Here is a 144,179-nt window from a genome sequence, read left to right on the forward strand (position 1 = left end):
CAGATATGATCGTGTGGGCATGCATTCTATAACTCCTCATTTGAGGTTAAATAGGCTGGTCCCTCTCTGTTCTTTAGAGATAACATTAAATCACAAGCTGGTACAATTTTGAACAAAGATTCCTCACAGGAGAAATTTCACAAAGAAACTTTAAAGTTTTATAGACATGTTCCATTTGTTACAGTGATATGAAGTCTTGCAGCACTAAGATTAGTGATACTATGTGTTTATTGAATAAATGAACAAATTCATGTTCATGATAGCATCTTGAGTGATAACGAAGGATTGGAAACAACCTTACTACAACAATAAAGAAATAATTACATAAATTGTGGTGTAATCTGGATACATATGGCATATCTCATTTGAATGTAAGTTCCTTTTAAATATGTATTTTTTCTTCATTAATTTAGCATAATAATTTACCCATTGTCGATATTCAATAAATACATGTTGAATTAGAATATTGTCTTGACACTTGATAAGGCAGGGAGGTAACCAAAATCTTAAAGCATCCTCCCGTAGTTGGAACTAGCAACCTCAAAGCCACAACCACCTTTTACCCTAAGCCTAAGAGGAATGGGTCACATCAGCAACCACAAATTAGAATATGAAATACAAAAACAAAGTGAAATGGATGTCCTTCTATGCAACATTTCAGTATCCAATTCAACGTGTGGTTTATCAAAGTCTGCCTAAAGTAAGGCACGGGTGAACCTGACTCGCAGCTTTCCTTTGATTTGAATGTGAGCAAGTGTAAGATTCGTCTAGTTCCTAGGGCTTAAGAAAGACTTAATGCCTTTTGGTTTTATTTTATTTTATATATTTTTTGGTACCAAATTACTTTATTTGAAGGAATGGTACAAATGAAAAGATGTAAGTGGATGATTTGGTACAAGTTATAGAAAAGGTAAAGGTAACTCCAACATGCACGTACTGCTTTGGTGACCAGGGAAGTCACCCCCGTGGCTTTGGGAAGCCAGCCTAAGGCTTAGCTCTCGTCACTGTCTCCCAGGGTGTGCTTGTCAAAGAGATACTCTGCCAGGCCAGTTTCAGGGGCCCCCAATCTGTGCAAGTTGGTTATGTGGTCACCAAGTTCTTTGATGGATTTCGCCTGCTCATTCAGGTAGTGAGTTTCAAGGAAGTCACACAAGTGAGGGTCATTTTTGTCAGTGGCCAGTTTGTGTAAATCCAGTAGTGACTGATTCACACTTTTTCCCAAGTGTAATGCACACTCCATCGCGTTCGGCCCACTCTCCCAGGCGTCAGGGTCTGGGTTCCTGATATCCTGGAGGAAGAGTCGGCCACCTCGTTGGTTCTGCAGCTTCACCAGTTTCTCAGCATGTTCCCTCTCTTCATGAGATGGGTGAAGAAAATATCTGGCAAAGTTCTTCAAAGCCACATCATCGCTGTCAGAGTAGTAAGACATGGACAGGTGGACGTAGGAAGCGTAGAGCTCCAGGTTGCTCTGGCGATGGACGGCGGCCTCCGAGTCCTGATGGTAGTTCTGGCGCCTGCGAGGTGGCCGTGGTGGACGTCGTGGTGGGCGGCTAAGGAGAGGCGGCTGCACGGCCTGGAGCAGGGGCCTTGGGGATGTCCAGGCACTGTGAGGAGGTGGCCGAAGGCTGGATCAGGTGCCTGGGGGGGATGGGTCCAGCGCCGGGTTCTGTCCAAGCACTGTTGAAGCAGGAAACCATGGCGACTCTCCGCGAAGACTCGGTTTTACTTTGTTTTTAATTTTTTTTTTCTTTCTTTCCTGTTTAGAGGGACAGGCAGAGGGAGAGAGAGATGGAAACATCGATGAGAGAGAACATCGATTGATCACCTCCTGCATGCCCCCCACTGGGGAGTTGGCCCACATCCTGGGCATGTGCCCTGACCAGGAATCAAACTGGAGACCTCTTGGTGCAGGGGTCGACACTCAACCACTGAGCCACACCAACTGGGCAGTGCCTCTCGGTGTTAAATCAATACAGGGAAGTTGTTTCGTCTTTACTTTTTAGAACAGATTTGTGTATTGGAGAAAAGTGATAACAATCTTTATCAAAGTATGTTTTTTTTTTTCCACTTTTCACAAGTTGCGCTTAATTTTTAAAGCAGAACCATATTTCAAATTCTATGCATTTTTGAAATTTTATTCACTTGTATTGTATCTCCTTCATATGTCACCTATAAGTGTTTCCTAACTTACAGGTCCCCAAAAGAAAATGACACAGAACCAAGCCTAATATTTTCAGTGCTATTAATTTGTTTATGATAGTTTCAGGCCAAAGAGGCATTTGGGGGTGGAACAGATTGGCACACACAGCTGTGGCAAAGTACCAGTGGTGCCACCTCCCACCTGTTCTCTTATTTCCTTCAGCTTACGTAGACCACTGTGCAAATGCAGGTTCAGTCTCCCCACTTCAACGAGACAACCTGCCTCTAGGTCCCTCTTATAAAGAAATTCTAGCACGACGGCTGCGGAAGACTGCTTTAATAATACGTTTCAGTGAGTTAACTGCTTTAGTTGTTTGAGGAACGACTGTGTTCTATAGAACTATACAAGTATATCTAGTTCAAGTCTCATCTATGGGGCCCTCAAGGTAGCAGAATGCTGTTGGTATACCCTTTCATCTCTACTTTTGTGTCCCTTAATTTGCTAGGATAATTTTTATATTTGGCTTAATAGCTTTACTTAAAGAGGTCAGAAAAGCACCTTTTCTGTCCTAGTTTTAGGCAGTTTTGCCCCTACACCAAGGCAAGAGTGGGCCTTGCCCTGGGCCCCCTCACTTTAGAGGGTCCTGCTACGTCTTCCTGCTAGGTGCGCCCTCCCATGCGCTGAAAGTCCATGGGTCAGGGGGACATACCCATCTAAGTTCCCACTCCCCCAACTCCTGGCTCAAACACAGACAGACTAAACTCTGAAACACAAATTCCGAGTACAGATGGCCCCAAACCCACTCCAAGGACCTGTGCAAACTTCTTCCTTGGGTCCATCCTCCCAAAGGCTGACCTTGCTATTCATGTGCATACCCCTGGGCCTGCCGGGTGCCCGAGGAATGACTGTTGGCTAGTGTTTACCTTGTGTTCGCAGAGAAGCAGGTTAGAAATTCCACCTGAAGGGTTTGGGTTTGGAAGACACTCTGAACTTAGAAATGTTTTTAGAAGGACCCAGGTATTTACCTGTAGTTCAGAAAAAGTTACCCTGCCCTTAACCCCGCCCCCAGGTCATCATCCAGTCTCAAATTTCTTACTGGTAAGTAATCTTAAAGTCATAAACTATATATCTGTAGTAATAATGACTTGTTCTGGGTAGTAACCTCAGTTCTCCTGAAACAAAACTTCTGATCACCTTTGATGTTAAAGCTGTGTTATTTAAAGGGCCAGTGACTTTTCAATCAGAGGAAGATTTGTAATTAAATATGAAGATGATAAATTAAATCATACCATTGGTATTAATACTTTCACTTGAGGTTTAGGAATAATCTATTTATGTATGTTATTTGAAGTGTTTGCAATACTTCAAAGACTGGCATTTTAGACTATCTGACAAATTATTTATTTAAAGTGTAATTGACTTATAATTTCAAATTAAAAGAAGTAAGAATGTGCGCAACTGTGTGAGTGGTACTCTAATATTTAAAGGAAATGGATTTCTCAGATTTATAAGTTAAAATTAGATTTACAAGAGCCTTTGAAATGCTTTGGAAGCTTTTTCTTACTAGGAACATAGGCTTGCTTGGTCAGGCATTTGAGGTGCTTAAGATGAAACATATTAAACCCAATAATGCCATTTAAAATATTTAAGGGAGGTTGCTGGATAAAAAATCAATATAAAAATAATTTTTATCTCTATATTCCATTAACAAGAAAATAAAATGGCCCACACACAAATGGACGTTTGAAATGTGACAGAGGCGTACGGCAGGGCAATGGGAGGAAAGACCATCTTTCCAGTAAGGGGGGCAAGGTGTACCCTGTGGAGCGGAATGAAATGGGTTCCCAATTCACTCCACACACAACAGTCAGTTCCAGGTGGATATGAGATCTAGAATGAGACAAATTACAAAGTTACTCAGTGATTAATAGAGGAGAATATCTTTATGACTTTGCCATAGAGGAGGGTTTCTTAAATGAGACAAAATGCACTAACCAAAAAGGAAAGATTCGGAGGGCTGGGAACGGCTTCCCAGCAGGCGACACCTCCAGGGCTGGAGAGGGGGGCTGGCCAGCTAGGTCCAGGGTCATTTTAAGTTCAGAAGAGACTGTTCCTTCAAGTAGGCCCAATATGATGGCATCTACTCTTTTTGCACCAACTGTAGTACCTCAAATATACCTAAAAGGACAAATTCTCCAGGGGGAGAGGAAGTGGTATCTCCAACAAATTGACGGCACCTGAACCCCCCTGGTGGGAAGACCAGTGATGTTTTTGGTCCGCAGTCACTGCCACTTCACCCTTGGGACTTTGGGACATCCAAACAAACCCAAGGTCTTGAAGGAAAAGACCCAAGATCGGACCAGAAAGCTGAGGTGGCTGGAGGAAAGCTGGCCAGGCCCAGGGGCCGAGCCCAATCCCAAGACTACCAGCCTTCTACATTTCACAGCAGAGGGAATGCAGATGACCAGCAAACAATGAACGTGTTCTCAACATCATTAGTAAACAGATACATGATCGTTAAAAAAACGAGATGCCACTGCATGCCTACCTCATCAGCAACTTTTAAACGTTTTATAATGCCACGTACTGGTGAGGAGTTCTCACTTTTGGTGGGCACACACTCTAAACTGAACAGCCATTTTGGAAGACAGTTGGAATTACCTGAATTGAAGACGGCCCTGGTGGCCCGGTGTCCAGGCAGCTCCACTCCTGGATTCAGCCTTTAGAGAAGCGGTTCTCGAAGCAGGTTCCTGGATCAGCATCACCCAAGAACATTTTAAAATGCAACCTTGATGCCCGCTATTGAAATTATACCCAAATTGGTTTGAGTAGTAAAGTGCTATCACCTGGTGTATGCTAGTCTAGGATCCTATCATCTCCATGGTTATTAGGAGCCCTAGTTTGGTAACAGCATTTCATCACCAACTCTGGCCCATAGAGGAGTCACCAGTGAGCTTCTCAATGACCCCAGTGCCCCCCTCCCCCAGTAATTTTCCTATTACTCGATGTATAGAGTCCTCTATGCTCTTTCAGTGACCACAGTTAGCTGGAAAGTTTCTCCATCTCATATACTAGACCCTCTTTAGAATCCCCACTTCTCTTGACCTTTCAATCCCTTCCTCCCTGGTCTGTCTGACAGTTCTGGCATCTCTACCTGATTTCATATGGACTACTGCTTTCCAAATCTTCCAAAGATAATCCCGGTTATGTATTACAACCATCTCTGGGGGCCTATGGAAGGGTATTGAAATCTGTATCATGAGAGAGTGCCTCCATGCTGATAAGTTTCCCCTTAACAAGCTTTATTCTGTCCTGTTGATCTAGCACTGTCTGATTCGCTTCGAAGCATCCTCCACCGGCTCCTAGCCATGCACGTTAATAAGATTCTGCAGTCATGTTGGCGTGTAAGCCCTCTCCCTCCTGGGCAGGCTCTGTACTTTGCAGTGAGATCATGCTGAAATGTGGCCCTAGTTATCCGTTTGGTGAACAGGAAGGTGGATGGGCACACATTGGCTTGTAAGGAACCTCTCTTACTTGAGTCATTTGCAAAATCTTCAAGAGAAGACCTCTATCTTCCAACAAAGTACAGTTGCCCACTTCTAGGGATCCAGAGCATTCAAGAGAATTTGGGGGCTCAAGACACTGAAGGGCATCCACCCAGAAATCTCCACCCCAAGTCTTAGGATACTACTCCTTTCCTATGAGGACCCTGCGTCGAGAGCAGACTTGACCAGGCTAGGAATTCAGCCTTCTCTGAACTTTTGTTCTTCTCACAGTTAAGTTCTATGCTCTACCTCCTCCTGGCTGCAGGAGATGAAGCTCTCTTTAAATTCTGCCAAGGAGGTCTTCTGACTTTCACACTTTGCTCTAAATTGCTGATTAATATATTAGACCCTGTTATTTTCTCTCTTCAGTGTATCAGTGTCACTTAGCAATAGGCTCCCAATTCTAGAGTTTAAGTTACTGTTTCTGTTTCCCCCAGGATTCTCAAAGCACAGAGACAGTGCACTAGCTGTTGTATCTTTCCATTTATAGGCAAATTTACCAGAGGTCAAAGTCTTAGCAATGTCATCTCCACCACATGCCAGGAGCTACCAGTACCCCACCTACAACTGGGGATGGGTTCTTGCTGCTATCTGACCTACAAGTGAATCAACTCCAGAACCTCATTCTAGAATCTGTTTAGGATTAATTCCAGGACCAATTGTCTTAGGTTGAGACTCCTAGTACCAGAGCTGGAGACCAGAACTCTCATGCAAGTGGTGTGTTGAAAAAGTGCTCTCAGCAGAAAGGGAGTGAGGAAGGACAGACAGCACCGGCAGGGGAAGAGGCAAAGCAAGGATGTGGTCTCAGCTGGAGCGCACTGCACCCTGGTTGCTGGGAACTCTGCAGCGTTAATTGCACCTGAATGATTCCATGAGTCACTGCCCAAATGACTTGTCTTTTCTTTTGTTTTCCCCTGCCCTAGAAAGTTAGCTGACTTTCCTTGTATTAAAAAATGACTCAGCACTAGATATAGAGTTGGAACTAAAAATATTAGCCTTATAATTTATTTTCAATTCACCCTTATACTTCCCTAAGCCTTTTTTTAGCTGATGTCATGTGTGGTCCTGAGCTCTGATCGGTGTCCTAATTCCTCCCTTACAACCAGGGTTAATACGAAGAGCATGAAATAGTTTTAATCGGGTCAGAAACAAGAACTATGGACCCCAAAAGAGGTTGGAGAGGTCACAAAGGGACAAATAACATAAAAGTACAAAAAGGCTAATATGAAAACTTATTTTTTAGGAAGAGGTGTCCATTTAAGTCCAATGCGGGGTTGATCTTTAAAACAATTTATTAATCCTAATTGCAAATTTATTGTTTACTTTCAATCCTATAGCCATCCTTTCCCTGTCTGAACCTAATAAGGAGCCAATGAAATGGGTGAACAAGGACAAAAGATTAATGTGAAATAGATCTTGTCATATTTCTACACACAGACAATTCAATATTGAAACTGTTTTCATTTTTACCTTCAGTCACAAAAAAATTAACAAGATTTTCTTTTATTATTTCTGAATAAGCCTGAGAGTTAACGGAAGTAAAGTAACGTAAGTGACACACAACATGAGCTACCAAGTGTTCAACTGAGATAAGTTATAATACTTCTGCTAACAATTCCCAAACTGTCCCTTCCTTGTTGGAACTGAAAATAGCTCTTACAAGCTGTTCTTCCTGACACAACTCCATATTAAGCTTCTGTACGAGTGCATATAGGCTTAGAGAGAATCGTATGATGAATAATTCCAGTTGTGGATACAGCATTTACTCCAATTTAAATGAGAAATTTATCCCAAGAGAGTTGACTTGAGATTTTTCTCTTTCCTTTGATAAATTCAGTGCTTACATACCAATCCCTGTTAACAAATATGTGTTATGCAGCTTTTAGGTAAAAATTCAGAGACTTGGGGCTCCCAAGACTATAAAGGTGAATAACATATAGTGAGTACTATGTAATTGGCAATATAATGGTTATAAATAAGAAAAAAACTTACAATTTACTGTAATGTAAGGCAATATAAAAAAGTGACCAGTCAAAGAATGGATAGGTTATTTTAACAGAAATGATGAAAAATGAGTTGATCAAAGTAATCTCATTGGGGATAGGTTTGGAAGTCTGTGCTGTGATTCAAAAGTTGGTGATGGGCTTTTAGGTAGAACATCCTGCTGGAGGGTCTGGGATGAGAGAATCCAGGGAGAACCGAGAGCCCGTGATTATTCAGGGAATGGCTAGCTGGGAGGAATGAAGAAGGGTAGGAAAGGAGAGGGTATTAAGGAGGAAATTCCTATCATGGTAAGTAAAAGGGTTTGAACTTAATCTGCAAGTAATAGGGACTCACTGGCCATTATGGGACAAGAGAACAATTTAATTAAACCTGTGCTTTGAATCGATAACTAATGACAGTGACCTAGCAGATTTGAAAGTGGAGACAGATAGACTAGTTGGGCTGTGATGGTGATCTAAGGGGAGAAGAGGTCAGAATTTGGAGGGCCTTGTGGTGATAGGCATCATGACAAGGGCAGCTTGTTGTCTCCCAGAGTGCATTTGTCTTTCTTCCTTTAAGTAAAGACCAATCCCTGCCTTTCTTGCAGTTAGGTGGGGCCATGTGTTCAAGGTTTGACCAACAGATGTAGGTGGACACAGCCTGTACAATTCTGTGAATGGTGATAAAGGAAGAGGTTTCTCCTTTCTATGGGTAGAATATGGTGCTGTAGACTGAATGTTTGTCCCCCCAAAATTCACATATTAAATCCCAATTCTCCTTTTTGGTGAAATATTTGCTCATGTCTTTTTCTCGTTTTGTAACTGGATTGTTTCCAATTGAGCTTTTTTTTTTTTTTAAATTAATTAATTAATTTTAGTTACTTATGTTTCTCCTTTTGAGCTTTGAGAGTTCTTTATATATTTGAGATATAAAGCCTTTGTCAGGCACGTGGCTTGCAAAGCCCGAGTTTCCTTTGCAAGGCTTTTCACAGGAAAAATGTGTTTAATTTTGGTAAATTATTCATTTACTTTTTATAAATCACGACTTTGGTGTCATATCTAAGAACTGCTTGCCTAGCCCCATCCCACAGCACACACACACACACACACACACACACACGAAGAAGAAGAAGAAGACAGCACATCATAATTAATCTATTGAAAGTTAGTGATAGAAAAATCTTAAAAGGAGCTTAGAAAAAAGGTATATTAAATACGCCCAAGTGTATTTCATATATTTTTTTCTTAGCTCCTTTTTTTTTTTTAATCCTTACCCGAGGACATTTTTCGATATTTTGTTCAGATAGAGTGGGAGGGAGAGAGAGAGAAACATTGCCATGAAAAGGACACATCGAGTGGCTGCCACCCACACGACCCAACCAAGGCTGGGAACAAACTGCAACCGAGGTACGTGCCCTTAGCAGGAACCGAACCCGGGTCTCTCCAGACCACAGGCTGACTCTCTAACTGCTGAGCCAAACCAGCCAGAGCTCTTAGCTTCTTTTGAGATTTTTCTTTCTATCACTAACAAGTGTCCATCAATAGATGAGTACATAAAATAAGCTGTGGTACATGTACACAATGGAATACTACTATGCAGCTGTAAGAAAGATCTCTTATCCTTTGAGGCAACATGGAGGGACCTTGAGAGTATTATGCTTAGCAAAATAAGTCAGTCCAAGAAAGAGAAATACCACATGATCTCACTTATTTGTGGAATATAAGGAACAAGGTGGGCTAATGAATGAAATAGACCCAGAGACATAGAAAGGAGTATGGTTCAGACTGACAAACCTCAGAGGAGGGGGTGGGGGAGTAGATGAGATGAGCCAAAGAACTTATATGCATGTGTGCATAACCAATGGACATGGACAACAATGCTGGGGGAGGGGGGGGTGGCGGGATGGGGAGGAGGGTGTCTAGAGGGGAAAAAGGAGAAACATCTGTAACAAAAATAAATTAATAAAAATTGGAAATAAGAAAAAAAGTATATTAAATGCAGACTTTGAAGTTCTGAAAGGGAAGTGAAAACGCATGAACAATACTTTAATTTCCATGTATCTACCTACACATACACACGGAGTTGACCTTACACACCTGGATTGCTGGTTAAGCAAACTCTGTAGGGCTGAGTCAGAGGACAGGCAGACGGGAAGAGGACAGGAAGATGGATGTAAAGTAGGAGAGAACAAGAACAAGTTGGAACACCTGTCAGTTTCCGCGGCCTCAGATCCTGGTGGGATGAGTGTCCTACCGAAGCTGAGGCCCCTCGTGGTCCTTCAAAGGGAAGATCCTGGGGCCGGTGGAGCGTTTGTAGGCCTGGAGGCGCCTCACACCGAGGAGGTCATCGCCCACGTCAACACCACCATGTGTGAGCTATGAAAATTTTCTCAAATCTCACGCAGACTACCTCCCGTGGAAACTCCCTAATTAGAAACGTATGGGAGGAGGAGCTCTGGGGAATGGAACTGAGCCTCGCCGCCGCATGTGACACTCAGTTTATTTTAGCAAAAGTTTAATGAGGTGGACACGGTGATGCCGATGTCTGAAAATCACCTGGGAACAGCAGCACACATATTGGTAGGGTGCGATCTAATTTATTGTGGGGTCCACAGCCCAGAAGAGTTTCACAAACATAGCTTAATGTAGAACCTATCTGAGTAGGCCCCAGCAGAAAACACGGCCCTTTGTGATGAGAACCTAAAATAACACAGCGGAGGCAGGGTGAAGAGAAGCAAGAGGGAAAACGGGGGCCTGCAGCACAGGCAGCGGTGGGGAGCCTTTCCTTCCCACACCCACGGGAGCCGTGGTGGTCACGGAGCCGCTGCTGCCAGAACCTTGGCGTCACCTGCAAGGAGTCGAGAAGAAATACCCTGACCCAGTCTCGTCCTGCCAAAGCCTCTGGAGCTCAGAGCAGCAGACAGAATGGCTGAAACGGAGCTGGGGGGACCCACGACGAATAACTAATGCCATCTAATTCAGCCAGACTTCCTAACATTCTACCAAAGAGCCTGAAATAGTTGCAATGATAAATAATCTGGTGCGGGGTTCACATTTTTTGTGAAGCTTGCTGTTTTCCACGGGTGTTGACAAATGCCATTAATTTTCATTTTTCTTCCAATGGGACACTGCTTTGATAGCAAAGAGTGACTCAACTCTCAACAAAAGTGATTTATGGAAATCTGCCACGTTCTCACTCCGATACTCATATCACGTCTGCATGCAGCCACTTCCTGAAGGTTCTGAGTCACAGTAAGTCAGGGTCAGGCAATTCAACTGTTCTCAAGGTGAAAGTGTATCATGGGTTAATATGCCAGTCAAGTAATAACAGAAGAAAGCCAGCAGCTCAACAACATCAATGTACTTCGTTAAAAAAGCTGGTGGGTTTAAACTCATAAAGTCAATGCCACAGAGACCTACCTCTCAGGTGAACTCTCACCCTAAGTATAAGTTTAAAAAGCTGACCATAAATCTATGGCTATTTCTTCGGACTATATTTGAGGCTCACGCTTTCCTCCTCCTTCCCTTTCTCCCTCCCTTCATTCCTCCCTTCTCTATTTTCAAGCACTTTCACGTACACTGTCTTATCCCGAAGGTAGATACTCTCCCCATAATGCAGAGAATAAAACTGGGGCCCGTTAGTGCAGAGGATGAAAATGAGAAACTTTAAATGACTTGCCCACTCGCTCCAGCTAGAAAAGGTACAACCCACAAATTAAAAGCAGAGACCCTGCTTTCAAACATTTCCTACTTTAATAAAATATTTTGTAATATTAAAAAAATCGTTTGCGCCTGCTTGCGGACTCTGTAACCTGTACTTTCTGTGACCTGTCGCTCTAGAAGTCAGTCTTCCGACTTCATGCCTACGGGTGCCCTGCCTTGCTAGAGGACTGTGATGTTTCATATAGTCTTGTAGAATAGCCTTTTTTACTTTTGAAACGTCTTTATAAGCTTATCAGCTCCATAGTGATTTTAAAAAATGCAGATGGGAGTAGTGACCTTTTAAAGCCACTCTTTGTGTCAAAAGATAATAAATTGGTTATAGGGACAGAAGTCACCCAAAGCACCAGAAACACATAACCAGCTCCTAGGTCAGCTCAGAAAGGAACCCTGCCAAGAGCCTGCCGGTCTGTTTGATCTTCAACAAGCACTGCAGCATGCAGTTAGAGTGGGTTTTCTCAGACACGTATTTTCAAGAAAGTCTGCTCTCACGTGACACTTCCCCTCCATTCACAAGGACAATGATCATAGAGTTTATTCAGTTCTTTACATAATAAACCCACCTAATCCTCCTACAGACCCTATGAAGTAGGTGCAGATAACAATTACATGTTTTACAGACGAGGAAGCGGGCAAAGGGAGGTGAGGGGACCTGGCCCAGTTCACCCAGCCAGGACCAGCAGAGCCAGGCTCTGAGCCCAGCGGTCTGACTCAACCTGTGCACTTACTGCCCTCGGGCCAGGGCCTTCATCATTTCCACTTAGATGTCCTCCCGTTCACAGCCACCTTCCTCCAGACCGGAGCTGTCAGGACCAGTAGAATGCCCAGTACAGAACGTTTGTTGAATGACTGATAGAATGAATAAAGGAAGGAAGGGTGAGGAAAATAACAAATATACAAAGAGGTATTCTGAGAGGTCAGAAAAAGAAGCCATTCTTTTAGACTAGGTGGGGGAGGAAGGAAAGGTTAACTAGTACGGAACCTTGAGTAATTGCAGAATTTCAATAAGCGGAGATAAAGAAAAGGAGCTTCGGGTGGGAAAAAAAAACCACTATATAAATAAAGTCAGAAATTGGAAAGCTACGGGCTGTGTCCATGAGACTCACAAGACTATAGAAAACAAAGAAAGAGTTCTTTTTTTTTTTATCCTCACCTGAGGACATTTTTCCTTTTTTGTTCTGGTAGAGTGGGAGGGAGAGACAGGAACAGAGAGAGAGAGAGAGAGAAACATCGATGTGAAAGGGACCGTGAAAGGGACCGGGGACAAACTGCAACCGAGGTACATGCCCTTAGCGGGAACCGAACCCGGGCCTCTCGGGACCGCAGGTCGACGCTCTAACCGCTGAGCCAAACCGGCCAGGGCCAAAGAAAGAGTTCTTACGGGCTAGCAAGGACTCATCCTGGGCTGCCTGCCCAGGGCTCAGCACAGAGGTGACAGTCAAAAATACCCACTTCCCAGGTTTCCCTGAGAGAGGTCTGTTTACATATCTTAAAAGCTGCTGTTGAGGTTCAGGCTTCTAATTTAACACACAGCAAAGGGCTGACTGTGATCCTGCTAGGAGACCAGGATGGTCTGAGGGTGCTGTCTCTACATTCTCTTTCTGGCCAGCTCCAGATTGCTGGTGTCTCTCAGGAAAGTGCTTGTGCAAATGTCTTGTTGCCGGTGGCAATGGCGTCTTGGTCGTGTAGCAAGAAAAGCATTTCAGGGACCTGCATGGGAGGATTGAGGTTCAGTGGTAAGATTTATTATGGTGGAAATAGAAGGCTGCCCCTGGCTTCCCAGTGTCTCATCTCCTCTGTCTTGCCATGAAAGAAGTCCAGCTTGTCTTCATCGGGCCCAGAAACAGGGCCAGTGTTTAGACATCTTGCGTCATTGGTCCAGGCCTCTGTCTTCATTCGGCTAGCTTAGTCTGCGTTCCTGGATGCACACCGGCTGGCACTGTGCCCAGGCCCTCACTTCCAGCCTGCGCCCGGGCCTGTGGCAAACGGCGCGGTCCCCAGGCAGCTGCTAGGGCCACATGCTGCTATGGAGAGTAAATGAATGGGTAAGTGCATGTCACTGGGAGAGAGCGAGAGCTTTGTTAGTTTGGATTATATTATCTCGGGCTTGGAAAGGACCAGGCACCCTTTCAAAATAACCAATCACTTTCCCAATCTTTCATGGGCTTCTGATGGATTTTCCCCCTATCCTATCCATTCCCTAGATCTTCCTGGGTTTTGTGTTCCTTATTCAATCTGATCCTGTTCCTAGTCTAGGCTCTGCCCCTTTAGTCACCATTTTGGCTTCTACTAGACAGGAGCCCAGCAGAGAAATTTCTCCTGCTGTTTTTATTCCTTCCTGGGTAATGACCCATAATGGTGCTTCCTGCCCACTTCAGTGAATTAGGTCTCAATGCAGCAGCCTCCTGGGGAGCCTACAAATCCTGCAACTTCCTAGTGAGTAGGCTTGGTGTCCGATTCAGCTCCCTATTGATTATGCTTAATAATGTCTGATTCCCTTTGCTCCCTTCCTTTATTAACATCTAGCTACCTGTGGTAACAGGCTGATGCCCTGGCTGTTGTGGCTGCTGCCCAGAGAATGTACCCCTCAATCACCTGGCTCCTGTAGCTAGGGGGATTTCAGTTCTGGGTCCCACAGGACTATAAAAACCAAAGAAACACTTTTTTCTAAAAAAATTTTTTTATGTGTTTTTTAAAAATTGATTTTAAAGAGAGAGGAAGAGATAGAAAGATCAATGAGAGAGAAGTATGAACATTGATTGGCTGCCTCCTGCACACTGCCTACTGAGGATCAAGCCTGCAACAGGGCATGTGCCCTGATCAGGAATTGAACCAGCAACCTCTTGGTACATGGGTTGATACTCAATCACTGAGCCACACCAGCCAGGCAAAGGAACACTACTTAACCAACTACCCCTCAAGGGCACAATAAAGATGAAGCAGACAGACAGGCCCATCTCCAAGTCTTTCCCTGAAAGAGGCCTATTTGTTTATCTTAAAAGCTGCTGCCTAAGCATCAAGCTTCCAATCAGCCTGCATTGAGGTGTTAATTGAGATCCTCTGCTTTGGGACACTAACAGATCTTGCTAGACCCTCAACTACTGGGAGCCAGTAAGAACAAAAAAGGTAGCTTAAACAATCACAAAGGTTTGAGAGACAACCAAGAACTAGGACTGGGCTGAATCCAAAGAGAAACAGATGAAGACACTTTATAATTAAATTGTCAAAAGTTAAAAACAGAGAGAATCTTAAAAGCAGCAAGAGAAAAACAATAGATTACATACAAGAGAAGCGCAATAATATAATAAGTATTTTATTTTTTCAGCAGTAACTTTGCAGGCCAGAGGGAGTGGCATGATATATTTAAAGTGCTGGAAGATCCCAGCCAGTGTGGCTCAGTGGATTGAGCATCATCCCATGGACTGAGAGGTCCCAATTTGATTCCTGGTCAGGGCACATGCCTAGGTTGTGGGCTCGATCCCCAGTCGGGGGCATGCAGGAGGCAGCCAATTGATGTTTTTCTCTCACATTGATGTTTCTATCTCCCTCTCCCTTCCTCTCTCTCTAAAAAAAACCCCAATAAAAACATATGTTAAAAAAGTATTTAAAAAATAATAATGAAGTGCTGGAAGAAAAAACTTACCAACCAAGAATATTCTATCCAGCAGTTTTCCTTCAGACTCTTGTTTTCCAGACAAGCAAAAGCTAAAGGAGTTAATCACCATTAAATTGTCCTTACAAGAAATGTTAAAGGGACTTCTTCAAGCTAAAATAAAAGGACACTAATTAGTAACAGAAAAACAAACAAAAGTATGTCTTACTGGGAAAGGTAAACACACAGTTAAATTGAGACCATTAATGTGGTAATGGTGGTGGATAAATCATTTATAAATCTAATTTGAAGGTTAAAAGACAAAAGTAGTAAAAATAACAGTCATTTATTAATGGATACATAAGGTAAAAATGTAAATTATAGAAATAAAAACATAAAATGTGGGAGAGGGAAGAGTAAAAATATAGAGCTTTAGTATGTATTGGAACTTAAGTTGTAATAACCTTAAAATAGAATGTTATAAATACAAGATGTTTTATGTAAGCCTCATAGCAATCATACAGCAAAAACCTAAAATAGATACACTAAAGATAAAGGAAAAGTATCTAAGCATATACTACTATAGAAAGTCATCAAATCATAAAGTGATGAAGAGTCAAAGAAGAATGGTATAAAGGAATAACAAAACAGCCAGCAAACAGTTAAGAAAATGGCAATAGTAAGTCATACCTATGAAGATTTCCTTTAAATGTAAATGGACTAAATTCTTCAAAAGACATAAAGTGGCTAAATGGATTTTAAAACCAACACAGTACCCAACCATATGCTGCCTACAAGAAACTCAATTTAGTTTTAAGGACATTGTTCTGTGTTCTATCAAAAGTGGTGCTATCAGCTAAGGATACCTGGGGCACTCATCTGGGCTACTTGTGGCAGCCCCCATAAACATTTGTCTTACTAGAGTAATGTTGTGGTTGGATTGGTCTTGTGGTTCTTATGATTTCAAGACACACATCAGCAATAACCATCTGGGAATTTTTAAAAAACAAGTTTTATTATTCACAGGTCCTGTGGTGTACATGGCACAAATAGGGCCATACAGCAGTGAGGTCATAAGTTGAAAGAGAGAGAGAGAGAGAGAGAGAGAGAGAGAGAGAGAGAGAGAGAAACATCGACATGAAAGGAACACATCAAATGGCTGCCACCCACACAACCCAACCAGGGCCAGGGAGAAACTGCAATTGAGGTACGCGCCCCCAGCGGGAACTGAACCCGGGTCTCTCTGGACCACAGGCCAATGTTCTAACCGCTGAGCCAAACTGGCCAGGGCCACAGGTTCACTTTTTATTGGTGTATTTAAAACATAAGAATGAGAATTAAAGAATGGAATGGGAAAAGCAGGATACCACAAATGGTCAGTTATCTTAGTCACCCAGGGCTTCCTAAAAGGGGAAGTTATTGGGTTGGGCAGCCTGGCTCCTTGTCTAACAGTGTTTAGTTGAGATGAATGTCTGTGAAATAAATGACTCAACAATCAAAAGCTTAATGTCAGGCAATCACATTACAACCCCCCCCCCCCCCAAGCTATTTATCAGGTACTTACACTACACACACACAGACTGAAAGTCAAAAGATGAAAAAAGATATTCCATGTAAATGAAAACCAAAAGAAAGCAAGGAATCTATACTAATATCAGACAGATTAGCCTTTAAACCAGAGACTAATAAGAGAAAAAGAAGGTCATTTTATAATACCAAAGGGGTCAATCCAACAAGAGGATATTACGTTTGTAAATATTTATGCACCAAACATAGGAGCACCTAAATATATAAAGCAACCATTAACAGGCCTGAAGAAAGAAAGAAATAGTAATACAATATTAGTAGGAGACTTCAATGCCATATTTTTAACAATGGATATATCATCCAGATAGAAAACTGATAAGGAAACATTGGATACAAGCTACATGTTAGAGCAGATGCATTTAACAGACATTTATAGTACATGAAATCCAACAGCAACAAAATACACATTCTCCTGAAGCACATATGAAACATTCTCTAGGCTAAATAATATGTTATGCCACAAAAAATGTCTTAATACATTTAATAAGTTTGAAATCATATCACGTGTCTTCTCTCATTACAATGATATGAAACTAGAAATTAATTCCAAGAAAAAAAATGAAAAAATTTACAAATATGTGCAAATCAAACAACATGCTATTGAACAACTAATGGGGCAAAATTAAATCAAAAGAAAAGTAAAAAATATCTTGAAACAAAGGAAAATGAAAACACAGCATACCAAAATTTATGAGAGACAGCAAAAGAAATTCAAGAGGGTAGTTCACAGCAATGAACATCTACATTAAGAAAAAATAGAGGCCACATAAACAACCTAACTTTATACCTCAAATGACTAGAAGAAGAACAAACTAAGCCCAAAGTTTATAGAAAAAAAGGAAATAACAGAGATCACAGTGGAAATAAATAAATAAAATAAAGACTAAAAAGACAATAGAAAAGATCAATGAAACTAAGAGCTGGTTATTTGGAAAACAAACAAACAAACAAAAAAACAAATTGACAAACCTTTAGTTAGATTCAACCAAAAAAAAAAAGAGACTCAAATAAATGAAATAAGGAGATATTAGAACAGATACTAAACAAATACAAAAGATTATAAGGGACTACTATGAACAGTTATGACAAAAATTAAACAACCTAGAAAAAAATGGATAAATTCCTAGAAACATAACATACCAGACTTAACAATGAAGAATAGAAAATATCACACGGCGATGACTACTAAAAAGATTGAACCAGTAAAGAAAACCTCCTAACAAACCAGAGTCCGGGACCATATGGTTTCATTGGTGAGTTCTACTAAACATTTAAAACAGAATGAATGCCTATCCTTTCCAATCTCTTTCAAGAAATACAAGCGTGAACACTTCTAAACTCATTTTATGAGGCCAACATGATTCAGATATGAAAACCAGAAAAAGACACTACAAGAAAAGAAAATTACAGGACAGTATCCTTGATAAACATAGATGTAAAAATCTTCAACAAAATGTTAGCAAACCAAATTCAACAATACATTAAAAATATCATCAAGTGGAATTGATTCCAGGGATGTAAGGATATTTCAACACCCACAAATCAATCAATGTGACACACTACAGTAACATAATGAAAGATGAAAATCATGTGATCATCTCAATTATGCAGAAAAAGGATTTGACAACATTCGACATCTATTCATGATGAGCACTCTCAACAATCTGAGTATAAAGGGAATAAACCTCGATATAATAAAGACTATGTAAGACAAGCCCATAGCTAACATCATACTCAATGATGAAAACCTTAAAACTTTTTCTCTAAGACCTAGACAAGGATGCCCACTATCATCACTTTTATTTAAGATAGTAGTAGAAATCCAAGCCAGTGCAATTAGGCAAGTCAAAGAAACAAAAGGCATCCAATTTGGAAAGAAACATGTAAAACGGTCACTATTTACAGGTGATATGATATTGTAGATATAAAATCCTAAGGACTCCACAAATTACCAAGCAATCTAAAGATTTAATGCAACTTCTATCCAAATCTCATGACATTTTTCACAGAACTAGAACAAATAATTCCAAGGTTTGCATGGAACCACAAAAGACCCCAAATAGCCAAATCTTGAGATAAAACAAAACTGGAGGCATCACATTTCTGATTTCAAGTAATTTTACAAAGCTTTAGTAATAAAAACATATGGTATTGGCATTAAAACAGACAGATACATTAATGGAACAGGATAGAAAGCGGAGAAATACACACACACATCTATGGTCAATTCATTTAGGACAAATGAGTTAAGCATATACAATGAGGAAATGACCGTCTCTTCAATCAGAATTATTGGGGAAAATGGATAGCCACATGCAAAATAAGGAAACTGAACCTCTACTACACCATGCCCTCAAATCAACTCTAAATGGATCAAAGACTAGAACACAAGTCCTGAAACCATAAAGCTCCTAGAAGAAAATATAGGGGGTAAGCTTCTTGATATTGGTCTTTGCAATAATTTTTTGGATTTGACATCAAAAGCAAAGGCAAAAAAGCAAAAATAAACAAGTTGGACTACATCAAACTAAAAAGCTTTTGCACCTCAAAGGAAACCATACACAAAATGAAAAGGCAACCTACAGAATGGGAGAAAATATTTGTAAATCATATATCTGATAAGGGGCTAATATCCAAAAAATATAAGAAACTCATACAACTCAATAGCAAAAAAAACCACAAACAATTTGATTAAAAAATAGACAGAGGACTTGAACAGATGCTTCCTAAAAAAACAAAACAAATGGCCAACAGGTACATGAAAAGATGCTCAAGATCTATAGAGAAAGGGAACCTTTGTGCACTGTTGGTAGGAATGTAAATTAATGTAGCCACTATGGAAAACAGGATAGAAGTTCCTCAAAAAGTTAAAACTAGAACTACCCCATGATCCAGCGATTCCACTTCTGGATATTTATCTGAAGAAAACAAAAACACTAACTATAAAAGATATATGCTCTCATGTGTTCGTTGAAACATTATCCACAATAGCTAAGATGTGGAAACAATCTAAATGTCCATCAACAACTGAATGAATAAAGATGATGTATGTGTCTGTGTGCGTGTGTGTGGAGAGAGAGAGAGAGAGAAAGAGAGAGAGAGAGAGAGAGAATTCAGTCATAAGAAAGAAGGAAACCCAGCCATCTATAACAACAGAGACCAAACCTGAGGATATTGTGCTAAGTGAAATAAGCCAGACAGAGAAAGACAAATGCTGCATGGTATCATTTATACGTGGACCCTAAAAAAAGAAAAAGAAAACGTTAAATTCATTGAAACAGAGTTGAAAACTGATTGCCGGGGCTGGGGAGGGAAAATAGGAAGAGATTGGTAAAAGAGTACAAATGTTCAGCTATAAGATGAATAAGGCCTGAGGATCTAATATAAATACAGTGACTATAATTAACACTGTGTAATATAATTGAAATGTGCTAAAAGCACAAAACTTAAATGTTCTCATGCTAAAAAATATAAATATGGGAGGTGAAGGATGTGTTAATTAACTGATGGTGGGAATCTTTTCACAATATATACATATACCATTGCACACTTTGAATACTTTAAATGTCTTACAATTTTATTTGTCAATTATACCGCAATAGAGCTGAAAAAATTCATGAATTGATGATTCAAGATGAATGTATAATTTTAAAGGGAAAATCAGCAATGATAATACAGATCATTCAAATTAGTGTCTATTGTCTTAAAAATAAAGAGAATCATATAGATAACAAGTAAAATATAAAATATTCCAATGTACTTTTCTACTTTTAGAACAGACATTTTTGGTTTCATTTCATCAAAACAACATTAAATCAATGTGTATTTATTTATTTATTTATTTCCTCACCTGAGGATATAAAATTTTCCACTTATCTTCAGATACAGTGGGAGGGAGAGAGGGAGGAAGAGAGAGAGAGAAATATCAATGTGAGAGAGACACACTAAGTGGCCAGGCTGGGGACAAACTGCAACCAAGGTACATGCCCCCAGTGGGAACCAAACCTGGGCCTCTCTGATCCACGGGCCAACGCACTAACTGCTGAGCCAAACCGGCCAGGGCAAATCAACGTTTATCTTAATATTATTGCCCTGGCCGGTTTGGCTCAGCGGTTGGAGCATCAGCCTACGATCCAGAGAGTCCCAGGTTTAGTTCCCACTAAGGGTGCGTGCCTCGGTTGCAGTTTGTCCCCAGCCCTGGTTGGTTGTGCTGGTGGCAGCCACTCAATGTGTCACTTTTATGTCAATATTTCTCTCTCTCTTTTCCTCTCTCTCCCTCCCACTCTATCTGAACAAAAAATAGAAAAAAATGTCCTCGGGTGAGGATAAAAAAAAATTATTCTAATATTATTAATTTTATACTTTTAATGTGTAGGTTAGTTAGGATATTATAGTCTATAGGAATTTATACCACATTTATACTATACCATACTGTAGCTACAGTAGTTACAGGAATTTATACCATATTTATGTAAGTAACATTGTATTTATATTATTTATATTCAGAAAACATTAGAGTAGAAACAATTTGTCAACACTGGGTGCCATATATTCCATTTCCTTGAAGAGGGGTCTACTCATTACTTAAGCTGAGATGCTGTGCCAGGACCATGAGAGAAACAAGGCGGCATAGTTTGTCACCCACTAACATTTTCATTGTAATCAATTCCCATTTGCACAGGGGCATTTGTTTTGTAACTGTTTCTTTGTGACTAGGGATGTAGAGTTGTGGCAAAAGTTCCTGTTTCATAAATCACCTTTGCCCATCACCAACCTGTAGAAAATAGGGTTTAAAGAAATGAGCTGGAGTGGCCTGCTTTCAACATCCCAAGCTACTGAGCAAGGCCAGGTCGGCTCCTGCCAACGATCCCGCCTCGCACTTGGGTTGCACTGCAAGGTAGGAGCTGCAGACTGAGAGGAACATCTGTCAGCTTCTCCAAGATCTCCCCGAGTTCATCACCCCGAAGGCGGGTCTTCTTGAGGAGAGACTGCCCATTGAATCTGTGAGTTTACTGCTCAGGTTTCAGTTTTCACTATTACTTTTAGTAAGTTCATCTTTAAAACATATTCATCTTTTGAAACATGTTTGTTTTTGTGGTGCCAATATTGTACTTTTAAATTTTCTTTAGGGTCACGAAGGGATGCTGCCTATGTTCCATTAACTCACAGAAATTATAAGCCATACTGAAGGAAGGAATCAGTCCAGCTGAAGAGCGTGTCAAAGGACAAGGAGACGGATAAAGACGTGGAGCTGCGCCAAGGGAATGACATGGATGAAGAGGAGGGAAAAGAGGAGAAAACCATGTTTCAGCCCCAAAGTAAGGCTTTTTGGTGTAGAAATACACAATTTCTAAACAGATAGCAAATTCATGTCAGTGCACAAAATACGGATATGAAAACCTGTAGCCCATTTGTGAAAATTACGTTTGTCGAGAACTCACTGAATTATTCAAAATCAAAACCAATATTTTAAAGGCTTAGAACTAAATTATTATCTGGAAAAAGGCATGGCTTATTTGTTCTGTTTTGTTGACACTTTTGTTTCACTTTTATCAGTTCCGCAGGACAGGGCCATGGTGCAAAAGGGGTTTTTACCAGAAATGAGTATTGAGTAACAGTCTCATCTTAAAATACTTTTGCAACTTGTTATGCAAAATCATAGTTGCAGAAAAATTGGTTTCTCTTAAGAGCTATTAAGCAGATTAGTTCTCCCATCTCTAGACCAGATTTTTAAAGCCATTCTCTTTCTTAGAAAACATTCTATGTGCATGCATACAGCAGGCAGTATGTGCTAAACTGCAGGCCTTTCACAAGTATGCCCATATATCAGAGGAAACTTTTCACCTAACTGCAATTTGGGTTAAAATAAGAATACAACAGTGCCATTTAAGGAATTATAGGCAGGGAAAACATTTAATTAATATCAAAATAATGCAATTTCCACCACTTGATTTCTACCCCTCCTTGTGTACCAGGCACAGAAAAATAACCTTACAGAACAATAAGAAATTTGCTTTTCTGTGAGAGTTATCTGTTGCATTGCTTTTTAAAAGCCATTTTTTTTAAAGCTTTACTTAGATTTTTTTTTTTTGGTAGGGGTTAATAGATTTATTGAATTTTCAGGAAATCCCAAATGAAAGTGAAATGCTAGAAGAAGAACATCAGTGTTTAGGCTGATGTTTGCTTTGGAACCCTCCCACCCCTAGAGTTTCTTCTCACATAGCCTGTGGGAAGGATTTGAGGATGGTAAAGGGATTGTGAGTAAAAGCCTAGAGGTGACCTGGTGACTCAGTGGGGGCATATATATTCTACCCAAGATTCTTTTCTGTTCTTTCTTCAGTTTAAGAACCTCTGCACCTGGAGGTCAGGTTCCCTGCTTTTCCTCTACACAAATCTTAGCCATCTAACAAGACCCCAGGATGTCTTTCCCCTGCACTTTATTTTCACGCCTGTCATTATGACAATATTGGGTCAATTTCAACTCTGGAGGTTCAGTCATTAATGCAGGTGCACTCTTTTTTTTTACCCTCATCCAAGGACATTTTTTTCCATTTTTTGTTCAGATAGAGTGGGAAGAGAGGGAGAGAGAGAGAGAGAGAGAGAGAGAGAGAGAGAGAGAGAGAGAAACATCGATGTGAAAAGGACACATCGAGTGGTTGCCACCCGCAACTCAACCAGGGCCGGGGACAAAGCGCAACCGAGGTACATGCCCTTAGCGGGAACCGAACCTGGGTCTCTCTGGACCACAGGCCGACGCTCTAACCACTGAGCCAAACCGGCCAGGGCTGCAGGTGTACTCTTAAAATGAGCACTAGTCCAATAATAGCAACCACTCCAAGGTGAGTTATTCATACAATCCCTATTGTGATGCCAGCCTCTATCCTGTTTCCATAGACCATGGTGCACCTGTAATGAGACTATCAGTGGCTACTCAACAGGCATCTGGCCAGACTCCTCCCCGAGTTATTGGTGTGGTTATAAAGAGGCCAGAGGTTAAATCAGAGGCAGTGCAAAAAAGCAGGAACATGATGTGAAAACTTTGCAGCTGGTACAAGAGAAAAACTGGCAGATGGAAATAAGACAGTGACCCACTAATAACCATTAGTTATAGTGCCTATTATGCATGTGAAATGTCACTAGTGAGACTGAGGAACTGCATTTAAAACTTTGTTTAATTTTAATTAATCCAAATTTAAACATAGCCACATGTGGCTGCAGTAATGGACAGTGTAGATGCAGAGCCAGATGTACAAGTTGACAGAGAGAGAGAGAGAGAGAGAGAGAGAGAGAGAGAGAGAGAGAGAGATGATAAGGGATTGGCTCACTCAATTGTGGAGGCTGAGAAGTCCCAAGATCTGCAGTTGGCAAACTGGAGACCCAGGAAAGTTCATGATCTAATTCCAGTCTGAGTCTGAAAGCCTGAGAAGCAGGAGAGCAAATGGTCTAAGTTCCAGTTTGAAGGCAAGTCAAAGGCAGAAGAAAACTGATGTCTCAGATTAAAGACAAGACAAAAGGGAAAAAATTCTGCCTTTTGTTCTATCCAAGCTTTCAATAGACGGATGAGGCCCATCTGCACTGGGGAGGGCCATCTGCTTTACTCAGCCTACCCATCCGCATTTAATCTCATCCAGAAACACCTTTATAGACACCCCAATGATGCTGAATAAACTGCCTGGGAACCCTGTGGCCCAGAGACAAGTTGACACAGGAAATTAACCATCACAGCTTCCTAACTGATTGGCCTGCTTCATCCCTGTCCTCTGCTGATCTATCCTCAACACAATAGTTGACAAAAACAAAAACAAACAACAAAGAACCCCCCAAAACAAACAAACAAACACATGATATGACTCCTCAGCTAAAAATTCTTCAAAATCTTTCCTTCTCAAGCAAAGTAAAATTTAAATACTATCATGACCACCAAGGCCCTACGTGCTTTGTTACCTACCCCTTACCCCACCACCTATTACTCTTTCCCCACTCATTCTGTTCCACCCATACTGATATTACCCCAGGAAGCCAGGCTTGCTCCTGCCTCAGTGCCTTTACTTTTATAGAACCCTCCAGTTTGAAATGGTTTTAACCCAAATATCCACATTGTTTCCTTCCTCAAGTGTTTTTTTTTTTTTTTTTAAATCTTAGAAGACTTTGTAATACTAACCCTCATCCTTTTTATTTTGCTTTATTTTTATTTTTTTGGAATAATTTTAGATTTACATAAATATTGCAAAAGTCCTATAGAAAGTTCCCACAGACCCCATTCCCATTTTCCCCATACGATTACCATCTTACATTAGTACGGCACCTCATTACAACTAAGGAACCAGTCTTGATACATTAGTATTAACAAAAGTCCATACTTTATTCAGATTTCCTTAGTTTTTACCTAGTGTCCTTTTTCTGTCCCAGGACCCCACCCTAGATACCACATTACCTTTCACTGTTTCTCCTTAGGCTCTTCCAGGCTATGGCAGTTCTTCCGACTTCCCTTGTTTTGGATGATGTTGAATGTCTCACTATTGGAATTTGTCTGATGTTTTTCTCAACTAGGGTTATGGGTTTTGGGGAGGAAGACCACATGTGGCATTTTCATCATGCCATATCAAGAGTACATACATGCCCTGGCCAGTTTGGCTCAGCGGTTAGAGCGTAGGCCTGTGGTCCTGAGAGACCCGGGTTCGGTTCCCGCTAAGGGCACGTGCTTCGGTTGCAGTTTGTCCCCAGCCCTGGATGTTTCTCTCTCTCTCTCCCTTCCTCTCTCTCCCTCCCACTCTATCTGTATAAAAAAGGGAAAAGTGTCCTCGGGTGAGGATAAAAAAAAAAAAAAGAGTACATACATACTGTCAATATAACTCATGACTGTTAACGTGGACCTTGATCACCTGGCTGAGGTGGTGTTTTTCAGGTGTCTCCATTGTAAAGTTACTCTTTTACCCCATTCCATAATTTTGGGAAGAAAGTCACTGTCAGCAAAGTATATTCATGGAGAGGGAAGTTCAGCCTCTCCTCGAGGGTGGAGTATCTGCATAAATTACTAGGAACTCTTCTTCAGGGGAGATTTCTCTCTTCTCCACCATTTATTTATGTCATTATGGACTCATAGATTTCTTTATTTACTTTGAGGTGTACTCCAATAGTTACTTTATTTATTTTGTAGCTCACACTGTTTCAGCCTTGGCCATTGGAAGCTCCTGCACTTCCTTGACATTAATGTGGGGCTTTTTCTTTGAGCACTTACTGAAACTTGTAAGCTTCAGCCTTACTTTTCAAGATACTTACCACATAATGTACCTCATATATAATACCTCACAAAACGTACACCTCGTCTGTTTCTTTCCCCGGGAATGCCAGGTGGTTGAGGGCAGCGGCTTGCGGTGTTTTGACCACGGCTGTAACCTCAGTGTTTGAGTGGATGCTCAGGTGGTAGCGAATGAATGAATGGACCTGGCTGACGTTGGCCCACTTCGGAGGGGTGAGGCCGGGTGGGTCCTGGGAAGAGCGTGCTCGGCCGCGCTGTAACCCGCAGCCGGGGGTTGGCCCGAGTTGCGACAGGTGCAGGGCCGGCCACACCCACGCTGAGACCCTGCTGCAAGTGCACGCGCCGCGGGAAGCCCACAGGCGGGCCAACGTCACCGGCGCAGCGGGGATTCCCAGGGAAAGTCCGGGGCCCCCAGGCCACCTCCCCGCGCAGGAGGCGCGGCACAGGGGAGATGAGAAGGGGAGTAAGGTGACAGGGCAGCGCCGAGAGCGTCGGCCCGCAGGGGCGGGGGAGGCAGGGGGGTCCGCCCGCGGCGGGCGCACAGGAGCGCTCCAACCCCAGGGGGCGGGGACGCGGGGTCCCGGCGCGGGCCTCTCGGGGCGGGGCCTGGTCTCCAGCTGCGGACGCGTCCGACGCCGAGGGGCAGGCCCGGCGGCGCCCAGATGCGGCGGCGCGGAGCTCGGGCGGCGCTGGAGGAGCCGCGGGAGGCGGGGAGCGGCGCGCACAGGTTTCCTGGCTCCGACGGCGCCCGGCGGGGAGCGGCGGCCGCACGAGGCAGGGCGTCTGAGCTCGCACGCTCTGGCCGGGTCCTGGTTCGTTTTCCTTTTTCTCTCTGTACCTCCCGGGGGTGGGGCCTGGCTGACTCAGGCTGGCGAGGGATGCCCCTGGGGGCAGGTCGGGTCCAACCCCGGACTCTGGGCATCTCCGAGGCGCGGCGTCGGGTTTCTCCTGTCGGACGGAGTGATTCCCGCCCTCCCAGTGGGCAAGGGACTGCGCGTCTGGGGCCCCTAGAAATTATTTCAGAGGCACCTACCTGTTGATAGGCTTCCCTTAAGCATTCGCCTAGGACGGCTTTTGCTTGAAGTCGAAAGGCTGGAGTTTTTTGGTTTTGTTTTTTAATTAGTGGGGGCATTACTTAGGTTTGATCACCTCTTCACTTCCTATTAGGTCACACTTTCTAAAAAATACCAGAATGGTTACTTCTTGACTTCACAGGATGAACCAGGAGCCAGCCAATGCCTGGAAATTGATACAGCTTTGAAAACTGCTCCTTCTAAGGCCACACGAGACTTTTTCTTTCTTTCTTTTTTTAAGGAGACTGAAGGCAAGAACTAGTGGCAGCACCTATGTGAACCACACTGTCAGAGAGGGAATTAAATTCTATGGTCCACTGCCACCAGCTGAGATCGGTATAACTTCCTGTGGTTCTCACGCACTTTATAAGCCGTTTCTCAGCAAAGGGAGGAGTTGTTATTTCCACAAGTATATCCAAAAATGAGTCACAGGCTGCTCTTTTGTGAGTCTTTGTTAATGAACTTTTGAAAATGAGGTCTGCTCTGGCCGTATTTAAGGTAAGACTCAGATGTAGCATGGGTGCACTGCTGAAATGGGGCCGGCTGTATAGGAAGTAACAGTTCAAGTGTTCAGTATCCTGCCTGATGGTACAGCATACCAGCTCGGGTCACTAGGCTGATGGAAGATACCATTTAAATCATATGCGTTGCCAAGGAGGCCCAGACGTGGTATGACACAGACATGTCATTGTACAGAGTGATTGTGTGTCACTCTCTGAATCGAAATATTTCGGATGGTTTGTCTTTAGTAAATTTCATGTGGCTAGAACCACATGAAAATTTTTGAAGAAGGTGGATACTAATTGGAGCTGAGAAATTAAAATGTTTAAAGTGATAGGCCTTATTGCAGCTAGGTAAGTAGCTCTTAGGAAGGACTGTACAGTACCTCAAAAGATAAGAGAGAAGGGTGCCCTGTGCCAGACTCTTCACTGAGCTCTGTCAACCTGTCAACCATGAATAAGACAGGATCCTGCCCACAAGGGCCCTAAAGACTAGTATGGAAGGTCAGAAATCCACTGGAAAGTTCAAGAGAAGGACATGAGCACTATGACAAATATGTGCCCAGAGCAGTCTCAATATTGACTGACTTTTCTGCAGGTCTGGGATTTTGAATGAATTGGGTTGTCATTGCTGGAAAAACGAGGAAGGCTTTGAGGTTAATCATCTACTTGTCTTTGTAAGCAGCCTGTTGTGCTTATTCAGTAAGCACTTTATGCAATAGTGATGTAAAAATAGATTAATTAGAAAGGCATGCTTTTAATGTTGTTTGGTGTTGTATTGTTTCATAACCATGTAAAAATAAGCCAGGTCTGTTATCAGCCTTAGACAATAGCAAAAACTTATAGTTACGTTCCTTTTTAAAAATAATAACCGGCCCAGGCTGGTGTGGCTCGGGTGGTTGGAGCGTCATCCTATACATCAAAAGGTTTGACCCTTTGTTGGGGTGTGTTTGGGAAGGCAACGGATCTATGTTTCTCCCCCCCCCCCCTTTCTCTCAAATCAGTAAGCAAGTCTTCAGATTAGGATTAACAAAATAGTGACTAATTAATGGCTTATAAATTTAAAACACCATATCGAAGCAACTTTCTGCTCATTGTTTTTATAGTTCAAATCCATCTTTTCTAACACATTATAGCTGTATAAGTCAAAATGAGTAAATCCACTGTGTCAAAGTTTACTATTGGGATTCAAATCTGCTGAAGTACTTTTGGACTTGAATCCAAAATCTATTTAGTTTATCTAATTCTGTAAGATATCCAACAGGTGAGGATAGCAGTGCTAAATTTGAGACTTTATTTTCACACTTCATTTCCCCCTTGAGAACCTCAAAGTCACTTTTACTATGAGAAAGAATTGAGTGTGTTCATCATCATCACACTCCCCAAACTTGGCACAGACTTTACTCCTGATAAATGTTAGGAAGAATGGGTTGATTGAATAATGAACCCTAATGTAAGAGGAGGGGCTGTCAGGAGGGGAGGGATAGGCCAGTCAGCCGCAGGATCAGCATCATCCAGTCAGGGACTCCAGCCTGTTTGGTTTGGACACAGGGTGGGGGTGGGGGGTGGGGAAAGGGCTGGAGAGACAGGTGGGGCCAGATTACAAAGGCCTGTGTGCCAGGCTGGAGCTGTGAGTTTATCCTAGAGAGGACTTTAAGCAAGTGAATTGTCAGAAATACGTTTTCAAAAGAGAATTTAGAACCAGGATGGAGAATAGATTGGATGAGGGTGACCCTAGCCTTAGGCAGACACAGAGTCCTGTGTCACTGTAATGTCTGAGAAGAAGGTTTAAGTCAGGCAGTGATAGCGAAGAATAGAAAAGAGGGAAGGAGCTGACAGATGTTTAATAGGTGGAACCTGGCCCTCCTTAGAAGTGGGCAGCAGTGAGGGAGAGGGGGGAGTTTAGGATGACTCCCACATTCCTAGTTAGTGACTAAAATAGCTTGAAGAGTAAGATAATGAACCGAAGGAAAATGAGAACCTCAAACAGTGCTTGACACATAATTACTATTCATTAAACTTTTTGATTGAATGAATGAATGAATGAAGAATAGCTAGAATTTATGGAGTGCCTGGTGCCAGGCACTATTCTAGGCCCATAATGTGAATTCAGTCTTTTCCTGCTCACTGCAGTCCTGTGAAGTAGGCACTGTAACTGACTGCTTCTGACAGGGCTGACGCGAAAGGGCAGTGTTAGTAACAGACAAGGCCAGAAACTGACCCCAAGCACCTGGCTCCAGAGCTTGCGATCTGAACCTACTGCTATGATGTGCCGTCTCCGTGAATGAGTGAATGAAGTCTCACACACTGTGGTAAACTTAAATTCGAGTCGGTGTCCTGATCCCCCAAATTCTCCCTCCTCCAGGAATAGCCAGTACATCAGATGGGCCCCCGGTGGCTCTGCTGAGCTGCATGCCCCTACCTCCACGCCAAGATATACCTGGTTGATCTAGGAATGAGCCTAGAATGATCAGAAACTTTCTCCTGAGAATTTTAAACATTTAAAAATTTTATTTTTATTTTTATTTTTATTGTTATTTTATTTGTGGATATTTTCCCATTGATTTTTTTAGATAGAGTGGAAGGGAAGGAGGGCAAGAAAGAGAAAGAGAAACATTGATTTGAGAGAGACGCTTTGATTGATTGCCTCCCGGGGGACCTGACCAGGGCTGGGGATCAAACCTGCAACCCAGGTACATACCTTTGAATGGGAATCATTACCTTCTGATACCAGGGCCAATGCTCTAACCGCTGACTCAAACCGGCCAGGGTGGGAATTTTAAACGTTTTAGAAGAAACTCACAGTGACTAACGCTTCCCAGAATTATAACAGCTGTGTCCTTTGCTGCCTTGGTTATCTCACTCTCAAGCTCTGAAGTCGAGAGCTTTGTGTTCCTTAGATGCTGTGACCTGTAATGTCCCTCCTGCGAGGAAGCAGCAAGGCTGGCCTGAGGGTATTGATCTCCAGGGCGCAGTTCCCTGGTGAAGAATCATTGACGAATGCAGTCAGGTCCTAACAACGCCAGACCTCGCAGTCCTGGTTTGTGATCTGACTTCTGCGGCCTGTTTTGTTCTGGTTCCACCCTAAAGCAGGTGCTTACCTGCCCTCACCTGCCTTCCACTTCCAGACCTTATTAAGAGAAGCTGGCCTGCGGTGTCCCCTGTCCTCTTGATTTGGGGCTGGGCAAAATGGCTCAAGTTCCTGGGGTTCAGGCCCTGCTTTCTGTTTGCAGCTGCAGGAAGTTTCCTTTGGTCCTGATAAAGGTATTTTTTACTAACTCCTCCTTCCCCCCGCCTCCCCGCACCAACTGACCCCAATTCTTCACTGTTCTCGTTGTTTCATGATTCAGCCTACCTTGACTCTGACTTTTGTTCAGTAAGTGGGGTCTAATTATCTTTTCCTCAGAGGGCTCTACTTTGGACCACTTAAGAATTATACACACTGAATTAATGTATCTAATCTGGATCAGCAACCTCATTTTAAGTTTGAAGTTTTAAATGGTCAGAAGTCTAAAACTTAAAGTTTTTACGTGTTTTCTCCACACATGATGAAAATGTTTCATTAAGTATTTCTTCAGTTTTATTAGGAAACCAAGATATTTATTTATAGCTTCCCAGAAGCCTTCTGGGATGATCCAGCCCACATGTTGACCTCTTGCTCTGAGTTCCTGTATCCCAGCCTGTAATTCATTCACTGCTCAGATCATGAGAAAGGGAATGGTTTTGGTTAATATTTCATGTGGGTTTGTCTTGCTTCTTCAGTTCTACTGTGGTTTCCCTGAGAGCAGAGAGCAGAGAGCAGAGAGCAGAGTTGAGGACTCTAGTAGATCTCTAAGGCCCTTGCAGTTCTAACCATTTTATCTTTTACTGATAATGAAACCATCTCTCAGAATAAGTCATTCATTGGTCACTCCTTCTGGGTCTGTGGATACCAGACATTATTTGCATATTTCATTCAAATTCTTTCTAAGGCTTAACAATTTGGTAATTTTAATATGAAACAGAGTTTAGAACTGATAATTTCCAAGGATCTGTGTTGATCTAATCAATGTTTTCACCTTAATTTGTGTGCTATTTTTTTCTTTTGTTTTCAGTGGATACAGTATCAGGGTGAACAAGAAAATACTAATTGCCTAGAAAAGTCGTCCCCATTTTTTTTTTTTTTTTTAATTTTCACACTAAGTGAAATAAGTCGGTTAGAGAAAGGCAAATACCATATGATTTCACTTACATGTGGAATCCAAAGAACAATATAAAAGAACAAACAAAACTGAAACAGATCCATAGATAGAGAACAGACTGGTGGTAGAGAACAATTTTTCCATTGATTTTTGCAGATATAGAGAGAGAGACAGAGAAAAACATCAATGTGAGAGAGACATATTGATTGGTTGCTTCCTGCATGACTCTGACCAGGACCAGGGATCAAACCTGCAACTGAGGCATGTGCCCTTGACTGGGAATTGAACCCATGCCTCTTCCATCTGCAGGCTGACGCTCTAACTGCTGAGCCAAACCAGCCAGGGCTAGTCCCCATTTTGTATACCCAACTGTTTTACTTGTTTCTCTGTTCAAAATGACATTCCATTACTCATTGTGTAACTTATTGGGTAATAATGTGAATTTTGACTTTACAGAGTAGTGGAAATTGCTCTGTTGGTATCTTCAGGTGGAAACAGTGAACAAGCATTGTTCTGTCTTCTGTTTCAGTTTCAGCATTGTAGCAATGCGCATCTCACCTCCTGATTTTACTTCTAATTTTCTATTATGTATGTGGGTATCTTGATTGGTGACACAAATCTGTTGACTTGAGATCAGTTGAACAGGATGTGGAAGCCAAATTGTATAGTTTCAGTAGATGTCCCTCTTCCTCCTCCCCTCTTCCCTGATTACTATATAACCAATATTTGGCAGCTATATCATATAATTGACAATATAATATAGTTCTTCATTATTTACAAAGAACTCTTATATGTATTTTCTCTTTTTAAAATAAAAAAATGTTCAATTACAGTTTACATTCAATATTATTTTATAGTAGTGAATGTTATTTTATAGTAGTTTCAGGTATATAGCATAGTAATTAGATATTCATATACTTTATAAAGCATTCCTCTCTGATATTTCCAGTACCCAGCAGGCACCAAACATAGTTATTACAGTATTATTTATTACATTCCCTATGCTGTACTTTACATCCCCATGACTATTTTGTAACTACCAATCTATACTTCTCAATCCCTTTTCTTTTTTCACTCTGTCCCCCAAACCTCCTCCCCTCTGGGAACCACCAGTCTGTTCTCTATTTATGGATCTGTTTCAGTTTTGTTTGTTCTTTTATATTGTTATTTGGATTCCCCATTTAAGTGAAATCATATGGTATTTGCCTTTCTCTAAATGACTTATTTCATTTAGCGTAATACCCTTTAGGTCCATCCATGCTGTTACAAATGATAAGATTTCATTATGTTTACAGCTGAGTAATATTCCACTGTGTATATGTACCACAGCTTTATTATCTACTCATCTATTAATGGGCATCTCGGTTGTTTCTATAGCTTGGCTATTGTAAGTAATGCTGCAATGAACATAGGGGTGCATATATTCTTTCAAAATATTGTTTTAGGTTTCTTCAGATATATACCCAGAAGTGGGATTGCTGGGTCATAAGGTAGTTCCATTTTTAATTTTTTGAGAAATCGTCAAACTGTTTTCCATAGTGGCTATACCAACCTGCATTCCCACCAGCAGTACACAAAAGTTCCCTTTTCTCCACGGTCTCTCTAACAGTTATTTGTTCATTTATTGATGATAGCCATCCTTACAAGTGTGGCGTGATAGCTCATTGTGGTTTTAATTTGCATTTCTATGATGATTAGTGATGTTGAGCATTTTTTTATATGCTTGTTGGTCATTTGTATGTAGACCTTTGTAGTGGGGCAGGGTCTCGGAGTCATCAGGATAAAGCCAGAAGAGTTCATATGGCCCAAACAGACCAAGATTTGGCATAGGAAGGGAGGGCTCTGCACTGGAACAGTGGTGCTGGACAGGCATGCAAGGGAAAAATTGCCCCTATCCTAGATCTACACAACTCAGTCTGTTTTGGATTCTGCCAGGGCCTCCTGGAGAACCTAAACTGGGCATGGGAGGCACCTGGAGTTGGGTAGGTGAGGCTAGTGGATCTCCTGTGGGGGCAGGGGCAAAAGTAGTTAAGCTCCTAGGAAGTTGAGGAGAATATCCCCCTTTCCCAGAGGCAACCCTTGAGTTTGCCTGGACCTCTACACCCTGGGTCCAGGCAGCTGACTTTTTCATAGGGTGTGATCTCCATAGAGCAGGGCTATAGGGAGTTGAGAGGGTGAGGCTTTTGCCTTCCCCCAGGCTGATGTCATATGGAAAGGAGTGTTCCATTCAGGAAAGCTGGCGTCTGTGGTGTGGGAGAGGGACTCGGCACAGGGACCCTGGTGGTTGTTCCTTCAGCTCTCCTCCCAGAGCCCACAGCCCAGTCTCCTCATACAAATCTAATCTGCGTCAGCCACTTTCCCTCTACCAGAGGCCAGGATAAGTAACTGCAAATGTGATTGTGTGCACTGGACCTTTAAGAGGGTGCCTGTGTCTCTAGCAGACTACTGTCTCTCCCTGGTGGACAGAATCCCTACTGATTTTCACAGCCAGATGTTATGTGGGCTCCTCTTCCTTGCTCTGGTACCCTGGGCTTGGGAGCCAGGGAGCCCATTGTGGGGTTGAGACCCCACACTCCTCAGGTGAAACCTTTGCAGCTGAGATATTCCTCCAGACTCTCAGCTACTGCATGTGGGTACAGGGCCAGCCCTTTTTGCGTCTCTGTCCTTCTTACCAGTCCTGTTGTGGCTTCTTCTGTAAATCCTTGGTTGTAAGACTTCTGTTCAGCTAGTCTTCAGTTGGTTATTCAGGTTGATTGTTGATATATATTTATCCTCACCTGAGGATATTTTTCCATTGATTTCTAGACAGAGTGAGAGGAAGGGAGGGAGGGAGAGTCGGAGAGAGAGGGAGGGAGGGAGACAGAGAGAGAGAGAAAAAAACATTGATGTGAGAGAGATACATTGATGTGAGAGAGATACATTGATGTGAGAGAGATACATTGATCAGCTGCCTCTCGCACGACCTTGACCAGGGCTGGGGATTGAATCTGAAACCAAAGTACATGCCCTTGACCGGGAATTGAACCCGCAGCTCTTTGGTCTGCAGACCCTCGCTCCAACCTCTGAGCCAAACCAGCCAGGGCAATTGTCCTATATTTTAGTTGTAATTCTAGTTTAGTCCTGGGAGGAAGTGAGTGTAAGTTCTACCTACTCTGTTGCCATCTTGGATCCCCTCATTTTTTTCTCTTTTAATTCCTATAAAAGCCTCATAAAATAGAAATAATAAGTAGTGTTATTATTGTTGTTTTCTGTATTAGAATTTTATGGGTGAAGAAGGAAACACTTGGAGAGATTGAGTGACCACCCAACATTATCCAAGAAGTAAGGTGCAGAGGCTGACTACAGTATGCTGTCAGTACTTAAACAAAGGAGGCACGTTCAGTATATTAGGTCAATGACATTCCCTGGAAATAGACTCTGAAATTTATGTACAGGAAATTAATTGGCAGGTTCTCTGGGAACAAGGCTTGGCAGGGAGAGAGGTCAGCAAGTTTATGCAGAGGGAGAAATTGAACCATAGTGCATGTTTAATGGTGGCCTCAACAGAAGGGAACTTTGGAGCTGGGATGACCCTTCAGAACTGTTCTGTCACCTCTACACAAGGGAGCTGGTCATTGTGTTCCTCAACTCGGCTGTGCCCAGGCTGAAGGAGTAATCGTGGGTTAACAGCTTCCTTCTGTCAAGGGCAATTCCTGGAGTTGTGAGCCCTTGGCAGCCAATATTTCCAGCAACTGGAAAAACGAGAGCCTTGGTCGTAAAGGCGATCTGAGAATCAAATCATCCGCAACATTTGTGTGGAAGAGCGCATCCTCCTCTGCAAGAACGTGCTTGTGACTTTCTGACCTAGCAGAGTGGAACCATCACTCTGCTGAGTGGAACCAGAAAGTTGGCATTTCGTCTAAGGTTCTTAAGGATTTAGAATAGCTGACCAGATAGCAAGAAGACAGGACTCTGAATTCTAGGAAGATTAGAGCAGAAGAAGAGGCAGGGGCGGGTAGACCAGGACAAGTGAAGCAGTGGCGCATTGTAGACAAGACTAACAAAACCCTTGGCTGTCCAGATAACTGAAGTGTAGTGCACACTGGTCTTCGCCATAATTCTAGGCTTTAACATTGTTAAATGGTAACTAGTTTTGTGATATTAGACTCCATGTTTTCTCTCTTCTCCTCCTCCTTCTCTCTCATCTTTTTAAGCCATTGAAAGGCCCCAAAACAGTCTATTGCATCTCACTAAAGCCTGTAGGTTATAAGCATCAGGATTATCTGGGCTATTTAAAAACACCACCCATCCCCAAACAACAACAACAAAGAAAACAGGAAGGGAAGTCCAGGCCCACATTCAGGATCTACTAGAACAGAATTTTTAGGAGTAGAACCCAAGAATTGAGATTTTTACAAATTTTCCCTAGGTGGTTTTGATACGTGCCAGAGTTCCGGAACCATTGCTCTAAACCGTTATGCCCTTACTGGTGACCAAGCCTGCTAGGATTTTCAAATGAGCAAGAAGCCATGAGAACCATGGGGCAACAGAGGAATACCTCAGCCTTAATCCCAGCAGGCTCGACGCAGTGACATCATCTCTTATTTTTCAGAGTACTTTCCTGGTATGGCCAACAGAGAGCCCAGCCCAAATTCCTTGGCTTGCTTCTGACCAAGATTCCTGGAGAGAGAGGGGGCGATGTGTCTGGCTGGGCCCTTTAATAACTTAGATACCTGGGTGAGAGCTGCCAAATTCCTTGAATAGTTGTAGATGGGGAAGTAAGAGGGATGGGGAATCAGAAACTTATAGGAATCAGTACATTTTTAGGGGAATAAGAAGGTTCCAGGAAATCTTATGCCAGGTGAACCTTTGAGGTACTGTCTTAAAATCTTAAATGACCACCCTGGCCGGTTTGGTCAGCCTGGGGACCAGAGAGTCCCAAGTTCGGTTCCCGCTAAGGGCACGTACCTCAGTTGCAGTTTGTCCCTGGCCCCGGTTGGGGTTGTGTGGGTGGCAACCACTCGATGTGTCTCTATCACATTGCTGTTTCTCTCTCTCTCTCTCTCTTCCTCCTTCTCTCCCTCCCACTCTGTATCTCAAGATAAAATGCAGAAATGCCCTCGGGTGAGGATTAAAAAAAAATCTTAAATGACTATCCAAAAGAATGAAAGAGATACCTATGACTGGAAAATATATTTTCTGATTTATTGAAATAGGGAATTTTTTTTTCTTCAAAAGGAAAAAGCACTTTTAAATTTTTACCAGTTTTGCGTCAGTCCATTGCAGGAAATACTAGTCACCCAAAGAATAATCTGATAACCTCCGAGGACAGGGTGATAAGCTTTGGGCATCAGATTGCTGTGGTCCCCGTACCTTCAGCCTCCCCTCAGGTGGTCTCTGCTTGGGTTTCCTTCCTCTTTCCCTTGCTCATCTAACTGCTTTTAAACTATTTAGAATCAGTTCATACACCCTCTTCTCCAAGAAGCTTCCCCCCCTCACCCAGGTTGAGTTCACCACCCTCCGATGAGCTCAGAAAGTAGTCCCATATATCTCTCTGTTACTATACTTACTGTCATTATTCTCTTTACTAGCCTGCGAAGAGACCTAGCCTGTGAGGAGACCTAGCCTCATCAAGAATGAGAGAAGGAAATAACCATTCTGGTGAACATAGCTATCCAACAAATATTCATCGAGGTTATCCTATGTGCTGGGTGCTCCGGGGTACGTGACAAAGAAGTACAGACCCTGACCCCATGGAGCTTATGGGCAGTAAAGCAATTACTAGAGTATGGTGAGAATTTGGAAAGAGAAAGCACTAGAGCCAGTAGCCAGGCTTAGTATAAGGTCAGAGAGAGTTACCCATTCTCCTGAATGTAAATATAAAAATAGAAATATAAAAATGGAAGCTAGAAGGCTGGCTTTGGTTACAGGACATTAGACCACTTTTTAACAAAGGAAGATCTTTTAGTTTATCTAGTTAAAAACTAACCAATCCTGTGTGTGCGTGTGCGTGTGTGTGTGTGTGTGGGGGGGGATAGTGGGGGGGTGTATGTCTCCAGTTTGTGAACACATGCATTGGCAAAGAGAGAACAAGAAAATGACCTTGTCATTCTTTGAGTAAAATAAATAGCAAGAAACAGAGAAGGAAGTTTCTGTGTTTCATTCAAGGTGTCATAGCTAGAAGTTAATTTGTTTAAACTAAAATAAACTTAAAGCTCTGAAAATCATGGGATTATCTCACAGCTTTTTAAAAGTAAGTTTTAAGAATCTGATGATTCTGGCCGAGGAGGGTGTTGACAGATTTGCTTTTGCGTTGGTGTAGACCAAGTTTGAAGCCCATTTGCTCAGAGGTGAGTGTCTGCACTTTCCATCTTTCCACTTTGCTTTCGGACCTGGTGCGGGAGGATGCAGCACTAGGGTGTAGTTTGTAGCTTCCATGTGGTTGGATTCCCGGTCAGGCTCTCTCCCCAGCAGGGAGCGTGCAGGAGGCAGCCCATTGATGTTTCTCTCTCACATGAACGTTTCCCTCTCTCTCTTTCTTTATCTCTAAAAAAAAAAAAATCTATAAAAACATATTTTAAAAATGTTGTCATTATCCTAGAATACTGATAAATGCTTGGTTTTACTTTCAATTAGTGTTGCTTATTGAGTTTTCAGTTTTAATTCTTTGATGCCCCTGAGGCATATTATTGGATCTATGGTAAGGATTAGAGATAAGTAAAATTTCACTATTTAATTATACCAGCCTGGCCACTTAAATTTTTTCCTCCCCTATGATTTTTGATGGCTTCTTCTTCATATACTAACATTTTTATATATAATTGGTCTGTTTCTCAGTATTTTTAAATGTCCATTTATTTAGTTTTTATGTTTCCAAAAATATCATGCTTTTAATTATTGTCTTATGATAACTACTAGGGCTTCCCCCACATCACTGGTGCTGTGTTCTTTTCCATTTATAAACAATTTTAATCACTTTTCATTTGAGCCTTATTCATGGATCATGTTCTTTTTGAGAATTTTTTTTTTAAACCCGGGTGAGACTTTTGGATTTAGTTCAATCAAAAAATTAACTTGGAGAGAATTTTGGATTCCACTTATAAATGTGTATGTGTTAACTCTGAAGTTGAATCTGCTAAGAGATGTTCATATGAGAAAGAGAGAGAGGAAGCGAGCAGGCAAGAGAGAGGGTTCCTCAGTGAACATTTACAGCATTTCCCTTTTGGTTAGTGCTTTAGATTTTTAGAAAGTTGTTTGTTTCTTTCTCTTTATCTCCTTCCTTCACTTCCTCCCCCCCTTCCCTCCTTCCTTCCTTTTTTCTTTTTCTAGTTTTAATTTTACCAAACCTATACATATATCATTAAAGGGTCAACCAGTGGTATAAAACTAATAAAAAGTGAGTGTCTAATGAAAAAAGTTAATCCCTTCCTATTCCATTTCTTTCTCCACAAAGGCAACCACTTTCAACTATTTTTGATGATTCTTTTGGTATTTATATTCATGTCTCTAAATAACACTGCTCTTATTATCTCTTTATTTTTCCATTTTAGGCCTTACCTATTGACTTTTCTTCATGGAAGGTGTTCTGGCTCATTCTCACCCCTCCCCCCAGACACCCACCCTTCATGTTTCCCTCCCACCCTCCCAATATGCAGATCAGAGTTTGACTTATATGACTCTTCAGTGATTATATTTCTATGGTTATAAAAATGCTAATGACAATTGAGACATGTATTATATCATGATTACTTTTCCATAACTACATGATAATAATAGTCACTAGTATTATTTACATTTTTGGAAGTTAATTGTCTGTTTTATTGTTGTTCAATTAGTTTTATTTATACTTACAACCTATTTAACCCCAAATTGTCTAAGTCTCCTATCAAGAAATGTTGACCTATCAGGAATTATTTCAGTTTTCTCTTTCTGAGGAAATCCTGCCTCCAGCACACTCACCTAATCTAGACAGATGGTCTTCAAGTTCGCAGCTGGCCATTGTCCTGGGCGCCCTCTGCCTCTCCCGTGTTGGATCTTGTGTTAGGATTTTATATTCTGTACCTTTGTATACTTCGCTTCCTTGTTTTGTTGGACTGCATTCCGTAGTCTCTTCCTGAGAAAGACGACATGAGAGAGAAAATTTGAGACTTTGTATATCTAAAAAAAATCTTTATTTTATTTGCACATATGATTGATGAGTATAGAATTGCTGAACGTCGAATTCTGGGATGAAAATACATTTTACTCAAAAGTATAAAGATATTTTAAATACATCATTTCGTTATTTTTAGTTTCCATTGTTAGTATTTCGATTTCCTAAGAGTTTTGACTCTGCTTTGTAGGTGATGCCCCCCCCCCCCCCACACCAATCTCTTCTTCTCTCTCTCTAAGCTTATATGATGTCCCCACTCTGGAATTCCTGTTATTCAGAATTTGAACTTAAAGGACTAGACCTCTAAGTTTCACATGCTTACTGCTGTTTTTAATCTTTCTTCCTCCCTCCCTCCCTCCCTCCTTCCTCCCTCCCTCCCTCCCTCCTCCCTCCCTCCCTCCCTCCCTCCTCCCTCCCTTTCATTTTATTCCTTAATGTCCATTCTCCTGCCTGTAGGATATAGGTCAGTGTGCTGGACAGTAGGTGAAGGAAGAGGGCTTGGAGGCCCAACTTTCCTTAAAAACATTCAACTGAGCCCTGGCTAGTTTGGCTCAGCCATTGGAGCGTTAGCCTGTGATCCAGAGTCCCAGGTTTGGTTCCTGCTAAGGGCACATACCAAAACAAACAAACAAACAAACAAACAAACAAATTCAGTTGATTCTCTCCTTTTCAATTGGGTATCTCTAACTTAGTCTAGATTCAGAGTCTAGCCTGTGTAATCTCCTGCCCAGGTAGGACAGGAGATGGTGGATATTCTTTCTTCTTTTTTTCTTTAATCCTCATTTTCCATGGTTGTTCAGATAGAGTGGGAGAGAAAGAGAAACATCGATGTGAAAGGGACACATCGAGTGGCTGCCTCCTGCACAACCCCAACCAGGGTTGGGGATGAATTGCAACCAAGGTACATGCCCTTGACTGGAATTGAACCTGAGACTCATTGGTTCGTGGGCCACGCTCTAACCACTAAGCAACTGGCCAGGGCTATTCTTAAAAAGGCTTCTAATCAAATCATATTTGTTGTTACTCCACCATCACCTTCTTTTCCATAGGTACTCAGCCTTTACTTATGATTTCAGAGCCTTTGGGTGTTTGTTTTATGGTGAAACTTAGGTTGTTTCTTGGCCTTCTCCACTGTTAGCTTAGGAGTCCGCTTTCTTATTCCTGCTAGGCTAATGATCATTTGCCCGTTTGCTTTACAACTTCCAAAATTTTGTCACTGCCCTCTTGTCTCCTGTTCTTTATCCTAATTGGCATATGCTTTTTTGAAAGTTTCTTTAGTGAGATTTTGAAAGGGAGCAAAAGAAATGTTCACTTTGCCATTTTACCCAGAATATAGAAGTCTTCTTTAAAAATACAAATGTGTTTTCTGGTTTGAGTAGTGTATTAAGCTGCTAGCACATAAGAGTGCATATATTCACCAAAATTTGCTGCCTTAGAAAATAGAGGATGGGCCATAGTGCTGGGATGTTTAAGTGGCAAGTTTGAATTTAGTAGGGGAGGAAGGGTGAGACATGTCTGGCTGGAGGGTATGTCTAGAAGGAAGGCAGGATAAGATAGTCACAGTGGAATTTCTTTTGGTCAAGACAGATTGAGAGCAGTAAGTAAAAAGTACATGACTCAGCTATTACGTACAAATGATCCTGTTGATGTTTATGGAGAGTGTGTATCTTTACCACCGTGAGTCAAATCATAAGGATCGCATGAGTTGAGAATTCACTCTCTCTGTGTCAGGCACCTGACCAAGTACTCCTTGAAGGTGATGGTGTTATTTCAATTTGCTCAGAGCTGGGAGTCCGGTGCAGGTTTATTTGACTTTGCAGCCTCTTTTAAATGCTAACCTCATTGACACCAGTTACTGAAATTAAGAAATATTTTGTAATCACACAGAAAATTAAAGATGGATTTCCCTTATTGTCTTGATAGTTCTGTCTTTAAATATGCTGAGATCAGGAAGTTGCATAAGTCAGTTTTGGTTTCAGCTATGTCTGTATTTCAAATATTTCAAAAGTGTTTCACATTTCTGAAATCTGTATTTCTTTCTTTAAAAATGCTCTCTATATGCTTTTTTTAAATCTAAAAATATATATTTTGAGGGACTGAGACCATGTCTGTTTTGCTTATTGAGCTAATGTCATCTTCTCATATTGCCTGGCACATAGTAGATACTCACTAAATACTTGTTAGATAAACACATGTAAGTCTCTGTCATAGTAGCCTATGCAAACACGTGTCCTGAAAGCTGTTGGCAAGAACACCAATCCCATAGTCTATTTTATAAATGTGACTTAAAGCTAGTAAAAAGGATGCCTAACTAGGTTTGTAAAAATAGAAGAGCCCAGCAGCTGTGGCTCAGTGGTTGAGCATTGACCCATGAACTAAGAGGTCGCTAGTTCGATTCTCATTCAGGGCACATGCCCAGATTGTGGGCCTGATCCCCAGTGAGGGGCATGCAGGAGGCGGCCAGTCGATGTTCTCTCTCATCAGTGTTTTTATCTCTCTCTCCCTTCCTCTCTCTAAAAATCAATAAAGAAAAAAAATTAGAAATAAATAAATCTGACTGCTTATTTAAAAAAAAACTTGTAGATGCCATCATTTCTATGCTGTTGCATATGTTTTAGCTAATAAAATTGAGATATTTTAATATAATGTTAAAATCTAATTATAATGAATCCACAACAGAAAATAAAAATGAAAGTTATGGTATTTAAAATTATATGCATTTCATGGTTGCTGGGAATTATTCTACATGGATATTGACAGACTATGCATGAAAGAACAAGTAAAATTATTCTTTAGCTATAGAATTTCCTGCCATTTTGATCATATAGGAAGTTACCTACTGATTCCAATTATGACTCTTACCAATACAACTGAAAAGATGTAACATCTCTTTATCCAAAATAGAAGTTCACATATAAGGGAAAATGTAAGTTCTGTTAATATTAAAAAGTCTGTAAGATTGTTTTTCACACTATAGATAATATTTATAAATAACTAAACAACACAACTACTACATGGAATGATTTATAATGGGTAAATGTATAATAAATTTGGTCAGCTCCTACTTTTTAGTTTATTAGTTTTGTTTAGCAGGGTGTTGTTTTGTCTTCTTAATAGGTATAATGTGAGATTTTTACTTTTTAATTGAGGTAAAATTGGGATATAACATTATATTAGTTTCAGGTATACAACATAATAATGTGGTCTTTGTACACGTTACAAAGTGATCACCACAATGAGTCTAGTTCCATCCACCACCATACAATTGAACCCCTTCACCCATTTCATCCAACACCAACCCTCTTACCCCTTTGATAACCACCACTCTACTCTTTTATCTATGAATTTTGTTTTGTTCTTTTTTTTTTTTTTAAGATTCTACATATAAGTTAAGTCATATGATATTTGTCTTTGTCTGACTTATTTCACTTAACATAATAACCTCAAGGTCTGTACATGTTGTTGCAAATGATAAGATTTCATTCTTTTTATGGCTCAGTAGTATTCCATGGTATATATATACCACATGTGCTTTATCTGTTCATCTGGGTATACACACTTAGGTTGTTTCCATATGTTGGCTATTGTAAATAAAGCTTCAATGAACATAGTGCATATACGTTTTCAAATTAGTGTTTTCATTTTCTTCAGATAGTGGAATAGCTGAATTATATGGTAGTTCTATTTTTAAATATTGAGGGGCCTCCATATTTTCATAGTGGCTGCACCATTTTATATTTCTACCAACAGTGGGTGAGGGTTCCCTTTTCTCCACATCCTTTCCAATACTTGTTATTTCCTGTCTTTCTGATAATAGCCATTCTAGCATGTGTGAGATAATATCTCATCATGGTTTTGATTTGCATTTTTCTGATAATTAGTGATGTTGAACATCTTTTCATGTGCCTGTTGGACATCTGTATTTCTTCTTTGGAGAACTGTCTATTTAGGTCCCCTACCCATTTTTAAATTGGATTATTTGTTTTTGCTGTTGGATTGTTTGAATTCTTTATATATTTTGGACACACACACACACACACACCTCTTACCAGATATATGATTTTCAAATATTTTCTCCCATTCAGTAGCTTGCCTTTTTATTTTATTGATGGGTTTCTTTGCTGTGCAGAGGCTTTTCAGTTTGATGTAGTCACACTTGCTTATTGTTGCTTTTATTATCTGTCCTTTTGGAGTCAGATCCAAAAATTCAACAAGACCAGTGTCAAAGAGCTTGCTGTCCATGTTCTCTTCTAGGGTTTTATGGTTTCAGTTCTTACATTCAAGTCGCTAATCCATTTTGACTTTATTTTTGTGTGTAGTATAAGGTAGTGGTCTAGTTCCACTCTTTTGCTCGAGGCTGTACAGTTTTTCCAACAGTATTTACGGAAGAGATTGTCCCTTCTTCACTGTATATTCTTGGCTCCTTTGTCATAAATTAATTGACCATATATGTGTGGGCTTATTTCTGGGCTCTCAGTTCTGTTCCATTATTCTATGCGTCTGTTTTTATGCCAACACCATACTGTTTTGATTAATATGCCTTTGTAGTATGGTTTTAAGTCAGGGAGCATGAAATCACCCACTTTATTCTTTCTCAAGATGGCTTTGGTTATTTGGGGTCTTTTGTGGTTTCATACAAATTTTAGAATTATTTGTTCTAATTCTATGAAAAATGCCACTGGAATTTTGATGGGGATTGCAGTGAATCTGTAGATTACTTTGGGTAGTATGTATATTTTAACAGTTGATTCTTCCAATCCATGAGCATGGTATATCCTTCCATTTATTTATGCCTTCTTTAATTTCTTTCATCAGTGTGTTGTAGTTTTCAGTGTACAGACCTTTCACTTTCTTGATTAAGTTTATGCCTAGGTATTTTATTGTTTTTGATATAATTGTAAATGCAATTGTTTTCTTAATTTTCTCTCTGATAGTTTATTACTAGTGTATACAAATGCAACATATTTCTGTATATTGATTTTGTATCCTGCACCGTTACTGAATTAATTTATTAGTTCTAACAGTTTTTTTGGTGGAGTCATTAGGCTTTTCTATATATAGTATGTCATCTGCAAATAGTGACAGTTTTATGTCTTCCTTTCCAAATTGGATTCCTTTTATTTCTTTTTTCTTGTCTGATTGCTCTGGCTAAGACTTCTAATACCGTGTTGAATAATACAGCAAAAGTGAGCATTCTTGAACTGTTCTTGATCTCAGACAAAAATCCTTTAGCTTTGCACTGTTGAATATTATGTTAACTGTGGGTTTGTCATATATGGCTTTTATTATGTTGAGGTATGTTCTCTCTATTCCTACATTGTGAGAGTTTTTATCATCCATGAATGTTGAATTTTGTCAGATGCTTTTTCTGCATCTATTGAGATGATCATATGATTTTAATATTTTTATTATTGTTTGTTTTGATTTTCTTACAAATGTTTCTCCTTTTTTCCCCCATTGACACCCTCCTCTCCATCCCCCACACTCCGTCCCAAGCTTTGTTGTCTGTGTCCATTGGTTATGTGTACATGCATATAAGTTCTGTGGTTTATCTCTTCCCTCCCCCCACCATCCCCTCTTCTGAGGGTTGTCAGTCTTTACCCTACTTCCACATCTCTGGGTCTACCCTATTCCTCAGACTGTTATGTTCATTATATTTCACAAATAAATGAGATCATGTGGTATTTGTCTTTTTCTGCTTGGCTTGTTTTGCTTAGGATAATACTTTCCAGGTCCCTCTATGTCGTCTCAAGGGATAAGAGATCTGTCTTACAGTTACATAGTACTCCATTGTGTATAAGTACCACAGATTTTTTATCCATTCGTCTACTGATGGGACATTTGGGCTGTTTCCAGATCTTAGCTGTGGTAAATAGTGCTGCTATGAACATGGGGGTACATATATTCTTTCTGATTGGTGTTTCAGGCTTCTTAGGGTATATTCCTAGAAGTGGGATCACTGGGTCAAATGGAAGATCAATTTTTAATTTTTTGAGGTAACACCATAGTGTGTTTCATAGTGGCTGTACCAGTCTGCATTCCCACCAGCAGTGTACTAGAGTCCCCTTTTCTCCACACACTTGCCAACACTTGTTGTTTGATGATTTGTTGATGGTGGCCATTCTGACAGGTGTGAGGTGATACCTCATTGTTGTTTTAATTTGCATCTCTCTGATGATGTGTCTATTTAGTTCCTCTGCCCATTTTTTAATTTTTATTATTTTTTTATCCTCACCCAAGGACATTTTTCTATTTTTTGTTCAGACAAAGTGGGAGGGAGAGAGAGGAAGAGAGAGAGAGAGAGATATCGACATGAAAGGGACACATCGAGTGGCTGCCACCCGCAAAACCAACCAGGGTCAGGGACAAACTGCAGCCGAGGTACACGCCCCTAGCGGGAACCAAACCCAGGTCTCTCTGCATAGCAGGCCTACGCTCTAACCACTGAGCAAAACCAGCCAGGGCTCCTCTGCCCATTTTTTAATTGGGTTCTTTGTCTTCCTTTTGTTGAGTTGTATGAGTACTCTAAATATTTTGGAAATTAACCCCTTATCTGATGTATCATTGGCAATGATGCTATCCCATACAGTAGATTGCCTTTCCATTTTGATGGTTGTTTCTTTTGCTGTGCAGAAGCTTTTTAGTTTGATGTAGTCCCATGTGTTCATTTTTCCCTTTGTTTCTGTTGCCTTAGGTGATGTATCAGTGAAAATTCTGCTGTGTATGATGTCGGAAATTTTGTTACCTACATTTTCTTCTAGGATTTTTATGGATTTACATGTCACATTTAAGTCTTTTATCCATTTTGAGTTTATTCTTGTGTATGGTGTAAATTGATGGTTTAGTTTCATTTTTTTGCATGTAGCTGTCCAATTTTCCCAACACCAAGTGGCTGTCTTTACTCCACTGTATGCTCTTGCCTCCTTTGTCAAATATTAATTGAGCATAATGTCCTGGGTCCATTTCTGGGTTCTCTGTTCTGTTCCACTGGTCTATATGCCTGCTCTTGGGCCAGTGCCAGGCTGTTTTGATTACAGTGGCTTTGTAGTATAACCTGATACCTGGTATTGTGATCCCACCTACTTTGTTCTTCTTTTTCAAGATTGCTGTGGCTATTCGGGACCCTTTTTGGTTCCATATGAACTTTTGAAATATTTGTTCTAGTTCTGTGAAATATGTCATTGGTATTTGATGGGGATTACATTAAATCTATAGATTGCTTTGGGTAATATGGACATTTTAATGATGTTAATTCTCCCAATTCATGAACAAGGTATGTGCTTTCACTTTTTTATATCTTCCTGTATTTCTTTATTCAATGACCTGTAGTTTTCTGCAAATAGGTCCTTTACTTCTTTGGTTAAGTTTATTCCTAAGTATCTTATTTTTTTGTCACGATGGTAAATGGGATTGTTTTTTCAGTTTCTCTTTCTGTGAGTTCATCATTGGTGTATAAAAATGCCATTGATTTCTTGACATTAATGTTGTATCCTGCTACTTTGCCAAATTCATTTATTAAGTCTAGTGGATTTTGGATGGAGTCTTTGGGGTTATCTACGTATAATATCATGTCATCTGCAAATAATGAAAGTTTCACTTCCTCCTTTCCAATTTGGATTTTTTTTGTTTTTACTTCCCGTCTGATTACTGTGGCTAAGACTTCCAGTACTATGTTAAATAAGAGTGACGAAAGTGGGCATTCCTGTCTTCTTCCTGTTCTTAAGGGTAATGCTTTAATTTCTGCCCATTGAGTATGATGTTGGCTGTAGGTCTTTCATATATGGCCTTTATTATGTCGAGATATGATCCCTTTATTCTAACATTGCTGAGCGTTTTTATCAGAAATGGATGCTGGATTTTGTCAAGTGCCACATATATGATCATGTGCTTTTTATTCTTCATTTTATTTATGTGGTGTATAACATTTATTGATTTGTGAATATTGTACCAGCCTTGCATCCCTGAGATGAATCCCACTTGGTCATGGTGAATAATTTTTTTGATATATTGCTAGATTCAATTTGCTAGTATTTTGTTCAGGATTTTGGCATCTATGTTCATCAGGGATATTGGCCTGTAGTTTTCCTTCTCAGGATTTTGGCATCTATGTTCATCAGGGATATTGGCCTGTAGTTTTCCTTCTCTGTAGTGTCTTTTTCTGGTTTAGGAATTAGAATTATGCTGGCCTCATAAAACGAGTTGGGAAGTCTTCCTTCTTCTTGACTTTTTTGAAATAGTTTGAGGAGAATGGGTATTAGTTCTTCTTTGAATGTTCGGTAAAACTCCCCCATGAAGCCATCCGGGCCTGGACTTTTGTTTGCTGGGAGAGTTTTGATTACCTCTTGAATTTTCTTAGTTGTTATTGCTCTGTTCAAGTTTTCTATCTCTTCTTGGTCCAATTTTGGGAGACTATGTGTTTATAGAAATTTGTCCATTTCGCTTAGATTGTCGAATTTGTTGCCATATAATTGTTCATAGTAGTTGTTAACGATCTTTTGTATTTCTGTGATGTCAATTGTTACTTCTCTTTCATTTCTGATTTTGTGTATTTAGGTTCTCTCTCTTTGTTTCTCGGTGAGTCTAGCTAAGGGTCTATCAATCTTGTTTATCTTTTTGCAAAACCAGCTCTTTGTTTCCTTGATCCTTTGATTTTTTTTTTTTTTTTTTTTTGGTCTCTGTCATTTATTTCTGCTCTGATCTTTACTATTTCCTTCCTTCCACTTGCTCTGGGGTTTTCTTTTTGTTTGCTTTCTAGTTATTTAAGTTGTGAGGTTAGATAATCTATTAGAAATTTTTCTTGTTTCTTGAGGGAGGCCTGTAGTGTTATGATCTTCCCTCTCAGAACTTCTTTCACTGCATCCCATAGATTTTGTGTTGTGTGTGTTCATTTTCATTGGTTTCCAGGAAGTTTTTAGTTTCTTCCTTGATCTCCTCGGTAACCCATTCATCGTTTAGTAACATGCTATTTAGCCTCCATGTGTTCAAATGTCTTTGAATGTTCTTGTTGCAATTGATTTCTAATTTCATGCCATTGTGATCTGAGAAGATGCTTGATATGATTTCAATCTTCTTGAACTTGTAGAGACTTAGTTTGTGTCCTAACATGTGGTCTATCTTTGAGAATGTCCCATGTGCACTTGAGAAGAATGTGAATTCTGTAGTTTTGGGGTGTAATTCTTTGTAGATATCTTTTAAATCCGTTTGGTCTAGTGTTTCATTTAGAGTCTGTGTTTCCTTGCTAATTTTTTTTCTAGAGGATCTATCCAATGATGTCAGTGGGGTGTTAAAGTCCCCTGCTATGATTGTATTGCTGTTGATTTCTGCTTTGAATTCCTCCAGAAGATTTTTGATATATGTTGGTGCTCCTATATTGGGTACATATATGTTTACCAAGGTTATGTCTTCCTGTTGGATAGACCCTTTCAATATTATGTAGTGGCCTTCTTTGTCTCTAGTTAAGGTCTTCATTTTAAAATCTATTCTATCAGATATGAGTATTGCTACCCCAGCTTTTTTTTTCTTTCCATTTGCTTGGAAGATTTTTTCCATCCCTTCAATCTATGTGAGTCTTTTGTTGCGAGGTGGGTCTCTTATAATTAACATATATGTGAATCATGCTTTCTTATCCAGTCAGCTATTCTGTGTCTTTTTATTGAAGCGTTCAATCCATTTACATTTAAGATGATTATTGATGTACTTATTTATTGCCATTTTTGTTTAGTGTGGTTATATTTTTCTTCCTATTTCTTCTATTAATTAAAGCAGTCCTTTTAACATTTCTTGCAGTGCTGGTTTGGTGCCATTGTATTCCCTTAGCATTTTTATGTCTAGGAAGCTCTTTATTTGACCTTCTATTTTGAATGATAGCCTTTCGGGGTACAGTTGTGTTGGATTCAGATCCTTGTTTTTCATGACCTAGATTATTTTGTGCCATTCCCTCTGGGCTGTAGTGTTTCTGTTGAGAAGTTGGCTGAGAGCCTAATGAGGGTTCCTTTGTAGGTAACCTGTTTCATTTCTCTTGGTGCTTTTAGGATTCTCTCTTTGTCTTTCATTTTTGGCATTTTAATTACTGTGTGTCATGCTGTGGCCCTATTTCGGTTCTTCTTAGTTGGAGCTGTCTGTGCTTCTTCTTCTTTTTTTTTTATCCTAGCCTGAGGGCATTTTTTCCATTCTTTGTTCAGATAGAGTGGGAGAGGGAGAGAGAGAAAGAAAGAAACATCAACGTGAAAGGGACACATCATGTGGTTGCTACCCACATGACCCAACCAGGGCCGGGGACAAACTGCAACCGAGGTAAGTGCCCTTAGTGGGAACCAAACCCAGGTCTCTCAGGACTGCAGGCCAACACTCTAACCACTGAGCCAAACTGGCTAGGGCTGTCTGTGCTTCTTGAACTTGAATGCCTTCTTCCTTCACCAACTTAGGGAAATTTTCTGTCACTATTTCTTCAAATACATTCTCTAACCCTTACCCATTTTCTTCCTCTTCGGGGACTCCTATGATGCAAATATTATTACGTTTCAGTTTCCCACAGCTCTCTTAAGCTGTCTTCATGTTTTTTAATTGTTTTTTCCTTCTGGTTCCCTGATTGGTTGATTTTTTATACCTTGTCTTCTAATTCACTGATTCGGTCCTCAGCTTCCTCTAGTCTGCTGTTTAGACTTTCCAAGGTGTTCTTTATTTCTGCTGTGTCATTCTTCATTTTTTCTTGGTGGTTTTTAATTTACAATTTAATTTCCAATGATTTTCAACATTTCTTTGTCTTTACTCATGGTGTTGATGTCCTTACTCATGCTCTTGAGCTTCCTCAAGATCATGGCTCTGAATTCTAGCTCTGTAAATTTGCTTAATTGCACCTCATTTATCTCATCTTCGGTAGAGTTCTCTTATTCTTTCATTTGGCATTTGTTTCTTTTTTTCACCATTCTGACTATCTCAGTGGGCCCCAAATTTTCCCTGTAGGTGTTGGTGTTCTGCTGTTTGTAGTTCCCTCTACCAGATTTGGGTGAGCGTGGGAGGACCCATGTTAAACACCACTGTCACATCTTACTTTCTTGGGTAGAGTTGCAAGCCCAGGAATCATTCATTTATTCTCTAGCTTTTTGCCTGGAGGCTCTTAGTTGCAATTACTTGAAGAGCCTTGTGTTCTCAGTTGAATGAAAATCTCCCTCAGGTGTTCAGCATAAGGGGATTTCCTGAGGGTGGGGCAGATGCTGGTTGTTATTAAGCCTCAATTTGCATTTCAATGGCCCCCCAGGTGGGGTTGAATCTCTGAGGGAGCCCCCCCCCCCCCCCGCACCCGCCTCTCCCCAGAGACCTGGAAAGGAGTAAAATGGCCACAGTCCTGTGTGGATCCAACTCAGCAAAAATTCTGAGCGTCCTCCAAATCCCGAGTGTCCTTACACAATTCCAGTCCAGTCCACCCTCCCTCTGCCGAAGCCCAAGGTGAGTGGCTGTGGCTACTTTAGCGCTTTGTCCCCGCTCTGTGCTGTGGAGCCACTTGCAAGTTTAACCCCAAGGATGCTGCTCACAGCTAAGACCACTGCTGTCCATGGCCTCCCTGCCGCCCCCTCACACCTCCGCAATCCTACCAGGATCAATTCAGTGTCCCTGGTTATATGGTCTTTGCAAGCTGCTTTTCTGTTGCTTTTTCCTGACAGTTTGTCTTTATTTTAGTTGTAATTCCAGTTTGGTCCTGGGAAATGATCTGTGTAGCTTCCATTCTCTCTGCCTCCATTTTGGAATCCAATCTTTTATTTTGTTAATGTGGTATATTACATTGATTGATTTGTGGCTGTTGAACCATCCTTGCATCCCTGAAATAAATATCACTTGATTGTGGTGTATGACCCTTTTTATGTATTGTTGAGTTCAGTTTGCTAATATTTTGTTGAGGATATTTGCATCTGTGTTTATCAGGGATATTGGCCAGTAATTTTCTTTTCTTGTAGTTTCCTTGTTTGAATTTGGTATCAGATATATGATTTGGTGCCTGCCAGCACCTTTGTCCCCAGAATAATTCCCAAAAGAGGGTGGACACTTTAAGATTAGCTAATGAAGGTGCACCTGGGTGGGGTGTCTGGCATGCTGGGTGTGGAGGTTGTGTGGTCCTCAGAGCCCTCAGTGTGGCGCTACGCCACCCTGTGGATTCCAAGGAGTTGTCCACTGCTCCTGTGACAGTGGTTCCTGTAGGGTGGTGGGCTGCTGAGTGACTGTCCCGTGTTGGCTGTGAGGAGATAGCAGGCACTCACTGTGAGAAACTATGAACCATACAGACTTTTTAAAAAAATATTTTTTTCTTTATTGGTTTTTAGAGACAGAGGAAGGGAGAGAGAGATAGATACATGGATAAGAGAGAACATTGGCCACTTCCGGCACACCCCTCACTGAGAATTTGGCCCACAACTGGGCATGTGCCCTGACTGGGAATCAAGCCAATGACCTCTTAGTGCATGGGCAGACACTCAACCATTGAGCCATACCAACTAGGCCATACAGCCTTTTTTAAAAATATGTTTTTATTGATTTTAGAGAGAGAGGAAGAGAGAGGGAACAGTGATGAGGGAGAAACATCTCTTGGCTGCCTCCTGCATGCCCCCCATTGAGGATTGAGCCTGCAACTCAGGCATGTGTGCAAACCAGAATCAAACCAGCAACCTCTTGGTGCAACCTCTTGAATGAGGCTCAACCACCTGAGACACACTGGCCAGGGCAACCATACAGACTTTGATGGATGTTGGGTACTTGGTTGGAAGGAAAAACTATGGCATCCTCATTGAAAACAATCAATCAGTTACAGTCACGCTATGTTAATCGCCAGCTTTTCCATGACCATCCTGAATCAAACACATGAAATCCCTATATTGACAATAATTCTAAGTATAGTACCTTTTTAAAAAAAAATTTTTTTTTCCTTACTGATTTTAGAAAGAGAAAAAGGAAGAGGGAGAGAGAGAGAGAAACATTGACGAGAGAGAATGTCGGTTGGCTGCCTCCTGCATGCCCCAACTGGGGATTTGGCCCATAACCTGGGCATGTGCCCTGACCAGGAATCGAACTGGCAACCTCTTGTGGCATGGGTAGACACTCAACCACTGAGCCACATCAGCTGGGCTAAGTATGATACCTTTGTTAATGAGGAAAAGATGCAGAATGGCCTTTCCCAAACTTTGAAAATGGGATAAAGTTACTTCTGCAGTGTTTGAAAGTAAATACAGAGTGGAGCATGAGCCTTTGGTTGCGTGCTCTTTTTCTTTAGAAGTCTCTAGGAAACCGCTTTAAATCAAGCCATGTAGCAGCTTAGAGGACTTCCTGTGAACAATTAGACAGAAGAATGCACTCACCTTGTCATGATATCAGTTAAAGTTACTATGAAAACAACATGTATACTCATTTGTGGACATCTGATTATAGAACCAGAATATATTACTGAATTTCTTAACGCAGTTTATTCCCAGAAACAGCTTCCACAAATTGAAAGTTATTACCCACCTATTGACGAGCCAGCCATTGTAAATAAAAATTTTGATCTGTCAGGGTGGCAGGAAAAAATCAGATATTCAGAGGGAAAACATTTGTACTTCTGAATGTCAAGCAGCTTAAAGTTCAACAGTTGTTTTTGGAGGAGGATAGGTTGATAACAGAAGAAAATGAAGAAATTTCTTCATCTAAATCAGCAAGAATGGAAATGTCTTGTTCTCTTCTAGAACAGACGCAACCTGCTACCCCCTCAATATGGAAGAAAATAAGGAGCAGCATCTATCTCAGAATGAGCCTGTGGGGAAAAAAACAGATATCTTATTTATCAATGTAGATTCAAAATCCACTGTGAAAAATTCTGCCTTTAAATCTTTTTCTAAAGAAAAACTAAAATCAGAAAAAAAAAATTGATTATTTAGCCACAGAAAATGAAGTATTGGAAGAGTTCGTCAAGAACACAAAACCAAAGTTAGAAAGTTCAAAACATGAGGAAGATGTCAAAATTAGAAAAATGCCAAGATTGGATATAAAAACAAATGGTTCTTTTTATGACGAAGCAATACCAGAAAGAAAAAAATCTCAGACAATGTAATTGGGAAGACATGTGGGATCAAGAAGGAACTACTATGATCAACTAAAGAAGAACCGTCACAACGACAGGCTTCAGATGGTGGTGCGCTGCCTCCTAGGAAGGCGTGACTGGCGGAATGTAGATCACTGATGGTTAGTAACTGCCTCCAGAAATGCACCCAGTGTAAATGATGATTATGGTCGACTAAAGAATTTCAGGAAGTTCAGAAAGGTTGCATTTCCTGGAGCAAGAAAACTTCCACAGATCGTTGAAGGATCAGATCAAATAGCTCATCGTGCTCAAAAGAATATACAGAATTACGCGAGTGTGGTTAAGGCAGGAAATGGAGGTGCAAAATCAACATGCAAAAGAAAAGTCTCTAGCTGATGATCTCTTTAGAGACAACCCTAAGGTTGAAAGGGGAGGATAACTGAGGATTTTATAAAGAAGCCACAGAAAAGCATTTCTTGTCAAGCATCGCTTCTTGTTTCCGCCGGGATACACATATATAGTAGATACAGGGATTTAAGTTCCAAATATTCTGTGGCCTGAATTTGTTAACTAAAATGTACACAACTCCAAAAATAAATAACCAAAAGGTTAGCCAGTGAGTTTCCTTCATGTGTGGTCTAGGCACTTTTTAAACTGCTGCTTTTGCCTGGGGTCCCAGGGTGAGTGAGACTGTGTGCCAGTCCTTTAGGAGAGGACTCTCCATTCCCCAACATCTTTTGGGTCTCCTGGCTGTCAGCTGCATTGGTTTTCAAAGCCAGAGGTTTTGAGGGCCCATCTCTTTGGTGCAGGTCCCAAGGGTTGGGGTACCTGATGTGAGACACAAACCCTTCGCTCCTCAGAGACTCTGTGTTTGTGGAATTTCTGCTGATTGTAGGTCATCATGTTGCAGTGGCGGCGGGTTGGGCAAGACCATCTCTGCCTCACCTAGGCATATCGATGTGGTCCTTTCATCCGTTGTAGTGGAGCTTCAGATAGCTCCCAGGTCTTTTTCGGATGGAGCTGATTCATATGCAGCTGTAGACTTGGTGTGACTGCCGAGGAGGGGACTTCAGGATCTCCCTGCACCACCGTCTTGAACCACCTGCATGAGATTCTCACTTTGAAACAAAAATGTTCATTGTGATAAGTGAATTTTTGTCCTCTGCCCTCTTTTATACAGCAGATGCATCTAAAAACTTATATTTTCCTGAGTTTCTGAGTGAATCCAGGGCGTTAATATTCTGTCCCTTGAGTTATAGGAATAGTATAGAAATGGATGGTAGAATAGCTGTTTGGTCTTCAGTATCACTGTGGGTCATATGATCCGCACATGGTTTCTAAGGAGTAGTAGTGCCTTCTCCAACACCACATTCGCTTTCACGGATCATGTCCATTAACTGAGGACAATTCTCCCTGTGTTTTCCTGTATCTGACAAAACAAAACCAACCCCCCCACCACTAACAGCGCAACCTAACCAATGGGGCGGGGCGGGGAAAGGGGCTTACCTTTGTGAGACACTGATGAGGGAAGTGTGCCGTGGGTGTTTACTGAATTAAAACTGTCAGTCTGCTCCCAAGAGGAAACCTAGGCACTGGCTTTATAAACATTACACCTTGAAGATAGCAGTCCTCAGGCGGCCCAGCCACTTCCAGACTCTTTTACAGCCCCAGGGGTGTGTGGAGTCGGGGAACCCTCCTCGAGATTCTTAAACAGAAAAGTAAAACATGCTCAGTGGTTAGAGCGTTGGCTGGCAGACAAAAGAATCACCGTTTCGATTCCGGTCAAGGGGATGTGCCTTGGTTGCAGTTCATCCCTGGTCCTGGTCGGGGTCACGCTGGAGGCAACCAGCTGATGTGTGTCTCTGACACAGTGATGTTTCTCTGTCTCTGTCTCTCTCCCTCCCTCCCACTCCATCTGAAGATAAATGGGGAAATATCCTTGGGTGAGGATTTTTAAAAGAGTGAAACATGAAGATTCTCTTCCAGTTTATTCCCTTTCCCACTCCAGATTGCCTTGGGTGTTCTTTGTTACCTGACTTCACCCGCACAACAGTGTTGCTGGCGGGAAGCACAGTGGGACCTGCCGCGGCCCTGCACCCCCGAGCGACACTCCGGCAGGAGAAATCCCATGGTTACCTGGGAACTGCTTTATAACTGATCACATTATCGGGACCCGTTCTTCTGAATTATTCACCAACTTTAGGATAGATACGCGTCTGGAAGACTATGTAATAGATTTGGTCATAGGTCAATTTATATAGTTCATACATATAATAGTATTAGATGATGTGAAATTTTTACTTTTCATGTAAAACAGTTTTGTATCATTTGTATCCCCCACTTTTTTCCCATGGAGATCATGGGTTGCTTTCATACAAACAAAACAAAACAAAAACACAGAGATTTTACAATAGCAGGATTAGAATGAAAGTAATTTAAAACCCCACACAGTATAGTGACGCATAGGTGTTAGTGTTCACTTATGGTTGTAGATGAGATGGGAAATAAACTGTGTGTAGTATATTAGCAAGTGCACTGTTTATGCACTAGTTCCTGAATCTACATTAGTCTTTTAAGGGAATTAAAGTCCCAGGATAGACAGTAGCCAGTAGCCTATCCAGAGTGCTTACTCTTTCAGACACCCACTGTTCTCAGAGCTTTACATGGATGATCTCATTTAATTCTCTCCACCATCCTAAGCATAGGTATTATACATGAGCAAGATGAGGCTTAGAGGTGACTACAAATAAGTGTGACAAGCAGGAGGTGTGAAAAGCACTCATCCATTAGGAATTGGCCTCTTATGCCGGGACCGCTGAAATCAGCCAGGCCGCCCAGGCTGGGCCCAGTGGTGGCCGAGCTGGGATTTGAACAGCCCCCCAGGCTCCACACTTGGCCTCTCTCTTACAACTGCCTAAGGAGATGCGGAATTCTAAGCAGATTCTACGACTCTGAAAAGAAGTATCCTGCTTGCCTTTTACCTGCTGAACCATGAAAAGGGCCGTAATCAGCTTCTGATGTTCTTAGCAACTTAGCTTACATCCCACTAATTTATATTCTTTTTGATACAAGAGCAAGAAACAGGTGTGGCCCAGTCTTGGATGACGAAGGAGGGTTTGCAGTGGACTTTTGTCTGGAAGTTGCATTTCGCCTGCCCGGTGTTCTTTATTTTGGTGATCTGGACAACAGACTCATGATACACTGAGGACTATCCACCTCCATTTCCAAACTGGCTCTTCAAGTTTTCAGAACCTCTTATCAGACTGAAACTCAGCCAAGGTTAAAGCTGCCTAGTGTCCCCGTGCCGTCCTACCCACTGCTCAGGGACTCCTATTTAGCACACTGCATTATCAAACAGTGTCTGCGGAGCCCTCTGCAGAGCCTGGCTGTGTGTGAGGTCATCTTGTTTTAGCATTGGTTTTCTTTTTCTTCTACCTTGGTTATGACCACAGTCCTCAAAAGGAAAGGAAGGCTGTCCTCAGGCATCAGAAACACAGGCTCCTTTTATTCAGGAGCCTTGTGTGTGTGCTTTATTGTAATGTGTGTATACAACACAAATAGGATGTTGTATACAATATACTGCATCAAAACCACAGTCTGTGATTAGGCCGTGGTCATCCAGGGGGTGACTTACATCGCCAGGACAGGTATTTGGTACATGCTGCTTATGTTTGTGTTTTAAAATGGTAGCAATGAACTTTTGTTTTAAATGTACAAGCATTTGCTTTCCAAAACTATGATTTATCCATGATCCATGCCATGCTCCAAATTCTCCTTAAAGAAGAACCTGCCTTATGGGAATACAGAAACCTAAAGAGGGCTGTGTCGGGACGACACACCACCCCCCGATCATGTCATTATCTCTCATTCTCTCATGGTCGTGAGGACTAAAGGAGATAATTCACAGGAAGCTTCTACAACAGTGCGCGGCAGAGTAAGTACGGGGTGGTATTTTCACTCAGCTCGCCTGGGCTCAGTCATGCAGTGCAGTGGTGCGTCACCTGGGGGCTGGCCCCTCTTTCCCTGTGGTCCTCCCCCTCCAGGAGGCTAGCCCAGGCTTCCTCACACCGTGGTTTCAGTGTCCCCACAAGTAAGAGTGGGCACGCCCAGATGTGCCACACACACCCAATGTAAATGGTGAACTAGGGAAAGGATGACCAGAGTATATCATCCATTAAAAACAAAGGCTCATGGACAGGATGCAAATAGCAGTCACTTGTCCACAGCAGTTCTGCCCAGGTCCATGTTGCTAGGACCCCCACTCCTGAGCCAGAGAGGCTGTTCCCTGACTGGGACCCCGTCTTGCTCCTCAGGAGCGGCTCACTGGTTCTCCACTGCCTTTGGCCCTGCCCTGTGAGACGTTCTGCCTTCCTTGTAAGAAATGCCTTATGTTTGCTTCGCAAGGCCTCCCGGCCTCGATCCTGCTCATGGCAAGTCAGATACCCAGACTTTCCGTTTGAATGGTCTCTGTCTCTTTTCTGTCAAGCTTTTGTGCTTGTTAGTAAAACTTAAAAACTTGCTAGATTTCCTAGGATCCATGTCCTGAAACCCACGGCCACACACTCTGCTTTGGGCTGAGCGCCAGGCTTTTATGAAATAATACCTGGAGGAGTCTGAGCCCCTATGCCTAGAGAGATGGTCTACTAGACGTCACATTCAGTTTCACAAAGGTCTTTATTCTGAGGCCATTTCTTACGATCAGAATCTTTTTTTCCAGCAGAAGAGCCTGGAGAGGGAAAAGATGTTATTTTCCAATCTCATGAGTTCTGCTTCTTGTCTGCTTCCCATAAACAGTGCTTATTGACTAGATAATTCATTTTTAGCTCACCTTTCTCTCATAAAACCTACGTGCAGCTAGAAGCACTCCACGGACACTTGCAGAATTCCGGGTGGAGACCTTTGCAGCTAGATCCGGAATCCACTGTGTGCATTTTGACTTCGTGGGGCCAGGGGCAGCGGCTTTGCCCGTTGTTTTGCTTCCACGTGCTAGGGATGCCTTTTGTCCCTACTGCTGTGCAACTCTCTCATCACGTTTGCAGCCTCCACTAACCGTTTTCCCAGTTTTGGCTAATTGTTACCTCCCTGCTTTTCACCTGCTGTCTGGTCTCAAAGTCAACGTTGACTGTTTTAGGTTTTTGTTACGGTAGCATGCTACTTCGAGGCACCGGTGCCTGTGTCAGCTAGTTTTTGCTCTCTAAGAAAGTGCCACAAATCTCAGTGGCTTAAACAGCAATGATTTATTAGTTCTCGCCATTCTGTTGCCTGGCTGAGCAGTCTGTTAATATCTCCTGAGCTCATTCATGGGCCTTCGGTCTGCTGGTGGGTTGGCTGGGCCTCGTCGCCCGCAGGCAAGCCATGGGGTTGTTTCAGGGTGTGCAGGAGCGAGCCCTTGTGTACAAGTGCTTTTCAAGCCTCCTCTTGCATCATATTTACTAATGTCACCATTCGCCAAAGCAAGTCCCAGTCTTATGGCACCCTCAAATTCGGCGTGTTGAGAAAGTCTATACCTCTTGACTTGGAGAAGCTGCAAAGAATGTGTGGTAAAGTTTTTTCAACCTTCCACCAAGAGTGTGTACAAATTTGAGGATAAAGAATGGGGCACTTAGGAGGTCAGATGAAGAACACTGGACGTGAACTGATGGTCAGCACATCAGGGAAATAAACTAACAGTTTGATGTTTTCATACTTCAGTTATTATCTGGTAGTAAAATAGTAACGTTAATAGCAGTCATTTATTGAGGTTTCAATATATGCCAGGCTCTTGAAAAAGCTATGCATGTATTAGAATGTTATTGCTGTCAGTGGAAATGAAGAGCAGAGGAGAACATGTGTTCTCTGTAGTAAGCCCACTTCCAAGAGAAAGAGGGAAGAAGCTGGGTTACCATGGACAGTTTCTCCTTATATTCATTAGTCAGATGAGGAGTCCATGCCCCTTGGCAGGGAAGGAAATCTCAGAGCAGGAAAGAATATTTCTTCTTAACAACATGAACCCCACATACCCCAGCTCTTCCCACAGCCTCACTGTAGGACGGAGTGGACAGAACATCGGCATAGGTTATGGACAGATGTGTGCCGAGACCCTGACTGCTCACTTACTAACGGATGATTGGAAAAGGAACTGAATTTTTCTGGAATCCAGTTACTAGTCTATTGAAAATTGTGTTACCCTCCTCACAAAGTTATTGTGAACACTGTTGATGGATTATGTATCAAATGTTCAGTACAAGAAGTGAACTATTGGACATTCCATTTGTCACTGACATTAGTTTTCTGTCCCTTGCTTTACTTAGGTTTGTTTCTAGAAGATTGCTAGCCACATATAGACTACCATTATTAAATGCTTGGTTTTTCTCTCATTTCTTAGTCTGCTACAACCTGTAAGAGGATTGAAAAAAACGTCAGTATCAGTAGATGGAGATAACTGAGGTAGGGTTTGAAATTTTAATGCCAAGGAAAGAAACTTTTTAAAAACAAACAAAAGTTCATCACCACAGTTCGAAGATGTTAATAATGACAGTCTGAGTCATCAATAAATTGGGTCCAGTGGCCTCTCTTTAAGGAAGTGATGAAGTATATCACTGCATTTTATTTTTTTCCAATGATTTTATTTTTATTTATTTTTTAAATTTATTTTTGTTACAGATGTTTCTCCTTTTCCCCCCACTGATTCCCCCCTCCCACTCCCTCTCCACCCTGTCCCCAGCTTTGTTGTCTATGTCCATTGTTCATGCATACATGCATATAAGTTCTGTGGTCTATCTCTCCCCCCACCCCCTCTTCTGGGGATTGTCAGACTGTACCCCACTTTCACGTCTCTGGGACTACCCCATTCCTCAGACTGTTATGTTCATTATATGCCACAAATAAGTGAGATCATATGATATTTGTCTTTCTCTGCTTGGCTTGTTTCACTTAGGATAATACTTTCCAGGTCCCTCCATGTCATCTCAAAGGATAAGAGATCTTTCTTTCTTACAGCTGCATAGTACTCCATTGTGTATATGTACCACCGCTTTTTTATCCATTCATCTACTGATGGACGAATCAGTAGCTATTGTAAATAGTACTGCTATTAACATGGGGGTACATATATTCTTTCTGATTGGTGTTTCACGCTTCTTAGGGTATATTCCTAGAAGTGGGATCACTGGGTCAAATGAAAGTTCAATTTTTAATTTTTTGAGGTAACACCATATTGTTTTCCATTGTGGCTGCACCAGTCTGCATTCCCACCAGCCATGTACTAGAGTCCCCTTTTCTCCACAACCTCGCCAACACTTGTTGTTTGATGATTTGTTGATGGTGGCCATTCTGACAGGTGTGAGGTGATACCTCATTGTTGTTTTAATTTGCATCTCTCTGATGATTAGTAATGTTGAGCATTTCTTCATATGTCTCTTGGCCATTTGTATGTCCTGTTTGGAGATGTGTCTATTTAGTTCCTCTGCCCATTTTTTAATCGGGTTCTTTGTTTTCCTTTTGTTGAGTTGTATGAGCACTCTATATATTTTGGAAATTAACCCCTTATCTGATATATTATTGACAATGATGCTCTCCCATACAGTGGGTTGCCTTTCCATTTTGACCATTGTATCTTCCTTCCTTCCTTCCTTTCTTCCTTCCTTCCTTCCTTCCTTCCTTCCTTCCTTCCTTCCTTCCTTCCCTTATTTCCTTATTTATTTAATTTCTTTATTTTTGTTACAGATGTTTCTTTTTCTCCCATTGATCCCCCCTTCTTTCCCCGTGATGATTGTATCTTTTGCTATGCAGAAGCTTTTGAGTTTGATGTAGTCCCATGTGTTCATTTTTTCCTTTGTTTCTGTTGCCTTACGTGATGTATCAGTGAAAATTTTGCTGCGTATGATATTTGAAATTTTGTTGCCTACATTTTCTTCTAGGATTTTTATGGATTCATGAGTCACATTTAAGTCTTTTATCCATTTGGAGTTTATTCTTGTGTATGGTGTAAGTTGATGGTTTAGTTTCATTTTTTTGCATGTAGCTGTCCAATTTTCCCAACACTATTTATTAAAGAGGCTGTCTTTACTCCACTGTATGCTCTTGCCACCTTTGTCAAATATTAATTGAGCATAATGTCCTGGGTCCATTTCTGGATTCTCTGTTCTGTTCCACTGGTCTATATGCCTTTTCTTGTGCAATTATCAGGCTGTTTTGATTACAGTGGCTTTGTAGTATAACCTGAAATCTGGTAATGTGATCCCTCCAACTTTGTTCTTCTTTTTCAAGATTGCTGTGGCTATTTGAGGTCTTTTTTGGTTTCATATGAACTTTTGAAGTATTTGTTCTAGTTTTGTGAAGTATGTCGTTGGTATTTTGACGGGGATTGCATTGAATCTATAGATTGCTTTGGGTAGTATGGACATTTTAATAATGTTAATTCTCCCAATCCATGAACATGGTATATACTTCCACTTTTTTATATCTTCCTCTATTCCTTTTTTCAATGACCTGTAGTTTTCTGCAAATAGGTCCTTTACTTCTTTGGTTAAGTTTATTCCTAGGTATCTTAATTTTTTTTGCCACGATGGTAAATGGGATTGTTTTTTCAGTTTCTCTTTCTGTGAGTTCATCACAGATGGTGTATAAAAATGCCATCGATTTCTTGACGTTAATGTTGTATTCTGCTACTTTGCCAAATTCATTTATTAAGTCTAGTAGATTTTGGATGGAGTCTTTGGGGTTTTCTATGTATAGTATCACGTCATCTGTGAAAAATGACAGTTTCACTTCCTCCTCTCCAATTTGGATCCCTTTTATTTTTTCTTTCTGTCTGATTGCTGTGGCTAAGACTTCCAGTACTATGTTAAATAAGAGTGGTGAAAGTGGGCATCCTTGTCTTGTTCCTGTTCTTAAGGGAAATGCTTTTAATTTCTGCCCATTGAGTATGATGTTGGCTGTAGGTCTTTCATATATGGCCTTTATTATGTTAAGATATGATCCCTCTATTCCCAGATTGCTGAGCATTTTTTTGGAAATGGGTGCTGGATTTTGTCAAATGCTTTTTCAGCATCTATTGATATGATCATATGATTTTTATCTTTCATTTGGTTTATGTGTTGTATCACATTTAATAATTTATAAATATTGTACTAGCCTTGCATCCCTGGGATGAATCCCTCTTGGTCATGGTGAATAATATTTTTGAAGTATTGCTGGATTCTATATGCTAGTATTTTGTTCAGGATTTTGGCATCTATGTTCATCAGGGATATTGGCCTGTAGTTATCTTTCTTCGTAGTGTTTTTTTCTGGTTTTGGAATTAGAATTATGCTGGCCTCATAAAGTGAGTTTGGAAGTCTTCTTTCTTCTTGAATTTATTGAAATAGTTTGAGGAGAATGGGTATTAGTTCCAGTGTTCGGTAAAATTCCCCCATGAAGCTGTCCAGGCCTGGGCTTTTGTTTGCTGGGAGAGTTTTGATTACATCTTCAATTATTTTTGTTGTTATTGGTCTGTTTAAGTTTTCTTTTTTTTTTAAATTAATTAATTAATTTTTGTTACAGATATTTCTAGTTTTTCACCCACTGATTCCCCCCTCCCTCTCCCTCCCCACCCTGTCCCCACCTTTGTTGTCCATGACCATTGTTCATATATACATGCATATAAGTTCTGTGGTTTATCTTTCCCCCCACCCCCTCTTCAGGGGATTGCCAGTCTGTACCCCACTTCCATGTCTCTGGGACTACCCTGTTCCTCAGACTGTTATGTTCATTATATTCCACAAATGAGTGAGATAATGTGATATTAGTCTTTCTCTGCTTGGCTTGTTTCACTTAGGATACTACTTTCCAGGTCCCTCTTTGTTGTCTCAAAGGATAAGAGATCTTTCTTTATTACAGCTGCATAGTACTCCATTGTGTATATGTACCACTGCTTTTTTATCCATTTGTCTACTGATGGCCACTTGGGCTCTTTCCAGATCTTAGTTATTGTAAATATAGTGCTGCTATGAACATGGGGGTACATATATTCTTTCTGACTGGTGTTTCAGGCTTCTTAGGGTATATTCCTAGATGTGGGGTCACTGGGTCAAATGGAAGTTCAATTTTTAATTTTTTGAGGTAACACCATATTGTTTTCCATAGTGGCTGTACCAGTCTGCATTCCCACCAGCAGTGTACTAGATGGCTAAGAGATATATGAAGAAATGCTGAACATCACTAATCATCAGAGAGATGCAAATTAAAAGAACAATGAGGTATCACCTCACACCAGTCAGAATGGCCGCCATCAACATATCATCGAACAACAAGTGTTGGCGAGGGTGTGGAGAAAAGGGGACTCTAGTACACTCTTCAAGTTTTCTCTCTCTTCCCAGTTCAGTTTTGTGAGACTATGTGTTTCTAGAAATTTGTCCATTTCACTTAGATTATCGAATTTGTTGCCGTATAATTGTTCATAATATTTGTTCACTACCCTTTGTATTTCTGTGGTGTCAATTATTCTTTTTCCTCTTTCATTTCTAATTTTGTGTATTTGGGTTCTCTCTCTTTGTTTCTTGGTGAGTCTAGCTAAGGGTCCATTAATCTTGTTTATCTTTTCAAAAAACCAGCTCTTCGTATCATTGATCCTTTGAATTGTTTTTTTGGTCTCCATGTCATTTATTTCTGCTCTGATTTTTACTATTTTCTTCCTTCTACTTGCTCTGGCGTTTTCTTTTTGTTTGCCTTCTACTTCTTTAAGTTGTGAGGTTAGAGAGTCTATTAGAAAATTTTCTTGTTTCTTGAGGTAGGCCTGTAGTGCGATGACCTTCCTTCTCAGAAATGCTTTTGCTGCATCCCACAGATTTTGTGTGGTTATGTGTTCATTTTCATTGGTTTCCAGGAAGTTTTTAGTTTCTTCCTTGATATCCTTGGTAACCCATTCATTGTTCAACAACATGCTATTTAGCCTCCATGTTTTCAAATGTCTTTGCATGTTCTTATTGTAATTGATTTCTAGTTTCATGTCATTGTGATCTGAGAAGATGCTTGATATGATTTCAATCTTCTTGAACTTATAGAGACTTTGTTTGTGTCCTAACATGTGGTCTATCTTTGAGAATGTCCCATGTGCACTTGAGAAGAATGTGAATTCTGCAGTTTTGGGGTGTAATTCTCTGTAGATATCTATTAAATCTATTTGATCTAGTGCTTCATTTAGAGTTTGTGTTTCCTTGTTAATTTTTTGTCTAGAAGATCTATCCAGTGATGTCAGTGGGGTATTGAAGTCCCCTGCTATGATTATATTCCTGTTGATTTCTCCTTTGAAGTCCTCCAAAAGATTTTTAATATATGTTGGTGCTCCTATATTGGGTGCATATATGTTTTTCAAGGTTATATCTTCCTGTTGGATCAATCCTTTCAATATTATGCAGTGGCCTTCTTTGTTTCTAGTTATGGTCTTCATTTTGAAATCTACTTTATCAGATATGAGTATTGCTACCCCAGCTTTATTTTTCTTTCCATTTACCAGAAATAATTTTTTCCTTTTCTTCACTTTTAACCTATGTGAGTCTTTTGTTATAGGTGGGTCTCTTATAATTAACATATATGTGAATCATGCTTTCTTATCCAGTCAGCTACTCTGTGTCTTTTTAGCAGAGCATTCAAACCATTCACATTTAAGGGGATAATTGATATGTACTTATTTATTGTCATTTTTGTTTAGTGTGGTTCTATTTTTCTTCATATTTCTTCTAATTAAAGCAGTCTTTTTAGCATATCTTGCAGTGCTGGTTTGGTGTTAGTATATTCCGTTAGCCTTTTTTTGTCTGGAAAGTTCTTTTTTTGACCTATTTTGAATGATAACCTTGCTGGATAGAGTAATCTTGGATTCAGATCCTTGTTTTTCATGACCTTGATTACTTCATGCCACTCCCTTCTGGCCTGTAGTGTTTCTGTTGAGAAGTCAGCTGAGAGCCTTATGAGGGTTTCTTTGTAGGTAACCTGTTGCTTATCTCTTGCTGCTTTTAGGATTCTCTCTTTGTCTTTAATTTTTGGCATTTTAATTACTATGTTTCTTGGTGTAGGCCTTTTTGGATTTTTCTTATTTGGGCCTCTCTATGCTTCTTGAACTTGAATGCCTTCTTTCTTCACCAAATTAGGGAAGTTTTTTGTCACTATTTCTTCAAATATATTCTCTAACCCTTGCTCATTTTCTTCCTCTTCGGGGACTCCTATTATGTGAATGTTATTACGTTTTCAGTTGTCCCACAGTTCTCTTAAGCTGTCTATCTTTTTTTAATTGTTTTTTTCCTTTTGGTTTTCTTATTGGTTGATTTTTTTTCTACCCTGTCTTTTAATTCACTGATCCAGTCCTCAGCTTCCTCTTCTCTGCTGGTTAGTCCTTCCAATGTGTTCTTAATTTTTGCTATATCATTCTTCATTTCCAATTGGTTGGTTTTCAATGTTTCTATATCTTTACTCATGGTGCTGATGTCCTTGCTCATGCTGCTGAGCTTCCTCAAGATCGTGGCTCTACCTCGGATAATTTGCTTAGCTGCATTTCATTGATCCCATCTTCGATAGAGTTCTCTTGTTCTTTCATTTGAGATTTGTTTCACCATTTTGGCTATCTCAGTGGGTTTTGGAGCCTGCCAAATTTCCCCTGTGGGTGTTGGTGTTCTGTTGTTTGTGGCTCCCTCTACTGGGTTTGGATGAGCCTGGGTGGGCCCATGTTAAACACCACTGTCAAGTCTTAGTTTCCTGGGTAGATTGCAAGCCCAGGAAATGTTCAGTTATCCTCTAGCTTTTTCCTGGAGGCTAGTGGTCTCAGTTACTCAGTGCCTTGGAGTGTAGCCCTGGTGTTCTGCCTTAGACGATTTCCAGAGGGTGGGATAGATGCTGGTTATTAATGAACCTCAATTTGCATTTCTTTACCTCACCTGGGAAAGGCTGAATCTCTGAGTGGGGAGGGGGCTGCTGCTTTTCCCCACAGCTCTGGGAAGGAGCACACTGGCCACCGTCCCTTGTGGCGGCAACTCAGCAAAAACTCTGAATGCCCTCCAAATCCCGGATGTCCCCACAGAATTCCAGCCCAGTCTGCCCTCCCTTTGCTGTAGCCCCCAGGTGAGTGGCTGTGGCTATTTTAGCACTCTGTCCTGGGTCTCTGTGCTGTGGAGCAGGCTTGGTCTTTATTGCCCAAGGGTGCTGCTCACAGCTAAGACTGCTCCTGTCATCCCATCACCCTCTCATGCCTCCGCAGATCCTACCAGTGTCCCTGGTTTTATGGTCCTGTCCTGCTGCTTTTCTGTTGCTTTTTTCCAAAGATTTGTCTTTATTTTATTTGTAATTCCCGTTTGGTCCTGGGAGATTGTCTGCGTAGCTTCTATTTACTCTGCCTTCGTTTTTCACATCCCCTAAGCCTATCTTGTGCGCAGCTGGGTTGCAAAGGCCTTCGTGGTGCCTCTGCACCCTGTAACTGGATTACACAGTCCCTGCAGGGTCGCACCAGCCTCTCTGGTGCCCCCGCATCCTGCAGGTCCTGTGGGTGGGCAGCTGGATTGCACTAGGCTCATGGGCTCAGACTTCCCACTGTACTTGTGAGCTGCTGGACTGCACAGGCCTCTGTGGAGCCCCAGGTCAAGCCGCTGGTGGCTGGGGAGTGCTGCTGCCCCGTGGATCTCAACTCCTGCTCATCTTTTGCTGTAGTGTTTGGGGACGGGTCTCAGCTGCTGGTCTGTGCTTCTGTTGCCTGGGGGTGGCTGTCTGCTCCCCAGCCTCTGTTGCTGGGGGTATATCTGGACTCTGATCGGGCTGCTACTATGGGGGATGGTGCTGGGCTCCGGGCTGTCTGTGGCTTCCGCGACCAGCACCTTGGGAGCTCCACTGCCATGCACCGGTCTGTGCTGACACAGAGTGTCCACTGGTCCGATGGTGCCAGGTGCTCTGGTGGGCTCAAGTTGCTGGGCCCTGGCCGCTTCCACTGCCTCCTCCCAGGGAAGACCCGGATCTTCCAAATGGTGGGACCTCCCCATGGTGCAGGGAGAAGTGCCCTGAAGGGCCGCTTACCCGGTAGCCAGCTGCTCCTCCACAGCACAGGAACCTTCTGCTCCCATCTCTGCACTGTTCGGGTTTGGTCGTCCACCTTCACGTCCACTCACACTCTCTCACACACTCGCTCACTCTCTCACACATTCACCCTCCCTCCGGTCCTGCCCACTGCCATCTTCCTATCACTGCATTTTAGAGGAGGATTTCCAACCAAAAAATGCACTTTACTTAGGTAAGAGTCCCTTACATGGAAAAGCCTCATGCATTGTTGCTGTTGGATAACAGATTTATCTGCAGCCAAAATTAGTGATTTATTTCCTTGGAGAATTGATGTTGAGTCACCAGCCAACGAATCAATGGCTCAAAGGACATTTTCTAAGGAAAAGAGGACCAGAAAGTTATGTAAACATTCTGTGTGATTGTCCTTAGCTGGTATTTTGAGTTGGGGGGGGGGGGGGATCATTAATTATTCTGGAAACTATTTATTTCTCTTTTAAAAAGATACTCCATAAATATGAACTAAAAAGTTTGAAGACATACACATTTTCAAATTGCACTAAAAAATAATTCTTTATTATTTTCTCCTTTTACATAGATTTTTTTTTTTTTTTTTTTTTATCCTCACCCGAGGATATTTTTCCATTTTTTGTACAGATAGAGTGGGAGGAAGGGAGAGAGAGAGAGAAACATCGACGTGAAAGGCACACATCGAGTGGCTGCCACCGCACGACCAACCAGGGCCGGGGACAAACTGCAACCGAAGTACGTGCCCTTAGCAGGAACCGAACCCGGGTCTCTCCGGACCGCAGGCCGACACTCTAACCGCTGAGCCAAACTGGCCAGGGCTTACATAGATTTCTTATACATTTTCCAGCCAAAAGCTTGCTTCCCATTTCAGGGCCAAAGCCCAACCAGATGTAAGACTCAGCAACAACTGTTTTCTTTTTTTTAATCCTCACCTGAGGATATTTTTCTATCTTCAGTTAGAGTGGGAGGGATAGAGAAAGGGGGTGGGGGAGAGAGACAGAGAGAGAAACATTGATATGGGAGGGACACTTTGACTGGCTGCCTCCTGCATGACCTCGACCAAGGCCAGGGATCGAACCAGAACTGAGGCCTATGCCCCTGACCAGAATCGAACTCGCACTTCTTTGGTCCGCAGGCCAGTGCTCCAATCACTGAGCGAAACTGGCCAGGGCCAGCTGCTTGCTTCTGTCAATGCTAACGCAGATAAGAGTGGAGAAGGTTATGAAGGCAATTTGCCCTCTGACCCTGGAACGTTCCTCTGTATTTTCTCCCTTAGCGTGCTCATCTGCTAGCGTTTCCTCTTTCATCACTTCTACCCTCCTCACTGGAAAATCTTCTCCACGTATCAGTGCTTGGTTATTCCAACAGCCTCGGGTCAGTCATACGGACAGTGAATCTGTGTTGTAAGAGGATTATCTGTGAGCCTTAATAATTCTGTGGACTTGTGGATGAGTTCCTGCCTGATTGCTCTGATACCTGAAACATCACAGTGTTGGGGATGCTCTGACATGAAGAAATTATTGTGGGAAAGAAGGTGATGGTCCTAAGTGGTGAAAAGCTTCTCCTGTGTTCACCCAGATCTAGGTTATTAGATGCTAATAGCTGTTCCCTATATAAAACCTTGATCAGCGGATGCTGTGGTCTGTTCAGGTCCCCCAGATTTCATATATTGAAATCCTAACCCCAAGGTGATGGTATCAGGAGGTCGGGTCTCTGCGAGGTGATTAGGTCGTGAAGATAGAGCCCTCACAAGTGGGACCCTTCCTTATAAGTGGCCCCAAGAGCTCGCTTGCTTCTTCTGCCATGCGAGCACACAGCAAGAAGATGGGCATCTGTGGACCAGGAAGTGGGCCCTCACCAGACACAGAGTATGACCATGGTGGCACCCTGATCTCAGACTTCCAGCCTCCAGAAATGTGAGGAAGAGGTTTCTGTTGTTTATAAGCTATCCGGTCTGTGGTATGTTGTTACAGCAGCTTGAGTGGACTTAGACAGCAGTAAGTTGCCCATAAGATTAAAGACTTCAGAAACCTTTTTAAAGGGCGGTCCAGGAAAAGAGGGTAGCATAGCTTTGTGGTTTACAGATGGGTTCTCCAGTTAGACTTTCTGGATTCATAGCTCAGCCACACCTTTATTAACTGTGCAACTTTGGGCAAGTTGCTTAACCTCATTAGGCCTCAAATTTCCTTGCCTGTTAAATGCGGAAGAGGCTAATTCCCCAAATAGGGGCTGCAGAGCAGAATGTGTGGATCAAATACAGGACCAGCTGCTTTGATTTACAGTGCATTTCTGCAGAATGCACCCGAAAGCATGTTGCTCTAAGTAAAAGCCCAGCTGCCCACTGGCTATTTACTGGCTGTGCATATTGAACTTCCTTCTTCCCTTGAGACATTGGCAGAAAATTCTGATTGAGGGAACTGAGAAGTGAAAGTGTCAGGGAGTGATTAAAAAGTGATTGAAAAGTAGAGGCTGGTCATTTAGATTAGACTCTCCCAAAATGCTTTGGAGAAACTCCATCTTGCTTTTTGCTGTAGAAGGGAGAGGAAACAAGACACATATTTTATTATTTCTTCTAGCCTTGCACTTTTATCATTATAATCCATCTCAACACTCTTTAAATTCTCAAATTGTGTTTTGAGTAAACCCCAAGAAATTAAACTATTAAATGTGTTCTTACCAATGTACTTTAGAGCCAACACACGTTTTTCTTTTTTAGTTTTTATCCTCACCTGAGAATATGTTTTTATTGATTTTGGAGAGAGAGGAAGGGAGAGGGTGAGAGAGAGAGAAACATTAATTGGTTGCCTCCCACATGTACCCACCCCCGAACGTGAAACCTAGGTATGTGCCCTGACAGGAAATCGAACTTGTGACCTTTTAGTGTATGGGGTGATGCTCCAACCAACTGAGACACCCGGCTGGGGCTGATTCTGTTTTTAAATTAACGTTAGAGCAGCAAGAAGATAAGACCTTATTTTATTAGCTTATAATTTTTAGAGATTCAAAGAATGATTTTTCCTCTTAGATGTGTTATTTTTTTAAATCAAGAAATGGAGCAGAACACTAGGTTTTACTCAGTTGAATGAAATTATTGTTTAAGGATTTGAATCAATCTGGGAAAGTACACTTGTTGTCCTTTAAGGATTGTATTACTATGGCGTGTCCTAAAAAGTAACCATTAAATTGTGACACAGGACCTGTGAGATTTCCTGGGCCCTCTCAGATGTCTGTGGTGATGGTTGGGCCAGAGGGACTAGGTGAGGTGGTGGAGAAAGGTGCATTCAGGGTGACCACACGGGGCTGTGCAGGTTGTGCCCAGCACGAGGGTGCCTAGCCACATGGATGAGAGGGTCTGGAGAACCGTCTATGCCAGTTGACCGGCTCTGTGCCCTGGTATAGGAGGCATGCACCCCGAGAAAGAGGCGCCCCTCTAGCTTTCTCAAAATGTCATGTGCTGCCTACACAAAGGCTCATTGAGGCGCCATGTGGACCTGTTATGAACCTAGGCATAATGTCATTCTGATTTATAAATCATCATTTTCTTTTTACAAGACTTAAAAAAATTGGAATGAAATAAGGACCTAGGAAAGAGGGATGATAAAATCTGAAAATCAAGACAAGGTAAATTCATTATTGAAGTAAGGGAGACATTGCTCAAAAGTCCTCATTGGGACTATATATGTTGGGGAAAGATCTTTGTAGTTTCACTAATAACTGCATGGTGTGAGTGTGTGTATGTGTGTGTGTGTGTGTGTGTGTAAATGTGTACTTTAGTTCCCAAATGAAACAAAAGTCTTAAGCTTTCTGAACTCACATTACAGAGCAGTGGTCTCTGATGTGTTTCTTTGTCATAACTACAAGAAGAAGGCCTCTCCATGCCTTTGGGTTTGTCCCCCTGCTATAATCTACAAATTCATCTCCACGATAAGCCTCACGTGACTGGCCCAGCACCCTGCCCTACAGTGTGTGTCTCCATGTCTGAAGTTTCTCATGACTTGTAAAAATACTTTAACATATTGTTGTGAAACAGGGGAAGACTTTTGTTTCCTGGTAGTAGGGAAATTTTGCTCGATACATGTATTGCTTAATGTATAATAATGTACAGATTACGTAAAGAACTCCTTTTAACTTCTCTCCTCAAAACCTTATCGCCAAATATGATTACATTCTGAGTTACTGGGGTTTGGGATTCAACATATGAATTTGGAGGGGGTACAGTTCAGCTCATAACTATGTATTAACATTTTTTCCTTATTCTCCTTGGAGTAAGTAGGCACAGAGCCTCTCTTTTATAATCAGAAAAGGACTATGTATTGTGTTTATAACTGGTCCCCTTGGAAGCAAGTAGGGAATGATGACTTTCATGGTTGATCTTTGTAGCACCCAGGGTTTGGGTTATTTATGTAGTTATCACCCCTACTCATTGGTCTTCTGAAGTAGGTACAAACCTGCTTTCTGAACCTCTCTTTCCCTATCTTTGTGAGTCTTTCCCTATCAATTGTTTGCTCGTCAAGTTGGCCCTAACCTGGGGACTGTTATACGCTGCCTGGAACTGCATGGTGTTTGTGAATAACAAGCTGGCACAATACGTCCATGTGGAATGGGTCACACATTTCGACATGCATTTGACTCACCAGAAGATCATCCTAGACCTACTGAATCAGAAACTCTAAAGGGCCTAGGCATCTGTAATGTTTGCAGCTGTGTCTAGAAGATGCTGTTGCTTCCTAAAGTCTGAGAGCCACTGAGCTACCATCATTTGTCTGTTTTTTGTTTGTTTGTTTGTTTGTTTTTTACATAAAATTGTATTGCCTAATGAAAGAAGGGCTGTGCAATTTCCTCTTCCTTCCCTGAGGGATCTAGTTCTTAGGACAGATAATATGCATGCCTGAAAAGAGAATTAGAAAGCAGAAGCAGATTTCTGATGGTTGGTTCTAAATTTTCTTTTGAATTCTTCATCTCTGGGTGAATCAAAGCAGGATTTATTTTAGCAACTTTATGAATACAACTTAGTGAAGTTTTTTACATTATTCTTTATCACAGTGAGACAGGAAGATCAATAGAATTGTTTGATTTTTCTTTCTAATTTACCATTGGTCCCTTTTTAGAATCTCACAGTTCAGAATGAAGCTACTGGGTGTATAGGTTAGTTTAATGTTCTTTCTGTGCTTCTATATTTTTATATAACTGCAGCAAGGAATATTTCTGAACCTTTTGGGGGAGTTCTTAGGAACAGCAGCCTCTTTGGTTGATTTTATGTTGTAGTTTTCCTAATGCTTGCTCCTTGGTAACAAGGAGACTTTTTAAGTCAAGGGGACCAACTCATGTGGGGCTGGACTGGGCCAGAAAGGTGGTCAGGAAGGTAAGGTAAAGGCCACCTTCTTGTCTACAACTCTAGAGAGAATCTGTAACTCCATACACTGTTCCTTTCGCTCTCCTTACTGTCTGTTCCTTATGAAGTGAGCCTTCCAATGAGCTTTGGCTTTCGCCTAATTTAGTACCTATGGCTTTGTTGTTAGGTCTTGAGAAAGAATGACCACCTCTAAACATCAGCCAAGGCTGTTTTCTGTATGATAGAAGTGTGCTTTGCTCTTCGTATTATGAATGAGATGATTCATGGCTTTGGGAGAGCTTGGGAACTCTCCAGGACTAGTGGGAGATCAAGAGCAGATGCCCAATGTTCCGGTGTGTGGCACTGGCCCTTAACCGCCTATTTCCTTCCATTACAGTGCCTCGTAAGGCATGGCCAAAGCGCAAGGAAGGTATGTGTCACCTACTCTTGCCCTGTTCATCAAAATTTACCCATTCTCTTTCCCATCTACCTTTTGTATAATAGAATAAATTGGATACTAACTTAAACATATGGATACAGCTCAAGTCCATACCAGCTAACTATTGTACTTTCCCCAGGTCAAGATGGTAACCTGGTTGTGATGCATATGAGCCCCACACCAGGCTCCCCAGCCCAGGGCACCTGAGCCAGGAAGAGGAGTCCCCATAATTTTTGGCTTTGAAAACCAGTGAGGATTACCTCCAAGAGAAAGGAAGGGCTATGGAAGACCAAGACACTGTTCTTGAAGGACTCACCCACAAACGTGCTCACTCCGAGGTCCAGGGCAGAGGCAGCAGCTGGAGAAGCACCTGGGTCACACAGGGAGGAATTTAATTGACTAACTTTAGGGTGAGGGCTGGAGGGGCAGAGACCAGTGGTAACTCTCTTTGGGGACATACGTGTTGGCAGATGCCATTGTTCCATTGTGCTGTCCTTCCCCCTGGCTGGCACCAAATCTGTCACTCTCCCTTAACCTGGCTAATGCTGTTTGCCCTGGCATGGCATGGCATTCCTCAGAGATCCTCCCCTGCCCAACCTGCTTGCCCTGGCTGGGGTTACTCCCCAGCATGCTCCTGACCCTCCAAATAGGCAGAGGCCAGCCTTGGCTCACAGTGCAGGCTTCCCAAGCACTCTCAAGCTGGCATAAGCTATGAGCAGACTCCGCTCACACTGGAGCTGCTCCTAAGCAGCTCCAAGCCAGTGCAAGTGGTGGCCAGCCTCAGCTCGAATCGTGTTGTTTCCCACGCAGCCGCAAGCCTGGCACATGTGGTGGCGGGCCTCGGCTTGCTTCATAGCTCCCACCAAGCGGCTCCAAGCCCAGCACAAGGAGCACCAGCCTCAGCCTGCACTGGAGCCCCTCCCAAGAGGCTACAGATTGGATATTTCCTTGCTTAATAGTGCAGTCTTTCATGACTCACTTTTGTACATTTGCCGAAGATAGTTGAGTGTGGTGTTTAAGTAGGGTCCAGATGTTACTTACTGGTGACCTTGGTTTAAGTTGTTTAATCTTCCTGTGCTCAACTTAGCAACTCTGATCATGACAATTCCTACTTCATGGAGTCTTATGAAGATCAAAGAAAGTATCCTGTGAAAAGTGCCTAGAAATTGGTTACTAGCACTACATAAGCACCTGATACATATTAGCTACTCTTATGAAAAAAATATTAACGTAGAGAACATTATTTTGCCTTATTAGGCAGGGAAATGATCACAACCACCCTTATAAAATCATGGAAAACCTACTTGAGCTGCCAACTTGTTTCAAAAAGGCATTAAAAGTGGGCAGATATTGCTGCTATATGGTGGGTAAATGAGAGTGTGTTTATTATTGTACTACGCTTGTATACGATTGAAATTTTCCATGTTAATTAAAAAAAAAAATAGTAGCTTTGTTAATGATGCTTACCACTAGAGACCTTGGGGAAAACTGTATGTCTTTCATTACTAATTCTTTATCTGGCTTGTGCTATGTGATTCCTGCCTGAATATTTATCTTATTTCTGCTCACCTCTCCTACTTATTAAAATCTCCTTATACACTTAACTATTTCCTCATCTCCTTTACTTTTTTTCTTTATTGATTTTAGAGAGAGGAAGAGAGAGGGAAAAAGAGATAGAAACATCAATGAGAGAACATCGATTGGCCACCTCCTGCATGCCCCACACTGGGGATCAGGCCCACAATTTGGGCATGTGCCCTGACTGGGAATCGAACCAGCAACCTCTTGGTGCTCAGTCACTGAGCCACATAAGCTGGGTTCTCCTTTACTTTTTTTTTTTTTTTTTTGTAAGTGCCCTTAGCGGGAACCGAACCCAGGACTCTCTGGTCCGCAGGCTGACGCTCCAACCGCTGAGACAAACTGGCCAGGGCTCTCCTTTACTTTTAATATCTTCCACTAGAATATATCTTGGTTTTTTTTCCTCAAACATTCATAAGTACTGAGTATTGAACAAGCACTCAAACTGAAGTATGTATTAATGACATTGGGCAGAGGAACAAGGACATTTCAACTTCCAAATTTTATGCTTCCTTATTAGATTTTTGTCTTTGTATATTTTGTTGTTGTTTTACTTCAAGCATGTTTTACTTTCATAACATTTTCTAAAAGAAAAAGTTTTAAACCACGATGTATACTATTTGAAGAATTGTTATGCTGTCCAGGGCTGAGATTCTCTCCAGTGCTGAAATGGACACAAAACAGACACTTAGGCTTGGCCTTGTAAATTGACTCTCCTTATTAAAAATTGTGATCTGTTCAAGTATTTTTTCCCCCTATTTTTCCTTTTTCTGTGTCTGTTTTGATTTGCAGTTATTGGAGAACTTAAAAGCAAGAAAAAGATTGCAACATTCCCAATGCAGTCTACAATTTTAAACTGTTGATTGAATCCTGGGCACCTAGAATATTGAATTGCAGAGGCCTACAGGCTCTAAAATACAGCTGTGTTCATGACTGACACACTAGTTCTTCACTTGTAAGCAAAATCTCATAGAACTTTTAGCTCCTTTCTGTGTATTTATACACCCAGGAATAAAAATTGAGATTGCTGAGTTGTTTTCCTCCCTCCCTCCCTTTGTCTCCCTCCCTCCTTCTCTCTCTTTTTCTCTCTTCTTTCTTTCTTTCTTTCTTTCTTTCTTTCTTTCTTTCTTTCTTTCTCTCTCTCTCTTTCTTTTCTTTCTTTCTCTCTCTCTCTCTTTCTTTCTTTCTTTCAAGATTTTTACATTGATTTTTAGAGAGAGAGAGGAAGAGAGAAAAAGAGGGAGAGAGAGAAACATCATATGCTCTAACCAGAATCAAACCGCCAACCTTTTGGTGCAGAGGACAATGCCTGACCGGCCCGGGAAGAACTTTTCTTTATTTTAAGCTTCAGTTCCCTCAGTGCACATATGTGACTCTCACTAGAGGAATTTAATTTGGGCATCTACTTGCAGGCAAAATGAAGGACCGGCTACCAGAACTTCTGGAGTTAACCAAGCAGTATGACCAGCAGGTCCCAGACGGGGATGATGAATTTGAGTCACCCCACGAGGACATCGTGTTTGAGACGGACCACATCCTGGAGTCCTTGTACCGCGACATCAAGGTCCTTCAGGATGAAAACCAGCATCTGATGGCCGACGTGAGACGCCTGGGGAAGCAGAATGCCCGCTTCCTCACATCCATGCGGCGGCTCAGCAGCATCAAGCGCGACACCAACACCATTGCCAAGGACATCAAGGCCCGCGGCGAGAGCATCCACCGCAGGCTGCGCGCCATGAAGGCGCTGAGCGAGGAGGCCGAGGCCCAGCACGGCCCCAGCTCGGCCCTGGCGCGCATCGCGCGTGCGCAGTACAGCGCGCTCACCCGCACCTTCCAGGGCGCCATGCACGACTACAACCGCGCCGAGATGAAGCAGCGCGAGAACTGCAAGATCCGCATCCAGCGCCAGCTGGAGATCATGGGCAAGGACGTCTCGGGCGACCAGATCGAGGACATGTTTGAGCAGGGCAAGTGGGATGTGTTCTCCGAGAACCTGCTGGCCGACGTCAAGGGTGCCCGGGCGGCCCTCAACGAGATCGAGAGTCGCCACCGCGAGCTGCTGAAGCTGGAAAGCCGCATCCGCGACGTGCACGACCTCTTCCTGCAGATGGCCGTGCTGGTGGAGGAGCAGGCCGACACCCTGAATGTCATCGAGCTCAACGTGGAGAAGACCGTCGACTACACCGGCCAGGCCAAGGCGCAGGTGCGCAAGGCAGTGCAGTACAAGAAGAGGAACCCCTGCCGGACCATCTGCTGCTTCTGCTGCCCCTGCCTCAACTGACGGGCTGGCCCGGGACACCACGCCCGCCCTTCCCAACGGGATGGGCTGGGAAGGATTGCGGGCCCCCTTCACTGGGGCAAGTTGTCCCGAGCCCTATGGACCTCAGTATTTAGGGAAAGGAGAAACTAGGTCCAGGAATTCCAACCCAGCCCATGCTTGGGACCACAGTTGATGCCGTTCAGTAAGTACATATCCACTGAGGTTGCGAGATCATTATATGGCAAATTGCACCCTTGCCCTCTTATCCGAAGCCAAAGAACTGACGTTGTATTGTATTGTAGGGTAAATGTCCCAGGCCTATTTTCGAATGACACTCTAGGAGGAAGTCAATTCCGCACTGGCTAATAGTATGAACTCATCACAAGTTCATTTACCCTACCCTCAAAGTGCCTTGGTTCTGTTCAATTTCACCTCTTTTCACTTCCCACTCTTATGTAGTTCATGCTATGTGATTCCTGCCTAGATGTGTATCTTCTTTCTGCTCATCTTCACGTTTATTAAAAATCATTAACACTCACAATTTTCTTATCTCTTCACTTTTAATATCTTCCATCAGGATACAGTTTGGAATTTTTTTCCAAATATTTTTAAGCACTGAGTATTGAACAAGCACTTAAATTGATGTGTGTTTCAATCACATGTTATATATTTTTCATATAAAAATAATTTAAAATGTATCTTTTTTCCTTGTTACAAATGCACATATACATATGTAAATGTTAATACTAACATGTATATAATGACTAATTGGTTTTCACTTTGCTTTTGTAAATATAGACTATAAATATCAAGAAAAACACTTTTACTGGTTATTGGTATTGGTTTTCTTGTTTTGAGTTTGTCTCATTCCCATCTGCATATTCAGTCCAATTTGGATCAAAACTTTATTTTGAACAATTCTGTGTCAGTTATGGTAATAAAGACAGATGTCAACAGCTGAAAATGCATACGGAACTAGAGATAATAAATTAACATTCTTGGAAATATTACTTTTGTTTTACTGTGGATCATCTTTTTGTGCATTTAAATGGAGTTATTTAAATTAAAATAATTTTTTTTAAGTTAGTTTAATAAACATTATATTATAAATATCCATTTCATGTATCTGTGTCTTAGTTTACTTTTTCAATTATTGAGTTAGAAATTCTTGTAGCTGCTTAAAGTTGCAACATCTGGATGGAACTCTGAATAGAGAGGGAAAAAAAATTCACGTAGGGATATGTCTTCCTTTCTCTCCTGAGTTACTTACAATAGTTTAGCAAAATCATCATGTTTTAGAGATTTCGTTTCATTTGCAAACTTTGGAATGCCCTTACCCACATTTACCATGTTTCCTGCCTTTCTCCTGAGTCAACTCTGAACTCTTTCTACTCATTATTTAATAAAGGAGAGAATTTATTCAGCGGTCATAATTCTCAGGTCCTTCGGACAGTGAACTTTTAAAAGGAGTAGAAAGAAGAGTATGTGAACCCTGTAACTCACTGACTAAACTGCTTACGACCATGAAAATCTAGCCCTGCACCTAATTTTGATTTCATGGTTAAATATGAGAATTGTGGAAACCAAGTCCCACTGGGCTCTTCTCAAATTTCTTCCCATTTCTTTCTCAGTTAACGCCAGGGATGTTTCACCTTTGACCTAATTTGGCCTAATTCCCTTTCCCTGACAAACAAGAAAGTCTCCATACACCTCCACTGCTATGTCTTTCATGGAAGAGGAGAGAGACTGTAAATACAGACAACCAGCTAGTTTCCACAAGAGACAATAATTCATGCATCTGACTTGTTTAAACCCATAAAGCATTTTCTTTGCTTAGAACCATTCATAAAAGTAAATGAGTTTACACAGCCTCTATGTATTTTTGAATTCCCATATTTCACATTGGAGAATTAGGTAAAAACTGCACTTTAATATGCTAAGTGATTAGATAACTCCTGCCTAGGAAAAGGTAAGCATTTTTCTTTCTGCTTTTCAGTAACCACTTGGGTGTGGCAGTGGCTAAGAGCACGGATTTGGGTGCCCATTCTGGGTGTAAACCCTGTCTCTCCTCAGGCCAGCCGTATTACTCGGCATGCTCCTTAGCCTCTCTGTGCCTCAGTCTCCTCATCTGTAAAATGGATATAATAGGACCTACCTCATAGAGTTGTTCTAGGAAGTAAGTGACTAAACTGGTAAAAGCACACAGACAGCACCTGGCTTGTGCTAAGTACTATGTTCATTATTGTTATTAAATAAGTTTCTTGTAGATGGAGAGAGCTGTTCTTGACTTGACTAAATGAACCGTTATTAACTTCTGAGGAAAAATAAACACTTCTTCTGTTCACAGTCTTTCATAAAATGGAATAAAGACACCAAGACTCTCTTTTTTGACTGGGGGCTTTTTTCCTACAATGAAAAAACTATTTTTCATGTTGGCATTTCTGTTCCTTCTTATATCCAAACATGTTCTGAAAAAGAAATTAAATGTTCCATTCAAAACAGTTAAGCAGGAAGCAGCTGTTCTGCTCAATTTGGCAAGTGCTTTCCCTCGATTCTTCCCAAGCCGTGACACAAAGCCCCAGAAGGAGCTCAGCTGTGGAGGCCAAGCTCAGTGGACCGAGGGGAGGGATCGCCTGGCTTTTCCCATGTCCTGCCCTGTTTCCCCAAAGCCCTTCTTGGCTCCGCAGCCAAGCAGTGCGTCAAAAGCTGGCCTTTCCCTTGGACAGGGTGCTCCAGCGCCACCAAGAGATGCTGTCGTGTTGGTTTACCTCATCCTGTGATACCCTGGCAAACTCTGAAGAGTGATTTTGGGCAAAAAGAAGACTTTGTGGTAAATCTGCAAAATTCATAAAGAACCCACCAACCACAAAGAACAGTAGTGCCTTCAGGGCCTGAGGGTGGACATTTTTTAAAGCTATTTTGACATAGGTGGTGACTACTTCCAACTAGCCCAAAGTTACACTGTTCAGCCACAACCACAGATTATAGGCGGTGGCAACTCCAGAAATATCAGAAATAGGAAAGGTGCTCACCTAGGTGGCATCTGTATCCACCATAATCTGAATTAATTTTTAAAAAGCTGATCAATAATTTTAAAACATTTGAACTGTGACATCACGGGAGGAAGTTTATGTCCTTTCAAGATAATGACTTGAAAAGAGACTAGTGTTCTTGTACTAATGCTTTATATTTATTTAAAAACAGTACCAATGCTTTATAGTTAAAAATGCTTTATAGTATCATATACACATATTTTTCAGGCTCTACAATATAAAGTTCCTGTCTCTTTTTTTTGGCAGAATGTTATGGTTTTGTTAACACAAATACAATGTGTACACATCTGTCCATTCATTTTCTTCGCTGCGCAGCCTGGCATTGGGATTGGTGACTGATGGCAGCGGGGCTGCTCCTTCCACAGTGGCTTTGTGGCTCTTTGAGGAGACGTTGTGAGCAGTCTCAGCACGGTAACACTGTTGCACATCAGCAGCATTTCAGGCTCCTTGATGCTGAGGACCAGACACTTTCGGAAGCCACTGGGCAGCATGTGTTTTGTTTTCTGGTTGCTCCCATAACCAATGCTGGGCATCAAGATCTGGCCCTTGAATCTTCTGCGCACCCTATTGTCAATGCCTCTGGGTTTCCACCAGTTCCGCTTAATTTTGACCTATCGGTCTGACTGGTGCCGGATGAACTTCTTGGTCCTCTTTTTGACAATCTTGGGTTTCACGAGGGGTCTGAGGGCAGCCATGGTACCAAGCAGAAGATTGCTGCCAACTCCGTAGGCAGCGCCGAGGCAGAGAGGGGGAGGTGGCACGCGAGGCCTGATGGGACTTGACCTCCTAAAGTTCCTGTCTTGACAGGAAACTACTGAAAATTATTTATAGTTTAAAAATAATAAAATAGGGTAACTGCAGTCTTGGATTTTATGTATAAAACGTATCATTCTATTTTCTACCACCAGACATAATTTCTACTCCTCTTTTTGAAATATGCCAAGTATCTCCGTCTGTAGCCTGCAATTCATTCATTTGTAATCAAGATGATAGATAGTTTGAAACATCCAGTTGTAATCAGAGTAACAGTTGACTTGCTTTTGACGGCAGAATTGAAAATCATTGCAATTAATTAAATGGGGGCTATTAGAAATGGAAACTGAATAGAATCTAGAATGTAACTTTACCATCGTATAACTATTGGGCATCTTTATTACCAACATGTGTTCTAAACAATAGATAAGATATTCTTATAGACTGGAAGCTGCTGTTGTAAAGATTATATATTTGCTGGCAAGAAATAAGGTTTTCTGAATTGGTGATCTGGGTGATACTACATAGGATGCTTTAAAACCAGTGATATCCTGACAAATGAGGATTGAGGGACAAGTCCCATCACTACCATTTTTAAATTCCTGGCATTGTTTTAAAAATATTCTTTATACGCCATTTTAAGTGCAAGCATCCTTAGCTTCTCAGGTCTCTTCCATTTTTTGTACTATATATGTCTACATTTTCATGGTCCTATAGCCAACTCTTCAGACATATTTCTCCCACTATATCCCAGTATTCCATGATATTTTATAGTGGGTAAAAATAACAGAGTATGCAAAATATGTATATACCCTTATTTCTAATTCCAAATAGGCCCAGCTATTTGCACAGTCTAGCTATCCCAAAGAGAAAAGCACTTGAAGCTGTGTAATAGGAATGTACATGTAATGCATGTGTTCCTATGTATCTATGCCAAGATCTTTATATTTTTCATCAACGTGGTCTCCAGTTATGTGACCCTTTTGCCTGATACCTCCTGCAGATCCTAGGTTATCCATACTTGGGGATTTGTTCTAAGCCACCATAAATCTGTTATGAAAGGCTGTGATTCAAGGCAGTGGCTTTGGGCATCAGTCCTAAACTGTTCTGAATCACTCAGGTCTCTGTATATGAGGATGCCCTGAGATGTCTCAGTCTAATCTCCTAAGTAGTAGGGGTATGCCTCCCCCCACCGTCCCCACCTTTCCCACCCCATACATACAGACTCCTTAAGGATCATAAAGCTTATTCAATACAAAAATGTTCAGTTGCATGTGTATCGTGCAGAGAATAACTACAAGACCATCCCTTCCCCTGCAGGAATTGAAGACCAAGAAGAGATTGGAGGACCCTAAAGAGCCCTTCCATTGAGCTATGAGCTCAGCTGGGCTGCAGGGCTCTCTCCCTGCTGGAGCTGACCTGGCAGAGCGACTGTGGCATGGCCCCAGGTGCCCCCCAGCGCCAGCAGCTGAGCTGGTGCTCCGCCTCTTTCAAAACAGGTTGTGTACAAAATCAAGAAGAGAATCTGCAGGGGGTAGAGAGAATTTACAAGGAATGTTACCCCTAGATAAAAAAATTATTTAGCCTCCATGTGATGAAGACAAGAATTTCTCTTGCAGCTAGGAATGTTTAACTAGTTTATTCTTTTGCCCTGCCCTGTGGTCTGACGCTCCCTTAAAAGGGCATAAAATGAGGTAACATGGATTCTCTTCATAATCTTCATCTGTATTTGTTAATCTGGTTCATGGAAGAAACCTGTCAAACAAGAAATGTTACTAAGTCGCAAGTTATTAAAACATAACACTTACCCATGAGAAAGTAAAACTGGGAAATGAAAGAAAGTGCCGGTTCTTTTAATGCTGCAACTCGTCAGTGGGGTAACTTCCTGTGTCTGACACTGCACTGGCCGCTGTTAAGATCCGAAGCAACTGCACTAAGTCCTCATTTCCAGGTTGCAGCTCTTCCCACAGAGCGTTTCAGCGCTGCTGACAGAACACACTAGGGGACGTGAAAATGATGAAGACAAACCCTCCCTTCTCAATAACAGACGAGAGCCTTCAAATTGATATTTTTGAAAGGAATAATTCAGTGGTGTGAATGAACTTGAGACGGAAAATTAAAAAAAAAAAGAAAGGAGGAAAGAAGGATGGCCCGTTCCTAGGTGCAAGGTAGGTCAGAGAGCAAGATACACCTGGACACCCAGAAGGGCAGGATAGAGTTAGGGGACGTGACTGAAGTAGACCAGAAATCAGAAAGAGGAAGCTGAAAACACTAAATGTTGATGAAGTTGATATGTTTCCTCCGCTCTCTGAGTATAATTTGGTAAAACTCTGTTTTATGATATTCTATGGCATAATTTGGGGGGGAGGGGGGCTTAAATTCAGTGTGTTAAGTGAGATGGAAATTTTGGAAATGTCTTCTAATACCTAAAGGCCTTTATAGATTTTGGATAACTCAAAACTTTTATATTCACTTGCATATTAATTTATTTTCCTTTTCCTTTTTTTTTTTGTTTGTTAAAAAATGACAAAGATTTGCCTGTTCTTACAGTTGGATAAAATATAATTTCCATGCCTCTCTTCTTTCTACTATTGCATTATTTTTTTAAAATAAATAAACTGGACAGCAGGATGCTATTAATTCTATTCAGCCTACTGTTTCTTTGCTTGGTCTGCTTTTTTTTCAGAAGGGAAAAAATATATGTATATATCCATATCTATATCTTACATTTTCAAAAATTTCACAGGGTCTTAAAATAGTAGATACTACAGTTTATACCACAAATAAAAACTCCTGGAATTATAGGTACACTATGTTGCAACTGGACAACTGAATCACCTCCTTAAAGTATACTGCAAGAACAAAACACAACAAAATGAAACATGCATAATTTATATTACCAACTCCTCTGAATTATGTGACAGAAGAAAGAGGCTGTCATTTGCCAAAGACCACGTACCTGGTGTGGGCTTGGCTGCCAGTGTTTGGCTTCTCCATAGCTACACTTGCACACCCCACAGCTATAATAAATCACCAGGTGTGGGTAAGGCAACTAAGAAAAAGGGAGAGAACAATTACTGCTTTCCAGTGTTTGGTAGCATAAAAACACAGTTACCTCACATATTTTTTAGGTTATTGGGTCAAATAAATTAGCCCACACACTGATATGTGAAGTGGCCAAGGACTCTGCCCTTGACCCTTCCTTTTCTGTACACTCTTTGTAGCTGATCTCAGCAATCCCTTGGCTTCGCTACCTTATGGTGATCATTTCCAAACCTTTGTGGAGAGAAGGCTGACCCCTGATGACCCCAGCAGCTCTCTTTAGCTTGTCTGACAAGAAGTAAACATGGCAGTTTCAACTTTACCCAAAGTACCCAAGTGCTGTCGGGATGAATGGACACTCACCCTGAGTATCTGGGACCCAAGCTAGACTCTTTTTCTTCTGCTTGTTCTCTTCTCACCTTTGAAAAACATTGCTTTGTGAGTAGTGGGTGTCAGGTCATAGTGTATCCAGCTGGGTCCTGCCCAAGCATACCAGGGGATGACAAGAGATTACACAGACTGTGTTTGGGCGGCCCCTCTGCCTGTGGTTCTGGCCTGCAGGGTATGACCCCGAGGAAATTTGCCCGAGTCAGTCACTCAATAATTTGTATCTTCAGCTTAGATTTGTCACCTGAGCGCCAGATTTTTATATCCTGTCTGCTTGACTCTCTTTGTGAATGTCCCACAGGTTCCTCAAACAGATTCTGTTCTTCCTCCTATGGACATCCTTTGGTTAATGGAATCATTATCCTCCCAGATCCAGAGGTAAAACATCAGAATGCCTTTCATTTAGTTCTATACTTTCTGTCTACAACCAAATGAAATGAAAGGATTGCTTCTGATGGTTAAAAAATGAATGTTTACGAGCTATTGTGTGGTTCCTGTAATCCAAAATGCACACCAGATACTAGAGCTGTGAAGGCAGCTACAATTTCTTGTCTGAATTTTCCTAATTGACCCAATAAGAAAATGTTTCATACGTCAGAATTTTATTTTGATTTCTATTTAAATTTATATAATTTATAATATGCTTGTTCATTCAATAAATGTCTAAGTACAGAACTGATATTAATTTAAGTACAAACTCGCATGCTCATTTCTTTTCCTTAGGTAAATTTCCTGGGACCAGATTCTTGCAGGCTTGTCCCAGCACAACTTTAAATAGCTCTTTCCTTCACTTTCACTGGTATCTGGGTTTGGTGAGAAATTATATATATGGTCACCCAACATCTATGATATATAATCTGAGGGTGTCTTTATTTACATTTTCTTTTTTTTTTTTTTTTTTTATCCTCACCCGAGGACATTTTCCCATTTTTTGTTCAGGTAGAGTGGGAGGGAGAGAGAGGAACAGAGAGAGAGAGAGAGAAACATCGATGTGAAAGGAACACATCAAGTGGCTGCCACCCGCACAACCAACCAGGGCCTGGGACAAACTGCAACCGAGGTACGCACCCTTAGTGGGAACTGAACCCCGGTCTCTCAGGACCGCAGGCCGTCGCTCTAACCGCTGAGCCAAACCGGCCAGGGCTTTGTTTACATTTTCTAAGTTCACCCTGCCTTTAGTATTGAACTATTTTAGTCTGAGCCCCGATCCGGAGTGTGTCAATGTAAGAAACATTCAAACCTATAGAGAATTTTTATGAGTATGAGTCAGTCGACAATTGCCCAGAAGTAAAATCTCAACAGATTGAGAAAATGTTCCAGAGACTGGCAGTTTTGTATTTTATTTCACACATCAAAAGAAAAGACGAAAGTGGGTTACATGAAATTCATTGATGATAGATCAGGGAGGCGGGAGAAAGCAAAGTGGGGAACCTCTGGGATTGGATGATAAAAGTAAAATGATAGACACATACATCTTTTACATAGATGGGTCCAGGATAGTTAATAGCCAACAAATAATACTATTAATCCTATGGGTAAAGGGGACGAGTTTACTCTCCCTGAAATCAAATTGGGAATGGCTGTTGGAAAAGCAACCAATATTGGCTACCACAGGAACTTACCTGGAGCCAGGCATCCTGCTAGACATCTTACATACCTTATTTATTTTTCACAACACTTCTCTGAAGTAGGTAGTATTATCATTCCCACATTACAGATGAGGAAACTGAGATGTGAAGAGTGTATTGCCTACACAGCTAGGAAAAAATTAGAATTTTAACTAGGTCTATTGACTACAATCTAAACAATACAGGCATACCTCTGAGATAGTGAGAGTGTGTGGTTTCCATTCCAGACCACTGCGATAAAGTGAGCCCTACTCTTGTTGCCGTTGGAGGGCTTACCTCCAACCTGCAAAAAATGCAACATCTGTGAAGCACAATTAAAGGAACTATGCCTGTACCTTTACATTGGGATGTCCTGCTGCTCCTTGTCGCATCGATAGTTTTGAAAAATTGTTGCTATCATCATGGCAACTCTTAGTTATGGACAAAAAGACTAATTTATTTTCCACTTACTATACAGGATTTGTGCGTACTATATTTCATGAGGTTTGATACAAAAATTAAATTCTGTAAGTACTGAAACAGAAAATTCTGTCACCAAGAATAATATATTCCTAATAATATCACACACCTTAATTTTTATTGTAATAAATGAGGTCAGGCAGCGTGAGAAGGACACTTCTAAAGTATTATTTGGAACTCTCTGAATTCTGTACACTCATATTCATATCTGCAGGTAAGTGTAACTTCTACTTACTCATTTCACGTTATAATGACACGTGTGGTGGGAAGGGAGGCTTTGGAGGAGCGTGAGGCAGAGTGAAGCATGGAAAAAGCAGAAGAGGGACCGAAGATGGCTTAGCTTCTCCAGAGCACAAGGGGTCTCAATTTATGGGGTTGCACATTTTACTTTATTCATTCCTATATTGTTTGCATTTTACACAAGTTTTAAACGTGAATGTGTTTTAGTGAAGATAGAGAGAAAATGAGTGTAGAAGCCCCATGTCAGAGGATTGTGGGGAAAACTGAAAGTGGGTGGATCTGGAAAATATGGGCAATCCATTCAGGAGTTTGAAAACATACAGAAGAAGGAAAGTTAGCAAAGAGGTCAGCAAGATTATTATTTAAAATATATGTGTGGAAACTAAATATATGCTGGTGAATACATCCTCAGAGCTAGAGAAACTAACTTTGTTCAGTAGGCCTATCAGTTATCTATAACTGCAGAAAAATAACACACAATTTAGCAGCTTAAAACAATAAATATTTATGATCTCACATAGTTTCCTAGGTCAGAAAATCAGGCTGCGGCGGTCGATATATGTTCAGGGTCTTTCATGAGGTTGTAGTCAAAGTGTTGGCCAGGGCTATACTGGTCCAAAGGCTTGACTGTGTTGGAGGACCTGCTCTCATGGGGCACGACGGTCCCTTGCTGGCTGTTCTTCACCACATGGGCTTTTCAAAGGGCTGCCCGTGACTCGACAGCCGGTGTCCTCCAGAGGACGTGATACAAGAGATAGAGCACCCTAGATGATGACCTAGACTCCGAGGTTGCTACTGTCACTTCCGTTTTATACTGTACATTAGAAATGAGCCACTAGGTCCAACCACACGGAAGGAAAAGGGAGTTGGGCTGCATCTCTCTCTCTCTCTCTGTCTCTTTTTGAGAGTGGGTTTGTCAAAGCTGGGACAGTGAAACAAGGAAGGCCGTAGGATGGGGGAAGCAGCAGGCTGCGGTGGCTAGCGGGGTGGTGCAGTGGGGTAGGGCCTGGGGCCGGCAGGGAGGCCAGTGGGGCCACCCCGCCCTGCACCTGCCATGGCACAGTCTGGACAAACTTCCACAAAGCTTTCTTCCAGTGTGGCTGTGACACACGCCAAGAACACAACCCACCGCTAGGGCCCCGAGAACTCTGCTGCGCCTGCGACTCGTTTCTCGGAGTGTATCCTGTTCCCAGTAAAACGCACCAAACACCGAGCTCTGGGCCCATCCCCGCGCCACCTGTCCCGGGAGCCCGCGGAACGTGCCCTGGGAACCCAGAAGTTGACTGGGGTGTTTGTTTCCTGCGCCCGCGCACCTCGAAACCGGAAGCTCAACCGGCGGGCCCGGAGCGAGCCGCCCGCCCGCCCGCCCGCCCGCCGCGGCCCAGAGCGCGCCAAGCCCCACTGCAGTTGCCCGCGCGGCCGTGGCGGGCCGGGGGCAACAGTGAGCCGCGGCGCCGGGAACCCGAGGCTCGGCGGGAAGGCCGCCCGGGCGGGCTCGGGCTGGCAGAGCCCGGGAAGCCGCGGCGAGGCGGCTCGACATTCTTGCGGGAGGGAGCGCGGAGGACGGTGGAATACAGCTTGTAGGACGAGGAAAGGAACACCGTTCGTCTGCACCAGGATGGCCGAGTGGTTAAGGCGTTGGACTTAAGATCCAATGGACATATGTCCGCGTGGGTTCGAACCCCACTCCTGGTATATGAGTTTTCTCTTTCCTTTAGACGCTTTATTGTTGTTATTATTTTTAAATCTACATCTCACCAAGCACGACACAGCCTGGACTCAAGAATTCCGATTCGGGCTGGGGAACAGTAACGCACAGCGCTCGCTGGGGAGCCCCTCCGGCGGGAGCGGCAGCGGGCGGGCTGGGCGTGGCGCGCGGGCGGCGGCGGGTTCCGGGGCTCCCGGCTCCGGAGGGCGCGGGGCGGGGGCCGGGCCCGGGGCCGGTGGGGCGGGCTCCGTGGTGCCCGCGCGGGGTCTGCGGTTTCGCTGGGGGCGGGCGCGGGCCGGCGGGAGAGCGCTCGTGACGTGGCAGCGTCGTTAGAAACTGCAGTTGCGGACAGTCAAAGCCGGCCTCTGCTCTCTTCTTTTCTTTCGCCAAAATTAATTGTACGTACACAGTTTTTCCATGAACTCGACCGAGACAGTATTGATCATAGTTCTAAAATGGACTCTGACCTTGCATTTGGTTTATACCTTAAAAATACGAATGGCATGGTCTAGTTTTTTTAAATACTTAAAAAAATGAAAGTAATCTAAAACGTAAAGGGAGAAACTATAGTGCAAAGAACCCTTTACTTAACATGATCGGATGCTGTACTACAACCATTAAAATCAGAAAATTCACCTTGGTGATTGACTACTACCGACCACCCCCAGCCCCACTGAATCGCCAGGTGTCCTTTAAAGAAAAGGGCCCCAGTTCAGAGAGATGCATTGCGCTGACTTGTCACTTCTTAGCTTCTTCGATTTGGAATGATTCCTTAGTCTCTTCCGACTTTCCTGCTCTTGGATGACAGGTCAATCATATTGTAAAAGGTCCCTTTGCCACTTTGGGTTTGTCTGATGTTTCCTCGCCACTGGGTTCAGGTTATGCTACTGAAGCGGGACTATGGCAGACTTCTGTGTTTGCACTGCATCCTCTCAGGAGGAATGTTTTCAGTGTGGCCTGTTCCTGATCTTAACTCATTCACTTGATTAAGCTTCTCTGCCAGGCTTCTCCACTATAAAATAACTCCTTTCCCCTTCGTGATTAATCCTATTATGAGGGGAAGTTCCTTGAAGCTATGTAAATAATCCCATTACTCATTACACTTTCCATTTTATTCAAGTATTTATGGAATCATAAGTAATGTAAGTATGTCCTAATGGTATCCTATTTTAACTGATGGTCACAATCCATTGTATTTGTTTTGATGCCCAGATTTGGCCAGTGGGAGTCCATTCAAGCTGACTTTTTTGATGTCTCTATCATTCTTTAGCATTTCCTTACTTTCTAGTCCAAGATATTCCATCCTTACCTTGTATTTTCCTGGACCCAGCCCTAGAATCAGCCATTTTCAAAAGATCTTAGTAGATAATGAGAGAGAGAGAGAGAGAGATTTTAATGAACCACATTTACAATGAAAAAATATGAATTATGCCAGGCGCTAAAGGAGCAGTATGGAGGCCCTGACTCTTTCCAGAGAGTCAGTGTTAGTTGAGAACTGATGGAAGAGCCAGGCTCCCAGACGGCAGGGGGAAAAGGAGAGAAAAACCGAAGGGTGGAGCCACCTTGAAACCATGCTAAGAATGGTGCCTGGATCCACTGAAGGAGCGGAAACAAAGAGCAATCTGTTTAGTGTTGCATTTGGAAGCAGCTTCTCTTTCAATGGAGAAACTCTCAATCTGTCTATATAGGCCTGGGAGAAGGAGGCATGTTGAATTGGCAGGAGATATTTTAGGGGGAAATTTGTTTAACTCAATCAATGGCCAGTTAGACTGAGCTCAGTCTTTCTCTCTTTTCCTCCTTAACAGCTGAGCAAGGGGAGCAGCGATATTGATGTGAAGCCTTTCGGGCCTGAATGCAGGGCTCGTGCAAATTTAGGTGTTTGGGTTAATGTGTTCAAGCTCAGATAGGCATCGGTACCACCAAGAAAAGGCAGTGGTGTGGAGTTTTACGTTGTTCCTTAAAACTATATTGTAGATCAGGCTTCTAGTCAGTAGTAACCAGTTACTATGCTTTAGCACATACCATAAAAGACCAGCTAGTATTGTTGAGCGTGCTGAAATTCTGACAAACAGATCACTGAGATGCCACAGAGGGATGAAATGATGTCTGAGAGCTGCTGGTCTAGATATAAGAAACTGTTAGGTTGATCCTAGGGCACTGACCCACACATTTTATATTGATCAGTATATGTGGCCTACTTAACTTCAATCTTCACAAGCTAATTTAGATGGGATCTTTTGCTTTATTATATCTTTTTCTACAAAGTATTTTATCATCGATTTCCTCTGATTAGCAGGATTCTTGATGTGGATTTAATTTAACGCAGCAAAATCTAAGAACCTGATTTAGTTGATAAAAGTTCAAATCCCATGATGATTCAGTAGAACTCAGGCTTTGGGGTCAGACAGACTTACCAACTTTCCCAGGCTACCAGTCTTTTGCAAGCAGAAAAATAACATTTATCTCCGCCGGGTGGTTATGAGTGTGTAGGTGTTTCGTAACTGAGTTCCCTCTTCTGGAGACATTCTTTGTGGGAAGTAGAAAATACTGTGCAAGTAGAAAGAAGTCGTACCTTTCATGTGTAGACCAGTGTGCAGTTTTCAAAATACTTTTACATTCACAGTCTCCTTCGACAGATGAGAGCATATACCTAGACCCATTATACCTAGACGATGTGACGTACAATTAGACATACTTTTCCCTTCAAATATTTTAAAAAATAATATTTTATTTTACTTAAAATTACATGTATAAAACTAGAGGGGCCCTGGCCAGTTTGGCTCAGCGGTTAGAGCGTCGGCCTGCGGTCCTGAGAGACCCGGGTTCGGTTCCCACTAAGGGCGCGTACCTCGGTTGCAGTTTGTCCCCGGCCCTGGTAGGTTGTGCGGGTGGCAGCCACTTGATGTGTTCCTTTCACATCGATGTTTCTCTCTCTCTCTCTCTGTTCCTCTCTCTCCCTCCCACTCACTCTACCTGAACAAAAAAATGGAAAAATGTCCTCGGGTGAGGATACAAAAAAAACCCAAAACAACAACAACAACAAAAAACAAAACTAGAGGGTATCAGTTCTTAAAAATTGAAATCCTGTCTTAAAATGTGGCAGAATTTTTACTTTTCTCTGAAAAGTAGACCTGCTATTTTAGAGTCTTTATTTTTCAAAATTCTTAAAACATTTTATATTTAAATTTGAATCACTTGTAGATATACCAGCTTAGAAAGATTTTGCAATTATTATTTTTACAATAAGAAATTAAGTCACTACTTTGAATTATAAACTAAGAGGTGGGATTTATAAGCATTCTTATTGTGGATTTGAACTAGTCAGATATCCAAACTTGTTTGATAATTTTCTGTTGAGCTTTTACACAGAACTCTGTAGGAAAAGTGTTGCCAATACATTTCAACAGTGACATCTACTGGTTGATGTGAGGCAAATTTATTTGTTAAATTCTGCTTTCTTCTGACTATAAAACTCCAGATAAAGTGTTGTTTCTCAGTTTCTGTGTTTAAGATCACATTAAGGCTATGTTTTATCCGTCTAGTAAATTGGCTTTCCTTGTTCTCTTTCAATCATTAATGATAAATCTGCCATTGAAAACAATCCCAAAACACTGTTGCCACTTGCACACGCTATCATTTTAATTGTATGAATAGGGCCTTCATCTCATATCACACACATTATCTTTGTTTGTTTCAATATAATATATATTTTTTCAAACTCCAAATCTGACTTTGAAATTGAAGAAGAGAGATTTGGATTAGCCATTAGCTTTAAAACACAGAAGTCATGTACAGTTTGAGAAATCCTGAACAAGAAGCGTTCTTTTGTCCTTAGTAACAAGTTAGAATTTGGAAATCTTAATGATTCCCTTTGTTTTACATTTTGCTTTTAGATACAATTGCAGCTAACTAATGAACAACTTGAATGCATGTCACACATTTGATAATTTTTTCAAATGAGATCAGTGATAATGCCCCACATTTTAATGAGTCAGTTCAGTTACAAAGATGCCATGTCAGGGTCAGGGAGCATGGTTCCAGGTGTCTCACATCTAGTTGAGTGCTGGATAGAACGCTATTGTATACACCTGGTTTATTGGGAACCACCTGGTTTTGTTTTCATTCAAATAGTTTTTGATGTCCCGGAACCACTTTTCAGAGTGCCTGGCAGAGGAGCGATAGTTGCACTGGGTCCTTACCAAAGTGAAATGGAAACTGTGCCTGAGTTGTCTGGTGTCTCTAGAAATTAGCTAACCCTGGGATGGGCCACCCCATCCTTCCTCGGTCCACAAGGACCCAGATGCCAGAGCATCAAGAATACAGCAAACAGCCCAGCCAGTGGCTCAGTGGTTGAGTGTTGACCCATGCACCCAGAGGTCGCTGGTTTGATTCCTGGTCAGGGCACATGCCCAGGTTGTGGTCCCAATCCCCCATGGGGGGCATGCAAGAGGCAGCCAGTCGATGTTCTCTCTCATCAATGTTTCTATCTCTCTCTCCCTTTCCCTGTAAAATCAATAAAAGTAAAAAAAAAAAAAAAAAAGAAAGAATACAGCAAATAAGAAAATATAGTTAATATTGGCATTCTCATACTTCTTTTTCTTCTCCTCCTCCTTCTCTTTCTTCTTCAAGCGAACTGGACCTTATCTAATTAGGAGAATCAAGATTCAGGGGCCCAAAGAAGCAAGCAAGTAGGTAGTTTTTAGGTCATTTATATCTGGGTAGGTTATACATTCAAGTCTCACATTTATCTTTTGGTGTAGGTTGTATTTCCAGCCATTTTATTAACTGCTATGGTGAGGCTAGCAGTCACTGAATACGGTAATTTTTAAGTTGTATTGAAAAGATGGATTATGAAGAAGACTGTTGAATATTTGTCTCAGTTCTACAGTCTCTTTTATACACTGTGAAACACAGCATAGGTCCTAAGAGGCAGCCCAAGTTTTAATCCCACCTCCAACCCTTATTATTAGCTATGTGACTTTGGACTGGTTATCTAGCTTCTCCAGGTCTTTGTTTTTTCAACTCTAAAATGGGTGTGATAAAAGTAGCTATCAAGCCCGGCTAGTGTGGCTCAGTGGTTGAGTGTCGACCCCTGCACCAGCAGGCTGCTGGCTTGATTCCTGGTCAGGGCACATGCCCAGGTTGTGAGTCTCATCCCCAGTGTGGGGTGTGGGGGAGGCAGCCAATGCATGTTCTCTTATTGATGTTTCTTTTTCTCTCTCCCTCTCCCTTCCTCTCTCTCTAAAATCAATAAAGGAAATATAATTTTTACAAATAGTATCTATCAAATTAGTTGTATTTAGTATGATGGTGATCAAGTGCTTACAAGATACCTGGTATATAGAATGGTTAACAGATTAATTTATTGTTATACTCTAGTGATTCTCATAAAGTGCACCTATGGATTAACTACGAGAATGGTTTTGCTACAAAGGTGAAATGAATAGGGCCTTTATTCTTTCTGTTGTTGGGTAGACGTTGTACTTGCCATAGTAATTGTAGTAAAGTGAGGTCGTTAGCAAAGGACATGTGGGAGAGGGACATAGGTTACATTCTTCTGATTTGTTCATTAAACCTTTTTCCCATTTAAAAGTCTTTAAATGGCCCTGGCTGGTTTGGCTCAGCGGTTGGAGTGTCAGCCTGTGGACCAGAGAGTCCTGGGTTTGGTTCCTGCTAGGGGCACGTACCAAAAAAATAAAAATAAAATAAAAGTCTTTAAATGCCTAATTCTTCATCATAAAAAAAATCTCCTTTTAAACAAAATTCTGAGTAATTTCTTGAATAATTTTTATGTTAAAAAATAGCTCAGGAAAAAAATAACACAGAATTTTAAAGTCTAACTCTTCAGATGAACTTATTGTTTTCCCTTGAGGGTCACACCCACTAGGTTAGTCACAAGTAACTATATTAAAGATGTTGTTGCCCTGGCCAGTTTGGCTCAGCGGTTAGAGCATTGACCTACACTCCAGAGAGACCCAGGTTCGGTTCCCGCTAAGGGCATGTACCTTGGTTGCAGTTTGTCCCCAGCCCTGGTTGGGTTGTGCGGGAGGCAGCCACTCAATGTGTCCCTTTCACGTTGATGTTTCTCTCTCTCTCTCTTCCTCTCTCTCCCTCCCACTCTACTTGAACAAAAAATGGAAAAATGTCCTCGAGTGAGGATAGAAAAAAAAAAAAGATGTTGTTCACATTTTTAAAACGCTAGCAATTCTGATTCACCTAGTTCAACTTCAATTCTAGGTGCATTCAGATTTAAATTTATTTTATTCCACATAAGAAAAATAAGAAACCCCTATCACTTGGAAGATATGCAAAATAGTGTATGATGTCATGCTTTTAAGTGGGGCAAAGTGCTTCACAGAGTCTAGACTGGCAGTGACATCTATTATTATGCAGAGGAGCTCAACTGTGAGTCCCTGTAATGCCCGATTCTATTAGTGCATTACAAAGAACAACATGTAAAAGTGTACATGGAACCACAATGAATTTTAATGAATTGAAATGACCTCAATAACATATTAATTGAATCAATCAGTCCATTTCTTTCTTTTTTTATTTTTATTTTATTTTATTTTTTTTTTGAGAGAGAAAGGAAGGGAGAGAGAGATAGAAACATCAATGGGAAAGAGAAACATGATTGGCTGCCTCCTGCATGCTCCAGGATCAAGACCAAAAACGAGACATGTGCCCTGACTGGGAATCGAACCAGGAGCTCTCAGTCCAAGGGACGACACTCAATCCACTGAGCCACACGGGCCAGGCAATCAGTCCATTTCTTTAATGCTGACTTTAGTCTTCTATGAATAGTCCTCAGACCAAAATGAGATGGGGATGAACTTGCATAATTCTGGGTGGAGAAGACCCTGGGTAGATCTGGAGTGCGAAGATCCTCCCACAGGATTTGTCTGTTCTGCTTCTACATCTTGGAACCATAAGTCAGCTCTATACCTGCTCATAGAACATATAGCCACTGCTGCCTTTTGCTCATGTCTTCAAAATGTGAAGGAAGTCTTGTGGAGAAAAATCAGCACTGAAAACGGGGCAACCTTTAGTTCCAACAGTGCAATTTACTCATGCAGTAAGTATTTTAAGTGACCAGCATGGGCAGTGATATGCTGGGTTGCTGGGATATAGCAATGAGTAGGAAAGACAAGGTCCCATCCTCATAGATCTTACATTTTATTAGGGAATACTGGCATTAAACAGCTAATGCTGACATTAACTTGTTCACGGTTGTAGTTTTGTCCTACAACTGCAGGGCACAGTTCAAAGAGGAGAGATGCAGAGAGCTTGCACGGAGTGGATAGCTGTACGTGGAAGGTGGTCGGTAGACACCTGCCCAGCACCAGGAGAGAGAGCCTGAATGCATCCCACAGGGACAGAGAAAGGGAGAGAGGAGGGGATGGGGAAAGGAAGGAAGGGAGAGAGGGAGGAAAAGGAAGAGGTAGGGAGAGAGAGAGAAGGTAGAAAGAAAGGCAGGGAGAGAGGGGGAGGGGAGTCTTCAAAAGTGAACTTAAGGGAGGAGAAAAAATGGTGGCGGAGTGAATGGAGCTACACAGACCATCTCCCAGGACCAAACTGGATTTACAATGAAAATAAAGACAAATTGTCAGGAAGGGGCAACCGAAAGGCAGCCTGGAGGACCACATAACCAGAGACACTGACTCAATCCTGGTAGGCTTGAGAGGACGCGAGAGGAGGCCGGGAGCCCACGGTCCGCAGCGGCCTGGGCAGGGACCAGCGGCCTCGGCTGGGACCAGGGGACTCGGCTGGAAGCTGCTGCCGCCTCGTCTGCGAATGTAGCTGAGTCCTGCAAACTCAGCTGAGTGCTACGCCCTCGGCTGGTGCCGCAGACTCAGCTGCCCTTGGCTGGGAGCAGCGCCATCAGGTTAAGTCTCAGGCGGCTCCATGATGCAGAGTCTGGACAGAGGCTAAATTGGCAGCAGCCACTCACCTTGGGCTCCAGCAGAGAGAAGGCAGACTGGACTGGAACTGTGTGGGGACACTCGGGATTTGGAGGGTGCTCAGAGATTTTGCCGAGTGCAGCCACTCAGGACTGTGGTCATCTTACTCCTTCCCAGGGCCCTGGGGAGAGGCGGTGGACCCTCCTTCGGAGATTCAACCCCACCTGGCAGCCATTGAAATGCTAATTGAGGCCCATTAACAACCAGCATCTGCACCACCCTCGGGAAAACCTCTTACACTGAGCACCTGAGGGAGTTTTTCAGGCAACTCAGAAACCAAGGTTCTTCAGGTGACCTCTACTAATAGCCTCCGGGCAAAAAAAAAGCTAGAGGAAAGTTAAGACTTCACAGTGGTGGTTAAAGTGGGTCCTCCCTGCCTCATCCAAACCCAGGGGAGGGAGCCACAAACAACAGAACACCAACACCCACAGGGAAAATTTGGCAGACTCCAAAGCCCACTGTGATAGCCAAAATGGTGAAAAACAGAAACAAAAGCCAAATGAAAGAACAAGAGACCTCTACCGAAGATGAGATAAATGAGGTGCAGCTAAGCAAGTTAACAGAACTAGAATTCAGAGCCATGATCTTGAGGAGGCTCAACAGCATGTGTAAGGACATGAGCACCATGAGTAAAGACATAGAAATGTTGAAAATCAACCAGTTGGAAATTAAAAACGATGTATCAGAAATGAAAAACACATTGGAAGGTCTAAAAAGCAGAGTAGAGGAAGCTGAAGACTGGATCAGTGAACTAGAAGACAGGGTAGAAAAATCAACCAATCAGAAAACAAAAAGGAAAAAACGATTAAAAAACAGGAAGACAGCTTAAGAGAACTGTGGGACAACTGAAAACGTAATAATATTCGCATCATAGGAGTCCCTGAAGGAGAAGAAAATGAGCAAGGGTTATAGAATATATTCAAAGAAATAGTGACAGAAAACTTTCCTAATTTGGTGAAGGAAGAAGGCATTCAAGTTCAAGAAGCACAGAGAGCCCCAAGTAAGAAGAACCCAAACAGGCCCACACCAAGACACACAGTAATCAAACAGCCAAAAATTAAAGACAAAGAGAGAATCCTAAAAGCAGCAAGAGATAAGCAACAAGTTACCTACAAAGGAAACCCCATAAGGCTCTCAGCTGACTTCTCACAAGAAACACTACAGGCCAGAAGGGAATGGCATGAAGTAATCAAGGTCATGAAAAACAAGGATCTGAATCCAATATTACTCTACCCAGCAAGGCTATCATTCAAAATGGAAGGTCAAATAAAGAACTTCCCAGACAAAAAAAAGGCTAAGGGAATACATTAGCACCAAACCAGCACTGCAAGAAATGTTAAAAGGACTGCTGTAGTTAGCAGGAGAAATAGGAAGAAAAATAGAACCACACTAAACAAAAATGGCAATAAATAAGTACATATCAATACTCACCTTCAATGTAAATGGATTGAATGCTCCCATAAAAAGACACAGAGTAGCTGATTGGATAAGAAAGCATGACTCATCTATATGTTGTTTACAAGAGACCCACCTCACAACAAAAGACTCACATAGATTGAAAGTGAAGGGATGGAAAAAAATCTTTCAAGCCAATGGTAAGGAAATAAAAGCTGGGGTAACAATACTCATATCTGATAAAATAGACTTCAAAATGAAGGCCATAACTAGAGACAAAGAAGGCCACTACGTAATATTGAAAGGATCTATCCAACAGGAAGATATAACCTTGATAAATATATATGCACCCAATATAGGAGCACCAAAATATATTTAAAATCTTTTGGAGGACTTCAAAGGAGAAATCGATAGCAATACAATCATAGCAGGGGACTTCAACACCCCGCTGACATCACTGGATAGATCCTCTAGACAAAAAATTAGCAAGTAAACAGAGATTCTAAATGAAGCACTAGACCAAATGGATTTAATAGATATCTACAGAGAATTACACCCCAAAACTACAGAATTCACACTCTCCTCAAGTGCACATGGGACATTCTCAAAGATAGACCACATGTTAGGGCACAAACTAAGTCTCTACAAGTTTAAGAAGACTGAAATCATATCAAGCATGTTCTCAGATCACAATGGCATGAAACTAGAAATCAATTGCAAGAAGAACATACAAAGACATTTGAACACATGGAAGCTAAATAGCATGTTATTAAACAATGAATGGGTCACCGAGGAGATCAAGGAAGAAATCAAAAACTTCATGGAAACCAATGAAAATGAAGACACAACAACACAAAATCTATGGGATGCAGCAAAAGAGTTCTGAGAGGGAAGTTCATAGCAGTACAGGCCTACCTCAAAAAAACAAGAAAAATCTCTAATAGATTATCTAACCTCACAACTTAAAGAACTAGAGAGCAAACAAAAAGAAAACCCCAGAGCAAGTAGAAGGAAGGAAATAGTAAAGATCAGAGCAGAAATAAACGACATAGAGACCAAAAAAACAAAAACAATTCAAAGGATCAATGAAACAAAGAGCTGGTTTTTTGAAAAGATAACAAGATTGATGGACCCTTAGCTAGACTCACCAAGAAACGAAGAGAGAGAACCCAAATGCACAAAATCAGAAATGAAAGAGAAGTAACAACTGACACCACAGAAATACAAAAGATCGTTAACAACTACTATGAATAATTAATTATATGGCAACAAATTCCACAATCTAAGCGAAATGGACAAATTTCTAGAAACACATAGTCTCCCAAAACTGGACCAGGAAGAGATAGAAAACTTGAACAGACCAATATCAACAGAAGAAATTGAAGATGTAATCAAGACTCTCCCAGCAAACAAAAGCTCAGGCCCGGATGGCTTCACGGGGGAGTTTTACCGAACATTCAAAGAAGAACTAACACCCATTCTCCTCAAACTATTTCAAAAAATTCAAGAAGAAGGAAGACTTCCAAACTCGTTTTATGAAGCTAGCATAATTCTAATTTCAAAACCAGAAAAAGACACTACAAAGAAAGAAAACTACAGGCCAATATCCCTGATGAACCTAGACGCCAAAATCCTAAACAAAATACTAGCAAATTGGCTCCAGCAATACACCAAAAAAATTATCCACCATGACCAAGTGGGATTCATCCCAGGGATGTAAGGCTGGTACAATATTTGCAAATCAATAAACGTGATACAACACATAAATAAAATGAAGAATAAAAACCACATGATCGTATCAATAGATGCCGAGAAAGCCTTCGACAAAATTTAGCATCGATTTCTGATAAAAACGCTCAGCAATGTGGGAATAGAGGGATCATATCTAGACATAATAAAGGCCATATATGAAAGACCTACGGCCAACATCATACTCAATGGGCAAAAACTAAAAGTATTTCCCTTAGGAACGGGAACAAGACAAGGATGCCCACTTTCACCACTCTTATTTAACATAGTACTGGAAGTCTTAGCCACAGCAATCAGATAGGAAGGAAAAATAAAAGGGATCAAATTGGAAAGGAGGAAGTGAAACTGTCATTATTTGCAGATGACATGATATACGTAGAAAACCCCAAAGACTCCATCAAAAATTTACTAGACTTAATAAATTAATTTGGCAAAGTAGCAGGATATAAAATTAACATCAAGAAATCGATGGCATTTTTTTTTTTTTTTTAAATCCTCTCCTGAGGACATTTTTCATTTTTTGTTCAGATAGAGTGGGAGGGAGAGAGAGGGAGAGAGAGAGAGAAACATCGATGTGAAAGGGACACATCGAGTGGCTGCCACCCGCACGACCAACCAGGGCCGGGGACAAACTGCAACCGAGGTACATGCCCTTAGTGGGAATCGAACCCGGGTCTCTCGGGACCACAGGCCGACACTCTAACCGCTGAGCCAAACCGGCCAGGGCTCGATGGCATTCTTATACACCAAGGACGAACTCACAGAAAGAGAAACTAAGAAAACAATCCCATTTACCATTGCGGCAAAAAAATTAAGATACCTAGGAATAAACTTAACTAAAGAAATAAAGGACCTATTTGCAGAAAACTACAGGTCATTGAAAAAAGAAATAGAGGAAGATATAAAAAAGTGGAAGCACATACCCTGTTCATGGATTGGGAGAATTAACATCATTAAAATGTCCATATTACCCAAAGCAATCTATAGATTCAATGCAATCCCCATCAAAATACCAACAGCATACTTCACAGAATTAGAACAAGTACTTCAAAAGTTCATATGGAACCAAAAAGACCTCGAATAGCCACAGCAATCTTGTAAAGGAAGAACAAAGTTGGAGGGATCACATTACCAGATTTCAGCTTTTACTACAAAGCCACTGTATTCAAAACAGCCTGGTACTGGCACAAGAACAGGCATATACACTAGTGGAACAGAACAGAAAACCCAGAAATGGACCCAGGCAATATGCTCATTTAATATTTGACAAAAGGTGGCAAGAGCATACAGTGGAGAAAGGACAGCCTCTTTATTAAATGGTGCTGGGAAAATTGGACAGCTACATGCAGAAAAATGAAACTAGACCATCAACTTACACCCTACACAAGAACAAACTCAAAATGGATAAAAGACTTAAATGTGACTCATGAATCCATAAAAATCCTAGAAGAAAATGTAGGCAACAAAATTTCAAATATCATACACAGCAAAATTTTCACTGATACATCACGTAAGGCAACAGAAACAAAGGAAAAAATGAACACATGGGACTACATCAAACTCAAAAGCTTCTGCACAGCGAAAGATACAATCATCAAAACGGAAAGGCTACCCACTGTATGGGAGAGCATAATTGCTAATGATATATCAGATAAGGGGTTAATTTCCAATATATAGAGAGTGCTCATACAACTCCACAAAAGGAAGACAAAGAGCCCAATTAAAATATGGGCAGAGGAACTAAATAGACACCTCTCCAAACAGGACATACAAATGGCTAAGAGACATATGAAGAAATGCTCAACATCACTAATCATCAGAGAGATGCAAATTAAAACAACAATAAAGTATCTCCTCACACCTGTCAGAATGGCCGCCATCAACAAATGATCAAACAAGTGTTGGCAAGGGTGTGGAGAAAAGGGGACTCTAGTACACTGCTGGTGGGAATGCAGACTGGTGCCCGCCACTATGGAAAACAATATGGTGTTACCTCAAAAAATTAAAAATTGAACTTCCATTTGACCCAGTGATCCCACTTCTAGGAATATACCCTAAGAAGCCTGAAACACCAATCAGAAAGAATATATGTACCCCCATGTTTGTAGCAGCACTATTTACAATAGCTAAGATCTGGAAACAGCCCAAGTGTCCATCAGTAGATGAATGGCTAAAAAAGCAGTGGTCCATATACACAATGGAGTACTATGCAGCTGTAAGAATGAAAGATCTCTTATCCTTTGAGATGACATGGAGGGACCTGGAAAGTATCATCCTAAGTGAAACAAGCCAAACAGAGAAAGACAAGTATCATATGATCTCACTTATTTGTGGAATATAATGAACATAACAGTTTGAGGAATGGGGTAGTCCCAGAGACGTGGAAGTGGGGTACAGACTGACAATCCCCAGAAGAGGGTATGGTTGGGGAGAGATAAACCATAGAACTTATATGCATGTATGCATGAACAGTGGACATGGACAACAAACTGGGGACAGGGCAGGGAGGGAGGGAGAGGGGGAATCAGTGGGGGGGAAAGGAGAAATATCTGTAACAAAAATTAATTAATAAAAAAGAAAAAAAAAAACTACCTGTGCCAACAAAAAAACAAAAAACAAAAAAACTGGACTTGAATTCTTGGATCCAGTTGTTTTGGAGTCAGCTCCACACTTGCGTTTTCAAGTTAAGACAGTAAAGTCCTCTGTTGTGTGCGAATGGACACAAATTTGTGTCGACTTCTTGCTATTTGAAGCTACATGTGTTCTGGCTAACCTGGCTTTTGAGTATTGGTGTAAAGCTGAGCATCTTCTTGAATATCAATGGAGAAAAAAATTGTAATGTCTCAGAGGAAAATAAGTAATGGCCATGGATTTAATCACGGGCTTGTTGAATGTTACACTCGGGAGAGATTTACGTGGACAAAACTTCCAATAAGGCAGAAATAATCCACTGACCACTCCTGGCAGAAGTAAACTAGTGTGCAAGCCAGGGGTCCCTAGTAGTAATGGCACTGGCCCTGGGGGACATTCTGGAGGAATGTGGGAAGCTTTTGGCTTGGCATAATAATTTGTAGGGTTTACTGCCATTAGGGAGGGCATGCTGGGCATGCTTAGTGTGTGAGAGTCCCGCACAATAAATACTTATCCTTCATTCTGCGAGATTTGGGAATGTCCAACAGGATATTCCTGTAGGTTAAAAAGCCTGTTTCTCTGAACCCACAACCTAACTCCATTTTTCATGTTAAACACAAAATGTTTTTGCAAGCTTTCAACATGGAATGCATTTTCCAAGTACACAGCTACATGTAAATCAAGGGAAAACTGTACTTTTATTCAGAATTTCATCAAGTTAGTTTACATGTTGGAAAATTTGCATCACTCACACTAAGAGCACTAGGGGTATTGGATTCCCTGGTTCAACACAACTGCATCCATATACATGGGCACTGTTGCATCCTGATGATGTGCCAGGCTCTGTCTTCTATAGTCATGCTCTAGCACTTCCATACTGAGATATGATGCAGAACCAAGACTTCAGCCACCTCACTCATCAAGTAAGCTTTTCATCCCAACACTGACTCATTTGTTCCTTTGCTGAGAGAGGCACAGCTTGCCTGCTCATGCCCCTTCTGAGAACATCTGCTTCCCAAATCCTCAAAGATCTTACATTCGATTGGGGAATACTGGCTGAGGCCAAGTGGGCAGGATCACACCACCCCAGCCTCCTTGCCGCAGTTGACTAGGCCAGGGGCGGGCACCTGAATCAACAGGGCCAATTACATTCTCTCCCAATGATTTGGATTATAAACTTACTGCAAGAATAGGTAAGGTCATTTTCTGCTGTGTGCAGAGAGAAAGCAAGACAGTCTGGTGTGCAGAGAGGAAAGGATGGAACGAGCATGGCTAAAAGCCAGGTGAGTGGCCGTGTGGCCCAGAAGAGAAAAAGACACTAGTGAGCAGCTGTTTTGGTTCCCAGTGGGTTTCCTAATTCAATTTCCAGACGTCAGGAAGCCTCGCTGAGTTCTCTGCTGCTTGTACTGTGATGGAATTACCTCTGGCACAGAAGATTGCCTTTGGCCTGGCCACATCAGTGCACCAACTCCTTAAGAAATGACAGTAGAGGGAGCCGTGTTACCCTGAGGTTTACATTTCTCCTCTGACACTCTGTTAATTCATGTGTCTCATGTGAACCTATGTAATTGATTGTTATAAAGCTTTTATTTGAAATAATTTAAAACTTTCTGAAAGGCTAGACAAATAGTACATCCTTCACGCAGATTCTCAAATTGTTAAAATTGACCACATTTGTTTAATCTCTTTACCCATTCTCTCTCTAATTTTCTAAATCGTTGGGAGAGTAAGTTATAGATGTGATGCCCCTTTACCCCTCCATGTTTCCTGAAGCACAGGGATACTCTCCTATATTACTGCAGTGGAATTGTCAAAGTCCAGACATTGATGTTAATATAATATAACCATCTAATCCCCTAACCTCAGTAGGTCCTTACATACACCTTTCCTTTTGGGTCCATATCTCCAGTCTAGGCTCTTCAATAGTTTCTTGGTCTTTTCTTCACTTTTGTGACCTTGACCCTTTTGAAGGTACAGATCAGTTATTTTGATAGAATACCCCTCAATGTACATCTGTGTTGTATTTCCTCATTCTTAGACCTAGGCTATTAATTTTTGATGGAATACCATGAATGTGCTGCTTTGCTTTTCATAGTACCTATCAGGAGGATATACTGTCAATTTGTCCTGTTTTTGGTAATATTGACTTTTACAACTGAGATAAGGTGATGTCGAACAGGTTTCCCCACTGTTAATTTTATACTAAGTATTTTGTACTTCCATCAACTAATATTAACGTCCATTGATGATTCTTGTCTGAAACAATCATTATGATTTTTGCCAAAGTTAATTTTTTTCCCTACGTTCACTATTTCTTCCACATTTCTTAGTTGGCCTTCTAATATAAGAGAGACTTTTCTCTTCTCCCTCACATGTAATTCATTCACTTATTTATATCAATATGGGCTCATGGATTTATATTTATATTATATAATCACCAACTAAAATTTGGCTGTTCAAATTTTCTGAGACGTGGCCAACGGTAACTCCGTCCAGCCGGTCATCTCTTCTTCCCGACTCTCCCCATACATGCCAGCTCAGTGGACCCAGGGCTTTTGCTCTGGTCACACTGACCTGACACCAACCCCACCTCCGGGCCATACCCATATCCCAAGTAGCTGAGAATCTAAATGATGAACTTGACATAGCTGTGTGAACATCCTTTATCTCAGCTACTTGTCTAGGTTATTGAGATCACTTTGAATTTTGATTCTATCATCCAAATGCATTCATTGCTCCTCCTACTTTTGATCTACCAAATATTTCATACATTTTCATTCAGATTGTTGACAAACTCTTGAACATAAGATGGGGAGACTTTCTTGTTATTAGAGATATTCTTTCCAGGTGGAACTGATATACACTAATATACACTCTTTGTATGTCATTGTTCAACCAGCTCCAAACTTACTTTTAATTTATTCATTGTGACCACAAGGTATCTTGAACTATCTTTTCTAATAGTGTGCCAAAATTAAAATGCATTCTGTCTGTGCATAGTAAAGTGACCTTATAAAAAAATAAAATGATGTTAGTTTGACAGAAGGTGTTGTTATTAATGAATCCGTGCTGGCTGCTACTACTCATTGCTTTCTAATCAGAGGGGTTAAGTAACTTGCTCCAAGTATGACTCCTAAGTGCAGTGATGGAATTTGAATCTAGGCTGGTATATCTCTACTGCCTTGCTCCATCACAACACCTCCATCAATTTACATGGGGGTGGGAACAGGACCTCCTTTCTTTTTTTTATTCTTAAAAAAATTTTTTTTTGTGGTATGTGCTCCTAGCAGGAGCCGAACCAGGACTCTCTGGTCTGCAGGTCGAGGCTCAACCACTGAGCCAAACTGGCCAGGGCAGGACCTCCTTTTTCTGATTTTACATGATGCTACTTTAGTGAGATCCTGTCAGAGTGTACCCAAGGGCAAGACAAGGGTTAACCTGGTAGGGCTGAAGAGTTACCATTGCCTTAGGTCCCTGGGTGTACACAGGTAGCCATTCTTCATAGTCTCTTGAACCCCTTCTCAGGATGTCATATTGACTTGCCCATTTGATGTACGGATTGAAACCTAACTTCGAAAAGCAGGTGTGAGTCTTTTTAATTAAGAGCAAAGCATTTCTGCCCTGGCCGGTTTGGCGCAGCGGTTGGAGCGTCGGCCTGCGGTACTTAGAGACCTGGGTTCGGTTCCCGCTAAGGGCACGTACCTCGGTTGCAGTTTGTCCCAGGCCCTGGTTGGTCGTGCGGGTGGCAGCCACTCGATGTGTCCCTTCACATCGATGTTTCTCTCTCTCTCTCTTCCTCTCTCTCCCTCCCGCTCTATCTGAACAAAAAATGGAAAAATGTCCTCAGGTGAGGATAAAAATAAATAAAATAAATAAATAAATAAATAAAAAAGAAAGCCCTGGCCAGTTTGGCTCAGCGGTTAGAGCGTCCACCTGCGGTCCGGAGAGACCCGGGTTCGGTTCCCGCTAAGGGCACGTACCTCAGTTGCAGTTTGTCCCCGGCCCTGGTTGGTCGTGCGGGTGGCAGCCACTCGATGTGTCCCTTTCACATCGATGTTTCCCTCTCTCTCTCTTCCTTTCTCTCCCTCCCACTCTGTCTGTACAAAAAATGGAAAAAATGTCCTCGGGTGAGGATTAAAAAAAAAAAAAAAAAAAAGAGCAAAGCATTTCTAAAACACAATAATAAAATTAAATTATTTGTACAGGTGAAATATTTACCCAACATTATTTTATCTCTTGGAATATCAATATTATAAGTATAGATTTCTATGCAGCATTTTAGGTCAAGGAAAGTTAAGAATTTTTGTCTTCTTCTTCTTCTTCTTCTTCCTTTTTCTTTTTCTTTTTCTTTTTTTTTTGACGTCTTCAATCCAAGGCTCACTACAGATTAGAAATACCATAAAAGCTATTGAAAGACCTACCGATGTACGCAAGAAAGTGGCTTTGCTGCACATGAAAAAGAAGATGAAACAAACAAAAACCTCCTTGAATACTAGGAGTAGTCCACTGAGGCTGTTTTGCTGGGTTTGGCAGAACATTGTGTGCAAAGATCACATTCTTGAGGTTGTGGTCACATCGAATGGGTAAGAAAAGAGGAAGAGGAGATTCTGAACAAAGGGAGATTTAAGGAGACTAGCAGGGAGAAAAATCCCCAAGGAAGAGTCTGTAAATTCAAGAGAAGTGGCGGGAGTGTTCCTTGGAATACTGAGAGAGGAGCTGCACAGAGTAACAGGCACTTCTGGGGGGAACAATCCCAAGCTGGCAGGAGCTCCGACAAGTCCACCCACCAGGACTAGGCCCCTCATGGCTCTCTGAGCTTCTGGGGCATGGGCTCCCTGCCTACCACCCTCTGGGAAAATGGCCTGTGGGCCCCTAAGTTTCTGTGGTGCACAGGATGACCACCCACACTGTGTTGTAGGTGAAGCTGAGCAAGCATGAGGACCCTTCACAAGAATCCTACGAGTTTATTGATTTTATTCATACAAATGTCTTTTTTCTCTACAAAATCTTTATATGAAAGTAGTAGTTCCATCTTTTGTTGTCACCTAATAAATCTAGATATTTTCTTTTGGTTTTATTTTGTTTGCAGAAAACAATATTGCTGAGACGGCTGGCTGTACCTCTCCCCCCATCAATAGCCCACTTCATCCATGGTAATTGACGCAGTGTGTGATGGGACACAGCTTCCCTGAATAAAGACCACATTGTCCAGCCTTTTCTCTTAGCCGCAAGCAGCAGTGTGACTAAGTTTGGCTAATGCATTGTAAGTAGAAGTGATACTGAAAAGCTTCCAGGAAAACATCCTTTAAAAACAGGGTGGCGTGCCCTTCGCCTGCTCCCGGGAACATGGATTTGATGGCTTGTGCTTCAACCATCACTTTGGACCATGGAGATGGAGGTCACAGCCGAGGGTTGAAAGGGAAGAGAGCTAGAAAGAGCTTTCTCCTAAAACCTAAAGAGCAAAGCCACCATCCCATCTCTGGACTTCCAACCGTCAGACTTCCTTGGAGACGGAAATAAATGGTTATTTGGGGATGATTTCTTCATCTGCAGTCAGTGCTAGTCGTGCCTGATATTAGTACAAATTCGTGTAAATATTAGTATATTATAAGAAATACAAGAAAGAAGTCACTGCCCATCACCCATACTAACACTTTATCTTTTTCTTTTTATCACATGTCCTCTCAGTCTTGCTCTGAAATACTGACATACAGTTTAGGAGAATGGTCAAATTTTCAATCTGTCCACCCGAATATTGACCTGGAATAAAACTGCTCACATGCTTTTTATTTCTTCTTCTAAGTGAAATTACAATAAACTAATATTAAGGTGCCAGGCAAAGCAGTCAGCAGTCTCTCTCTCTCTCTCTCTCTCTCTCTCGTTTTTTTAGAACACTGAGAAACAAAAGAGCTTCTGAACTGGGAGGATCTGGTCCCATTAATGTGTCCCTTTTCTTCGGACCCCTTGCATTCTCTGCTTCCCTAGGACCCTCAAATATATCAGATTAAAATGCAAGAGAAAGACAGGCTAGAGATATAAGATGGGAGTCATCAGCCTATGGGTGACAAGGAAAGCAAAGGGCTGAATGCAGTTACGCAAGAATAAGGAGATGGGCGAGAAGGGTTCTCTAATGGAGTACTGCAGAAAGTTCATTAGCATGTAGTGGGCAGGGAAACAGACGCCCTCAATGAAGACTCTGAAGGAGTGGTCAGAAATTCTGAACAAAAAAACATTAAAACATCGTTGTCTTTTCTTGATCAACAGTATTAACTTCCTGTGATCTGGGAAATAAGTTATGAATTGATATTCCTTGGATCAACAAGGAGGTCACTGGTGGTGGCGATGCAAGGACAGGTTCAGGCGGCAGGGATGGGGGTTGGGGAGTGGTTCAGGCAGGAGGAGGGGCTGAGATTCCTGCTTAAACCATCCAAGGCTATATCTGTTACACAGACTAATTTGGTTTGCTTTTGGTTTGCGTTCAGTGGCAAAGTCAGTTACAAAGTCAGTTGTTTGATTGATTGGACTTTTCAAGTCCTTTGAAGCAAATTACTATTTTTATGCAAACCCGGACAATGTTAGAGGACAGAGGAAACTGGAAAGCAACCTTGCTCGGAGGGTAAAATTTCCTTTACATCCGGCACTGTAGTCCTGCCAGAGCCCCCCTTATGGGCAGGCAGCTGAGAAGAGCAGGAATCACTAATGTCCCCAGGAGCCTGAGCGCTCACATTAGCCTTGGAAGGCATTAGAGACCTAAGCACGGGCTCCATCATATCCAAACCCGAGCACTTATCTTAAGGAAGGAGGCTGAAATCTGGGAGAGAAGAAACCTAGGCAAAGTGCCTGAGAAACTGCCCTCCCTGTTCAGGGTCTGGAGTTAGGATGGGAATTTGGAACATGGAAGACTTTCTGTTTTCCCCCCACCGTTTGTGTATTCTATAATTATTTCCTTTTTGCAAAAGCTTGGTATTTTGTGAAGTCCTCTAATCCTGTGAAGACAGCTTTTTCTTTTTATCTTTGTTTCTCGGTGCCTTGATTTATCGCTTGCTAAATATATTTCACCATGTTGTTTACTTCAGGCTGACACCATTGTGTGACTTCTCTACCTCAACTCCCCGCTGCTCTTTTGAGAGATAAATCACTGTAATTATTTATTCTCTCGAAAAGAAGCGGGAGGTGTAAAAGCCAAACTAATATGTACCTTTAGCCCACCCGAATGACACTTTGGAAATGATTGCTCCTAAACTTTGACTCTGTGTTTTCAGGTCCTCTAAAAGTGTCAGATAACTGAGAATTATGGAATGAGTTGGAAATTCTCACTTTTTCAGGGACTGCCAACAACGGCTACGTATTTATAAGGGTTTCTGTTGAGTCCTACAGTGTTAACCCTCAGGGTTGCTCAGCTCACCAACAAACTCAGAAATAAAATGGAAACTAGAGGTTTGGGATTCAGGGTGAAAGTTCAAAGCTAAGGCTAGGGAAATTTTTATTCAGTTGATTTGGGTTTTTTTTTTTTTTTTAAGGTATTTTTAATCTCACTAGCAATTTTCTTAGGTAACTTAAAATCAAATCATAATTACAAATTCGAATTCCCTTCCCTTCATGGCAGCAGAAAAAGAAGTTGCTAGAAATCCTTTCCCATTTCAATCTGATGCAGAGAGAAAAGTTTCCTGAAGTATTTTGTCCTCAGGTGGATGGACAAAAAATGGCCCACATAAGTACCTTGAACTGACTTCGTAAGGGGAACATGAAATCAATCACTATTTCATTCAGGAAATATACCAGCATCAGGACCCTAATGTCAATACAACCTCTTACCCCAACATTAGTTGCCAAGTTCTGCTAGAAATATATTTTTTTTTCTGCTGCAAAAAGTATCTTGGTTCATTGTTCAAGAGTACCTCCCAGGCCCTAGGGAAAGAACCTTGGCTGGTCAGAAGTGGTTCATGTTTTTCTCCTCTCTACTCCTGCCATTTCTATTTTAATCATTTCCCAAATGCACCGTCTCACTGCATGCTACACAAGGAAATGTTGGGGGTGTTGAAGAGAAAGCCACAGGCCCAAAATGGTGTCATGTGCCCTAAAAGCCCATGATAACAAACCTAGATTTAATACCTGATCGAATGGCAATTTCAACCTCTCCCATAAACATATCTTAGTCAACCAGTCTGGAGTTTTCTGGTCAAGCACCAGGAAGTAATCTGTCACTGGACCCTCTTCCATTCCCCATCAAAAGCAGAGACATCTGCATAATCAAAACCCTTCCTATTCTCCTCTCCCAAAAAAAAGGTATCTTGGCCCCCAAATATTTTTTTCTTTTCTATTGTTAATGGCTCCCTTGTCCCACCCTTCTATCTTTAAAAACCTTCGCCCTGGCTGGTTTGGCTCAGCGGTTGGAGCATCAGCCTGCGGTCCAGAGAGACCCGGGTTCGGTTCCCGCTAGGGGTGCGTACCTTGGTTGCAGTTTGTCCCCAGCCCTGGTTGGGTTGTGTGGGTGGCAGCCACTCGATGTGTCCCTTTCACGTTGGTGTTTCTCTCTCTCTCTCTTCCTCTCTCTCCCTCCTACTCTTTGTGAACAAAAAATGGAAAAATGTCCTAGGGTGAGGATAAAAAAATTAAAAATTAAAAACCTTCCATTTTGTACAGTCTCTCTGAGCACCCTTCTAGTTGCTGGATGGGATGCTGCCCAATTCATGAATCACTTAATAAAAGCCAATTATGTCTTTTTATTTACTGGGGTGAATTTTGGTCAGTGGAAAATATTAGGGTTTAATTCATTCTTACAAAAGCAAGTTTTTAGATAATGGAAGCTAATCATAAGCAGAAGCCAAGGAAAAATTTGCAGAGTCCCAATTCCAAAAGCTTATTTATAGAATAATCTGATATATTAAATTTATAAAATTTATATAATTTGCTTTTACAAAATGTTTGCTTTCTCAAAATTTCAGTATTTCATATGGGAATCTTTCAGTTTCTACTTTTTTTGGTTAATATACAGGATTGTTTTTAGCTAAATTATGACTTATGTTAGGTGGTTTTAAATTTGAAATTAAAATTTAAAGCTGACAGAGATGTGAAAATATTCCTGTAAAGCTAATTAATAAGTTAGTAAAATTGATAAATCAGCTACATGGTCATTTGGCAAATTTGCTTGAGGCAAATTTGATGTGTGGTGACTAGAGTACGGAGTAGCCACCTGGACGGTGTAGTGGTATACTGCATACAGCCAGTGGTTCACACAGATGTGATATGAATGGGCCACCTGGAGTTGTGTAAACTAGAAACCCTAGACCTGACCTAGATCATAAGCTATCTGGCCCTAGCCAAGTCACATGTCGGGCATTCCAGTAACCAGACCTGCAATTCCAGTCAATTTGGAGGGACACACACATCTTAAAAGTTCTTAGAGGTTCAAACTAAGGGGATAAAGTAGGACCAGCAGCACAGCTTGAAGGGTGTGTTAGAATCATTTGGAGGAGAATTTAAAAATCTTTATAACCAGGTTGTACCTTGGACCAATTAAATAAGAATTTCTTGGTGGGATCCAGGCATAGATTTTTTTTTTTAAAGCTTCCTAGGTGATTGCAATAGTCAGCTGTTGTTTAATAAGGACTCTGGTGTATGGGGAAACTCAATTCTTGGAATTTTCCCAGTGACAGGGTATGTTTGTTATTCATGGGGGACTGTTGAACCACATCTGAGTTCATGCTAAGGAGGTGATTCAGAATGGGGCCTGGTCATGACCAAAAGACCGACCATATGATCAGAGTTGAGTCTCTGAGCCACAGGGCTGTTAGCCCGATCTCACAACCTCCAGGAAGGGGAGGAAGGGGAGAGTGAGTTCAGTCACCCGGCCAGTGTTGCTATCAACCATACTTACGTAATGAAACCCCTCTAGAAACTCTGGACACAGGCTTTGGGAAGCTTCCTGGTTGGTGAACACATGGATGTGCTAGGTGGCTGACGTGTCCTGGTTCCATGTAAGATAGCATCAAAACTCTGTGTTTGGGACCCTCCCAGACCTTACACTTTGCATCTCTTCATTTGGTTGGTCCTGATTTGTATCCTTTACAATAAAAGTATAATAATAAGCATAGTGCTTTTCTGAGTTTCATAAGTTAGCAAATTATCAAACCTGAAGGGATAGCAGGAACTCCCGAATTTGTAGTGCCTGAAATGAGGCAGTCTTTTGGGGGGACTTCCCTTAAACATGTGAAATCTGATGCTCACTGTGGTTAGCCTCAGAATTGAATTGTAGCGTTGCAGCAACTGAGTTGAGAACCACTATTATAGGAAAAGGTGGTTCAGAACATTAAGTAAGTGCCAGAATCACATCATCCAACTAGGTTAGGGCAAGGATGCTGCCCGGGTCCAACTAGGATGGGGGTGGGGTAGAGAGGAATGAGGCACAGAGGCTTAGCCTCAAAGTCCCATATGGGAATGAGAGTAGAAGTTATGAACCAGGACAAAAGTTCAGTCAGACAAAGTACCTGTATATTGTGGGACACGACAGCTCAGTGCTCTAGCAAATAAGCTCCATTGTCCCCAGAAGAGGACTTTGGGACAGAGCCACAGACTCTGCAGCATCACCACCACCAAAAGTCATTGGAAGGAAGCTCCCTGCTTAACCAGTACTGGTTTTGTGATGAGGGTGGAATTGAACCAGCTGGTGCCAGAATTATCATTGCCATGGCTGGATTGATCCAGAGTCAGGAAGTGCCAGCTGTAAATAATTTAAATTCTTCTCATAAGTGGCTTCTTTAAAAATTATGCTGACCATACAGTAATTTCAGTTTGGTGTCTTGGGTTTCTTGATACTGAAATCTGAGTGAGAAGCTCTTGTCAAAGTTGGATTGTCACTGAGAAAGGTGAGCTGACTGGCTGACTTCCAAGAGGTCTCTCAAGTTGGCATTTATCTGGATGCATTTGCCACAGTCCGCAGTCTCCTTCAGCTTTACAGGTGCGACGATTCCATCTTGTGACACTCTAGAGTTGATCAGCTTGGACAAGCCAACTCACACTGAGCACTCCTCAGGAGTCGGAAGTACATCAACCAGAATACGCGTTCATTCATGACATGTCGGTATGACTGGGCTTATTCGATACATAAAACTTCTTGGGAAAATCATTCTAGAGAAATATGATGTGATGAGCACACAGTGAAAACAAGTCAAGTCGGTTATAGCACACTTAGGATTCCGAATGGCCTGAAGTTCTGTGAGATGTATGGCGTCCGTCTCCACCGTGGGGTTGTGGGCACCGGCTCTGTTGCCAGCCTTCAGCTCTGCTGCCTGGCATTGGCCAGGCACTGCGGTGGTTGCCTCCGCAGCTATTCCTTTTCTTCGTGTTCTTTACTGATCGATGTTCTCTGCTGATTGATTTTCCTTCCGTGGGATGTATCATCAACGTTAATGAGGATACTCCAAATCTTTTGGGTCTGAGAGCCATTCTGTTTCTTTACCAAGGTGACTTTATTTACATAGTTCTCCTGTGGTCCATTATGTAGTGATTTCATGTTTGACTCCCAGAAGATACATTTTAAAGTTATTCTTACTGTATTCTTCTGATTTAAAAGTGTTTTAAATTGGAAAGTACATGAAAACATAAAAATCACTCATAATTTCATCACCTTATTAGAACATAATTATATTTACTCACAAACTTGGTTTCTGGATTGCTGTGAATCCTGTGTGTGTGTGTGTGTGTGTGTGTGTGTGTAACAGTCTTGTGAGATATCATTTACATATTACATTCACCTGTTTTTGTGTACAATCCAATGATTGTTAGTAAATACGTGGAGTTGTACAACCATCATCACAATCCAATTTTAGGACATACGTAGCTCGTGCCCGTTGCCATCAATCCCATTCCTACCTCCAGCTCCAGCCACCACACAGTTACTTTCTGTCTTGACAGATTTGACGATGGAGACATCTCATAGGAATGGAATCATATGACATTTGGTTTTTTGTTAATGGCTTTTCTCACTTAGCATAATGTTTCTGAGGCTCATCCATGGTGAAGCATGTTTTTGTAGTTTGTTCCTTTGTATTGCAGAATAGTCTTCCGTTGTTTGGATATGTCACATTTTATTTATTTTTTCCTCACTTGATGGAAGTTTGGATGGTTTCCACTTTTTGACTATTATGAACAATAATGCTGTGAACATTTATGTGCAAAGCTTTGCATGAACACATGTTTTTATTTCTCTCGGGTAGATTCCTAGATATGAAATTGCTATACTATATGGTAAATTTATGGTTAACATTTTAAGAAACTGTCAAATTATTTTTGAAAGTGGCTACACTATTTTAAATTCCCACCAGCAATGTATGTGGTTTCCAATTTGTTGACATCATTGTCAACACTTGGTATTGTCTGACCTTTTATTATAGCCATTCTAGTGGGTATGAGGCAGTATCTAATTGTGGTTTTAATCTACATATATTGAATAATGATATTAAGCATCTTTTATGTGCTTATTAGCTACTTGTATATTTTCTTTGGTGAAATGTTCATCAAGCCTTTTTTTTTTCATTTTAAAAATCCAGTTGTTTGTCTTGTATTGTTGATTTGAAGGAGTTCTTTATGTATTCTAGGTATCAGTGTTTTATCAGTATATGCTTTGCAAGTATTATTTTCCCTTTCATGATTTATCTTTACAGTTTTCTTAATGGTATTTTCTGAAGAACAAAAGGTTCGATTTAATGATGTCCAATTTATCATGCTTTTACATTTTGCTTTTGGATGTATTTTGAGTTGTTTTTGTGTGTGTGTGATGTGAGGTAAGGATCTAAATTTATCTTGTTGCATGTGGGCATCCAACTATTCCAGCATCATTTGTTGAAAAGACAATACATGTTGAATTACCTTGGCTCCTTTTTCAAAAATCAATTGACCATAAATGTTTCTGAGCTCTAAATTCTGCTTCACTGATTTATGCCTTATTTTTGTGTTAATACCACACTGTCTTGATTGTTGTAGTTCTATACTGAGTTTTGAAGTTGGAAACTTTGCTCTTCTTTTTGGCAATCCTACTCTGCTTTTTGACTTCCTATTTTTATCTTCTCTATGGCTAATAGTTCCCACACATGGTTGCTATCAGGGTATGCTGTACTAGAACCCCCCCACCCTCCCTGCCCTTCCTCCTCTTCTTCCTCCTCCTTCTTCTCACCAGCTCATCTTATTATGTACCTTGGTGTGGAACCTTGTTAATGTAATGCTTTCTATTTCTCCCACCATGCATGGGTTACCAGCACAGACAGAGGCTTGGAAATAATAGCCCCTGGTGTAGTTTCAGAATGGAGGGCATTCTCTCACTCACCTCGCACTCACTCCCATGTTAACATACAAAGCTCATAATAAAGGAGTTGATTTTCTTGAGGTAGCCCCTGGTCATACCTCACCCAGGATTCTGAGTTCATATCTGACCATTACAATATGAGCTTTCTAGTAAACATAACTTGTTTACTAGAACTTGGTGCCCTCTGGGACACCAACCCTATGATAACTCCAAATCGATTTCTCTTTATGCAGTCAGAAGGACTTAAAGAGAATTGAAAGGGAATTTTTTTTCTCACTAAGCAATTCAGTGTTTTTAATGTAATGCCTACGTGTCATCTAAAATGATCAATCTCGCCCTGGCCGGTTTGTTCAGCGGTTAGAGCGTCGGCCTGCGGTCCTGAGAGACCCGGGTTCGGTTCCCGCTAAGGGCACGTACTTCGGTTGCAGTTTGTCCCCAGCCCTGGTCGGTTGTGCGGGTGGCAGCCACTTGATGTTTCCCTTCACATCGATGTTTCTCTCTCTCTCTCTCTCTGTTCCTCTCTCTCCCTCCCACTCTACCGGAACAAAAAATGGAAAAATGTCCTTGGGTGAGGATAAAAAAATAAATAAAATAAAATGATCAATCTCTTCACACATTTGGAAAGTCTACAGCCTACAATCTAATGCACACCAGCGCTTCCCAATCTTTTCCCATTTTGTCACTCAGAACAATATTGTGTGACATGTTGGGGTGTATTAAGGCAGCTACCTCAGCTCAGCTGAGGTGGTCAATTAAGTCACCTGAGGCAATTGGCCAGGGGAGCTGACCTCAGCTCAGGCAGCACCCTGCCCCCAACTCCTCCTGGGGCAGAAGAGAGGGGTATGTTGATACACAAGTAACTCTTCCAGTTAGCATTCTATTAAGAGTTCTTCCTACAAACCTAAAATTCTATGCTATTTACTCTTGAAGTTTCTGGACTATAAACACCTAACTTTAAGTAGTTACTTTTTGTATGTATGTCCAAGAGCTCATAGGCTGGCTAAGGACCATCTCTGCACCTTCTGGAAAATTCTCTTGTGGGATATTTGGCATTTCCCTTTGAGCACAAGACAGGAGCAGTGCTGAGATCAAGTTGCTATGTTACAATGGGAAAACAAATTTCCCCTTGCTCCCTGATCACCCAATGAAACCAAAGACAGCTCTCTTCTTGGATTTATCTACCCCTTTCTCCAACTGATACACTGGGAAGTCTGACTCAGTAAATGAGGTGTGTGTGTGTGTTTTAAAGAAACCTTCACAGTTCTTCTAATGGCACATGTATGAATGCATTTTGATTCTGAAAACAATCAGTTCATTCCAAACCAAACAGACAATCAGGTAAAAGGAAATTATCTTGAAGAGTGGTAGCTTTGGCCGGGGCTACCTTATTTGGAAGAATTTGAAATGTTTGCTAGGGCTCCTGCTGACTCTATGACCGGAGAACATCTGATTCTAGTTTACAGATTTCATGATTTATTAGGTTTTGGTCTGTGTCTACTCCGTAAGTCCTCTATCTTTATCCTAAAATTTTCCTTCACAAACAGACTTCAGTATTTTCCTAACTGGACAGATTTCTTTTTCTCTCTAGGTTCATGTGTGTGAGTTTTCTGCATGGCCTTTTTTTTTTCCTAATTGCGGTAATGTACTGTTACTGGTGTTGGTCTTTTGACTTCCTTTCTTGGGTGGGAGATCATTTTTGGCTTCAGACTGGAATGTCCCAGAATAACTGCTGTTTAAAAGACTGCCTGTATGTTGCAATTTGAAAGAACTCTCATGGTTGAGGCTGAGTTCTATCTATAGGCACCAAATAGAGTGGGAATATTTATATCTCTGATTTCTGCTCAAGGACTCCCACTACTTCAAAGTACATTAGCCCAATTCTCCACTCAAGCCTAGAAGAAGCAAAACACTGGGTAAGCATCTAAGATTGTGCTGTAGACTGAATGTTTATGTTTCCCCAAATTCATGCGTTGAAATCAATTCCCTGATATAGTGATATTTGGAAGTGAGGGCTTTGGGAGGTGATTAAGTCTAAGGGTAGAATACTCATGAGTGGGATTAGAGCTTTTGTAAAAGAGACCCCACAAAGCTGCCTCCTCACTCCCAGTATATGACAGCACAGTGAGAATGAGAGCTGTCGACAAACCAGGAAGCTGGCTGTCACCAGACCTGAATCTCCTGGCACCTTGATCTTGGATTTTTAGCCCCCAAAGTATCTGTTGTATCTCTGACCTTGTCTTGATCATCCTGCCTTAAATTGTAGTTGTTTTGCAATAACAAGGGCTGCATTTTGTGCGTGCACACTATTAGTTTATACACATCATCTCAAAGGATTTACTAACCCTGGCAGGTGATCTTGTTAACTCCATATTATAAATAAAGAAACGAAAACTTGGAGAAGCTAAGAAACTTGCCCAAGGTCACGCAACAAAGGACAGAGCTGACATTCAAACTATGTCCTCGCAGTTGATCTGTTTTATCTCCCAGAGCAGATCGTAAGCAATATGAAGGAAGTGACTGTTTTATCTTTGTTTCCTTAAATTAAAAAAAAAAAAATCAAGTTGCAGAAGAGCACTGGCATTTGTGTAACACCAAGGAGAAAAAACAAAATAAAATAAAGGAGAACAGAACCCCCTCCCATTCTGTATTAGTTTGCCAGGGCTGTCCTTCAGAGTACCCCCAAACCAGGTGGCTTACACAACAACAATGTATATATTTATTTATTTTTATTTTTTAATCCTCACTCAAAGATATATTTATTGATTTTAAAGAGAGAAGTAAGGAGAGAGAGAGAGAGAGAGAGAGAGAGAGACACTGATGTGAGAGAAACCTCGATCAGTTGCCTCTTGTACATGCCTCAACTAGGGACTGAACCCACAGCCTTGTGGTGTGCAGGATGGCAATGCTGCAGCCAACTGAGCCCCCTAGCCAGGGCTATTTGCTTATTTATTTATTTATGAATATATTTATTTATATATTCATGAGTTTTTCTTGCGTTTATTAGTAAGCCTGTACAAGTAGCAAATGTAAAAATATTTATTTGGTGGTGCTATTTTAAGTCCATATTTTATTTTATTTTTTAATTTACATTATTATTCTGTATTAGTTTCAGGTGTACAGCATAGTGGTTAGACAACCATGTACTTTACAAAGTGTCCCCCTCCCAATATTTCTGGTGCCCACCTGGCACCATACCCAGTTATTATAATATTATGGACTATATTCCCTGTGCTGTACTTTACATCCTTGCGACTACTTTGTAACTACCAATCTGTACTTCTTACTCCCTTCACCTTTTACACCCAGTTTCCCCCTCCTTCCCCTCTAGCAACCATCAGTCTGTTCTGTCTATGAGTCTGTTTCAATTTTTTTGTCATTTATTTTGATGAACATCAAAAACGTATTGTCTCAGTTCCGGAGGTTGGGAGTCTGAGATCGCGGGTCTGCAGGGCCATGCTCCCTTGGACAGAAGTAGCTGTCTGGGGCTCTCTCAGCTTCTGGTAGCTCCTTGGTTTCCGGCAGCATAATTTCAGTCTTCACATGCTGTTCTCGGGTGGGTGTGAAGCTTTGTGCCCAAATTTTCCCTTTTGTAAAGACCCCAATCATATTGGTGTAGGGGTCCATCCTACTGACCGCACCTTAACTAACTACATGTGCAACAATCCCATTTCCAAATAAGGTCACATTCTTAGGTTCCAGGGCTTAAGACTTCAACATATGAATTTTTAGGGACACAATTCAACCAATAACACATTTCTACTAATAGCTTCTATCACGGTGCTGATCCCTAAGCCAGAGAACCTGGTGTCAATTTCTCATTGCACTTTTCTGAAGTTAGCACTGCAGAGGGGTCAAATGGTCAATTTAAACAAGTTTTATTGTGACAGAATTGGGCCTGGGTTTAGTTTTGGTCTTCAACAGATTCAATCTGACACCAATGTTAGTTAACCTTTCACTTAAGCAAAAGAAGTCATCAATATAACACCTGAAACACAATCTGCTTTAGCTACATAATCTGGCATTCTCTACCCCTCACTAAAGGGGGAGGCAAGTCCTGTGTATTACATTATGATATGTAGAAGTTATGTCTGATAATTCTTGAAATGCTTACACTTTATTCATGATGGGTTTAGATTAGTAAGTTTTACTAACTTTCAGCAGTAAAAGGAAATGAAAATAAAATATTATTACCAAGAAATATTGCTCTCAAGAAAAAAGTGGGGCTAGTCATTTCAAAAGCCCTCAATGGGAAATGGCCTATATAAAATAATTCATAATGCAAAATAGAGTAGAACGTTGCAGAGTCACATTTTAAAATACAAAGTCCAACCAACCACAGAGCACAAAGCATGTAAATATGAAAAATATTGAATAGGCCAGTTGTGGCTTTTATTGAATAGATTGCAGAATTACTAAGGAGGGGGCTCTCTTATCTGACTCAGTTTTTATCCCCAACAATGCCTACCCCAGGATATTGTACAGGACAAGTTTAATACATTAAATTGAATGAAGTTGTTTTTTGTTTTATTTTTTTAATTTTTTAAAAAGTGGCTTATCTTTCTTAACAGGGACAGAAAGCATTCAAAGTTAAATTTAAGAAGTTAAATAAAGATGGGTAGTGTTTTAACATATGCCAGGAACTGTTACAAGGGCAATCAGGGAATGAGGTGGATTTTGTTACTTTCCTTTTAAAGATAAAAGAACAGAGAGATTAAATAGCTCACACAACTAGGAAATGGTAGCCATGGGAATTCACACTGAGGCTGTTTACCTTTACAGTCCACAGTCTCAACCTTTGTGCTGAATGTCAGCTAACACCACGGTGAACAGCCAAGCCTTCCTTTTCTAAGGAATTCTTCAACTGAGATGTCTACTATCAGCTAATCAGTGTATTGCTCCTGTTAATTCAAGAAATACAATGTGGTGAGATTAAACATTCTGTCTTTGGCATTACTCTTGACATGAGTTCAAACCCTGGCTTTGACATAGCTTGGCTGTGTAATACTGAGTCACTCAACTGTCCCAAAACTCAGTTTCATCATCGGTAAAATATGACTAATTATTCCTGTGGGATAGAGTTGTGATTACATGTTTAACATATTTGGCATAGTCCTTGGTACAATATAAAAACTCAATAAGTGATATCTAAAAGTATACCTGTTTGTAAGCAACATTTCATTGTATGGATATATATAACTTGTTTATTCATTGTGGACATACGTTTGGGTTGTTCCTGCCTTTGAACTATTACAAAATAAAGCTATTATGACATTTCTTATACAAGTCTGTGTCTAGACATATGCTTTAATTTCTCTTGGGTAAATACATAGCATGAAATAGGAGAAATATGTTTAGTTTTTCAGAAACTGCCAAAGTGTTTTCCAAAGTGGATGTATCATTTCACATTCCCACTAGGAGCATATGGGAGTTCCAGTTCCTCCACATCCTTGTCAACACCTGGTATGGTCAGATTTATTTATGTATTTGTTTGTTTGTTTGTTTATAGGGTTAAAAACTTGTGATACAGAAATCATTAAAACTCTTACTAAGTGTACAGTTTGGCAATGTTATAGTTACATTGTTGTGAAATATCTCCAGAACCTTTTCATCTTACAGAAACTATACCTATTAAATAACAACTCCCCTTTCCCCCCACCCCCCAGCTCTTGGCAACTACCATTTTACTTTCTGTCTCTCTTAATTTGACTGCTTTACATACCTCATATAAGCAGAATCAGAGTATCCAGTCCTCTTGTGACTGGATAATTTTACTTAATTTACTCAAGATTCGTCCATGTTGTAGCATGTAACAAGATTTCCTTTCTTTTTTAAGGTGGCATAGTATTCCATTGTATGTGTAAACCACATGTTGTTGTCCATCTATTGATGGACATTTGTGCTGCTTCCACCTTTTGGCTCTTGTGAATTGTGCTGCTATGAACATGGATGGGGAAGCATCTCCTCTAGACCATGTTTTCAAATCTTCGGATATAAATCCAGCAGTGGGATTGCTGAAACATGTGGTAGTTCTATGTAACTTAAATTAAAAGAGTATGAATAATTAAATTAGTAATGAATTTAAAGTAATTAATTAAATGAGTAATTAAAAACAGTATGAGGAACTGTCACACTATTTTCCAAGGTGGTTGTACCATTTAAAAATCCCACCAGCAATGCATGTGGGTTCAAACTTCTCCATATCCTTATCAACACTACTTGTTTTTTTTTCTTGATAGTAGTCATCCTAATGAATGTGAAATGATATCTCATTGTGATTTTGATTTGCATTTCTCTGATAATTAGTGATGTTGAGCATTTTTTTATATGCTTGTTGGTCATTTGTATATTATCTTTGGAGAAAACATTTTCTCAAGTCCTTTGTCTAGTTGCTGAATTTTAAGAGTTTTTTATATATTCTGGATATTAACCCTTTTCCAATATAGAATTTGCAAATATTTTCTTGCATTCTATAGGTTGCCTTTTTACTCTGTTAATTATGTCTGATGAATAAAAATCTTTAATTTTGATGTAGTTCCATTTGTCTACTTGTGCCTTTGTTACCTGTGTTTTTGGTGTCATATACAAGAAATCACTGCAAATTGAATGCATAAAGCTTTTCCCTTATGTTTTCTCCTAGGAGTTTATCGTTGAAATACACACTCTTTCATTGCTTATTTTAGTTATTTGAGTTTTCTTTCTTTTTTTATCAGTTAACCTACTGGTTTCTCAATTTTGTTGATATTAAAAAAAAAAAACAAGTCTTAGCTTTGTTGATTTTTCTATTTTTAATTTCATTAATCTACTGTTTCTTATAGCTTTAGGATGGTTAATTTTATGATATTTTTTGCCATAATTAAAATCATTTGAATTATAAAAACAAAAACAAAAGAAAGAAGATCAGTATATCTGGGTCTGGGAGAGGGAACAGGAGTGAGGATTATGAAGGGCCATGAAGAAACTTTTGAGGCTGATGGATTTTCTTGATTGTGGTGCTAGTTTTACAGGTATAAACATATGTCAAAACTCATCCAACTGTACACTTTGCATATTTGCAATTTATTATATGTCATTATACCTCATTAAAGCTTCTAAACTGCAAATTTTCTGAAACTAAGTCAAATTTTTAAATTTTCAGACACGCATTTTTCTGAAGTGATTTTTTTCTAAGTGTAGTCTATTAAAAAAATTTTAACTAAAACGTCAGTATTAGTAAATTTTTCTTCTTTACATGTTCATAGCTCCCCAATTTGGATCCTGATCTTTTATTACTATTCTGAGTTCATTACTTTTGGTTTTCTTCAGAAGAGGCAGCACTATCAAGGGACCAAAGGTCAACAGATACATGCTCTCAACCATTTTTCATTTAGACCCATTATCATGCTTTATCCATCCCATCAAAAGAGGTTTTATCTATGAAATAACACAATTCTCTTAAATTTTCAAGCAGGTAGCATTTATGACATTGTTGTAGACACTTCATATGTTTAACTTTGGGGATTTATTTTTCAAGAGCTTTTAAGAGGCTAATTGTATTGTTGACATTATATAGTTTAAACCACAGATGTGACTACGTTTACACTAGTACTTTTAAATAATCTAAAACTCCTCTTTGTTCAAACAAACGGAACCTAAACACTAATATGTGCTATATAATAGATGAAAGATATGAGATAGCCAGACTTTGGTGCAATCTGAATTTTTCTCTTTGATTTCTAATGATTACCAGTGGAATCACACGAGGTTCAATGTAATCACAAGATTATTCCCTGTTTTTGCCTTCAAAACTAGAATACCCTCCTTTTTCATTTAATAAATTCTATTATATTCTTCACCACCTTGAACACATCACATATAGCAACTTCAGCTCAACTCAGTGACTTCATCTGCAATTTAAATCTTATTGGCTCCAGTCATCCCTGTTGAAGACTATGGCTTCAATGTAATTTATTCGGTATTTTATTCAAAAGAGATTTGTGGAATGTGAAACTATACCAGAGACACAGTAGCAAATAAGACAAAGATGGTCCATCTATTGGAATTTACAGTGTAATTGGAAGACAGATATTGAACAAGCAATTATAAGATTGATGAGTATAACAATAAGAAGTTTACACACTGTTTACCGTGGGAACATTTCTTTTTCTGGGCTTCAGGAAGAAAAACCACCATGTTAAAAAATGACTATGTATTATTCCCTCTCACTTTGTGTTCCTGGCAACCAAAGGAAAGATTCCACATAGGGAATATCTGTATCGAGAAGTAAAAACAAGCTCCTATGACTAATTTTTTTCTTCCTTTTTAGGAAAGTAGAAACATCCTTCTTAGCAATAGGCATACTTCCAGCTTAGCTGCTGACTGGCTAAGACTACATATTTATAACAATTCTCCTAGTTTTCTCTTGGTGACTAAGCTAGTCCCCACATTTTATAAGTATCCCTGCCTGGGAGATACTTAGAAACTACCCCCCCCCAAAAAAAAGATTACATTCACATGTTTTTTAATAATAGTTAAGGCACTTGTTGGACTATATACAAATTGGTTCCATGAGAGCCTTGAAGAGATTTTTTTCCTTTGTCTCAGATTTCTTGAAATACCTGGGAACTCTGACAAAAGACTGTTGATTTTAGGGCTATGTTTACAAGTCGACAGTATAAAAACACTTTCGGCATGAAAGCCACTTGGTCGGTCTACAAGCACAGCGAAGCTTGTCAGAGGGTAAGTCAATGAACAACTTGGGCACCTTCCGAGGATCAGTGGGTGCACCCTCAACTCCCGTGTCAACAGAAGCAGAAACAACAGAGAAAGAGGTTCACGTCGGGTTAAGAATACAAAATAGAGATAAGATGCTTCCAAAGGCCAACCTAGGATTATCTTTCAACCAGGGCTAACCCAAATAGAAGATGAATTACGTGTTTACGTGCAGAATCCTACAGTGTTTATGCAGACCCAGAATCCAAGCCCACCTACATGAACTACTTTTACTCCACATTTGTCACCCTAGTTCACAGAAGAAGGGGGAAGAGCTTCGGTACCTGCCACTCAAGTCTTCTCCAGTCCTCAGCTTCCTGGCCTCCCCGGTGTGTAGAGGATGCGTGAGACCTTACACTAATGAGTGTGTGATTCTTTTGGCTGACAAGGACAAAACACTGTCCTGGCAGTAGATCTGGACTAATCAATAAGGCAACACACCTGTGTAAAGGTTAGTATCTTATAGTAGAAAGAGCCCTAAACCTTGGAAAAATCCTGGAACCTCTAGGGTCCTCTTGTTGTGGTATTTTTTTTTTTTAATGGGCTAGATGAGAAGATCACACATGTAGATTACGAGGGATGCTTGTTAAAAGTAGGCATTTCTGTCCCCCACTACAGATTCTGATTGGTCGTCTGGAGTGAGGATGGTGATGGGGTGGGGTGGGTGGGAGTCAGATTAGAGATGGAAGTCTGGATTGACAGCTATTTCCTAAAAGCTCTTCTGGAGAATCTGCTCTAAAATTCCCAAGGATGATGTCAGGAAACCACAAAATTTATATTCCACAAGTAATACCCTAATATTGTACTATAATCTCACAATCCATGCTGAAAACTCAATATTTGTTGCTCTTTTATCCTGTCCCCTAAAGACTAATCTGGGTTGACCCCAGGGTTATAAATAGTAATAATAATAAAAAATAATAATAATACCAAAATTTACTACATGCTAGTCACTGTCCTAAACACTTCATATGTTTTCATATAGTTCTCTCAGCAACTGTGAGATAGAGAATTACTATTATCCCTATTTTACAGATGAAGAAACCAAGGCATAGGGAAGTCAGGTAACTTGTACATGATAACACAGATAACAAAGTGTACCAAGTGAATTCAGGCTGGCTCAGGGGAATGTTCTAGTTAAAGGAACCCAAGTAGCTTTTCCCTTACATACGGTAGCTGCATGGTTTTATGCAAAATGCCCACATTTTTGTATCAAACACATATTCAAATTCTGGGGCAATTACTCTCTAGCAATGTGATACCTGGGTGACCTCAGTCAGCCTCAGTTAGTCACATCAGGCTGCTATAACAAAATACCATAGTGTTGGTGTCATAAACAACAGACATTTACTTCTCACAGATCTGGAGACTGGGATGTTCAAGATCAAGATGCCAGCCAATTTGGTTCCTGGTGAGAGGCCTCTTCCCAGATTACAGAGGGTTACCTTTTTCTTGTATTCTCATTTGGGGGAGAGAGAGAGAGAGAGAGAGAGAGAGAGAGAGAGAGAGAGAGAGAGAGAGATAGATATCTGGTCTCTCCCTTTTCTTCTTCAATTTTTATTAATTTATTTTTTGTTACAAATGTTTCTCCTTTTCCCCTCATAGACGCCCTCCTCCCCATCGCACCCCTCCACCCCCCTCCCCAGCATAGTTGTCTATGTCCATTGGTTACGCTTACATGCATATAAGTTCTTTGGTTTATCTTATCCATCCCTCCTGCCCCCCTTCTCTGAGTTCTGTCAGTCTGAACCATACTCCTTTTTATGTCTTTGGGTCTGTTTTATTCATAATAAGCTTATTTTGCTTATTATATTCCACAAATAAGTGAGATCATGTGGAATTTGTCTTTCTCTGACTGGCTTATTTCACTTAGCATAATGCTCTCCAGGTCCCTTCATGTCATCTCAAAGGATAAGAGATCTTTCTTTCTTACAGCTGCATAGTATTCCATTGTGTATATGTACCATGGCTTTTTTTATCCACTCATCTACTGATGGACACTTGGGCTGTTTCCAGATCTTAGCAATTGTAAATAGTGCTTCTATGAACATAGGGGTACATATAAATGTAGGCAACAAAATTTCAGACATAATATGCAGCAGAATTTTCACTGATACAATGCCTAAGGCAAGAGAAACAAAGGAAAAAATGAACACATAGGACTATATCAAACTAAAAAGCTTCTGCACAGCAAAAGAAACAACCATCAAAATGGAAAGGGAGGACTTCCGGTCAAGATGGCGGGCAGGTAAACGCAGTATCGCGTCCTCCCACAACCACATCAAAGTTACAACTAAACTATAGAACAACCATCATTCAAAACCGCCTGAAATCGAGCTGAATGGAAGTCCTACAACTATGGAATTAAAGTAGCAGCCACATCCAGACTGGTAGGAGGGGAGGGGCGGAGGCGCGAGGGGCGGGGCAGCTGCGGGGGCGGGGCAGCTGCGGTGGCTGCAGCAGCGACGGGCTGGTCCCACACCCACATGTGGAAGATAAAAATCAGGAGGACACCTCGGCTGCGAAGGTCCTCCCTGAGGAGTGAGGGGTCCCCATCCCACACCAGGTGCCCCGCTCAGGGTTCCAGTGCCAGGAAGAGAATCCCCATCACTTCTGGCTGGAAAAACCAGCGGGAACTGAGGCTCAGGGAGGCTGAAGCGGCTGGAGCCCCAGGCAGCTCCTTAAAGGGCCCGCGCATGGACTTATCGGACTCTCTCCCTCTAAGCTCGGAGGGGAGGCAGCTCCAGGGGCGCCAGAGACATACAGGGAAGTACTGAGCTGTTTGGCACTGGAGCGAGGGCTGGAGAGGGGGCTTTCTCCAGGACAAACGTGCTGTCAGAGGCCTTTGTTCCTTTGGTGAGCCCTTCCCTGGGCCAGCAGACAGCCGCCATACCTGGGACACCAGCAACCTGGCTCACACTGGTAGCCCCGCCCTGCTGACTCCCTGAGGCCCTGCCCCATCCCACCCAACCTTCAGGCCCACCCAAGCTGTTGTCAGTTACTTAACCATAGGATTGGCCTGTCTTGGATCCTGCTTCAGGTTTTCCTAAATTCTTTCAAACGAGCAGCATCTGGTCTCAGCTAGCCCCATACCGCTTGTTAAGTAATACACAGAAACAAACACAGGGAGGCAGCCAAAATGAGGAGACAAAGAAACAGGTCCCAAATGAAAGAACAGAACAAAACCCCAAGAAAAGAACTAAGCGAAATGGAGATAAGTTACCTAACAGATGCTGAGTTCAAAATACTGCTTATAAGGATGCTCAATGAACTCAGTGAGAACCTCAGTGAACTTAGTGAGGGCCTCAAGAGCATAAAAAAGGACCAGTCAGAAATCATGGATGCACAGTTAGAATTGAAGGAGGCATTAACTGAAATAAAGAATAATTTACACAGCTTCAATAATAGAGTACATAAATGCAAGGAGCAAACCATTGATTTGGAATATAAGGAAGCAAAAATGCCCAATCAGAACAGCAAAAAGAAAAAAGAATCCAAAAACATGAGGATAGTGTAAGGAGCCTCTGGGACAACTTCAAACGAGCCAACATTTGCATCTTGGGGGTGCCAGAAGGAGAAGAGCAAGAACAAGAAATCGAAAACCTGTTTGAAACAATAATGGCAGAAAACTTTCCTAACTTGGTGAAGGAAACAGACATACAAGTCCAGGAAGCACAGAGAGTCCCAAACAAGATGAACCCCAAGAGGCCCACACCAAGACACATCATCATCAAAATGCAAAAGGTTCGCCCTGGCCAGTTTGGCTCAGCGGTTAGAGCGTCGGCCTGTGGTCCGGAGAGACCCGGGTTCGGTTCCCGCTAAGGGCACGTACTTCGGTTGCAGTTTGTCCCCGGCCCTGGTTGGTCGTGCGGGTGGCAGCCACTCGATGTGTCCCTTCACATCGATGTTTCTCTCTCTCTCTCCCTTCCTCTCTCTCCCTCCCACTCTATCTGTACAAAAAATGGAAAAATATCCTCGGGTGAGGATAAAAAAAAAAAAAAAAAAAAAAAAAAAAAAAAAAAAAAAAAAAATGCAAAAGGTTCAAGACAAAGAGAGAATCTTAAAAGCAGCAAGAGAAAGGCAGCTAGTTACCTACAAGGGAGTTCCCATAAGGCTGTCAGCTGATTTCTCAAAAGAAACTTTGCAGGCCAGAAGAGAGTGGCAAGAAATATTCAGAGTGATGAAAAGCAAGAACCTACAACCAAGATTACTCTATCCTGCAAAGCTGTCATTTAGACTCGATGGCCATACAAAGACTTTCCCAGACAAGAAAAAGTTAAAGGAGTTCACCACCACCAAACCATTATTATATGAAATGATGAAGGGTCTTTTTGAAGAAAAAGATAAAATATATGAACAAACAAAATGTCAATGAATACATATCTATCAACAATGGAATCTACAAACAAAAGGAACAGGTAGAACAAAAACATTCTCATAGATACAGAGAACATTTTGTTGGTTGCCAGTTGGGAGGGGGGTGGGGGAATGGGTGAAAAAGGTGACGAGATTAAGAAGTACAAATTCATTGCTAGACTGACAAACCTCAAAGCGAAAGGGGTTGGGGTGTGGGAAGAAATAAACCAAAGAACTTATATGCATAACCAATGGACACAGACAATAGTGTGGGAAAAGGCGGGAGGGGGGTGGGAGTGGGGAGGAGGGGGTCAATGGGGGAAAAATGTGGAACATCTGTAATACATTTTACATTCAACAATAAAGATAAAAAAAATGGAAAGGGAACCCCCTATATGGGAGAGCATAATTGCCAATGATACATCAGATAAAGGGTTAATTTCCAAAATATATAGAGTGCTCATACAACTCAACAAAAGGAAGACTAAGAACCCAATTAAAAAATGGGCAGAGGACCTAAATAGACCCTCTCCTAAAAGGACATACAAATGGCCAAGAGACATATGAAAAAATGCTTAATATCACTAATAATCAGAGAGATGCAAATTACAACTATGAGGTATCACCTCACACCTGCCAGAATGGCTGCCATCAACAAATCATCAAACAAGTGTTGGCAAGGGTGTGGAGAAAAGGGGACTCTAGTACACTGCTGGTGGGAATGCAGACTGGTGTAGCCACTATAGAAAACAGTATGGTGTTTCCTCAAAAAGTTAAAATTGATCTGCCATTTGACCCAGAGATCTCAGTTCTAGAAATATATCCTGAGAAGCTTGAAACACCAATCAGAAAGAATATATGCACCCCCATGTTCTCCTTCTTTTTATAAGGATACTAATCCCACTGTGGAGTCTCTACCCTGAAACCTAATTAATTCCCAAAAGCCTCACTTAAAAATATTATCATGTTGAGGGTAGGTCTTCAATATATGAATTTTAGAGAGACATAAACATTCAGTCCATAGCACTAAGCTTCTATTTCTTTATCTGCAAAATATTTATTACACCTTTTTGTAATATTGGAGAAAAAAAATAAGATTTTTATAAGGCTTTTGCTCAGCCTTGTAATAAAACCAAAGTAAAATATTCAATAAAATTCTTGGATTATGTATCAGGTGCTGTTGTATAAAATGTAACGAATAATAATCATTTATTGAAAACCATGTTGTCAGAACCAAGCTAAAGCACTTATGCATTATATTCATTGAATCCTTCATAACACCTTTATGAGGCAGGTGTTATTATCACTCTTTCATAGGCGAGAAAACTGAGAGGTTAAACGTTTTCTGAAGTCAGAACTGGTATGTGGCAGAGCTGGGATGTGTTCCTTAACATACTGCTTGTTCTGTTTAGACAGAAATATTAATTATTTAAAAGTTTTTTATGAATTAAATCTAAATGAATATTTTTACCCAGGACTTCTGAGGTTACAAGCAATGTTTACTATGAGCAGCAGAAGGAGGGAATTCAATCTTTTCATCTTTCTGAGGACCTTGTTTGCTGACTAAAAGCCGGCTACACGGAGGGAGGAACTAGGAAGATACAGGTCAAAGGGCACGTAGCTTCAGTTACGCAAGATGAGTGAGTTCTTGAGATCTGCGCGCAGCAGAATGCGCACAGTTAGCAGTACTGTATTGTATACTTGGAACTTTATTAATAGGGTAGATCTTATGTTAAATGTTCTTACTTAAAAAAAAAGGGAGGGAGAAAATTTTCAGAGGTGATGGTTAGGGTTGTGGCATTGCTTATGGTGATAGTCTCATGGGTGTATACTTATGTTCAAACTCACTAAGATATATACATTAAATATGTACAGCTTTAAACTTTTTTTTTGATTAGTTTATATTTTTTATTACAGGAGTCCCTCCTATTTCCTCCATTGACACCCTCTTCCCTGCTCAGCACACCGCCCCTCCCCCCACCTCGCCTTCACTGTTGTCTGTGTCCACTGGTTATGTCCATAAAAACAAAATAAAATAAAATAAAGTAAAATAAAAAGACATTATCTTACAATGGGCCAAAAGGAGTCTAGGGGCCATGGTCTCTTTTTTGCCTCTGTCCTCTTCCTGCCCTTCACTTATGACCTCTATTACCCAAGGCCAGCTTGGAGGGGAGAAATATAGCTCTAAAATTATTAGCCTGAGGCAACATTTTTTTCTAGCTCCAGAATTCCTTTGTGTGTGAGTTGTCACCCAGCCCTTCATTTTCTGTCTCTGATTCATCAAAGGGGTGTAGGAACATTTCTACTCTCCCCGCTGGAAGAATTCCTCTGTGACCTTTTCCACCTCCAGCCCGGCCTGGAGGCTGGACATCACTGTTAAAGATAGAAACGCTTCGTTTTTAGGGAAACCGATAAACACTCCGGGATTGAGTTCCCTTCTTGGGAAGAAGTCCTAGATTTAAAAAACAAAGTATTACTTTTAATATTGAAAAGTAATGTTAGTGTGTTGGTTATGAAATTCTTGGAAAAAATATAAAGTAGTATTGAAGTTTTCTGAAGAAACTGCAGTGTAATCACATGATTACACTGCAAAACCACACAACTGGCATGAGAAACAAAAGTACTGACAGAACAGCCTCTTTTCCAGCCTAACTGGAGAAAGGAATATAACCACTGAATCTCCATTTGGCAAAATCCAAACACTTGGCTACTCAAGGTAACCGCTGGAAAAGCTGGAGGTCAGGTTCAGGGAAGTGCCACAGAGAAACCACACTCTTCATCCAGCCAACTCCAGACAGTTAATCAATCACAAAGACAGAAAAATGAACATTAAGACTTCTAGAATTTAAAGAAGTTAACCCCAGGAATCTTGGCTCTGTGGATGCAGCAACCCCCCAAGTTAATATTGACAAACCACACCATTAGCCGAAGGAAGATAAGCAAAATATGTAGGGCTTGGGCATGTTGGACCGAGCCACTTAATGGAATCGCTCTTGGGTTCTACTGGATATTGCCTGGTAACAAATAGCATGTTGTTTATAATTAAACAAGGGTTGTTATTCACAATAGTTATGGCTCAACACCAAGAACTAGGCAAAAATTTACTCATGTATCTTTGTGTTTTAACCTCTTTTCTGACCTGTCTTATCTTTCCAATCTATAACTTTAATTTGGCCCAGCTTTCCTCATCCACTTAGTTTCAATTTTTTATTTAATTGGTATATAAATAACCTTAAATCCTATTGAGGAATCAGCAGGTCACTAAATAATTAAATACTTATTAAGGCAATGACAGCAAAAATTCTGTCTGTCTCTCACTCCTCTCTTGCTTCTCCTTCCTCTCTCTTTTCTAACAAAGATTGTTTGATAGTCTGGTGATCTCAGCCCTGAAGTATTTGGCTTTACCCTTTGTTCGGGACTCCTGGTAAACTGGGGAGGGGGAGTGATCTACAATTAAGAGGATAATCCTCCTCTCTCTTCTTCTACCCAAGTTTGCATGTATAAATTGAACCTTTGGAATTTTACAACATGCCAGCCCTCTAAAAGATTTTTAATAATACTGCTTTTTTGGTTGACAGATTTATAGTTTTGTAACTAAACTGAGCCAAAAGATGAACTAGGGATTTTTTGCGAACTCCAACAAAACCTACTATTACTTTGGAAAAAAAAAAAAAAAAAACCCAGACACCAACGACTCAGCTTTCATAATTAATTTCAAGGACAGCCATTATTAGAATAGTATTCTTCAACCCCAAATCAGAAAATTAAACATATATATATTTTGAAAGGGTTTTGCAACTGCAAAGCAGTCCCACCACTTAAAATTTGAAGTTACTAGTCTGTTCAAAATTTTTAATAAATTAATTTAAGAAACCTGTTTCTCCACACACTCCCTGATATGTCCTAGTTGAGGGAAGAAAAGACTCCTTTTCCCACCCTCCCCCACCCTGCAGGAAGAGCTGGGGCTGGAGGCCTGGTCAGGGGCTACCAAAAGGAGGGGTTTATTCCTTCCCAGTGGGGCTGGGTACGGAGAATGCTACTAGGGCAGGATTCTGGTTAAGTATAAGCCCAGCCAGAATACCCAGAAAAGAGGCACAACTGGGATGGAGCAGAAGCACAGTCCTCCAAATTTACAGCTGCTATCAGTTTCCCAAACTGTTTTTAGAATCCGCAGGGCTGGGAGTGGAATAGGACGCTCACTTACTATGGTTTCGTTTGTGAATCTGGGAAGGGAGCCAGATAGCTTTCTCCCATAATTCTGGAGATGATGTGTGCTCTCTGGAGAGGTGTAGTTATAGACTCACAGACTGGACCTTTGGAGATCATGTGGTGAATCCAGCCACTCATTTTACAGACCAGGCAACAGAGGTTCAAAAGGTTAAGCAACTTGCCCAAGGTCATCACATAGTTTGTCTTTAATAGAGTTAGGACTTGAACCCAGTGTTTTCCTTCAACTCATTCATATTTAATAAACCAAGTAGATATTATATTAAAATTTTCAAATATAAAAAACATGGACTTTGATGTATATGTGTATATATATATAATTTTAATTGTGAAATATATGTAACATACAGTTTACATCTTAATAATTTTTAAGTATACAGTTCAGTGTTATTAAGTATATCCATATTACTATATACATATTTTTATAATGCCCTGTATATACATGGAAATTGAAAAGGTCAGTGCAAAATATTTTTCCCTTATCAGACAACTATTGGAAACACACTATGCAACAACACCATATTAGGATCAGACAGCTTCTGGGCCCTAAGGAGCTTATAATTTGTTCAGGCGACAAGATACCTGAAAAAGAGGCTAAAATTAAGCATAAAAGGCAGAATATGATATATTTTTTAATGACTGGTACTGACACGTGTTAAGAATACAAAAGACACAATAATTATGGAATGACTACTCAAGAAAAGAGAAGGTAGACTTGAGCCACATTAATAAAAGGAGAGAAGTCACAAGAAGACACTCCAAAACAAAGAACAGAGTGGCCAAGGTGGACATGGACTATAAAAGACTTATTAACAAAGAGTGGATAGCAAACTCAGAGAGTAGCAAAAGGGTAGTTTGCTATTAGACTGAAATGGCTGATTTTATCTGAAGGCAGCTGGGAGCTGTTCAAGACTCTTAAATAATATGATTACCATTTTAACTAGCTGATGTGATGGTGAAGTGTAGGATGGATTGAAATAGGAAGAGTTGGATGAGTGAGGCCATTCAAAAGCTTAAGTACAGAGAAAATAAGGAGAGCTAGGTCTGGAGATGGGTAACAGAGATATATGAAATATTGCAAAGGAGGAATCAATTAAGCTTATTAACCAATTAGATTTTGAGAGTGGGGAGTGGGAGAGGGAAGAATGCTAGGTTCAAGCTAATGACCAGAATTGTGGGACCAACTGCATGGACTCCATAATTCAAGAGAGAGAGACAATATTAAAGGGAAGTTCAGTTTTAGATATGCTCATATGGAAAGGATAGAGACACCTAAGTAAAAAACAGCAAGCAGTTAGAGAAATGTACAGAGTTGCAGAGGTGCAATGTATTAGTATTCAAAACACTTATAAAAAATAAACATTTATTTGCTGTGATGCCAACACTGTTAGCACAAAACTGTTTTACACAATATTTTCTCTTTATTTTTCTAAATTTATTTCATAGCAATGATATCATGTTGAAATGCTTGAACCCAGCAATTGAATGTAAACCAATATTAAAGTTGTGGGATGTATTGTCAATTTTCCATAGGCTGATTCTTAACTGAATACAATATTTAAAGGCTTTTATGTCTCTAATTCTTTCTCCATTATTGTAAAGTGAACCTGACATTGGCCTTTGAGTTACAATCTTTATACTTCTGCACGAAGAGTATGTCATATATTGTGATTAGTTTAATCATTCCCATTTCAATTGGTTGAGGCAATCAACACTTTGTTCCCAAAGATGCAAGTGAAAACTAAAATGATATCATAAATGATTTTAAATATTGATATTGTACTGGTAGGTGCTCTTGAAGTCAAAAGTGCCTAGGGCCCAAGAAAGTCATAATGTGGTCTGTCTTCTATACTTAGATATGAGTCTCTGGTTCCAGTCATAAACCACTGTTTTTGGTACTATTCTGCATAATTCATGAATTCTATAAGCCTATTTTGTCATTTTATTAAAGTTAAACATATACATCATTTTAAAAATCAGCTAGTTCTACAAAGTTTGCAGACAAATATCAGTCCCTATCCCCTTTCCTCCAAAACCCCTTTCCTGGAACATCTACTTGGAACTTTTAAAACTACTTCTTCGGTTACTTCCTCCATATCTCTAAGAAACAAGTTTGTAATGTTATTTCTCCCCCCCACCCCCCCAGTTTTAGATATTATCTATTGACTTTTTATCATGATCATGAAGATGAGGATTAGATATTTTGTGTCCTCCGCTATCACCAAACCCATTCGGTGAACACTTCTCAGCTGTTCATGCTCCTGATTGAGATTTATTGTGACTTTGATTGACACCATGTTCAAGGTTCACATTATTATGACTCCATAGACTATTCAGTGTTGAGTCATATAGTAAACTATGATTACTGTAGTTTTCCTTCAGTTAAGAACTGTCTTATTTTTTGCCTAATTTGCAGTGTACATAATTATTTCTATGTACACATGTCCAGCAGATGTTTACATATCTTTTTGACACATTTATTTGGGTTGGGGATTGTATCAGCTTTATCTTTTCAAGTCTCTTCTGGAGCATTTGGGTCTGCGTGAGTTCGGGTGGGTGGCCCCCATGCTTGCTGCATCATCCATCCTGGGTGGGAGAATTCCTTTTGCATTTCTCCTGTGTGGGCTCTCTTTTACCCCATAAATCATATGTTCCCTTTTCTTGACTCACTTCATTGTTTTGGTTATATATAACCTTCAGTATCTCTAAGAAAGGTGTGTGTGTGTGTGTGTGTGTGTGTGTGTGTGTGTGTGTGTGTGTAGGAAGGGTAAAGGTTTTCACTGAAAGATCTTTACCTTCACACTTAGGGGAAAAGTTGTTTAGATGATTAATATTAGTTAGAAGTCATTTCCCTTCAGAATTTTGAATGCACTGCTCCATTTTCTTCTAACTTCCTGTGTTGCTGTTGAAAAGGTCAGAGCCATTTTGATTCCTGTTACTTTGTATGTGATCTCTCTTTTCCTCACCACTCTGGAAACTTACAGAATCTTCTTTTTGTCCTCTGTGTTCTGAAATATCTCTGTGACGTGTCTTGGTGGGGGTCTCGTTTCCTCGTTGGGCACTCAATGAACCCTTTCCCCCTGGACCTATGTATCCTGTGATTTTCAGAAATCTCAAATTATTTCCTTGATGAAATAATTATTTTCTCTAGTCTGTGTTTGAGGAACATTTCCTGGATCAGTCTTTTAACCTGCTCATGTTTTCCCTTCTATTTTTCATGTGTGTTTTTGTTTTGTTCACTTTCTGCAAGATTTCTTCCATTTCATGTTCTGATACATGTATTATGTTTTCATTCCTACAACCATGTCTAAAATTTTTTTCTAACTTTATTTTTGGAATTTCCTGGTTTTTGTTTCATTAATCCTTCCATTATCTTCTACAGATTAATACTAGTTAAAAAAAATTCCCCCCTGCCAGACTAGTCATTGTTTTCTTCAAGTTGCCTTTTTCTGTTTCTATGTTTTGTTCTAACATTTATGTGAGGCGATATCCTCTGATAATTCTGAATTGTCTGTTCATGATTACGGGTGTTATAATAAGAAGGTGAGTGGAAACTCTCAGTGCATGGGTGAGTTTCATTTTTCTGTGATGTAGGTCAGTTGTTTGTCTTGGAACCTCTGTTGTCTGCCTTCAAGTGTTTCTTCTTGGGCTGTTCAGATTTCCCATCAAGCACACTTTCCGTCTCCTGTGAGGAGTGCAAAGTTTGGGGGTGAGATTGGGGATGTCAGCCCTGAGTACGCACACTCAATCCCTCTTGTTTTGGGAATAGTTCCCCTACTCTTGACTTGGTCCCACAGGCCAGAGGTTGTCCGGGGTCCCTGACCCAGAGAATACACTCTGGGCTTCTGCTGGGGAGAAGAGGCAGTTGCCCAACTGTGTAGGGAGAACCAAGAAATTGAGGACTGTGAGTACATCTTCCACCCAATCCTGTTCATCATCTCCCTATCACCCCCCTCTTCGATGGTTCCTGGTGTTTGCAATACCTGGGATTCCGTGGAAATTATATTTATTCTCAGCTGCCCCTGCTGCTGACTTAGGGTTAGGCTTTTTCAGGCCCATGATGTCAAATTCTACTTGGCCATCTTTGCAAATAGCAAAGACCTGAATAAAGATGCTTATTGGAGGAAGGGTACATTTGATGTAGTGACATGATTTCATTTTAATACAGGCAGCCACTAATTTGAGGTCTGTAGTGATTATATACCAAAAAGCAGTTTGTCCTAATTTTGTCCAACAAGTTTGTTTATCAAAATAATCAATACTTAAAATTACACGCATAGTCCCAATAACCTGCCCAAATATTTTATCCTTTTAATGTGATGGGATCTTTGGGTTCTTTCTCATGTCCACATGGCTAGAAAAAGATGTGGGACAGAGGCAGAACAACAGATGTCTTTTATAACTCCTGTTCACCTGTTAAGGCTCAACTGAGGTGTCACTTCTTGGTAACTTCCCCCACCCTGAGTCCCCATCCTTGAGCTCCTCATATTGAGTTATGTGGTCCTCTCCTGGCTCCTGTTACATCTTAGCAGTTCTGGTGTACCCATATTCAATCTTAATTGCCTATTTATGTGTTGATCTCTCTAGACAATGAGCTTTTTGATGACAGCCACTGTGGTTTAGTTTATATTATTATATAATATTATATATGATATATATTATATCTTACTATAGATTATAATTTACTACTATTGTTTGTTATTTATATATTACTTATTATAATAATGTATTGTTATTATGATTTACTTATTATTATAATGGGAGTGCTGGGAATGTTTTTTGTTTTTTTTTTATCCTCACCCGAGGACATTTTTCTATTTTTTGTTCAGATAGAGTGGGAGGGAGAGCGAGAGAAAGGAATATTGACATGAAAGGGACACATCGAGTGGTTGCCATCCGCACAACCCAGCCAGGGCCGGGGACAAACTGCAACCGAGGTACGTGCCCTTAGTGGGAACCAAAACCAGGTCTCTCTGGACGCAGGCCGACGCTCTAACTGCTGAGCCAACCTGGCCAGGGCTCTGGGAATGTTTTTAATAAAATAACAAATGCAGATGATCACAAAATTGCAGCAGGTCCTCTCTTTTGTTAATCCTCACCTGAGGATATTTTTCCATTGACTTTTAGATAGAGTGGAAGGGAGGGAGGGAGGGAGAGAGAAAGGGAGGGAGAGAGAGAGAGAGAGGGAGAGACATGGATGTAACAGAGACACATCAATTGGTTGCCTCCAGCATGACCCCAACCAGGGCCAGGGATTGAACATACAACCCAGGTGTGTGCCCTTGACTGGGAATCAAATCTAAGACCCTTTGGTTCATGGGCTGACACTCTGACCACTGATGCTCAAACTGGCCAGGGCAGGTCCTCTTTTTTTTTTTTTAAATTAAATTTATTGGAGTAGCCTTGGTTTATAAGATTATATAAGTTTCAAGTGTAGATTTCTATGATACATCATCTGTATATTGCATTGTGTACCCACCACCCAAAGTCAAATCATCTTCTATTACCATATATTGACCCTTTTACCCATTATTACCCCCCGACTCCTCCTTCCTTCTGGTAACCACCACACTGTTGTCTGTGTCTATGAGTTCCAGTTTTATATCTCACATGTGAGTGAAATCATATGGTCCTTAGCTTTTTCTGACTGACTTACTTTGCTTAGTATAATATTCTCAATGTCCATCCATGTTGTCACAAATGGCAGTATTTCATCCTATCTTATGGCTGACCAGTATTCCATAGTATATATGTACAACATCTTTTTTTTTTTAATCTTCACCCGAGAATATTTTTCTATTTATCTTCAGATAGAGTGGGAAGGAGGGAGACAGAGGGAGAGGAAAGGAGAGAGAGAAACATCAACATGAAAGGGACACACTGACTGCTTGCCTCTCGAATGGCCCCGACCAGGGCTGGGGACCAAACCGCAACTGAGGTACATGCCCTTGACTGGAATCGAACCTGCGACTCTTTGGTCTGAGGGCTGATGCTCTAACTGCTGAGCCAAACTGGCCAGGGCTGTACATCATCTTTTTTATTCAATCCTCTATCAAAGGTCACTTTGGGTGTTTCCATGTCTTGGCTACCATGAATAGTGCTGCGATGAACACAGGGGTGCATATTTCTTTGTGAATAAATGTCTTCAAGTTTTTTTTGCAGATACTTAGAAGATGGGTTGCTGCATCATATGGTAACTCTATTCTTAATTTTTTGAGGAATCGCCATCCTGTTTTCCATAAAAGCTGTACCAGTTTACATTCCCACCAGCAGTGAATGGGGGTCCCTATTTCTCCACAACCTCTCCAACACTTGTTATTACTTGTCTTGTTGATAGTGGCCATTCTAACAGGAGTGAGGTGGTATCTTATTGTAGTTTTGATTTGCATTTCCCTAATAGGTAGTGAGGTTGAACATCTTTTCCTACATCTGATGGCCATTTGTATGTCTTCTAGGGAGAAGTGTCTGTTCAGGTCCTCTGTCCATTTTTTAAATTGGGTTGTTTGTTGGTTTGGTGTTAAGCTGTATGAGTTCTTTATGTATTTTGGATATTAACCCCTTGTCAGAGCTGTTATTTGCAAATATCATCTCCCATTTGCTTGGTTGCCTTTTTGTTTTGTTGTCAGTTTCTTTTGCTGTGCAGAAGCTCTTTGGTTTGTTATAGTCCATTCATTTATTTTTATGTTTACTTCCCTTGCCTTTGGGGTTAAATTTATGAAATCTCTAAGACAAAGGTCCATGAGTTTAGTACTATGTTTTCTTCTATGTCATTTATTGTTTCAGATCTTATATTTAGGTCTTTGATCCATTTTGAATTAATTTTTGTACAAACAGTAGTGTAGTTTCATTCTTTTGCATGTGGCTTTCCAATTTGCCCAGAACCATTCACTGAAGAGACTTTCTTTTCTCCATTGTGTGTTTTTTGCTCCTTTGTCAAAAATTCTTTGCCCTTATACATGTGGTTTTATTTCTGGGCTCTCAATTCTGTAATGTAGTGTGATACCTCTGGCTTTGTTCTTTATTCCCAGGATTACTTTGGCTATTCAGGATCTTCTGTCATTCCATACAAATCTGATGACTTTTTTTTGTTCTGTTTCTTTACACAAATGCCATTGGAAATTTTGATGGGGATTTCATTAAATCTGTATTTTTTGGGGGTAATAAGGACTCTTTAGCTATATTGATTCTTCTAATCCATGAATACGGGGTATCTTTCCATTTCATTGTGTCTTTACCAATCTCTTTTAATAATGTTTTATAATTTTTAGTATATAGGTCCTTCACACCCGTTGTTAAGTTTATTTCTTGATATTTTATTCTTTTTTGTTGCAATTGCAATAGGAATTGTTTTTCTTTTTTTTTTTCATGTCTTTTTTCTGAAATTTCATTGTTAGTATATAGGAACCTGGCAAGGAGAACACACAAAAAAGAAAACTACAGACCAATATCCCTGGTGAATACAGATGCAAAAATCCTAACCAAAATACTAGGAAATCAAATACAGCAATACATTAAAAAATAATACATCATAATCAAGTAGGGTTCATTCCAGGGGCACAAGGATAGTTCAACATACACAAATTGATCAATGTAATACATGCAGCACTTGAACAAAACAAAGGATAAAAATAATATGATTTTTATCAATAGATAAAGAAAAAAGCATTTGATAAGATACAATATCCATTTATGATTAAAACACTCAATTAAATGGAAATAGAAGAAAAGTGTGTCAACATTGTAAAGGCCACATATGACAAACCCTCAACTAATATCATACCCGATGGTGAAGAACTGAAAACTTTTCCTCTAAAATCAGAACTAGGACAAGGACGCCCACTCTCACCACTCTTATTCAACATAGTCCTAGCCAGAGCAATCGGGCAAGAGAAATAAATAAAAGGCATCCAAATTGGGAAGGAAGAAGTAAAAGTGACACTTTTTGCAGATGACATGATTCTATATATAGAAAACCCTAATGACTCCACCAAAAAATGATTAGGAACAATAAACAAATGCAGTAAAGTTGAGCCATAAAAAAATCAATGTACCAAAATCCACTGCATTCCTATATTCTAACAATGAAATTTCAGCACATCCTTGAGTTCAAAGCAAGGCGAAGGAACGTAATAAAAGTAAAAAAGTACCAGACACTGTGATAGATGTTTTATATTAAGTAACTCATTTGCTTCTCACAACACTTCAGGAAAGTATTCTTTCTATTTTACAGACAGAAAGCTAAAGGGTAAGTTCCACAAGATCATACAGACTATAACTATCAGTAGCTTACATCCAGCTTTGTTCTCTCTCAGCTACACTGTCTCTGTTCTCCTCCTCCTTCTCCTCCACCCCCCCTCTTCCTTCTCCTCCTACTGCTCCTCCTCCTTCCCCTTCTCCTCCTCCTCTTTCTTCCCCTCCTCTTGCTCCTTCCCTTCCTCCTCTTTCTCCTCCTCCTCTTTCTCCTCCTCCTCTTCCTCCTCCTCCTCCTCCTCCTCCTCCTCCTCCTCTTCTCCATGGTAACAGTAAACTGATATAACATAGGAATGCTCTCTTTACTTCTTCATTTGAACATTTCCCCCTAATAGACTGCTTTATTTTACCTAAATGAACTCCCTAGCTTGTTTTGCATCTTTCATGTATTTCTTCATCCAAAAAATTAGAGGGTTGAAGGAAAGACTACAAAATCCCTTCGAGTACCAACATTAAAAAATTATACAAAGTAAATGAAACCAAGTAAAAGTAACAAGTGTGATAACCCAACGCAAGGCGCCTGTGTGATTCCAGAAGGCTTTCTGGTTCTCAGTGGGCAGACCGCTCCACTCTTTCCTCCACTTTCCTCCCCTTTATGAGTCTTCTTTATTCTCCCCTTTGGTTTTATCAGTTGCTCTTTTCTCTCCAACAGCTTAGTCCTTTTATTTTGTACCAGGCTTTTTTGGACCCTGCATTTCAGCTCCCGTCGCCTCGATAATCCTCTCTTCCTTGTCCTCCCGCTACCAGATGTCTCTTAAAAGCATCTGGTCAGGACCAGGCCAGGCTTTGTACCTCAGTGCAGGTTGAATTGCCCACAATGCTCCTGAGGGGTTAATGACCCACGGTAACCTCAGAGGTGATCGCAATAGAATGAAACACTTCAATGAAAGGAGATAAGGCTAATGGTGGGTATTTTGAAATTATGATGGATCCGGTTTAGATTTTTTTTTTTCTGTGAAAAGGGCAATTTCTAGACCCCGTTCCACTCATCCAAAGTGGCCTATTTGAGGCCCCCAGGAAACGGTGGTTCAAAGTTCGATTCCCCAGCCATTCTTTTCTAACCTCACGGGTTGCTTGTTAAAACTGTGGCTTCCGGGCCACGCCAGACACAGTAAATCAGAATTGCTGTGAGCAGGCAACCTGAATTTAAAATACACTCCCCGGTGATTATGTTTTAAAATGTCTTATATTTCTAAAATTACAGTTGACATTCAATATTATTTTAGTTTCAGGTGTATAGCATAGTGGTTCGACTTTATATAATTAACTAAGTAATCCCCTGATGAGTCTAGTACCCACCTGGCACCATACATACTTATTATAATATTATTGACTACATTCCCTATGCTGTAGTTTACATGCCTGTGATTATTTTGTAACTGTCAATTTGTACTTCTTAATTCTTTCACCTTTTTCACCCAGCCCCCTCACCCCGCTCCCATCTGGCAACCATCAGTTTGTTCTCTGTATGTACAAGTTTGTTTCTATTTTGACTGTTTATTTTGCTTTTTAGATTCCACATATAAGAGAAATCATATGGTATTTGTCTTTCTCTGTCTGACTTATTTCATTGACATAATACCCTCTTGGTCCATCCATGTTGTTGTAGATGGCAATATTTTATTCTTTTTATGGCCCGGTAATATTCCATTATTGTGTGTATGTGTGTACCATAATACCATATCTTCTTTATCCAATCATCTATCAACAAACACTTTGGTTGCTTCTGTATCTTGGCTATTGTATATGAAATGTCCTTTTTTTTTAATCACTCATTATAGCCTTTGTTTTAAAGTCTATTTTGTCTGATATAAGTATTGCTACAACAGCTTTTTTCTCATTTTCATTTGCATGAAATACCTTTTTCTATCCCTTTACTTTCAGTCTGTGTGTGTCTGTCAATCTAATATTTTCTTATCTTGGAAGCTATTTATTTCTCCTTTGATTCTAAATGATATCCTTGCTGGGTGGAATAATCTTGGTTGTAGGTCTTTGCTTTTCATCACTTTGAATATTTTGTGCCTATCCCTTCTGGCCTACTAAGTTTCTCTTCGAAATCTTCTGATAGTCTTATGGGCACTCCCTTGTACATTAACTAACTGCATTTCTTTTCCTACCTTTAAGATTCCCTCTTTGTCTTTAACCTTTGGCATTTTAAATATGCTATGATTTGTGTAGGCCTCTTTGGGTTCACTTTGTTTGGAACTCCATACTTCCTGAACTTGTCTATTTCCTTTGTCAGGTTAGGGAAGTTTTCAGTTATTATTCCTTCAAATAGGTTCACAATTTCTTGCTCTCTCTTTTCTCCTTCTGGTACCCTTACGATGTGAATGTTGTTATGCTTGCTGTTGTCTCAGAGGTCTCTTAAACTATTCTCATTTTAAAATTCTTATTTCTTTTTGATATTCTGATTGGATGTTTTCCACTACCTGTCTTCCAAATTGCTAATTTGATTCTCTGCTTCATCTAATCTATTGTTGATGTTATCTAATGTATTCTTCATTTCATTTATTGTATTCTTCATTTCTGACTGGTTCTTTTTATAGTTCCCATCTCTTTGTGTAAGAGCTTTCTGATTTCATCCATTTTCCCCCAAATTCATTGAGCATCTTTATAAGCAGTGTTTGAATTGTGTATCTGGTAGATTGCTTGCCTCCACTTTGTTTAATTCTTTTCCTGGAATTTTGTCTTGTTTTTTAATTTGGGACATGTTTCTTTATTCCCTCAGTTTGGCTGCCTCCTTGGGCTGGATTCTGTGTATTAGGTAGGTCTGCTACCAGTCTTGGCAGGGTGGCCATATGTAGTGAGGTCTGGTGCAGACTTCTTGGTCACCTGAGCTAAGTGCTCTAGGAGTGTCCCTTGTGTGAGTTGTATGTGCCCACATATTGTGGTTGAGCCTTGATTGCTGTTGGC

General features: G+C 41.0%; 2 protein-coding genes, 1 long non-coding RNA gene and 1 other non-coding gene across 7 annotated transcripts; 3 read left to right on the forward strand and 1 right to left on the reverse strand.

The window, feature by feature from the left end:
- Positions 1-866: 866 nt before the first annotated feature.
- On the reverse strand, positions 867-10,015 carry LOC118620774 (ferritin heavy chain-like). The gene is made up of 3 exons (XM_036247774.1): positions 10,004-10,015; positions 8,782-8,822; positions 867-1,514 (listed from the first exon to the last, which is right to left on the reverse strand). Exons 1-3 carry the CDS (start codon positions 10,013-10,015, stop codon positions 992-994), a joined length of 576 nt encoding a protein of 191 aa, XP_036103667.1. The 3' UTR covers positions 867-991.
- Positions 10,016-21,342: 11,327 nt separating this feature from the next.
- On the forward strand, positions 21,343-78,427 carry STX11 (syntaxin 11). 4 transcript variants are annotated; one of them, XM_036247952.1, is made up of 3 exons: positions 21,343-21,569; positions 21,696-21,884; positions 76,532-78,427. In XM_036247952.1, exons 2-3 carry the CDS (start codon positions 21,836-21,838, stop codon positions 77,398-77,400), a joined length of 918 nt encoding a protein of 305 aa, XP_036103845.1. In that variant the 5' UTR covers positions 21,343-21,569; positions 21,696-21,835; the 3' UTR covers positions 77,401-78,427. The 4 variants fall into 4 exon arrangements, with proteins under 4 accessions (XP_036103845.1, XP_036103846.1, XP_036103847.1 ...); XM_036247953.1 differs by lacking the exons at positions 21,343-21,569; positions 21,696-21,884 and adding an exon at positions 26,575-26,637; XM_036247954.1 differs by lacking the exons at positions 21,343-21,569; positions 21,696-21,884 and adding an exon at positions 73,584-73,951.
- A 4,044-nt stretch (positions 78,428-82,471) lies between these two features.
- Positions 82,472-110,725, forward strand: LOC118621564. The gene is made up of 3 exons (XR_004957726.1): positions 82,472-83,353; positions 84,916-84,992; positions 107,475-110,725. It is a non-coding gene; the product is annotated as an uncharacterized LOC118621564 (long non-coding RNA).
- Positions 88,554-88,636, forward strand: TRNAL-UAA. The gene has a single exon. It is a non-coding gene; the product is annotated as a tRNA-Leu (tRNA).
- Positions 110,726-144,179: the final 33,454 nt, after the last annotated feature.

Source organism: Molossus molossus, unplaced genomic scaffold (genome assembly GCF_014108415.1).
Source record: "Molossus molossus isolate mMolMol1 unplaced genomic scaffold, mMolMol1.p scaffold_m16_p_8, whole genome shotgun sequence".
NCBI classification, from domain to species: Eukaryota; Metazoa; Chordata; class Mammalia; order Chiroptera; family Molossidae; genus Molossus; species Molossus molossus.

What these genes read in the sequence shown, in the direction of transcription:
- LOC118620774 (XM_036247774.1), bottom strand. An exon ending in TCTTCTTCTTCTTCGTGTGT is followed by an intron (nt 1,515 to 8,781) that starts GTGTGTGTGTGT and finishes GCCACCTCGCAG; the next exon opens with GCGCCAGAACTACCATCAGG.
- STX11 (XM_036247952.1), top strand. Translation starts at nt 21,836, where the DNA reads ATGGATGAAGAGGAGGGAAAAGAGGAGAAAACCATGTTTCAGCCCCAA. An exon ending in AACCATGTTTCAGCCCCAAA is followed by an intron (nt 21,885 to 76,531) that starts GTAAGGCTTTTT and finishes ATCTACTTGCAG; the next exon opens with GCAAAATGAAGGACCGGCTA.